At 37.9% G+C, this 105,000-nt stretch overlaps 7 protein-coding genes and 2 long non-coding RNA genes across 10 annotated transcripts in view; 8 read left to right on the top strand and 1 right to left on the bottom strand.

The window, feature by feature from the left end:
• LOC148719141 (uncharacterized) overlaps window positions 1-6,031 on the top strand; it is an 8,602-nt gene extending 2,571 nt beyond the window's left edge. The window contains exon 2 of the mRNA XM_088740994.1: window positions 1-6,031. This exon is cut by the window's left edge and continues 2,208 nt beyond it. Coding sequence (XP_088597120.1) covers window positions 633-2,300 — 1,668 coding nt within the window. The 5' untranslated portion in view covers window positions 1-632 and the 3' untranslated portion in view covers window positions 2,301-6,031.
• Window positions 6,032-14,775: 8,744 nt separating this feature from the next.
• LOC148719140 (uncharacterized) lies at window positions 14,776-17,619 on the top strand. Its single transcript, XR_015994169.1, has 3 exons — window positions 14,776-14,852; window positions 15,204-16,523; window positions 17,112-17,619. It is a non-coding gene; the product is annotated as an uncharacterized LOC148719140 (long non-coding RNA).
• Window positions 17,620-29,818: 12,199 nt separating this feature from the next.
• On the top strand, window positions 29,819-33,449 carry LOC148719139 (uncharacterized). The gene has a single exon (XM_088741617.1). The coding sequence runs from the start codon at window positions 29,995-29,997 to the stop codon at window positions 31,657-31,659; it is 1,665 nt and encodes a 554-aa protein (XP_088597743.1). The 5' UTR covers window positions 29,819-29,994; the 3' UTR covers window positions 31,660-33,449.
• Window positions 33,450-33,527: 78 nt separating this feature from the next.
• Window positions 33,528-46,944, top strand: LOC148719138 (protein Malvolio-like). The gene is made up of 8 exons (XM_088741622.1): window positions 33,528-35,109; window positions 35,945-36,227; window positions 37,952-38,466; window positions 39,177-39,258; window positions 39,557-39,624; window positions 40,428-40,502; window positions 41,329-41,556; window positions 43,383-46,944. Exons 5-7 carry the CDS (start codon window positions 39,565-39,567, stop codon window positions 41,431-41,433), a joined length of 240 nt encoding a protein of 79 aa, XP_088597748.1. The 5' UTR covers window positions 33,528-35,109; window positions 35,945-36,227; window positions 37,952-38,466; window positions 39,177-39,258; window positions 39,557-39,564; the 3' UTR covers window positions 41,434-41,556; window positions 43,383-46,944.
• A 14,557-nt stretch (window positions 46,945-61,501) lies between these two features.
• On the bottom strand, window positions 61,502-62,592 carry LOC148719137 (uncharacterized). Its single transcript, XR_015994171.1, has 2 exons — window positions 62,485-62,592; window positions 61,502-62,391 (listed from the first exon to the last, which is right to left on the bottom strand). It is a non-coding gene; the product is annotated as an uncharacterized LOC148719137 (long non-coding RNA).
• Window positions 62,384-79,857, top strand: LOC148719136 (uncharacterized). Its single transcript, XM_088741618.1, has 6 exons — window positions 62,384-64,208; window positions 73,581-74,873; window positions 75,355-75,429; window positions 75,779-75,859; window positions 76,579-76,620; window positions 77,224-79,857. The coding sequence occupies exons 1-2, from the start codon at window positions 62,702-62,704 to the stop codon at window positions 73,715-73,717; spliced, it is 1,644 nt and encodes a 547-aa protein (XP_088597744.1). The 5' UTR covers window positions 62,384-62,701; the 3' UTR covers window positions 73,718-74,873; window positions 75,355-75,429; window positions 75,779-75,859; window positions 76,579-76,620; window positions 77,224-79,857.
• Window positions 79,858-82,882: 3,025 nt separating this feature from the next.
• On the top strand, window positions 82,883-88,717 carry LOC148719135 (uncharacterized). Of its 2 annotated transcripts, none has more exons than XR_015994167.1 (2): window positions 82,883-85,006; window positions 85,095-85,584. XR_015994167.1 is itself a non-coding variant. In XM_088741621.1 (2 exons), the coding sequence occupies exon 2, from the start codon at window positions 86,724-86,726 to the stop codon at window positions 87,123-87,125; it is 402 nt and encodes a 133-aa protein (XP_088597747.1). In that variant the 5' UTR covers window positions 82,883-85,006; window positions 85,591-86,723; the 3' UTR covers window positions 87,126-88,717. The 2 variants fall into 2 exon arrangements, 1 of the variants encoding a protein (XP_088597747.1); XM_088741621.1 differs by lacking the exon at window positions 85,095-85,584 and adding an exon at window positions 85,591-88,717.
• A 1,334-nt stretch (window positions 88,718-90,051) lies between these two features.
• LOC148719134 (uncharacterized) lies at window positions 90,052-91,023 on the top strand. The gene has a single exon (XM_088740070.1). The coding sequence runs from the start codon at window positions 90,052-90,054 to the stop codon at window positions 91,021-91,023; it is 972 nt and encodes a 323-aa protein (XP_088596196.1).
• An 8,000-nt stretch (window positions 91,024-99,023) lies between these two features.
• On the top strand, window positions 99,024-103,482 carry LOC111319947 (uncharacterized). Its single transcript, XM_022922659.2, has one exon. It carries the CDS (start codon window positions 99,491-99,493, stop codon window positions 101,183-101,185), a length of 1,695 nt encoding a protein of 564 aa, XP_022778394.2. The 5' UTR covers window positions 99,024-99,490; the 3' UTR covers window positions 101,186-103,482.
• The last annotated feature ends 1,518 nt before the right edge of the window (window positions 103,483-105,000 follow it).

The following is a 105,000-nucleotide window of genomic DNA, read 5'->3' as shown; positions in this document are numbered from 1 at the left end:
CTTGTATTCCGCGTTTCGCGGCGCCGGTAGCTTCCAGATTCCAATTCCTTTACTTCTCCTACATGTTCCACAGCCAAACACTGAACAATTTTCACCTGGCATTATGTCCACTGACTTGATTAATGTTTTTAGCTATATTCTGAAGGTGAGATGTCGCTCGATCACGGAGAAAATCCAAAAACTTAAACGCTACGTGACTGCCGAAACAAGCCTGCGGTGCCATTTTGGATTTATGTGTGCAGGGTCATTGTCACGTGACCTCGATAAAATCGAACAATAACCTATCCGACTGAAGTTTGCCGCGTTTCCTAACCAGTCCCCTCTACTAACTATGCAGTAATGAAGGAGTTGAAACGACTTCCAACCTCGTTACTCTTTAAGACAAACTTTAACTACAAATTTTTGAAATTCTTACCACTGGGATCGTTATTATTTTTTCCCCTGAGGACGATACGGTTGGTTAAAATTAATAGATCGCCTGTTGTCTTGAGCTTTTACAAAGCACTGAAACTACTGAACTGGAACTTTGATCCAAATTGATAAGCGGAATTTTAGAAAACTGCATGTTTATTTTGTTCAAACTCTATTGCACTGTGTAAAGTAGCGTCACCTAAGAAAAAAGGATTCAAGTTATGTCTTCGATTGTAACTGCTGTGTTTAAAGCAACTATTGGCTTACTCGTAACAAAAGGCAGAGATGAGCTCGCGGAAAAACTCAAAGATGGCGATGTAATAGACCAGCAATTCCACTCCTTGATCGTCCGTGAAATCGACAACATCAAGTCAAAGTTGGACGCTTTATCAAGGAAAGATTTAGAAACAAGTATCAGCTTTTTCGAGGAAGGAATGTTGTTGTTGTTGGAAGTGTTTGAGATAGCAAAGTCTAGAAACGAGTGTGGTGCGGCAACAGCAGGGGCGGCCTGTGATGATTCTAATTCTCTTATTAAAGGAATTGGAAAGTTGGAGCCTACTGGCCTGGATGAATCAGCTACGACAAAGCTCTCCGCTGCAAAGGAGAGATTTAAAGATACTCGAAAAGAAGCAACGAGGGCCTTCAAAAACGAAGGCCTGAAAATATCTGACCGCATTCTGGCCATGAAGTATCGAGTTATGGCGACCATATTAGAGACAGTAGACGATCCTGGTGTCGCCGTGAAGCCATGCAGAGTGTGTTTAAAGGAAATAAACTGTCTGCCTGCAGTGCAAAATAGCTTTGATGTTCAGCTCAAGAAAGGCATCCAGGCAGTAAGAGGTTTTTTCAGTCAAGAGAAAAGAAGGGAAATTATCTCCAGTGTCTGTCAAGTGAATCGTGTCATCTACGATGTCACACGAACGATTGGTGAAGACGCACACTTTTTGAGCTGGCCTCCTATTGATACTGGAGAAAACAAAATCAATCCATTGTATGACGCAAGAGTAAGTAAAGTACTACTTAAACATGGCATGGAGCACTGTTGTGTTCTACCATGGTCATTTGGTCAGAATAGCGAAAAGGAGCACCCGCTGAAGAGTCCGATGGGCATCGCTACAAACTCCGGCGGAGAATTCATTATCGGCGAAGATTACAATGGTTATGTGAAGGTGTTTGACAGCAGCGGCAAGTTTGTTAAACATTTCAGTCTCCCTACCGATGATGTAAATACAGAGTTATATATTAAGGATGTCGCCACAGACAAGAACGACAACATCTTTGTACTGACCGAAATGAGGAACTTGGCAGAGCCAAGGGGACCAAGATCTTGGTGGATTTATAAACTTAAGAAAACCGGTGACCCGTATCACCGGTTTCGTCTGAGGAGAGAGGGCTGGGGCTGGTACACTGGACTGTCAGTGACTGACACGGGAAAAGTACTGACAAGAGGAATGGAGGTGGAGGAGTATGACACTAATGGCATGTTTGTTCGCTGTTTTAGCATAAGAATATTGAGGGATACGTCGGATGTCACTGTCGTTACTGATGGCCGTGTTATGGTAATGGACATAGGTGATTCCTGTGTTCACATAATCAGTGAACACGGTGACCATCTTAACAAATTTAAACTGCAAAGAAATGACTGTAACTACGGCAGCATTACATTTCACCGAACAGGTGAACATGTCGTCATCGCTGGTGCTAGAAATGAGAAAGAACTCCTGCAGGTTGAGATATACAGCAAAGATGGTGAGTTTGTGCGTAGTGTAGAAATCCAAATTGATGGGATCGTTTTCGTAACAGGGATTACAGTGACTACTGAGGGACGCATTGCTGTTGTTGTAGGTACTAATGTAAGTCATAAGGTATGTAAGGTATTAGTTTTTTAAACTGCTGTTTTGATGTTTTTCTGTTATTGGGAATGTGTAGGGACTTTTAGGGTAAGCATCACAATTCTCCATCATGGCTCTTATTCGCTGCATATTCTCTTAGCTACAATCAGCGTCAAGATTAGTTTACACATGATGTTTAAGAATTAAGAGTTATGTGTAGAAAACCAGTCCTGTTTCTACCGCACTCTAAATCATTAACAGACCCCCTCCCCCATTCAATGTTTGCTAAAAGTTCATGGAATCACGATACACCATCTCCCTTTTTTTTTGGGGGGGGGGGGGAGGGGAAGAGACGAATGTGAATAGGTAAACTTAACAAGGGCAAAAGAGATAAAACTGAAGTAATATGGAGTTGAAAAGATCAATTTGTCAACAATTTTGTTGCTGCTTGTAGGTTCATTGATTGCTTTTATAAAAGTATTTAAATGCTTTCTTTTGTTATTATATTGTTTTCTTGAACATGATGGTATGGTAAGATTGAATCCACAAAAGTGAAGCAGAACACTAATAACCAAAGTTATATTCTTGTGATTGAAGGAAGTACATAGATATTGAAAAAGTATTTGATCAATGACCTGTGCATTGTCAGCTATATATATATAGAGCCTTTTATACTTTTATGTCATGATAAATTTCTTCATAAACATTTCAACCTTCTTATTCAACTGTAAGGTTAAATAAAAACAACAACAGCCTATTACTGGCTAAAACTCCAGTCACTGCACTGATACAAAAATCACAGTAAACACTTTTATCTCAAAATCTCTTCTGAAACTGTTGATAAACTTTTAGACAGACTTTTCTGAAACAAAGATAGTATTTGAACTGCTTTCAATTCAACTTTAAGAAATATAACAACTTTTGTTTCATACATTTTAACCAATTAAAATAACGATTCATAATTGATTAAGTATTTTATTCTTCAGAATTTGCATTTGATTTTTCAATATTGCTACTAAAAAGACCTTTTCAGGGATGCATTCATGTGTGTGTGTAGGAATGAATGTAGGAAAGCATCCCTAGATTAGACCACAATGGCCTTCTTTAACTTCTTTAAATACTTAGCAGTCTTGCAGTCAATGACAATCAACTCTGATGGGTGAATGGCAATTTATGTACATTTATTAAGCATTTTAGAGTGTTCTTGAAGGTTACAAAATAACTCTTTTCTATATTTTATGGGCCTTTGCAACACATAGAAATTTCCAGAGCATTGCATGAAATTGCCCTGGTATCCAGTTAGCACAACTAATTAGCCTTCTAGAAATTTCCAAAAACTCCTTATCTGTAGCAACCCTCCATAATTACATCAGTAAGGAGGTCATCCTCACAGTTGAAGAAGCCTAAAAAAGTCAGGATTTTACAGAGTACAAACCTGTGCCTCTATATATTTGTTGGCGACTCAAACAGATGAGCTATGAATTCACATGTGATAAGCTAGGAAATTTTCAGTGGGATCTTTGCTTCTTACACAGGGAATGTGTTGGCAGTAAATGAAATTAATCATGTTTTGAACAGGTTGTGATTGCAACTGATGGAATGCTTCTTGTCCTGCTCTTGGTGTTCAACTTTGTGACTCAGTTGATAGAGCAATCAACGAGGAACACTCCCAGAGGCACGGGTTCACTTGATTGCAGGTTTAATTGACCACTCCCTTGATGGGGATTTTCAGGGCCAATACAAACAAATTGTAAATAAACATAACAACTAAACATGGGGTTTAAAGATCTCCACTGGCCAGAGGCAAACCAGTTGGATATGCCTCACTAGGTCATAATTTTTTTAGCAGAGTGTAATTTCCTATACTGTACTATACCCTTAATAAATCTGAAACAACTGTGTAAGACATGTCCCATAGATGATTATATAATCACTTTTGCCTTAGTTCTATTTTTAAGTCAAATTTAAAAAAAAGTGAGATCAACTCACTCTGTAGTCTTACCATGGGTTCCCAAAGGTTACAGGAAAGTTATCATATTGAAAACCTCAAATATTTTTGGAACTACAGGTAGTTTTTCTTATTATTGGTTGCAAAACCATTTTTGAGTTGTATTGCTCTATATTATAAATTTCAAACTTATGCCAATGTGCTTTTGTATCTGTAGAAGCTAGCTAATCAAGTAGGATAAAAAAAAAATATTTTCCATCGACTATGATAACATTTAATTACAATCAACTGCAGTGAGGTTTAGTTGCTTTTTCAGTTATCATTGTACAGAAGCAAAACCAAGTACTTAAATAAAGATTGTTCAGTGTTGTTGATTATCAAATGCTGTTTCTTTTATTTCTTCCTGATTTAAGTAATTACTTTGTGATCAATATTAATATGTAATTTTGGCTTTGGTGAAGAACGATGTTGGGAAGGAAAGTGTCTCCAAGTTGAAACTGATCTTGACTTTCAATTCATAATTTTCTCTTCACCTTATCCTCTGAATTTTATCTGGTTGACTGGTTATCAACTTAGAAAAGAAAAGCAACTAAAGTTGACTTTTCTAAACAATTGTGCCTGCCTTCCTAAACAAAAACTTATTTGTTTTGTGACAAAGCCAAAGCAGGGAAATAATATCAGTCCCCACAAGCTAGGGGTTTTAAACCCCTAGAATTTCCAATTCTGATTTCACCATCAGAATGATGCTCTGCCACTGAGAACATGATTTGTGTAGGCAACTTGGCCGAAATTAAGGTCATTTGTGTCAAGTAAATAAAAACTTGTCATTTGTTTTGTCACCACGCCAAAACTGGGATATAATCTTTAAGTCCCCACAAGCTAGGGGTTTGACCCCTAAAACTTCTGATTTCACTATCGGATTCTCTACAATTGAATTACAATGTAGGTTGGATTTTGAGTGCAATTTGGTGTTAATAAACGCAAGTAAGTTCTTCAAAGACAACAGAATTGCACAGGCCCATAAAGCAAGATGAGTGCTATTTGTAAAAATTCACAAGTGCTTATTTTCACCAAATTACCCATTGACACCTGAACCGCCCGTAACCGCCCGAACTTCGCGATCGCCTCGCGCGAGAACGCTTTCCCCCCTACCTCCCATACTAAGTGGAGTTTTGTCCCCAAACTTCCTCTATAGTTTGGAGATCAATAAGCCAATCAGAATCCGTTGTTTGCGCATATATTTTTTCGACTTTAGGGGGTACTAGAGGGGCATTACTCTATGCGTCTTCACTAAATGATCAAATTTGAAAATATGGCGTCCACGCGGCCGACTCTCAAAATTTTCAGGTCGGATTTTTCGTTCATTTGCGATCGAGTTAGACCTTGTGGAATTCAGAATGTAAAGTAACAATGCTATAGAATACTCTACTTGGAAAAGAATGGATATCCAGGTCTTAAAAGTGACAGAATAAGCTCTCAAGTCAACGACATTACGATTCTCTAAGGCGATGCGAATTATGGACGTAAAGTGAAAACCGAACTTTCGGACTTCAAGCAGGGCCTGGCGACAATTTGACGATTCGATGGCCCGGTAAATATTATATTTGAGTAACAATGTGTTCAAAAAGTATAGTTTAATAGAAGATTTTGCCTCAAATCGAAGTTTTTTCAGAATTTTCACCATAACGCTGCGCAATTTCTGGCCACGAAGGCAAGTAAACAACGATCCAAGCATGATGAATTTTACCGCGTGGGCTTTTTACACGTAAGAAATTCGTACGTTTTTCGCTTATTACAGTAAATCAAAAACTGTTTTGAATAAATCTGACGTCCCGAAATATTTCTTGGCCATTTTAGTCTTGCTTCCTATTGATAGATTCCATGAAACTTGAGATCTCTTCACTCACGGACAAATTTGCATATTCCCTTTTGAAATATGATCCGCATGCCTATTTTCACACATGCGAAAATATTTAGCGATTTTTATCTTTCATCTTGATTTTTGAGTTCAAACGTAATATGCACCTATCGCTTTTTTCGCCGGAAATAAGTTCTTTAATTAGTCCTCTTTCACTGGAGCTTTTTTTTGGAAAAGCTGATTTTTAAAAATTTACTGCGCATTGTGTTTGCCTTCTTGGTTTCTCCAAAATTTTGACTTTTCGTCGGCACGTGTTACACGTAAGTGTCAATGGGTTACATAAGAAATCATCTTGTTACTTGTTGATAACTCACAAAAAAAAGCATCACACAAAGTCAAGTCAGTGACAAACCTGTTGCAAATTATCTTTCGTTGGAATGTTAGGACAAATCATAACTATGGACAAATATTACATGCAAACATCACTCGTGTCATTTGCTGGTCAACTTGTATTTAATCCATTACTTCACTTATGAATTCCAGGTTAAATTTGACTTGAAAACCGATATCACACTCATTGCTTTGCGATTCGTGTGATATCGGTTTTCGTATGCAATTTAATGCAGAATTCCCTCATCAAGTAATGAATTTTCCTATAATACCCTCAATAAATCTGAAACAATCGTTTTAAGAAATGTCGCATAAGTGCATGATTAATTGCTTTTGCCTTTAAGTTCTATTTTAAGTCAAATTAAAAAAGCATGAGATCAACTCACTTTGTAGCCTAGCTACCATGGATTCTTAAAAGGTTATAGCAAAGTTTTTAAATTGAAAATCCTTAACATTTTTGGAACTACAGGTAGTTTTTTGCGTTATTCAGTTGGTTGCAACGTTATTCAGTTGGTTGCAATTTTTAAGTTGTAAATTGTTCTTATATTATAAATTTCAAGCTTATGCCAATTAATGCACTTTTGTATCTTTAGAAGCTAGCTATTAAAGTTAGATAAAAATAAATATTTTCCATTGACTATGATAACATTTGATTGCAATCAACCACTTAGGTTTAGTTACTTTTTTAATTATCAGTGTAGAAGCAAAACAAAGCCCTTAAATTAATTAAAGATTTTTAAATGTGGATGATTATCAAATGCTGATTGTTTTGTTTCTTCCTGATTTAAATAATTTGCTCCGTGATTGACTGATTGATATGTAATTTTGTCTTTGGTGAAGAACGATGTTGGGAATGAAAGTGTCTCCAAATTGAACACTGATTTTTACTTTCAATTCATAATTTGCTCTTCACCCTAGATATCCTCTGCAGTTTTATGGTTGACTGATTATCAACTTGAAAAAAAAAACTAAAGGTGACTTTTCTTAACAGCTGCGCTCACCGTCCTAAATGAAAACTTGTTATTTGTTTCGTCACAAGGGAAAAGTGAGGAAATATACTCAGTCCCTACAAGCTAGGGATTCAACCCCAAGACTTCTGATTTCACCATCAAATGCTCTACCACTGAAAACTTTGAATTACAATGTATAGGTTTGATTTTGAGTGCAATTTGGTGTTGATAAGCATAAGTTAGTTTTTTAAAGACAGCAAAATTGCACAAGCCTATAAAGCATTAGTGCAATTTGTAAAAATTAACAATTATGCTTATTTTCACCAAGTGGCACAAGAAATCATGTTGTAGCTTACATGAAAAAATTAAGCAGCACAGAAAGTCAAGACAGAGAAAATTTTAACAGCTAGTGCATACACTTTGTAATTTAATGTGTCATAACTGTGCACTTGTGTCACACAAATAATGCAGCAGTTTTTAGCCAATCGGTGCATTTAATCTTTTGATCTGTATTATGATTTTTAATGTCATCAATACATTGCAAATGATCTTTCTTCTTTGGACTGTTTAGACAAATATTACACACATAGATCACTCATGTCATTTGTTGGTCAACTTGTACTAAGCCATTAATTTGCATCAAGTGGTGACACTAGTACACTGCCATTCCTTAAGAGTGACTGCTGCAATACAGGTTTGAGTGTATCTTGAATTCTTTTATGTTTTTTATATTCGTCAAATTAAAAAAGAACTGCATGGACCAACATTCTTTAATAAACAACAGTCTCCTTGGTGGAGTTCATAATTCATAATTTTCTCTTCACCTCATCCTCTGCAGTTTTCTGCTTGACTGGTTAACAACTTTGAGAAGAAAAACAACTAAAGTTGACTTTTCTAAACAATTGTGCCTGCCTTCCTAAATAAAAACTTATTTGTTTTGCCACAAGGCCAAAGCAGGGAAGTAATCTCAGTCCCCATAAGCTATAGGGGTTTAACCCCTGGAACTTCTGATTCACCATCAGAATGATGCTCTACCACTGAGAACATAAAATGTGTTGGCAACTTGGCCGAAATTAAGGTCATTTGTGACAAGTAAATAAAAACTTGTCATTTGTTTTGTCACCAGGCCAAAACTGGGATATAATCTTAGTCCCCACAAGCTAGGGGTTTGACCCCTGAAACTTCTGATTTCACTATCAGATTCTCTATGATTGAATTAATTACAATGTATAGGTTTGATTTTGAGTGCAATTTGGTGTTAATAAACACAAGTAAGTTCTTCAAAGACAACAGAATTGCGCAAGCCCATAAAGCAAGATTAGTGCTATTTGTAAAAATTAGCAAGTGGTTATTTTCACCAAATTACACAAGAAATCATCTTGTTACTTGTTAGTAACTCGCAAATAAAAGCATCACACAAAGTCAAGAGAGACAAACACATTGCAAATTATCTTTCATTGGAATGTTAGGACAAATATTACATGCAAACATCACTCGTGTCATTTGCTGGTCAACTTGTAGTTAATCCATTACTTCACTTATGAATTCCACGGTAAATTGCATTTGAAAACCAATATCGCACTCATTGCTTCGCGATTCGTGTGATATCAGTTTTTGTATGCAATTTAATTCGGAATTCCCTTGTCAGGTAATGAATTTTCTTATAAATACCCTTAATAAATCTGAAGCAATTGTTTAAGAAATGTCGCATAAGTGCATGATTAATTGCTTTTGCCTTTAGGTTAGTTCTATTTTAAGTCAAATTAAAAAGCATGACATCAACTCACTCTGTAGCATGTATTCTTAAAAGGTTATAAGAAAGTTTTCATATTGAAAATCCTAAACATTTTTGGAACTACAGGTAGTTTTTCTCGTTATTCAGTTGGTTGCAACACCATTTTTAAGTTGTATTGCTCTTATATTATAAATTTCAAGCTTATGCCAATGAACTTTTGTATCTTTAGAAGCTAGCTATTAAAGTTAGATAAAAATAAATATTTTCCATTGACTATATGATAACATTTGATTGCAATCAACCAGTTAGGTTTAGTTATTTTTTTAATTATCAGTGTAGAAGCAAAGCTAAGCACTTAAAATAAAGATTTTTAAATGTGGATGATTATCAAATGCTGATTGTTTTGTTTCTTCCTGATTTAAATAATTTGCTCCGTGATTGACTGTTTGATACATAATTTTGTCTTTGGTGAAGAACGATGTTAGGAATGAAAGTGTCTCCAAATTGAACATTGATTTTTACTTTCAATTCATAATTTGTTCTTCACCTTATCCTCTGCAGTTTTATGGTTGACTGATTATCAACTTGATAAAAAACTAAAGGTGACTTTTTTTAACAACTGCGCTCACCGTCCTAAATAAAAACTTGTTATTTGATTTGTCACAAGGGAAAAGTGAGGAAGTAATCTCAGTCCCTTCAAGCTAGGGGTTTAACCCCAAGACTTCTGATTTCACCATCAAATGCTCTACCACTGAAAACTTTGAATTACAATGTATAGGTTTGATTTTGAGTGCATTTTGGTATTGATAAGCATAAGTTAGTTTTTTAAAGACAGCGAAATTGCACAAGCCCATAAAGCAAGTGCAATTTTTAAAAATTAACAAATGCTTATTTTCACCAAGTGGCACAAGAAATCATGTTGTAGCTTACAGGAAAAAAGCATCACAGAAAGTCAAAACAGAGAAAATTTTAACAGTGCATACACTTTGTAATTTAATGTGTCATAACTGTGCACTTGTGTCACACAAAAAATGCAGCAGTTTTTAGCCAATCAGTGCATTTTATCTTTTCATCTGTATTATGATTTTTAATGTCATCATTACATTGCAAATGATCTTTCTTCTTTGGACTGTTTGGACAAATATTACACACAGATCACTCATGTCATTTGTTAGTCAACTTGTACTAATTAAGCCATCAATTTGCATCAAGTGGTGACACACTGCCATTCCTCAAGAGCCACTGCTGCAATACAGGTTTGACTGTATCTTGCATTCTTTTATGTTTTTTATATTCATGAAATTAAAAAAGAACTGAACCTACTTTCTGTAATAAACAACAGTCTCCTTATTATATTTATTTTAAATTTATTGACTTTCTTATTTCTAAAAATCAGAAGAGTTCACATGAAAGTTTGACATAAATCAATGTTTTCTCCTGCTCTGATTAAAATAAATTCAACTCCCAGTAAATACCCTGTGGAGGTGATAATTTGCCTAAGCAAATAAAGGCAACTTTCGATATTCTTGCTATGACAAGGATTCCATGCCTTCGGATTATATATATAATCCACTATGCACTGAGCTTAACATTTGGGGAAGGAATGAAAGAAACAATATTTCATAGTAAAACTGACACAATTGCCATTAATAATAAAGAAACTTGAGGATTTTTCTCAACAAGAAATGAAAACCAGCATTTAGTTGGTTTGTGGAAAAAAAATGCCTCTAGAATGTACATGATGTGCCTGACTTTTGGTTCACGATTGAGGTGTGTAGTCAGCTTGCAGAACAAGTGTTATTTTGGTGCGTAAGTGCCTGGTATTTTCTTAGTGAAAATTATACTGGTGTCTTTTCTTACAGGAGTGGAAGACTTGGGAGAGAAAGAAATTATTTTGTATCAAGGGGATGAGCAATGGTCACAGCGAAGGAGAGGGATGGGGATGGGGCAGTAGAAATTTCTTGTGACCTCCCCCAACCATACAATCTAGCTCTAAGGGCCTGATTACATGAGCCGAGCTGGCCTGGTTAGCCGGGCTGATTTCACCAAAACAAAAGAAATCAGCCCGGCACATGTAATCAGTCCCTAAGTCAACGAAATGGTTGTTCACTTGCCCCAATAAGGCATCTGTGCAGGAGGTTTAGTAAGTAGCATGTCTGAGGTTGCATTGAAAAGCAAAAATTCTAAAGAAAAAGTAATGAGCAACAATTAGTGTCAGTTGTCAGGGATGTTGGTTGATGAAATAGTAAATTCTCAGAGCTACCATTAAACCGTAGGCCCCGTCTTCTGCAGGGCTAGGGGTAGGAGACATTAATTTCCCACGCACTAGATTACTGTGTGGTGGATGTCCTCCCCTGGGTGGGATGGGTTGGTGTTGGCCCTGAAAAGCCCCTATGGGGAGTGGTCAATTAATGTATGTATGTTTGTTTGTTTGTATGTATGTATGTATGTATGTGTGTGTGTGTGTGTGTGTGTGTGTGTGTTCATATGACGTAGGCCTTGCTCCTTGAGGTTTAGGTATGTTTTGTATTGAAGCGTAAAATGTACAAACAAATATTGAAATAAACATATTGCCTAAGTTTGATTTTGTTTGAATTTTGGCTGTGCTTTCTCTTCCTGAGCAAATGTTATAGTTATTTTCTTTCATTTGGGAACAGTTTTATGATAGTGTTTGATGATAATAGGAATGTACAAGCGACAGAAGATGGTCCAAACAAAGAAAACAGAAACAACTCTCTTGAGTTTGTTGTGCTAAAAACAGTCAGTTGGCTTTGTTTCCCGGTTCTCGAGTAAACAAGTCTTTCTCATAACGCGAAATCTCTTGCAATATACTAAACCCTTCATTAACCAAGCTTGTTCGGTCAAGATGGCTGGATATTAGCCTCGTCATTTTTTTGCATTTTTTATTGACTTCGACTTCGTCCCTCGGTCCGTAAATATGCAAAAAGCAATAACTCGGCCAATGTCCGGCCGTGATCTTGACCTCACGCTCGGTTAATAACGCAAGCCATATATATTGCATCAATCAACGAGAAAAGTCGATGGAATGCAGGTCGCTTCTGTTATGTAGTTTCATTGCCTTCATCCAAGTTTAGTATTAAGGTCGATCGTTTTCTTTTCCTTGGAACATGTGTTCACCACCTCATCATAATGAGTTTCGCCGCCTCTGCGATGAAGGAAGGATTGCGTGTTTCTCAGAAATGCTGTCACGTGTGTTGTCGTTTTACGTCATCTGTGGGAGGTCGGGGAATCCCCGCATAAAGGGTAACGCATGACTAGTTCTGCTGGCGGTTTTCTGAGGCGGACGATGAAGGATAAATACTATTCAGTGGCAGCATTGAGTAAAGTGCTAATGAGATCATTTTGGGGCATAAACGCATCCGCAACAGCCATGTTTCAACCGGCATGCTGTCAAGGTTTCCATACCGTAGACTTGATTGGAACCTCTTCTCCCGAGGCAAGGTGGTGTGGAAAAATGGTAGGTTTTACGTGTGCGTGGTATTTATTTGTTTTCGATGCTTTCGATGTTTTCTACTTAGGAGTGACAAGCATCCATATCTCCTTACAATATCCCCCCCTGAATTATACATTAAGGTCACGAGAATAAAGAAAATGATGACCAACTAATGAAGCTCTTGATTGCTAAACAAGAAGAATTCGGATATGGATAGAGAAGTAAGGAAGTAAGTAGTGAGTAAGTAAAAGTTTTTTTACACAGGGTAGCTCATTCAGCTCCAAGGCTGGTCAAAAAAAAAAATTTATCAACACTTGCAATTTTCATAAACTATCACTTTCAGAAGGAGCCTGATAACAATACAACAAGAGAATAAAGAAAATTAAGAGCCAAACAATACAATGCAAAATCACTTTTAAGGGTGGAAAAGGACTACATTTATTATCCATTTGCACGCCGTAAAGTAAAAATAACGCCATAGACGAGTACAAATGTCAGGCGGTATTTGTTCTCCAGAGAACTGGTTAGACAGGTTTTCTCGCGTCGCGCAAGCGAAGAATTGAATTGAAGCTACAAAAAGAAAAAATGGCGGACAACTTGAATCATATTTCTGACGACGAAGAGGCGGGATCGCTGGCAAATATAGATCCAAGTTTATTAGATGAATCGAACGAAGAAAAACAGCTAGACGACCAGGAAATTTCTTCATTTATTGGAGAAAATAGAAACAGTAACACGACAACGCGCCAATTCCGTTCCGCTTCCCATACTTCTGTCACGCACTCCTCATAAATAAACATCCGCGAAATTCGCCCGCACTGAAATAACAATTTGGCGTGTTGGATAGTAAATAACTTATTAGATGTTTTTCTGTGTAGTATCGCTGAGTATTTTTACTCGTTATTTGTATTTTGACTCGCCCTACGGGCTCGTCAAAATACGGCACAACTCGTAAAAATACTTAGCGATACTACGTAACAAAACGTCCAATAAGATATATGTATTACAAGGGCAAAAAACCTTTGTCCGAAAAAACCTTGTTTACTTCCGCCAGTGGCCAAGACAACATTTCTCCTTACAACATCAATGCAATATGAAGCAGACAAGTGATGAGAATAAAGAAAAATATCAATAAGGGGTTTATTAGTTGATCCAATATCAAATTCTCCAAACTAATATCATAAGAAGTGTATGGCAGACAGTAAGGAGAATTTCTTATCAGATCTTGAGAGTGAAAGGGTTGAACTGTGACGTAGTTCCGGTAGCGACTTTTGTTGGTTTGGAGAAAAAAAAAAAAAAAAACAAGAGTGTAACACTTGGTTTTCTGATGAGTAACTCGTACAACTGGCAGCTGTAAATGTAACAATAAAAGCACAGATCGAAGTAAAAAATGTTTCCAACTCAGTACTAAATGACGCTCGAGAATTTTGTTAATACTTTTATTATCTTTGCCAGCTCCCTTTCGCTTTGATTCCTGTGTTGCATTTCACGGGAGATAAAGCCATCATGGGAACGTTTAAGAATGGAAGGTAAGCTAAGCTGTCTCTTTGTATTATTTCTATGCCCTGGTTAGTACCATGCTGTACAATTTTCGCCGCGTAACAGATCCCGTAGGTTTTAATTTGGAGCGCAGCTTTGAGGCATTTCCCAAATTCTGTATTAAATGCTGTAGAAAATTTACCCGTAAGCGTCAAGTGGGGCGCAAAAGTTGTTCTCAGTACATTATCCAGCACGAGGTGGTGAGACAAGCTTTATCACCCGGAGGGTGTTACTTTGATGAAACTCTAAGTTTTCGTAAATCATTAAAGGAAAATATGTGGCAGCTAGTTTGGCCTTTGTATGATTACCCTCCAACGTCCAAGTTTTATTTCAGACAAAATAATGGTATTTAAATTTTGAAAGAGTTGGGTCAATGCTGACTGACTTGTACCAAAGTTTAAATTGAGAGCAATGACAGCCAATCCTTTTTTTAGATTAAGTTTTGCAGGTTCTTGGTTAGTGGATTCAATTTTAAAAAAAAGCGAGCGAAAATGCGTCACTTTTCCTCTCGTTCGCCACAAACAAACAAACTGAGAGCATGGAATAGCTAGGACAATTAGCAACTTTTATTATTCGATACTGTTTTGACAATTTCTTTTTGGCTTTTCTAGTTTTTCATTGAAATCCATTTAATTGTCGTCCTGTTGTTTTCATCCCTAGGGTTATGCAAGGTGTAGCGTGGCTTTTATCCGTTGTTATAAGGATTAACATGTTTTTTTTGTCGCAGAGTACGTGGTGAGTTGTGATTTGACCCATCTCTACGTTGTTAATCAGTTTACCTTTACGACTTGCGTAATAATCTTAACTTCCAGGCAAACGTAAGAGAAGTCCGTTTATTGCGAATTATTTGCACTAAATGACCTTGTTTTTTTCCTACACTGTTTTTAAAATTGTGGAAAAAATGTATCAAATAGGAAGCCAACTTTGAAATTTGTAAGCTCGAAGCCCTGTTCCTGCTGGAAGATCAGTCGGGTTTCGTTTTGAAAAACATGAGAGTTTAAATATGATATTTGTTTTAGATCTTTGCTCGTGGAATGTTTGTCGCTCTAATGCTGCTCTGCTGTCATTTTCTTTGTTGTCTTTCAGTCCGAAATACCCCGTAACACAGGTTACTATTTTCTAGTTGGATTGTACCTTCTTTTCTACGTCACTTTTCTTTCGTTATTGGTAAGTATCCTGCGCTTGGATTTCTATGCCCAGGTTTTAAACTGAGGTTCAGTTTTCAATTTCTTATTTATCCTTATCGATTTTAGTCTCCTACACTACTGTTGCATGTTCTTTTCACGTGACGCGCACTCCACCCCACCGGCGTCTGCTTTAATCGGAGCTACATTCCTTTCTTTAAGTGTAGCCAATCAGAACGCAGTTCATATTTTTTTGAGCCAGTCGCGCCAAGACTACTTGTCCAATCACAGCTCGTATTTTATCGGGTACCATAATTTCCAGCCGATGGTGGGGGAGAGTGTACAGATAGATAGATAGACAGATAGATACTTTGTTGGTAAATACTTCGCAGCATGAACTCAATTGCGTGTTCAGAGATATAAAATAAAAATTACTATATACATGTATACATCTTATTATTAAAAAAATAAGTTCGTCGTAAGAGGGAACTTGTACATTATTTGTGGCTGTTGACTATTCTGGCCGAAGCAATAAAAAAACTGTTTTTAATTGTATTTGTCTTGCAAAGTGGCAAAGCAAAGGTACGCTCGTGCCTTAACCTATGAGAGCTTACATAGCGGGGTGGTAAAAGTTTGCTTAATTTGTACCGAGGATCGTTCATTGTATTGCGAAATGTTGCTGTACACATATTTTCATGGTGGTCTTTCACAGCTGGAAGATTCATAATAGCTAAGGCCTGTTCGTATTGCATACCAGGACAAATGATTCTCATGGATCTTACCTGAATACGTTCTAGTTCTTTGCATTGCGTGACGAGACCAAATAATGGCTGCGAAGAAGACTTCATCAATTTGAGTCGCCCATCGTCTGCAGTTTGGCCTTTTAACCACACACATCCGGTAAAAACAATTACCAATATATTATGGGAAACCTAATAAATAACAGTCTCCGTTAGGAAGATTTAATGATGTACCCACTCAACCACGCCCCCTGAAGAAGAGATCTCTCCCACCGTCCATCTCTCAGTTTGAACGGATGACGTAGTGTAGTGGGTACGTCATAAATGACGACTCCCCGTTTTCAATTTCTTGTGGATGAGAGGAAATAATTCAAATGTACAACAGCAGAATTATTTATTTACTTTTACCTTAGGAGAAAGGAAAGTTTAATAAGAATGCGAATGGACAGGGCCTGAAAATATATTGATAATAATAAAGCCTTTGTGATCTGTTATTTTAGGTTTATTTTGCACTTGGGCTCACCTTCTTGGATTTCATCAAGGTATGAAATGGTGTTTGATATTCCATAAGTTACCTATTTTTTTAAGATCTACTGGAATATATTTCTGATATTAAACGATAGTCACTTTCTTTCTTCATAAGCTATTAATACAGGCCTTAAATCACTGAGATTGCTTCTCTGAGAATTTGAGCCTGTACGTTCTACTGGCCAGCAGCACGGCGTAAATTGTGGTACCTTAACAAGTTTTTGATAAGAACGACAGACGAACTGCTCCTGTTCATGTGCCATTTCGTTTGTTTTGAGCATTAAAGAAAAGAGGTTATACCCATGTAAGACACCTCGACTTATTGGCGAGTGTGGTTAGTTCTTCTGAAAGGTAACCTGGTTATAACAACCTGAGAACATACGCCGATCGTTGCGCCGAGCCATCACAGCGTTTGCAGATGCGCTGAAATTTCACTGGTTTGTTCCTCCTCCTTTGCCCCCTCCCCCAACTCCCCTCATTACCTAAAGGATACGCTGACTTCAACATGCGCGATTTGTAAATGAACGACGATATTTAACAGAGAATAAGTAGGGAAAGAGTACCCTTCAAATTTTAATTTGCTTTTATTCTGGTTTTGGCAGTTTTTGAAAAGACCTGATGCGATTCAATACAGTATTCAAGAAGACGATAATACTATTTCCAATGGCATCTCACACTGACGTTGTTCCGAGTTTATTTGGCTGGGGGGGGGGGGGGACGAAGCGTGTAACTCAATCAGAAGGCCTGTCATGCATTGTTATTTAATGTTATTTCTCTATGAAGCCAGGCAATATTTTAAGATTAAAAGTAAGAGAGAGATTTTAAAGACCATGTTAGGTAATGCTATAATAATTGGTATTAACAGCTTTGAGAAAAACAAGCAAAAAACGCATACTTAATCGAATAGTAAATAAGATATTTTTTTAACCAAGTAACAAGAAGGACAAACTTACCCACAAATGTTGCCTTGATTTCGAATTAATCCTTCTTCCAGTCATTGATCGTGAAGGCTACCGTGAAAAAATGCATTCTTAGCTGTTAACACAAAGTGCAATATAGTTTTTTTTAATAAATTCTAATGTATACTGAATAAAGTTTATTCACGAAAGAGCTCAAAATATTCAAACAGCAATACGTTTGGGCTTCTTCTTTGGGACGGCCATCCGAGAGGGGAGAGTGTTGGGGTGCACAAGTTCGGTCATGGGAAAATTTTCAATTCATGTTTAGGTCAGTGGATGGGTGAATGCAAAATATAGAGACATTAAAAGGGTGCGAGAGAGCTGGTTTTTATCCTTCAAAAACGTTTGCATTCTCATTTATCATTCCGCCGTGGAAAGGACTTCATGCAAGGGACACAAGTTTGGTCCCGGAGAAATGTTTACAAAACGTTTACACTTATAACTCTCTCGAAAGGACACTTGTATCGGAGGAGTTTGTTACTGGAACCTAATCTCTTACCCAGACCTTCCACGGCCAAGCGGTTGCACAGTTCAGTTACAGTTACACGGTATTATCTGGGTCCTAGATCAGGGGATACCTTCATTCGCAAAACTTTCGTCACTTTTATTCAGGGGAAAAGGAAACATATTCTGGGTCCGAAAGCCCGCCTTTAATTTCCGGACACCTTAACCAATCAACATGTCACTGACGATTGAGTGAGCACTTTACTACTCCTTGTCGAGGATTTTAACATGGATGAGACGCCAAAGCGGTTCGGTCTTCTGACCAGTCGCACTCTCCACTAAGTTCGGCTTCTAAATGAAAACATGCCCATTTGGTGTTGTTTAAATACGCTGAAGTTTTTATTTTTGAAAGCTCTTGATTATAAGCTGAACCCACTCTTTGGCTAAAAGTTCGCCTAACTCTCGCTTTAATTTATGTAAAAATCGCTCGGCTTATAGCTGAATAAATATGGTAAATCGACCTGATGTACTTGTGAGAGTGGAGTGCTTAATAAAAAATAAGTTTGGTTTTGGACACATTAGCTAAGTGCTTCGAATAATGCGTCCAGCGTATTCTAAGGTCATTTTTTTGGAGTCAGACAAACACCAACCAATCTCTATTTGCCTGGGTCCTGAAAATATCTCCTTTAGGAAGTTTTATTGTTCTTAAAAATTCAAGTCCACAACAATCAGAGTCAATGAGCTGCATCAGAGCTGTTTAGGTAATAAATTTATAATCAAAGTAAAGCACCAATAATTTTCCTGGAACAGTTTTCCGTAGCACGGAGTCACATCACATACATAGACCCCTTCTCAATCCTGTTAAGACTAGGTTTACACTAGAGGAAATTGTTCCGGATTCGTAATGAATCCTAAACGTTTTAGTACCGGATTGATTTTGCCGTTTACACGAAAGTGGACGAATTCGAAATAAAAACTCCCCGGTTTGGTCGTGTCGCCGGAGATTTTGAATCCGGAATTTAAAGTGGGAACTTTGAATCCGATAACTTTTGAATCTGGAAAGTTATGTCGTGTAAGCGCTTTTTTTCTCGAATCCGGATATTATTTCCGCCTGCAATCTTTTGAGTTTGCGATGAAACTAAAATGGAGGATCTGGTGCTAACATTGCTGGCGGTCTCCGGTTGCCTTATCTTTTCGCAGGTTCAGGCGAAAATTTTATCGTGTGTATCGCAGCATTTCTGAGGAAACGCAAATTATTATTGCAAGGAAGTTTAACGTCAGCCACACTTAATCGCCGACGACGTAGATGACTTGGCATCTGTCCAACTCAAATTTACCTCGTGGCATCTGGATCTACTCTAGCCTTTTTTGGGGGAGGCATTTTCACTTTGTCGATCAAACGACGAAACAACACTGGACTTGGTAACCATTTCATTTCGAATGTTCCCGGAGTTGTCGTTGTGTGTAAACGGTCAGGAATCCGAATATCCTTTCAGCGTAAACGCCTACGAATCCGAATACTCCAAAATTGATGAATCCGGAAACATTCACGAATCCGGAAAACTCTCCTCTAGTGTAAACCTAGTCTAAAAAGAGCCATATGTACTTTTGGTTTTTTTTTTTTTTTTATTCCTTTCAACCCTTTGAAGTGATTAAAATTTAACTTCTCCTTACAATCATACTCTTGAATCAAACATTAAGGTCACGTGAATAAAGGAAATGATCACAACCTGATGAAGCTCTAACTACTAAGTGTACTCGAAGATGAAGACTCTTTCATTGAGGTTCGCAAAATTATCTCTAAGCTAAATCAAAATGTCAAGTAGTAGTAGAAGTAGGGGGAAGGGAAGAGAGAGAAACAAACAAACAAGCAAAATATTATCTATTAAATCACATTCTTCTCTTACTTTTCTTTTTATTTTACTAATATTAATAGTAATAAGCTAACGATAGACTGTAGCTATTGACGGACTGGCCCGCCTAGATCAGCATAGCTATACGCGGGCCAGTCCGACTTTAAATGTATGTTTTTATGTAGTAACAACAATTATAAATAAATGATGATGATAATGATGAGTTCTTGATTGTTGAACCAAATTATTCTTGTAAGCACCTAAGGAAATATATGGAAAACGGTATGGAGAATACCCACACTGACGTTAGGGTGTTAAAAGTTCAGTTGCAGCTAACTTGCAAAGATCGTTGCTTTACTTTATTCTAGGTTTTTTTTTCTCTTGATAACAAAGAGAAACCCAGCCTCGAATAGGAAATAACGTTACACTTCAATAATAATACGCTTGAAGAAAGAAGTAATTGAAAGTCACAGAGTATTTAATTTTACTTTCCCGAAATCACCAAAAAAAAAAGACACTACAATCTCAACGGTCCCAAGTAGATACCTAACCTGAATAACATAATATTCCTCGGCCATGAAGCATCATATAGAGGTTCTTATATGGCCGGTTGGGGATACGAATTTAACTTCGAGTGCTGTGTCTCTCACGAGTTCGCTTCGCTCATTGGTAAGAGATACTTTCAGTGCGGGAAGATAGAACTTGTATCCCCAAATGGCCATGTAATGTCTTGTTTATTTTATAGATACTGATGAAATTTCCACATAAAACAACTTTTTTTATTAGTCATTATCAAAATAGCAAAATAGTGCAATTTGAGTAGTCACCTATCGAAAATGCTTCTCACAAAAATGCTATGAAACTCGGATACAAAGTTATAAAGGAGAAATAAAGACAATAATACTTATATTTTCTGTTCCAAAAGTTCAACATTCTAATGAAGAAGAGAAAAAAATCTGTAATAAGTCTCTTGTAATTGACTTATCATGTTAGTAACTATGGCGACACCAATATCCTCACACGTGATAGATAAAAATAGTATCGTCACCGTGCGTAATTAAGATATGAGTTTTTAGTAAAGGAAAAATCTTGGTATTTCATCAGTAGCTATACAATAAATAAAGTTTAATTGTAAGATTTTGATGTTCGAAAACAAACTTTTCCAATTTCTCAGAGCGTTCCTGCCGAAATGGGATAAGCGGTTAAAACTCAGTAGAAGAGACGGTCCATGATATGAAAGTCTTAAACAACTTGCTGCTCGTGAGGAAAAAAATAGCTGTGTTATTTTAAAAATAAGCCTAAACTCATTGTGCTGTGAGGAGATGACACGACAAACAATGTAGCGGCTTCCTTGATATAACAAAAGGCTGAGTGAAACAATGACGAGCTATAGGTGGTTTGCAACCAATCTCTAGAGACACAGGTAACAACGGTGAAAAGAACAAATGCTGGTGGACGAACAAGGGGAGCTAATGAGATATCTATTTTTTACGTCCACCAACATGGTGGCAATGACTTATCGTGCAAACCACCTATTTCTGAACTGAGTCATTCCCAGTGGGCAAACTTTGATGTTTATATTTCATACAAATGAATCAAGATCTTGAAAGATATTCTGGAACGTGCACTGACAAATGGTATAGGAAAAGATGTACTTTTATCGTAACCTAGTAGCTTAAAGGAAGGCCATAGCTTTAGACTGAAATATGAAAAAAAGTCAACCTCAGCTGTAAAAAGGGACATCTGTATGGTGGCCTAGGAATGCCATAAGAAAATTGTGTTGTACCTTGTTAGTTTCCCGTTATTTATTATGTTATTTCATTTTATTTTTAAACTTTAAACGAAAAAAAAAATTATATCGAGATACTTTAAATCAAAAATTGGAATAAAAATTTTTAATAAATAGTTAAATGAAACGAAAATAATCTTATCTTAGCCTAATAGTGCCATAAGGTTTTTCTTAAAGAAAAAAAATTTCGGTCGTGGCCTATCGATGCCGTAACCCACAATCCTCCTCGGTGATCTTTTACGTGGCTCCTAAGCGATGTGTGATTGAAGCATTTTCATTGTGTTGTTACACGATTTCCTCATGTTGAGTAAACGTAAGTAATGGGACGACTACAAGGAACGCCAAGGAAAGAGACGGGTAGGTACAAAGAGCGATAAAGCTAGCCCCAGGGGATCTGAAGGCACCTTGACTGTGCAGAGACTATCGGCAAACGCTCAAGGCAAGTGCCAAAAGTACAACCGCATTGGGCCTTTAACCCTCAACCCTCGTGCCATTCGACAAAGAACCGACTTTAAAGAATATCAAGGAGGCCTGTAAGTCGCATTTTGGAACAAATTGCGAATGTGATGTCCTCGCGGGCGAACGCGGGCCCTCGTACACGCATGAAAGTCAGATCAAAGACTGGTCGAAGGTCATTCACATCAGATTTCTGGAATATGAGCAGTCGCAAAAAGCCGAGCAACCAGTCTTCGTCCGGCCATTACATAAAAGTGAGCCAAAAAAAATATGAGTCACTGTTACACCCTGTTTACATCAAAATTATTCTTTAAAAATAAATAAGCATTCGCTGCCTGTGCAGGTTCAACATCATTTGCGTCTGGAATGCGTCTTTCACATTCTCTCCTGAACCCAGCCTCCAAATAGTCACTTGTCCCTTCCAACACACCTGAGAGCTCTGCTGTTTCCTGGAGTTGTTGTTCGGTTACTGTGAGGCCACATTTTTCCCCTCCATAATTCTGCGGATACATGTAAATGTGCTCTGGTACTCCATCAGGAAGTTCTTTAGCCTTCTGCTTACGCATTCGATGATTGTTCCACACTGATACTCTAAAGATATCTAGTTCTTTCTGTAGCACGGGAATGTACACATATGCCAGTAGGTTCCTTCAGAGTAAACAGCAAAAACTCACTTTGATAGGTGCAAGTCATTTATTTTTCTGAAAAGACTTTGACACAAGAACATCCTTTTTATGACCTCTGAAAGAAACTCTGCACCTATTAATTATTTTGTAGCCAAAAAGATTGTAAAAAAATGCAAAATTGTCTACAAAACAAAAGTTTTCAATCGCAAAACATAAGAATATTGTTTGTATTTACATCTTCAATATCCACTTCATAATTCGTGAACTTAATGTCAAAGTACTGCAGCCTGCGTGCTAATGTTCGCTCACTCCATGCATACATTGGGTATTTCGATTCTATGAAGTCTAAAATCTCCCTTTTTTTTCCATTTTTGCCGGACGTTCTTTGATAAATCACCTTTAAGCGTTTGATCTTGCATCCAGTCGCCATTCCTGATTTGATTTCCCGCCATCTTGGCAGAAAACATCATGACCCAAGTGCATTGTAGGCTATGGCATCGATATGCCACGACCGAAATTTTTTTTTTTTTTTTAAGAAAAACCTTATGGCACTGCTAGGCTAAGATAAGATTATTTTCGTTTCATTTAACTATTTATTAAAAATTTTTATTTCCATTTTTGATTTAAAGTATCTCGATATAATTTTTTTTCGTTTAAAGTTTAAAAATAAAATGAAATAACATAGTAAATAACGGGAAACTAACAAGGTACTACACAATTTTCTTATGGCATTCCTAGTCCACCATACATCTGTTTTCGTTGACAAAAACACTCGTTATCATTGACGTGAATTATTTAGAAGGGTCAACAGTCTCCTTATGTTGAGTCAGTATTGGACATGTTTTGAAATCGGGTTTAGATACGAAAGATATTGATATCATTCCGGTCGAATCTAATCAACATGCCATACAAAGTAAACTGAGATCCACATTGGTTTGAAAACCTTTTCGCAGTTACTTATGTCTCGTTTTATCAACTGGAGCCGAATACATAAAGATTGTTTGAGCCTGAGGCGAAATAAGATGACAATAAATATTGAGTTTGCTTCAGCTCGGCTTGGTTTCCAATTTTATTGGAGAGTGTTTTCTTTCATTGATCCGGTCGTTATTTTTTCATCATTCTCCAGGTGTTACGCTGTAAAAGAACTAGCAATGAAGTTGAAACGACTTCCAACCTCGTTATTGTTTAAGACAAGCTTTAACTACAAATTTTTGAAATTATTGCTACTGGGGTTCGTTATTGTTTTTTCCCTTGATGGCGGTACGATTGGTTAAAATTGATAGATCGCCTGTTTCCGCCTTTAGCTTTTATGAACCACTGAACTAGAACTTTGACCTAAATTGAAAAGCTGAATTTTGGAGAACCGCATGTTCATTCTGTTCAAACCCTGTTGCACTGCGTAACGTAGCGTCACTTAAGAAAAAAGGATTCAAGAAATGTCTTCGATTGTAACTGCTGCTGTGTTTAAATCCACTATTGGCTCACTCGTAGAAAAAGGCAGAGATGAGTTCGCGAAAAACTCAAAGATGGCGATGTAACAGACGGAAAATTCTACCCCTTGATCGTAAGTGAAATCGACGACATCATGAAGTCAAAGTTGAACGCATCATCAGAGGAAGATTTGAAAACAAGTATCAGCTTCTTCAAGGAAGGAATGGCGTTCTTGTTTGAAGTAACAGAGTCTACAAGCGAGTGCGGTGCGGTAACAGGAGAGGCGGCCTGTGATGGACGTGATGCGGAAGCATTTTCTCTTATTAAAGGAATTAGTAGATTGGAGGTTAGTTGCCTGGATAGATCAGCTACGACAAACCTTTCCGCTGCAAATGAAATATTCGAAAATGCTCGAGGACTAGCTACTAAAGCTTTTAAAAACGAAGATCTGAAAATATCTGACCGCATTCTGGCCATGAAGTATCTAGTTATGGCGACCATATTAAAGAGAATAGACAATCCTGCTCATGCAGGGAATAGGTAGAAAAAAAGAGTATCCGTGAAATTGTAATTTGTTTTAATTTTGTTTCTGGCAGTTTTTGAAAAGACCTGATTATATTCAATACGAAGTTCAAGAAGATGATCGTACTGTTTCCAACGGCATCTCGCACTGACGTTGATGCGAGATTCTTTGGCTGGGGGGGGGGGGGGAACGAAGCTATTAACTGTTTAATGCAACCACAAGGCTTTGTTGCGCCTTGTTGTTTAATGTTATTTCACGATAAAGCCAGGCAATTTTTTAAGATTAAAAGTCAGAGAGAGATTTTATAGACCATGTTAGGTAGTGCTATAAATAATATGAACAGCTTTGCTACAAATAATGAAAAAAACAATGCTTAATTGAACAGTGAATAGGATATTTTTTTAACTAAGTGACAGGAAGGACAAAATTACCGACAACTGTTGCCTTGATTTCGAATCCTTCTACCGGTCCTTGATCGTGAAGATTACTGTAAGAAGATTTGTTCTTGGTAAGAATGACTTAGCCGTCAGGACAAGGGGAAATATGTTTTTTAATAAATTCTAATGTATGCTGAATAAAGGCTATTCACGAAAGAGCTCAAATGTTCAAACTACAGTACCTTTGGGACTTCTTTGGGACACCTATCCGAGAGGGGAAAGGGTGGGGTGGGGGGAGGAATGGTGTGCACAAGTTCGGTCTTGGAAGAATTTTCATTTCATGTAAAGTTAGTAGATGGATACCTCTGTGTTGAATAAAAGAACGTTCCATTTTCCTCAAGCAAAATTGGGTGAATGCTAATTATACAGATATTTTTTTAAATTAAGGGTTCAAGAGATTTGGTTTTCGTCCTGTAAAAACATTTGCATTTGATTTACCATTCTGCCGTGGAAAGGACACCATTGATCTGAGAACACCTTCATTCAGGGAAAACAAGTTTGGTCCCGGAGAAATGTTTATAACACGTTTGTATTTCAGTAAATAGTTTGAACCCGGGGGTAACGTGTGAAGGTGTAGTCTGATCGTCCGGGTGAGTGTAGTCCTGAGAAGGACTGTTGTCGGTGGTAGTGACTGACATTTCGACAACCTGTGCGGAAGTCACTTGACTCAGATGGTGACTTCCGCACAGGTTGTCGAAACGTCAGTCACTACCACCGACAACAGTCCTTCTCAGGACTACACTCACCCGGACGATCAGACTACACCTTCACAGGTTTGTATTTGTTAGTCTATCGAAACGACACTTCTGTTAAACGACACTTCTGTTAAACGACACTTCTGTTAAACGACACTTCTGTTAAACGACACTTCTGTTAAACGACACTTCTGTTAAACGACACTTCTGTTAAACGACACTTCTGTTAAACGACACTTCTGTTAAACGACACTTCTGTTAAACGACACTTCTGTTAAACGACACTTCTGTTAAACGACACTTCTGTTAAACGACACTTCTGTTAAACGACACTTCTGTTAAACGACACTTCTGTTAAACGACACTTCTGTTAAACGACACTTCTGTTAAACGACACTTCTGTTAAACGACACTTCTGTTAAACGACACTTCTGTTAAACGACACTTCTGTTAAACGACACTTCTGTTAAACGACACTTCTGTTAAACGACACTTCTGTTAAGGAGAAACCTGACCTTGTACGCAGACCTTCCACGGCCAAGCGGTTGGACAGTTCAGTTACAATTACACGGTATAACCTGGGAACGAGATTAGGAGATACCTTCATTTACCTTCACTCACAAATTTTTGTCACCTTTATTCAAGGGAAAAGGAAAAATTTTCTGGGTCCGAAAGCCTGCCTTAAATTTCCATGAACAGGACACCCCAACCAATCAAAATGTCACTAACGATTCAGTGAACACTTCAGCAAACGTGATACAGTAGTTTTGCCGGTGTAAAGGTACATCTAGTTGTTCCGATTTGCGAATTCTACCCAAAGCACCGTCTATTTTTAATTGCTTGTTCTTATATAACAACAGGAGAAGACAGGGACGGGGCTACTCCTTGTCGAGGATATAAACATGGATGAGACGCCAAAGCAGTTCGAACTTCTGTCCAGTGGCACTCTCGACTTTGTTCGGCTTCTAAATGAAAACATGCCCATTCAGTGTTGTTTAAATACGCTAAAGTTTTTATTTTTGAAAACTTTTGATTATAATGTGAACCTCCTCTTTGGCTGAAATTTCGCTGGACTCTAGCTCTAATTTATGTTAAAATCGCTCGGCTTATAGCTGAATAAATATGGTAAATCGACCTGATGTACTTGTGAGAGTGCAGTGCTTAATAAAAAATAATTTTGGCTTTGGACACATTAGCTAGGTGCTCGGAATACCGCGTCCGGCGTATTCCAAGCCATTTTCAGAGTCAGACAAACACCAACCAATCTCTGGGTACTGAAAATGTCTCCTTTAGAAGGTTTGACTGTTCTTAAAATATTTCCACAACAATCAGAGTCAATGAGCTGCGTCAGAGCTGTTTGGGTAATAAATTCATAATCAAAGAAAAGCACCATGGCCAATAATTTTCCTGGAACAGTTTTCCGTAGCACGGGGTCACATGACATAAATAGACCCCTCCTCAATCCTGTTAACGCGACTGCTTATTAAAAAGAGCCATGTGTACTTTTCGTCTTTTCTTTATTCGTTTTAACCCTTTGAAGAGTGATTAACTGTTAACTTGTCCTTACAATTTTACTCTTGAATCAAATATTAAGGTCACGCGAATAAAGCAAATGATCACAACCTAATGAAGCTCTTGATTGTTAAACAAATTCTTGTCAGCACCTAAGGAAATATATGGAAAACGGTATGGAGAATATGCATATTGATGTTAGGGTGTTAAAAGTTCAATTGCAACTAACTTGCAAAGATCGTTGCTTTACTTTATTATAGCTTTTTTTTTCTGTTAATAACAGACCGTGAAACCCAGCCTCGAATAGGAAAAAACGTTACACCACAGTGGGCGCAGACAGGCGACGAGTCTGGTTGTTTATTCGAAATTTAAAGGAATGTATGGGAGAATATTAAAGAGTGTTGTTATGGTAAACTTATATCATGAAATGTCTGAGTTAAAGCTCAAAATAAAGATAAACCTACCTCACTTGCTGTGTATTGTCGTTTCTGTGGCTCTAAATGGCGAATTTGAGCGATTTGGTGGGTTTTGCGTCGACTCATTTACTATACGTTATAAGAAGGAGAGGAGGGTCTTTTTCTTATAACGTATAGTAACAGTCGACGCAAAACCCACCAAATCGCTCAAATTCGCCATTTAGAGCCACAGAAACGACAATACGCAGCAAGTGAGGTAGATTTACATTTATTTTGAGCTTTAACTCAGACATATTTTAATGCTTTAATAGGTTTACTCCTAAAACAGTTAAAACTATACTAGGAGTGATTTCATGCATGATATAAGTTTACGATAATAAAACTCTTTAATATTCTCCCATACATTCCTTTATATTTCCAATAAACAACCAGACTCGTCGCTTGTCTGGGCCCCTTGTGATTACACTCCAATAATAATACGCTTGAACAAAGAAGTAAATGAATATCTCATAGTATTTAATTTTACTTTCCCGAGATAAAAAAAAATTACGATCTCAACGGTCCCAAGCAGCTATCTAACGAGAAAAAAAGAATCTTTTTCAGCCATGCATGAAGCATTACATAGAGGTTATTACATGGCCGCTTGGAGATACGACTTTAACTTCGAGTGCTGTATCTCTAACTCGTTCGCCTCGCTCACTGGTGAGAGATACTTTCAAAGCGAGAAGTGAGATTCGTATCCCCAAGTGGCCATGTAATATTTTGTTTATTTTATAGATACTGATGAAATTTCCACATAAAACGAAACTTTTTTTATTCATTATCAAAATAGCAAAATAGTGCAATTTGAGTGGTCACCTATCGTAAAATGCTTCTCACAAAAATGCTATAAAACTCGGATACAAAGTTATAAAGGAGAAATAAAGACAATAATACTTATATTTTCTGTTCCAAAAAGTCAACATTCTAATGAAGAAGAGAAAAATTCTATAACAGCTCTCTTGTAATTGGCTTAGTAACTATGGCGACACCAACATCCTCACACGTGATAGATAAAAAATGTATCTTTACTGCGAGAAATGAAGATATGAGTTTTTAGTAAAGGAAAAATCTTGGTATTTCATCAGTAGCTATATAATAAATAAAGTTTAATTGTAACATTTTGATTTTGATGCTCGAAAACAAACTTATCCAATTTCTCGGAGTGTTCCTGCCGAAATGGGATGAGTGGTTAAAACTCAGTAGAAGAGACGGTCCATGTTATGGACGTTTTAAACAACTTCCTGCTCGCGAGGGAAAAAGTAGCAGTGTTATTTTAAACATAAACCTAGACTCATTGCGCTATAGGATGACAGGACAAACAATCTTGCGGCTTCCTTGATACAACAAAAGGCTGAGTGAAACAATGATGAGCTATTTCTGAACTGAGTTTTTCCCCGTAGGCAAACTTCGATGTTTATATTTCATGCAAATGAATCACGATCTTCAAAGATATTCTGGAACACTGACAAATAAATCGGAAAAGATGTAGTTTTATCGTAACCTAGTAGCTTAAAGGAAGGCCATAAGTTTAGACTGAAATGTGAAAAAAAGTCAACCTCATCTGTACAAAAGGGACATCTGTTTCTGTTGACAAAAACACTCATTATAATTGACGTGATCTCTTAAGGGTCAACAGTCTCCTTAAGTTGAATCCGGCAGTCAAATGGACATGTTTTGAAATCGGGTTTAGCCACGAAAGATATTAATACCAGTCCAGTCGAATCTAATTAATTAATTAATATGCCACAAAAAGTCAACTGAGATCCTTATTGGTTTGAGAACTCAGTTTTTCGCAGTTACTTATGTTTCGTTTCATTAACTGGAGCCAAATACATCAGTAAAAAGTGTTTTCGGAGCCCGGCAGAGGCGAACCTGAAGATGACAATAAATACTGAGTTTGCTTCAGCTCGGCTTGGTTTCCAGTGTTACTGGAGTGTGTTTTCTTTCACTGATACATTTCGGTCAGTATTTTTCCATCATTCTCCAGGTGTATTACGCTGTAAAAGAACCAGCAATGAAGGGATTGAAACGACCTCCAACCTTGTTATAGTTTAAGATGAGCTATAACTGCAAATTTTTTAAATTATTGCTACAGGGGTTCGTTATTGTTTTCAGTTCCCCTGATGACGGTACGATTGGTTAAAATTGATAGATCGCCTGTTTCCCTTAGCTTTTATGAACCACTGAACAAGAACTTTGACCCAAATTGAAAAGCTGAATTTTGGATAACTCCCTGTTCATTCTGTTCAAACCCTGTTGCACTGTGTAACGTAGCGTCACTTAAGAAAAAAGGATTCAAGTGATGTCTTCGATTGAAATTCCTGCTGTGTTTAAAGCCACTATTGGCTTACTCGTAGAAAAAGGCCAAAATATCGATAATTTCGCGGAAAAACTCAAAGATGGCGATGTAACAGACCAAAACTTCCACTCCTTGATCGTCGAGAAAATCAACAACTTCAGGACACAGTTGGACAAGTTATCAAAGAAAGATTTGGTAACAAGTATCAGCCTCTTCGAGGAAGGAATGGCGTCCTTGCTTAAAGTGTTTGAGAGAACAAAGTCTACAAGCGAGTGTGGTGCGGCAATAGGAGAGGCGGCCTGTGATGGGCGTGATGAAGCATTTTCTCCTATTAAAGGAATTAGTAGGTTGGAGCTTACTGACCTGGATCAATCAGCTAAGAGAGAGCTTTCCGCTGCAAAGAGAAAATTTGAAGATGCTCAAAGAAAAGCTACTGAGGCTTTTGAAAACGAAGACCTGAAAATATCTGACCGCATTCTGGCCATGAAGTATCGAGTTATGGCGACCATATTAAAGACAATAGACAATCCTGCTGATGCAGTGGCATCATGCAAAGAGTGTGTAGAGGAATTAAACGGTCTGCCTGCAGTACAAAATACTTTTGCTGTTAAGCTTGAGAAAGGTTTCCGGGCAGTAAGAGGTTTGCTCAGCAAAGGAAAAAGAAGGGAAATTATCTCCGGAGTCTGTCTCGTGAATCATGTCATCTACGATGTCACGCGAACAGTTGGTGAAGACGCATCCTTTCTGATCTGGCCGCTCGTTGATGTCAGTGGCAAAGTCAAAATCAATCCAGTGTATGACGCAAGAGTAACGAAAGTACTACTTAAACAAGGCGTGAAGCACTGGTGTGTTACACCATGGTCACTTGGTCAGAGGGGTAAAAAGGAGCAGAAGCTAAATATCCCGTGGGGCATCACTACGAATTCCAGCAAAGAATTCGTTGTCGGGGAATATAAAGATCACAGTGTGAAGGCGTTTGACAGCAGTGGCAAGTTTGTTAGACGTTTCATTCTACCTACCGATGACGAAGATACAAATTTATATACTTATGATGTAGCCACAGACATGAACGACAACATCCTTTTGCTGACCAGAGTAGAGGAGCCTGGGACTGACACATACTGCGTTTATACCCTCACCCAAGCCGGTGACCTGCACCGCAAGTTTAGTCTCAGTGAACAGCATCTGTACAGAGGACTGTTTGTGAGTGATACGAGAAATGTCCTGACACTGAGGGACTCTAGTGCAGTAGAGGAATATGACACCAGTGGACAGCTTGTTCGCAGTTTTGGCGAAGGAATATTAAAGGAGGCATGGGATGTCACTGTCGCTACTGATGGCCGTGTTGTGGTTGTGGACAAGAAAGATTCCTGTGTTCACTTATTCAGTGAAGGCAAGCATCTCAACAAGTTTAAACTGCAGAAAAATGACTGTGTCTATGGGAGCATTACATTCCACCGAAAAGATGAACATATCGTCGTCGCTGGTGCTAGACCAGAGAAAGAACTCCTGCAGGTTGAAATATACAGCAAAAATTGTGAGTTTGTGCGTAGTGTAAAAATCCGAGTTGATGGGATCCGTGAAGTAGGACGGATTACAGTGACTACTAAGGGACGCATGGCTTTTGTCGTACGAATTCTTGAAGGTGCTAAGGTATTTGTTTTATAAACTGCTGTTTAAGATGTTTTCTTGTTGTTGGGAATGTATGTGTAGGGACTTTAACAGTTTAATGGTAACGGCATCACAATTCTCCATCATGGCTCTCATTCGCTGCTTGATCTCTTAGCCACAATCGATATCAGCGTCAAAGTAAGTTTACATATGATGTTTGAGGAAAGTTCTATTTATGTGAAGAATATCAAACCTGTTTCTACCAGACTCTAAATCATGACAACGAGCAAACAACAGCAGCTCATTACTGGCTAAAACTCCTGTTCACTACTGATACAAAAATCACAGTTAACGCTGTTATCTCAAAATCTCTTCTGAAACTGTTGATAAACTCCTAGGTAAACTTTTCTGAAACAAAAATAGTATTTGAACTACTTTCAATTTAATTGAAAGAAATATAATGACAACTTTTGTTTGAATTGTTTCCATTTGACCAATTAGAATAATGAATCATAATTGATTAAGTTTTGTATTCTTTAAAATTTGCATTTGATTTTTCAATATTGTTACTAAAAAGACCTTTTCAGGAGGGAGTGACATACATTTATGTGTGTAGGAATTAATGTGGGAAAGCATCCATAGAAGACTTCAATGGCCTTCTTTAGCTTCTTTAAACTCATAGCAGTCTTTGCAGTCAATAACAATTAACTGTGATTGGTGAATGGCAATTTATGTACATTTATTAGGCATTTTAGAGTTTTCCAGAAGGTTACAAAATAACTATTATTCTATATTTTATGGACCTTTGCAACACGTAGTAGAAATTTCCAGAGCATTGCATGAGATTTCCCCAGTATTCAGTTAGCTCAACTAATCAGCCTTCTAGAAATTTCCAGAAACTCCTTATCTGTAGCAACACTCCATAACTACCAATAAGGGAGTCATCCTCACAGTTGAAGAAGCCTAAAAAAAGTCAGGATTTTACAGAGTACAAACCTATGCCTCTATATATTTATTGGGCACTCAAACAGATGAGCTACAAAGTCGCATGTCATAAGCTAGGAAATTTTTAGTGGGATCTTTGCTCGCTGCACAGGAATGTGTTGGCAACAAATGAAATTAAACAGGTTGCAGATTGCAACTGATGGAATGCTTCTTGTCCTGCTCCTGGTGTTTGACTTTGTGACTTAGTTGATAGAGCAACCTGAACTAGGAACACTCACAGAGGCACAGGTAGACTTGATTACAAGTTTAATTGACCACCCACTTGATGGTTTTCAGGATCACCTAATTATAGAAACAAATTGTAAATAAACATTGTAAATAAACATAGAGTTTAAAGCTCTCAACTGGCCAGAGGCAAAACAATTGGGTATGCCTCGCTTGGTCGTTATTATTTTTTTTTACTGGAGTGTAATTGTTTACAATTGTTCTAAGTCATGTCACATAAACAATTAATCGCATTTGCCTTAGTTCTATTTTTAAGTCAAACTATAAAAAAAGGTGAGATCAACCCACTCTGTAGTCTACCATGGATTCCGAAAAGGTTACAGGGAAGTTTTCATATTGAAAACCTCAAACATTTTTAGAATCGCAGGTAGTTTTTCTTACTATTGGTTGCAAAACCATTTTTAAGTGGTATTGTTCTCATTTTATAAATTTCAAACCTATGCCAATGTGCTTTTGTATCTATAGAAGCTAGCAATTAAAGTACGATAAAAGTAAAGATTTTCCATTGACTATGATAATGTTTGATTGAAATTAACCAGTGGGGTTTAGTTACTTTTGTGTAGAAGCAAAACCAAGCACTTAAAATAAAGATTGTTCAATGTTGATGATTATCAAAAGCTGATTGTTTTGTTTCTTCCTGATTTAAATAATTTACTTTGTGATTAATATTGATATATAATTTTGTTTTTTGGTGAAGAATGATGTTGGGAATGAAAGTGTCTCCAAATTGAACATTGATTTTTACTTTCAATTCATGATTTGCTCTTCACCTTATCCTCTGCAGTTTTATGGTTGACTGGTCAAAGATAAAAAAAAAAAAGGCTGAAGGTAACTTTTCTGAACAACTGCACACACTCTTCAAAATAAAAACTTATTTGTCACTTGGGCCAAAGAGGGGAAATAATCTTAGTCCCCACAAGCTGGGGGTTTGACCCCTGAAACTTCTGATTTCACCATGGGATACTCTAGCACTGAGAACATTTAACTAACAATGTATAGGTTTGATTCTGAGTGCAATTTGGTGTTAATCAGCACAAATAAATTTTTCAAAGACAACAAAACTGCACAAGCTCATAAAGCAAGTGAAATTTGTAAAAATTAGCACTAGTCCCTATTTTCAAAAAATTGCACATGAGAAATTATATTGTTCAGCACTTGTTAATAACTTACATGAAAAAAAGCAGCACAGAAAGTCAAGACATAAAATTTTAATAGTGTATGCACTCTTTTGTAATTTGTGTCACAACTTTGCACTTGTGTTACATAAAAAATGCAGTGGGTTTTAGCTGCCAATAGGTGCACTTAGTTTTTTGATGTGTGTATTATAATGTCGAGTTTAATTGTTATCAACATATTGCAAATACCCTTTCTTCTTTGAACTGTTTGGAAAAGTATTTTACACAAACATCACTCATGTCATTTGCTGGTCAATAATAGTAATTGAACTGAGTGGAGTGCAATTTGGGCTGAAATGATATGCGAGATTTCAAAATCGAACGAGCACACAGCGGGAGTTCGATTTGAAATCACAAGTATGATTTCAGACCAAAATTGCACCACATGAGGTTCAATTACTACTTTATTACATCCATTTTGAAATCGCCCACATACAGGACTTGGTCAGTTCAAATATTTTATTGATGGAGTACTGAGCTGAGAACTAAAATTCATCAATTTTTTTTTTTTTGGGGGGGGGGAGAGGGAGAAAGAAGAGTTTTGGAAACAAAAGTTGCAAAATGTGCCAAATGATACTCTTTGTCTTTTATTATTCTGCCTTTTTGATTGGTCATTTTAAACAAGCCTTGAAAACTGATTGGTTGTTTGTTTTAAGTGTAACTTCCTCATTGGCTGGAGAAGAGATGTGATTTATGGCAAAAAATGATGTAATTCGTGAATAACTTACACCAATTAGAGCCAATCAGATTACAGGGATCACCAGTGATTTCAAAATGGATGTAATAAAGCCATTAATTTACATCAAGTGGTGATATGCTGCCATTCCCCAAGAGTGACTACTGCAATACAGGCTTGACTGTATCTTGTATTTTCTTATGTTTTTCATATTGATGAAATTAAAATCAAATTTAACTGACTTTCTTAAATAACAACACAGTCTCCTTATTATAATTAGTTTTATTCACTTACTTATTTCCAAAAAACAGAAGAATTTACATGGAGGTTTGACATAAATCAATGTTATCTGTTATCTCCTACTCTGATGAACAAGAATTTGATCCCCAGCAAAGAGTCTGTAGAGGACTGAGATAACTTGCCAAGGTATTTAACAAGCAAATACAGGTGGCTTTCAATATTCTTGCTATGATAAGGATTCCATGCCTTCACTGTGCATTCAGCTAAACATCTGAGGAAGAATTTTAAGAACAATATTTCACAGTAAAACTGACACAATTTTCATTAGTAACAAAGAAACTTGGGGATTCTGTGCAACAAGAAATGAGACCCAGCATTAAGTTCGATCGTGAAAAAATGCCCCTAGAATGTACAGTATGTGCCTTCTTTCTGTTTCATGACTGATGTGTGTAGTCAGCCTTCAGAACAGGCATTATTTTGGGGAGTAAGTGCCTGGTATTTTCTTAGAGAAAATTACACTGCTATCTTTGACTCTTGCAGGAGTGGAAGGCTTGGGAGAGAAAAATTTGTATCAATGGGGTGAGCAATGATCACAGTGAAGGAGAAGGATGGGGGTGGGGCATAGAAATTTCTTGCAAGCTCCCCCCCTCCCACCATTCAATCTAGCTCTCAATCAAAGAAATGGTTGCTCACATGCCCCAATAAGACATCTTTACAGCAGGTTTAGTGAGTAGTATGTTTGACATTGCATTGAAAAGCAAATATTCCCATTAAAGTAATGACCAATTAAAAGTGTCAGTTGTGGAATGTTGGTTGATTGAACACTTACTTCTCAGAGGTCGAATCCAGAGAAATACAAGACAGACAATTCATCGAATGTCTCAGTAAGCTAGTAGATAAGTGTACATATTCTCATTACCTGTTTGCTGGATAGTGTAAGGCTATTGTGAGGAGAAGTAACTTGTTTATTGTTCCGACAGATTTAATAATTAATTATCTATACTGGATTTTGTTATTATAGGCAAGCACCTTGCAGAGGTGTGTCATGAAAAGTACCCCTGCCAAGATACCTGGTATCATTCTTTGGACTATGGTTAAAATTGCAATCATTGTCAGGGACATGCAGGTAAGCCTTCTTGTTGTGTTCCCAGCATGTTGAGTTCACCAGGTCAACCATAGTGAAGAACCGGACGGACAGTGGACTCTTAGTCAGTCGTTTATTGGACTAAATCATTTAATCAGTCTAGCCGACTTGTTACAACACTTGTGGTGAAAACTAAAAAGGAATGCAGGATTTGTCTAAGGTAAGAAAACAAGCTAAATTACAAATATGATGCCAGGGAACACAACCAAAAACTAATAGAAATTTAGCGATCGTAACTCATATCTGATCTTGGCTTTGGGGATGAGAAAACTCCAAGTTGTAAAAAAGACTCTATCCATTGAGCTTACCACCTCCCGGTTAGCTCAATGGATAGAGCAATGGACTGTTGTGCGGGAGGTCGAGGGTTTGAGCCCCGGCCGGACCAACACCCAAAGTCTTAAAATAATTGAGAAGAATATGCTGCCTTTCTATAGCATCAAGAAATGGATAGATACTCTAGTCTTCTCGGATAGGGATTATTAAATGGAGGTCCCATCTCCTGCAGGGTTAGGGGTAGGAGACGTTAATTTCCCACGCACGAGATTACTGTGTGATGGATGTCCTCCCCTGGGGTGGGATGGGTGGGTTGTGAAGGCGGTAAGTAAGTTAACTAATTGGGTTAATTATGTCACCTTCATTAAATAAAGAATATTGTATTGTATTGTACTATTATAAAACTGGTCAGTGTAAACGCAGACTGCTGACTGCAGACCAGGGCAAAATGCAGACTGAGGGTAAAACGCAGGCTGCGGACTGCATACCAGGGGTAAAATGCAGACTACAGACTGCAGACCAGGGGTAAAAATTAATGCAGACTGAGGGTAAAATATTAATAATAAAAAAACGACGTCTTAAGGGTGAAATAAAGAGTGTTCGTACCCGTAAAATAATGTCACGTCAGGACTCACGAAACACACAAATTCCGCTTCACGCAGTATAAAAGTCACGTCGTCCCCAAGTCACATGGCACTGTCGGAAAACGAGGATGACAATCTGTCTTTCACAAACCATGCTTGATACCTACAAGTTTACCTTGCCTTGTTGTTGTGTTGTCGTGTTTTGCTTGCCTTGTCTTCCAAACAATTCCAAGGCCATATGAAGAATTTAAACGCTGAAAGAGTTACTCGGTCCGAGACCTATTTGCGGATGCACAATTCAAAATGGCTGACATGTAAACAAAGGTAAGATGCATAGCATTACGACCAGTTTGGGCGGTTTTGGGAAACTTGGTTCGACAAAATGGGGATTTCAAGAACTTGAGGTTGATAATATGTTTGACTAAGGCGAATAAGCGCCTTTTGGTTTGAGTTTTCGGGATTTTGAAAAAAAATTACGGGTATGGGTAGGAACACTCCCAAGTCTTGTTTTTTGTTATTAATATTTTATTTTACCCTCAGTCTGCATTTTAACCCTCAGGTCTGCAGTCTGCATTTTACCCCTGGTCTGCAGTCTGCAGTCTGCATTTTACTCTCAGTCTGCATTTTAACCCTCAGGTCTGCAGTCTGCATTTTACCCCTGGTCTGCAGTCCGCAGTCTGCATTTTACCCTCAGTCTGCATTTTACCCCCGGTCTGCAGTCGACAGTCTGCAGTCCACAGTCTTCGTTTTACACTGACCGATTATAAAACTCCTCTTTGCTCCAGGGACAACTCCTTAAAACAAAAATGTTCGCATGAAAAAAGGCCTAATATACTTCTATGACATAAAGGAAACTAAACTGAAACAACTCTTTGTGCGGCTAGCCAAAAAATGATATTTTATAATCATGCAGGCAATCAAAACGAAAATAGGCTACTTGAATCATTTTAAGAAAACAAAAGGTCATATCATGTTCCAAAGCGTTCTTTGTACAGCAATGTGACACTTCTGTATGTTATCATGCAAGGTGTGGTTTGCACACAAGTCCCTGACAGATTCTCAGATGTTCAAGCTTTCCTTCTGTATGAAACAACTGGACAAATTGTGGCTCCTCAGGATGGGATGTTAGTCTCTCTTAATAGCCTTCCCCTTCAGTACAAAGCAAGGCCCAGGGAGGTACTGGACAAAGAATTTTGCTTGCTCCCAGGGAACATCTTTAGGATGGAATATTGGTCTGTCTATAGGCAACCCTTCTCCCCGAGCACTGAGCAAGGCTAACGAAGGTACTGAACAAAGAATTCTGCTTGCCCCAGAGCACAAATCATGGACTGTACAAAGGTCTTGAACTAAAACTTTTTATTCTGAAGTCCAATATACTTCCAATTGGGTCCTTTCCACTTGCACATATATCAATAAAACAATTTTGACTGCTTGTATGAATGTGGATAATTAAAAGTTCTAATACTTAAACAATATAGTTTTTTAATTGCAGGAAGTTATTGGTACTGCTATAGCAATATTTTGCCTTTTATCAAATGGAAAGTAAGTATCATTTTTGGCAACTCAGGAACCTTTCTTGCCATTATTCCAACAAAGGTTCTTGTTCTAGTATATCTTCTCAATTTCTAATAGTTTACAGTTGTGTCTGAAAACATTTTTACCCCTCCCTTTAAAGGTTTTTGGTTTGAGCCCATCTCCTCTCTGGAGGTGAAGACCATTTTCAAAGCTCCCTCAGCTTTAGAATTTGTCATGGCCTCTATTGGTTGGGGTGGGGTGGATATTTTTCAGAACAGTGAAGTGATTCAGTAAATGGCACATCATGATTGACTTATGCCACTTGAGTCTTGAAGCCAATAACATCACAACTTCATTGACCAATCAGTTTAGACGAACAGGAGTAACAATATTCAACTGATAACAATGTTTCACTTGATGGATCCTGATGATGACTTCCGCCAGCTCGGGTTGTTGAAACATCAATAACTACTGCTAAGAACAGTCCTCTTTAGGACTTCTCTTACCTTTACAATCAGACAATATAATCACAGGGTAGTGATTAATAACTATCAAGCTGAGCCTGAAAATCTTATTTGTTTTTATTTGACAGGATTCCTTTTTTATGGTGGTTTTTCATATCACAATCACCAATACATTTATTTTCCTGTCCCTTGACAAAATTGTGACATAGTTCACAGCCTAGTAATTAATAACTATCATTATGAAAAACTTATAATTTTGTTTTTATTTGACAGGTCATTCCTCTGTATGGTGGTCTACTTATCACAATCACTGAATATATTTATTTTTCTATTCCTTGATAGATAAAAAATTATGGTGAGTCATCTCGTAATCACTGTTTGGAATTGTTATGGGCCATTTAACTTCTGTCACACTTAGAACTCTGAACAAAATTGTAGCAATGGGTGATGATAATGTGGACATAAGTTAAAGAAAATCTATCTTTTAAATGATAATTCATTATTTTGATGAGGCAGAATAAATGATGTTGGTTAAGCTTTTGTTCCTTATAAAGATACACTTGCAAGTCTATTGACAGGAACAACTGGAACTCGACCCGTCATAGGGAACATGGGGGAGATACTCATTTGATTTTGCATGATCTTCATTTTAGGGCTAACAATGCTGGAAGCATTCTTTGGATTTTTGATAACTGTTATGGCTGTGTCATTCAGCTATGAGGTAAGGCACTGTATGTTTTTCCCTTACCCAAATTCATAGCAGCAGACCCAGGCTTTACAGGTTGTTAGATTGAGTATCAAACAGATGTTTTGCCATATGATTTACAGCTCCAAAATGAACAGTGCAACTCTCCGTGAATATTGTTTAAGTGGCAATACTCTTTGATTTGTAGTCTTGTAACAAACTTTTTTGGAACATTAAGAATGACACGCTTAGGGCCAATTAACTAGCTAGATTTACACAATGCACTAAATTAAGCATAGCGACATATATATAGCACTAAAAGAATTCAGGCTTTGACAGGATTGGAAGACTTGCCCTCCAGATACTTTTTGGGATACATGTTAGGAGCATGGTACAGTTTAGATGGTTCTTCTTTCCCCTGGAGGAGTTTGATCATATTCTTTTAATGAAATGGATTTTATTTGACCATTGGGTGAAAATCAAGTAAATCAATGACCCTGGTAGGTGAGCTGTAACTAAAAGTAATTGCAGATTGAAGATTTTTTGGGGATTTGAAGATTTTTCTTTTCTACAATTGTGGGTCACCTGAAAGGATCATTGCTTCACTTTGCTGGCACTTAGAAGTCTTCCAAATTTTGCAGAGCAGTGGCCAGTCACAGGGAGTTATGTCACATCAGACAGAAGACATAATCTGATGATTCATGTAGCGAAAATAACATAAGGAATGTGCAGCAGGTTGCATGCATCAGAGACACATTTTTGAAATTCTGATATTGATTTTGCAAACAAGAACTTAACATTATAGCTGTCTATCTTCCTTGCATTATGTCAAAGTAAAGGCACATCAGGATGAAGTACTCAAAGGCCTTTTTATACCTTGGTGTGAAGACTGTGACAATAAAAGTATTTTACAGGTAAACGTTTTTTGATAGACTTTGTTTTGTTGCAATGTAAAGTATTTCTGGAGGAGACACAATGGGCAAATTGTGAGGGCAGTGAATTCTTTATCAAACAAAGTAGTTTTGAACCGTCAGTGTCACTGTGTTGTATTTTATGGCCAAGATCACTGTTTCTCTCCACATCCACGGGTAGAGACATTAAGTGATAGGTACCTGATGCAATTGAACACATGCTCTGGGTGTGGCCATGGCTCCAGAGGGTTAGGCCAAGTCTGTTAGGCCTATTCCAGTTTGTGGAGTATGAAGCATTTAGGTGTATTACTGCTTATCTTGGATAGGGTATTAATTTGTCTCTGGGAAAATAGCCCTCTCCTCTGCTTGGTTCTCAAGCTGGTACCCAATTATACTCCTAGCTTGCAGAAGATACTTGTTAGAATGAAGTGTCACACTCATGAACAGAGCAGAGTGGCCTGGCCTGGCAAGGATCAAATTCTCATATCTGGATTGTTAATAGAGTACACCAAAAATTTTTAATATAGCCATTGCAGTTACTGATATTTTGGAATTCCATCCAATTTCTCATGGATATTCTACAGAAAGCAATCAGAAATATGGATTGTATAATAGTTATTTTGGTTAGTTCAGAAAGTTTACGCAAGAGGCAGATTACAAATATGGCAAATTCTTAGCTAGCTCATCAAATTTAGGAAGATGTTAAGTATTCATCCCATTTGTTTTTTGCTTAAAACTTATTACTTAGACCATGATTGTGATTTTGTATGAAATCTGTTTTCTTGATTGAAACTGACCGCTCAAACTCTTTGTTAAAATTGCTTTTCAGGCTGTGGGTATCGTCGGAGCAGTCATCATGCCTCATAACATGTATCTTCATTCAGCTTTAGTTAAGATTTGTATACTTAAAGATTATGAATTTTTAGTGGAATAATGCTGTTTTAATTTACAAGTCCTCAATTCCCTATCCGGTATTTAGGTAAACCTATAAAATGAATACAAAAACAACACCACTATGCTTAAAAATGGGAATGAAAAAAACAGAGCATGGTCCAATGCAACGCACTGGGGGGTGTCTCGAAAACTTAAAGACCTAAAACCTAAGACCTAAGACCTAAGATCCCTCGAAAACTAAGACCTTTCGAAAACTAAGACCCCTCGAAAATAGACTTTCTCAAAGTTGTTCGCTTGGTTTTCTGTTCAGGTGTGTTACGACCCGCAGGAACTTCGTCCGCGCCTCGCGCTCACTGTTGCGCTACGCGCTCAAAAGCGCGACTTGTGAGCAAGTCTATGAAGGTGGATCCTGGACAAAATGTTCGGTTCGTCGTTTCGTTATGGCGTTTCGTGGTTTCGTTATGTCGAGTCGTTGTTTTCCGAGTTCGACTCGTCGAACTTTCAGTTCGTTTCGTCGTATTGTCGTTTGATTCGTCGGCTGGTCTCTTCGACTCGTCGTTTTGCGAGTCCGATTCGTCATCGACCACATCGGTTCCTCGTTTTGTCGTTTCGTCATTTCGTCATGGCATTTCGTCGTTTCGTTATGCCAATTCGTCGTTTCGACTTGTCCTCTCAACAGGAGCTATAATTCAACCTAAATTACATGAAGAATTACTTGATTCCATACACTCTTACATGAATCATTAATGTGGTATCTATAATTTGCTCTCTGCCGAAGGAAATGGATCCTTTGAAAAGCGACTTATTAAGGCTAGTTTTCATTAGTGACGGAGTCGGAGTCGGAGTCGTAAGAGCGCCTATGACCCAGTGAAAATCGAAAAAAGGAGTCGTAAGCGGAGTCGCAAGAATCAGAACGTTTCCATTTTCTTCCGATTCCGCTTATGACTCCGTCGCTTACGATTTAGTGAAAACTGCATTCTCAGAGTCGGAAGCGGAAGAATAAACCAATCACAATGCTTTATTCCATGCCCGCTAAAGTACAAATTTTGGCGCCAAAGACAACATGGCGGACGAAAAGCAACTTTGGCTCTTAGTAATCATTATTTTGCGCAGGAAGAGAAAACACAGGAATAATATCGTTCGAAAAAGAGAGAAATTTTGGTTCTTGATATCTATCGACGTCGAGCAGCTAAGGAAGAGTATGCTAACCTCGTTAGCGAACTACGACTTGGTGATCGTGAATTGTACTTTCGGTAGGTTTCGAGTATTTTAACTTTTAATTTCGTAATTTTACAGTCAAGTTCACGCGTTTAAATTTGTTATGGCTATTTGTGCATTTTGGAAAGGTGGAATCGAGCATTGTGATTGGTTTATTCTTCCGCTTCCGCTTCCGACTCTGACATTGCAGTTTTCACTAGATCGTTAGCGACGGAGTCAAAGGCAGAATCGGTGTTCTGCTTCCGACTCCGTCGGTTTGATTTTCACTAGATCGTATCGCTCCACGCTTCTGATTACGACTCCGACTACGACTCCGTCGCAAGTGAAAACCAGCCTTTACGCAACAGCATAGAATTCGTCTTGAGTCGAGTGAATGATCGTTTTCATGAAAGTGACAATGGAATTGGATACCTAGTAACACACCTTGACAGAGTCTTCTATATTCTAGCTCGTGCATCTTCGTTATTTAACATTCCTTCTCAGTTGGAGTGTTTGATACAAACAGCTTGTTTGTTGTTCATGGTGGCAGTGACAACTCATTATAAAGGCGGTTGTTTAAGTTTACAGGATGTAGGGGTTGTCCCAGCATAGATTTTCCCAGAGAACTCCTGGAACAGTACCTTGAGAACAATTTTAGACATATTCAAATTCGAGATGATAGTTGATGGTAGTTTTTGCCGTTTGATCGAGCGGATGATAATGCATGATTCCGACGTTTTGAGCGTTAGCACTTCATCGTACCGCGAATAGAATGGGTAGGTTACTTTTCATCATAGTTAGTAGAGGGGACTGGTTAGGAAACGCGGCAAACTTCAGTCGGATAGGTTATTGTTCGATTTTATCGAGGTCACGTGACAATGACCCTGCACACATAAATCCAAAATGGCACCGCAGGCTTGTTTCGGCAGTCACGTAGCGTTTAAGTTTTTGGATTTTCTCCGTGATCGAGCGACATCTCACCTTCAGAATATAGCTAAAAACATTAATCAAGTCAGTGGACATAATGCCAGGTGAAAATTGTTCAGTGTTTGGCTGTGGAACATGTAGGAGAAGTAAAGGAATTGGAATCTGGAAGCTACCGGCGCCGCGAAACGCGGAATACAAGAAGTGGCGAGAAGACTGGCTAAAAATAAATAAGTTACTCTATGTTAAATACTTTAACCATATAGCCTTTATACTCATTTTTGTCCATAAAATAATCATTAATGAGCAATTTTTATTGAATGGCTACAAGACAACAATCTTGTTCTCAATGTTTCAAAAACTAAGTGTGTACTATTTACATCTCGAAGGCATAAAGAGCGCGATTGTATTTTAAATCTTAATCTTATCGGAAAGCTCATTTCTTGCGAAACTACTTTTAAATACCTAGGCGTGGTGTTCGACAATTTTATGACTTGGAAGGCTCACGCAGACTATATGTGTAAAAAGGTGGCGTCAAGAGTTAGTATTCTGGGCCGCATTAGAAGTTTCGTCACAAAAGAGGCAGCAATACTTGTTCATAATACCTTAATTCTTCCCTTATTTGATTACTGTGACATTGCCTGGAGTAACCTTTTACAACAAGATATAGATCGACTGCAGCGCTTACAAAATAGATCTGCACGGATTATTACACGTTGCTCTCGGTCATCTGAAGCAATAGATCAGCTGCAATGGCCGACTCTTTCCAGTAGACGCTATTACCACAAGGCTAAACTCGTTTTTCTCTGTCTCCACTCATTAGTTCCTAGTTACTTTTCATCATATTTTACCAGATTTTCGAATATTCACAATTATTCTACGTGGCAAAGTCTGAGGCTATCCCTACCAAAAGTAAAACAGAATTTTGGGAGGAGGACCTTTCTTTTTACTGGAGCAGAAATTTTTAATAAACTTCCTTTAAACATTGTGAAGAGTGAAAACATTCAAACGTTCTGTCGCCGAGCAAAACATTTCCTTTTACCGTAATTTTGATAATTTTGATATTTTATTTACTATGTTATGTTTTAATTGTGTTTTAGCTTTGTAGTTTTAGGCTGTTAATGTAGTTGTAAAATCTTAGTCATTATATATACATATATATCTATTCTAGAAATTGATGTAAATTATATTCAATACAGGGCCCCTATGGATACCAGCCTTAGAGCTGAATGGGCTACCCTGTGTAAATAAAGTTTGCTTTAACTTTACCTTTAATATGTTTATTTAATATGTTGCAGGTTGTAGCTACCAAATTAATCTTTTGTAATAAATTACTTATTGACAAATTGTTGCAGGCTCTTAATTCTAACTATATCTGCCTTTCTTGTTCTTTGCTGGCTCTACAAATTTCCTTTCGTAGTGTTTTTGTTTTCATTTGTTTACATTGAATTTTGTGTTTCTGTATAACATCTTTGGCCAGTGAAAAACACCGTACAGTAACATATAAATGAATAATGCTGTCCAGAACATCTTTTGCAATGCTGTTATCTACCATTATGTCTGAGTCCAACAACATAGTGTTATATGCTGAGACCAATTGAACATCACAAGCTGATTTGGATTCTATCTTAGCATTGTCAATCTTCAGCTGGAGACTTCCTGAGGTCAGAATCCTAAAATTATGTTCTATTCTCTTAAAAATTGTTTGAGCTTGTTTAGAAATAACCCAAAGTCCACCTCGGTTTAAAGATGAAATTAGTTTTTGACTCCCTGCAACATGCAAATCTTCTGCTTTACCAGCTTTCAGTATTGAAGCTGTTTGTTCAGTATGTGCTGTGGGATTATATACATTGTTCACCTGGCTATAAAGCTTGTGCAGAAAATATCCTCCAATATGTTGTAACCCTGCCATTTCTCTATCACACAGTTTAGTACGGATATTGGGATTTGGTGATTCATCTTTCTGTTTGCTGTGAGCTATCAAACAATCAGCCACTTTGGTACTAAGCAATGTTGCCGCATTACTTGACAACCCCACAAAAATCTTTGTTGAATTGAGGCCTATTCTTGAATAGTGCTTCGAGTAGAATTGTTCTGCATCTCCAGTTTTAACCTGACGCATATACATGGATTCTACTTCTGAGAAGCCCATATTTTATTCATCCCAGTTCGTATATCTTCGTAGCTCTTCTTTTATGCTTTGAGGGTAGATTTTTCTTGCAATTATTTTATCTCGTGCTTTGATTGATAACTCTTCGAAGTCTTCAGCAGTGAATTTGGCTTCTTGAGTCGGTTGATTTCCCCGCGCTTGTTCCTCCTTATGCTTTATTGTCTTATGTCTTTTTAATCCAGCCTTAGTCTTGCATTTATTTTGACACAACTAGCAAACAATTCTCTCTTCGTCTTGAACCTAAAAATCGAAAGACTTTCAGTAAAAAAATATGTTGTTGTACTACGACCGATGCCGTTACTAAGGGCATCAATAACTACAAAGTTTTTGGGCGAAAATAACGTTCTAAAGGCTTCTAAAAGACTTACAGAGTCAGCTGCTTCGACAAAGTGCTCTTGTATTCTTCCTCGTTCTCCAAAGTTTCCAATATGGCATCAAAATCGTCGCCGAAGAATAATAAGTTGTTCATGTCCTCCATGTTTGTTTTGGTTCTGTGCAGGGTCATTGATCACGTGACGTTCAAGCGAAGCTCAGGGGACAGACAATAGGCCGGCCCTTTGAAGTTTGCCGCGTTTCCTAACCAGTCCCCTCTACTAACTATGTTTTCATCATCATCTTTTTTTCACGGTTGGAGAGACTCGACATTAGCACTCAATTCTAATTTTAGCAGTACATGTTACGTTTTAATTCAAGTAATTAAAAGATTTAGACCCTCAACTAAAGCACGGCTTTACTGAGGCTATTATTATGCCACACTTCCACTACTAAAGCACTGTGCTAGGAATTGGGAAAAAATTAGAACTCCTTAATAAACATGTTTTACTAATAATCCTTGGTGAAAAAGTCGCCACATACGAGGTGCTTTTGGAAAGTCCAAACCTTGTCAGCTTGAGAAAGAAAAGACTTTTTCATAAATTGATTTTAGTTCACAAGTCATTTCGAGCAGCCGCAGCTGCCTACGTAGCAGCATTATTTACACCGAGAACCAACATTAATGGGCCCAGAGGTATAAACAGGTTGCAGTTACCATGTGTATAAATACTACATCTTATGGGAAAAACTTCTTCAAATTTCTTGAGCCCAAATTATGGAATTTGTTTTTTAGAAACAACTGCCTAGACTTTACAAGCATATATACATCTGTTCTCTTTTTCTTTTTCTTCATTAATTGTACATATATTTTTCACTCTATTTATTTCTCAAAGAAGTGCTTGTATACTATTCTTCAATCCAAGTTGAAATAAAGTTTTACTACTACTACTACTACTACTACTACTACTACTACTACTACTACTACTACTACTACTACTGCTACTGCTACTGCTACTGCTACTGCTACTGCTACTGCTACTGCTACTGCTACTGCTACTGCTACTGCTACTGCTACTGCTACTACTACTACTACTACTACAAATGGAAATCTCTCATATGGTCTCTTTGGTTGGCATTAGGAGAGTTTCAAGCCAAATGGCAATCTGTTATGTTTTCAAACTTGATTGATTCATAGAAGTAAAATCAAAGTATGTCTTTTTTGCTTTTGAAGTTTTGCAAATGTTTCATGCCTTTCAGTGACTGCACGTCAAATTATGTCAACACTCTCATTACTTGACTGTGCTCAAGTTGAGTTAGCCAAGTCATTTAAGAATCAGTTCATGCTTTCAGCTGTGTATATACCACATTTCTTTGTTCCATGATGTTACAGTAACATGAAATTTAACCAGATTTATGATCGAATATGAGCTTTCTGTGGGTTCTTAATTTAATTCTTTGAAAAGTAATCAGGTTTTTGAAAACAAACCGGCCACATGCTATTCACTGTCTCACCCCTTCTCCACTCTCTAATTTTTGGAGTGATTTCAACCTACAAAAAGAGCTAATTTATTTATTTATTTTATTTCTTACAATTTAATGGCATAAATACACAAATGCTGGTATGATACAGTTAATTAACCAAAAAAGATTTTTAAAAAGCCATAGGAGAATCTGCAAAAGAGTCCCAGACCCCATGTAACAGCAGATCACCCAATACATATAGTACGAATGAGATACTCTTATGATAAAGACAAATAAAATCATGATTTACGTACAAGAAATTTCTTCACATTAAATTTAAAATTCCCAGTACAATTTGCAGTGCGAATGTCAACAGGCAACATATTCCAAGAAACTACTATTCGATAGAAATAGGAATATTTAAGGGAATTAGCCCTTGCATATTTTTTTTAACGTCAGATGATCATAATGTTTCAAGGAACAATAATCTAAACTAGAGTAAAAATCCACAAAAGGTGAAACATCAGTGTCAACAAACCCTTTCAGTGCCTTAAAAAAGAAAGTTATGTCAATTAAAACTCTCTTCTGTCTTCCAAAGATAATAGATTTAGCTTCTCAAGACGAGCTGCATAGCTATCCTTAGTTTTCAAAATAAATTTAGCGGCGCGTCTCTGCACTCCTTCAAGCTTATCAGTGTTCTTGCGCGAATATGGGGACCATATCTCAGAGCAGTATTCATGGTTAGACCTTACTAAGGAACAGAAAAGGGTTCCTTTGCACTCTGGGGTAAAAGTAAATGGGTCCATTTGTACTCTGCATCTTTAAAAAGTAGTTATTTTCTCCAATTACACTCAATTATTTTAGTCAAATTCGGTTTCATTTTTTCTAATTAATTTTAAAAAAGGGGAAAAAAGTTACCCTCGACCCTCCACAAGAAACCCTTGACCCTCCTACCCTCCACAAACAGATAGACTCCCGCGATAATTACTCCAGGGTGCTCGTCCAAGTGATTCATTAACTTTTAGCTGAAAATACGTTTTTCTAAATAACTCGGACGCTTCTGCAGATTAAGTAGCTATTCTAAAGATCTATTTCCTTCGGCAGAGGGCAAATTATAGATACCACATCAATGATTCATGTAAGAGTGTATGAAATAAAGTAACTCTTCATGTAATATAAGTTGAATTATAGCTCCTGTTGAGTGGACAAGTCGAAACAACGAAACAACCTGACGAAACGACATAACGAAACGAGGAAACGCCATGACGAAACGACAAAGCGACGAACCGATGTGGTCGATGACGAGTCGGACTCGTAAAACGACGAGTCGAACAGGCCAGCCGACAAATCGAACTGACAATACGACGAAACGAACTGAAAGTTCGACGAGTCGAACTCGGAAAACAACGACTCGACATAACGAAACGACGAAACGCAATAACGAAACGACGAATCGAACATTTTGTCCAGGATCTACCTTCATACAAGTCTTCCTCGAAAACTAAGACACCGCGAAAAAATTTTGAGTACGGGATATTTAAAAAGACAGAGAAAGCCAAGGTGATCTTTACAACCTGGACTTAGTTAACAGAAAGAACTATGACCTGGAGGAGCTACAACTTGGGTGACCGTCGTGAATTTTACTTGAGGGGTTAATATGCAGGCTACCGAGCTGCAAAATTAAACGTAGATATGGATAAGTTAACTTTTCGCCGCTAGATTTACACTGTCTATTTAATTCAGAAAGAAAAAGTGAGCTTTCTGTTTCTCATTTCACTACACATTAGTGTGGACGGGGCCAGAATTACCGAGTGCGTAATAGACCCTTTCAAGGTTAACGCCGACATTTTGTCGAGGGTGCAAAACTGCTGGGGCGAACGCAAAATGTACAGTGAATGTATGGGAAAAGTTGAGAAAATGATGCTCGATAATTTGAGGAAGGTTGAAATCGTGCAATTTCTATAAATTGCAAACTAAAGATACCAGACCTACCAGTTTACCGATCAAATTTGAGAAATGCTGTTTCGCGAAAAAGCCGCAAATTAAGATTTTGATTTTCCATATATTTGTCTCTAGAACCAAACCGCCGTTTCCGGGAAAATTTAAAAGCATTTGTATGAAAAACTAAAAATATCATTTCTCACTTCTCAGCGAGCCTGAACCCTACATATTTAATCGGTAACATCTTTTGCTAGGTATCTTTACATCGTAATTCATAGAAATTGCACAATGTCAACGTTCCTCAAATTATAGAGCATCAATCTCCCGACTTTTTCCATTCATTCACTGTACATTTTGCGCTCGTCGTAGCAGTTTTGTGCCCCCGGAAGAATGGTGGCGTCAATCTTGAAAGGGTCTATTATCAATGACTTACGGCAGCGCAGCAGAGAATGTTTTCGATGTACGCGTTTCGAACGAAGGGCCGTTGTAACGTATTCTGCTAGAATAAGTACGGTCTGTTTTCAATTCTCGTGAAACTTTAAACGTCATCATGATCTTAAGACAGGTTTTTCTCATCGCGGCTCTTGTGCGTGACTTCTGGTAGTAAAAAGCAGTAAAGTGTAAAAGTACAACACGCAACTTTAGGTCAACGGGGTCAAGTTACATGAACTTTGATTAGACCATCATATTTGTATGATTATAACTTGCGGCATGTATGACCAAATATTGATTTTAGGGTCTTGTTATCCCTTATAAATACAATCAGCCGTAAACCCATTCATTCATTTATTTATTTATTTATTTATTTATTTGATCGCTTTCACCATACTCAATACTAAAAAAACTAAAATAATTATATACGAACAAGACACAGAAGAGAACGGAGGACAAAGGTGCGGCACACACAACAGAGCGAGGCTCCAAATTAAGTGTGCCTTACGAGAAATACACAAATACTAACTATGTAAACAATAGACAGTGTGGAAAGTATATAAAAAAAACCCAATTATAAAAGAAAGAAATATAGGAATAAATCCCTCATGCGGCCGATAAAAGTCTTAATAGCAGCAGTTACCAACTTATAGAAGATCACGTGACCTACTGCATTTGCAGCAGATCGACTTCCAGGTGTTGAAGTTAGTGACGTCATAGTTTGTACGAAAGGCAGCCGAATAGCGTTGGAGTACGTGAGATTTAAACTGATCGAGAGAACTAATAATACGAGTGGATACAGGTAAGGTATTCCAGAGTTTAGCGACACGATTAAAGTAACTAAATTGGAAAAGCTTTGTACGGCACTTGGGAATTAGTATGTCTTGATCAGAGCTATGACAAGTAAGACGGGTGCTTTTAGGCCTGACATAATCAGCTCTGGGTAGGGTGTAGTGGCCAACGCGACACATTCATTTCATTTAAAATTCATAAAAGATGTCGATTTTATCTCAAGTAAGTCCATGTGGCGTGTCTCTGTCAATCAACATTTGGCACATTCCTAGACAAATGCCATGGCTTTTTATTGCGTTTCCTGCCTTTGGGTATACTTGACACGTGGTGCGCTGAGCTCGTGCTCAAAACATGTCGTTTAAATTTCCAAGGTCGAAACCAAAACATCCTCAAATAAGTGTTTTCGATGGCCTGCCGCAATTTAAATGGAAAGATTTCAAAGATCAAAAGGAAATAGGAGATGGCAGCTATGGTGTGGTGAAGCTAGGGCATTACAATCAACAAGACAGTGAGCGCGAGCCAAGCCGAGCGAGCGAAGTTCCTGCTGGTCCTACCACACCAGAACAGAAAACCAAGCGAACAACTTTGAGAAAGTCTATTTTCGAGGGGTCTTAGTTTTCGAGGGGTGTTAGTTTTCGAGGGGTGTTAGTTTTGAGGGGTCTTAGGTCTTAGGTCTTAGTTTTCGTGACACCTACGCACGGGTCGAGAAGGAAGGTTATTTAGAGGAGTCTTTACTAGAGTTTCATTTCCTTAAAACAGTCTTCTGATTTGTCCCCTTAACTTAACAATATGATTGGTTCAACCAGTCAAAAGCAAATGAAAAGAGGGGGTAAGTTTCAGAGGAACTGCGGTGCCGTGACGGTGGGGTGTATTACAAGATGATTAGATTTTCAGTTCTCAGCTGAGTTGATAATGTGAATTGGCCATCGTAAATAGTTTCTAAACTCTTCACGATGGGTGGCGAAGGCTAACGCTCTTTTGAAAGTTAGCCGTCTGTTATAGCGAAGAAACTATGTACGGTGCCCAATTTACCTCATCAGCTTAGTCGATGAAACCCAATTAAAAACAGTCTCTTTGAAATGTATGAAAGCGATCCTCGCAGTAATGAATCCTACTTATGTAGTAATGGAAATATGACCTGAAAAAAATTCAGGCATGTACAGGATTTGAACCCATGACCTTTGTCTGGTGACAATTCTTGAAATCATCGTTAACGTTTTTTTCCTCTTTCTCTTTGTTGTAGTCTCGAGACGTAGACAGGAAAAATCCCAAAGCAGTGAAAAAAGCAAATATGTATTATTTCATTGCATCAGGTAAAAAATTCACCTAATTCGATGGTTTATATTATTGATTTCTATTTTCAACCACGGAATAAGGGACATCAATATTCCACCATCATTTCATTTTTTTAGTCATGGAATACATCTTACGGCATTGTCTGAGAATCATATCGATCTCACAAGGCATGCACGAAAGATGAATACCATGTCAGTATCCTTAGTAACAGCTGTCATATCAACCAATCACACGCAAGACTAAAAACAATCGTGACTTTTGTAGCCGCGTTTTCCTGCGCTTTTAACAGTTTTAACACTAGTTCTCTTTCGTTGATTATGGTTTTAGCCTTTGCACTGGGTTTGCTTTTTCGAAAAGGTCTCTAGTTTTGCTTATGATAAGTTTCTAAGGTGATAGAAGTGTTCCACACCAACGAGATCACCGCAGGACCAAAAAACCTCTCAATCAATCAAATTGCCTTAGTTTTGGTTTTTGAGGCTGTATATATATACAAGCTCACAATTCCTGTCATCTTTCGTGCATGCTTTGTGAGATCGATATGATTCCAGTCAAACAATTCCAGTCCTGGATTAGTTTCAACACTGTTTCAGTCCGACTATGTTTGTGGGAGCTGCGGGAGTTGCTTGTTTACAGTAATACACTTGTCATCATATGTAACCTTCTCCTCTTTTCTTTTTTCCTTCCAGCCATTGCATTGTTCGTGTCATTAATCATCAACATATTCGTGGTCGTAGTATTTGTTAGAGTAAGCCTATTTGTTTTTACCAGTGGTTGGTCCAGAAATTGATGAAAAACATTACCAAGTATTCCTCGTTTTACGTCCCAACGGAATTGCGCAAGAAGGGCTCAAACAATTTAGGCAATTGCACAAGCAAAAGGAAAGCAAAACACTAGAAGAAAGGAAAAGAGGCAGGTCATCTTGTGGATCGAAGGTCTCATTCTCATTTTTTCTTTTTTTCATTTGTAGGCATTTTATAAAAGGACGTATGGAGAAGTGGTAAGTCAGATTTTTTTTAGCACATTCACAGGTCAACCCCACACACCCCAGCATCAGTACTCATATTCTCCATACTGTTCTCTATACATTTTCTAAGATGCTGACAAGGAGAGCTTGTTTAACAATCAGGAGCTTCTTTAGTTTCCGATCATTTCCTTTATTCTCGTGACCTTAATGTTTCATTTTGGAATGGTATTGTAAGGAGAAATTAGATGATGGTCACTCTTCGTCTAACTGAGAAATTTGTCTATTTGTTACTCGGCAGCAGCGGTAGGTTAAAACTAAAGCTATGAATAAAAGCTAAGTTAACCAAGATAAGCAAATCATTACAAACAGAAAAAAGAGTACAAACCCAGCGAAATGGAAAAAATATCTACAGTGACAACTGCAATAGCGAATGAGTGGAATATTTCCAAAACAGAGAACTGTGCCGAGCGCGACTGTGGATAAACTGACTTAAAGCGATCATGCGTAAAAAGAAACTGGCTTATTTCAAAAGGGGTGCAAAATAACGTGCGGTATGAGAAACGTGCAAAAAAGGTGTAACTGACGAGGAAAACGCTAACAAACTTACAAAAAGTACGAACAGAGAAGTTATGAAAACGTAAAAGAAGAAATAAGTACGAATAAGACGAAAAATAATTAGCAAACGCGTATCCCTTTCATTGCCAAGATCTGAGTGATAATTCTCCATACTGTGTGTATTGCAACTCTTATGGTGTTAGTTTGGAGAATTTGGTATTTGATCAACTAACAACCCCCCCCTCCCTAACAGAAACTTTTCTTTATTTTTATCACTTAGCTGCTTGATATTATTGTGAGTACCTTCCCTTTTACTTTCAATATTCTCGTGTTACTACATTTCTTAATGAAAACTCTGACAATCTCTTTCTTTTCAATATCATAAATGCCTTAATCACAGCATAAGCCAAGCTGAAATATTTGATGTGGACAAGATCGGAGATCCTAAAGTAAGAATCTTGGAACAATTTTTGTTAAATTTTCGAATACAAGCATTAGGTAAACTTTTGGTGAAAGTGTTTCTTGATTGATCTGTCAAATTTAATCTATAAAATCAGAAAATATCGAACTCTTATTTCTCTATGTTTATCAACTATAGCCATCGACGGAGACCTTTTCAAAGGGGTAAGAAGTATTGGTGTACTAATAAGTAAGACATTAGTTGAAGAAGTTAATTGTAGCGATTAGTTTATACCAAAACAGTGGATAGCGTTAAAGGTGAGCTCTCATTGGCCGCTTGAACTCCGACTATTTAACAATTATTCCACGAGCGCGCGTTGGATATGAGATGATAGATAGCCAACGAGGCTAAAATCATCTCATATCCAACAAGCGCGAGTGGAATAATTGTTTTATTAAAAACGTCAAATTAAATTATTAAATTTTATTAAATTTTTAGCTCCCTTTTAATTTTAAGCTGACTCGTACACTTACCATATTTGTAGCTTATGGTATATTGGCTGATATACCATAATGGCTAAGCCAATAAAAAGTCTTGAATTGCATTATCCAATGATCTAGTTTTTAATAATCTTTGTTATTCACCCCGAGCAACGTGGGTGGAGTGTGCGCCAGAAAATATTGCAATCTTTGCAGGAATAAGTGAGTTAAAATCATCTTTTTGTGCTATGTTATCTAGATGATTTGATATTTTCTAAAACAAATATTCACCTCAGTATAGGTGGCTAGCGGTGCATATCTACTTTGACGCATTGCGGCTGGTTGAATACTCCATTACGAACCACCCACACTTCGTTCGGTGAAAAGTCGTTAATTATTGCAGTGTAGTGGTGATCGTTTTAAAATCCTTTCCGTGTATCTTTTCAGGGTGTCTTTCTCGGATGCATGTTTCGAAAAGCCGCGTTGTATATTTGGGGCATTGGAATTCTTGCAGCTGGTCAAAGTTCTACAATACATACATGCGTTAGTTGACCACTCCCCATAGGGGCTTTTCAGGGCCAATTCCCACCCATCCCACCCCTGGGGAGGACATCCACAACACGTTAATCTCGTATGTGAATCCGGCGCTCTAACCAACTGAGCTAACCGGGAGGCACTATGAGGGCGAGCGTTTGATTCATAAAAGAATAAAACACGTTTGCGTTTTGTTAGTTTGTTTTTGGAGCTTTATGCTTAGCATGGCGCACAAAGGAAAGGTGAAAGTGTCCATCGTGTTTCTTGAGCGTTAGAGTAAGCACTCAGAAAGGTTACCGTCAATGTGGTCAATCCTCAAAAAATATCGTCCTTTAGATCTAAAAATAGATCCTATTTAGGATAACTGCGCTTTTGACAATTACAGGTAAGAAAATTTCTCATGGAGCCAATCAATTATCAAAAAGAAAGTTTAAACGAATAAACTGCTTTTAAGCGCGGGAAAAGGCGAATGACCCTGTTGCAGTAGGTGTTATTTTTTAATCTGTTTGGTTGTGGGGTTGGCGTCAGTTTTTTCAACCAATCACATGGCGAAGACAACAAAAACCAAACGATTCTTTCAATAACCTTGGACCTTCAATTGGAACTCATCTTAAGGGCTCTTTCTTTGAATTTGCTCTCGCCTTCTTCTGCTGAAAGCTAATGGCATCATTTTTTTTTCCAGTTTGCTATGGAGGTAGGAAGCGATTTTTACCACATTAAACTTGGAATAACTTGTGCTTGCCCGCATGTCAACGATTGTTGATAATTCCTCGAGAAGAGGAAATCTTTCGATTAGATTTATGCACTGCAGGGATTCTTGAAGATCTCTTGGGCAAGATGGAAGCGAGTGCTATTTACCAGATCGATCGCCATTGCTTCAACCCTTATTGTGGCTTTTAAGGAAGGAGTCCAGGATCTGACTGGAATGAATGATTTCCTTAATGTGCTACAGAGTTTGCAAGTAAGTTGTGGCTGAGATAGTTTCGAGCCGCATTTCCGATATTATCAATCTTACCATGAGGCAAACCTTTGAATTGCTGCTTTGTCAGGGTAGAAAACCTACGTCATGGATGCTTACGGATGGAAAAGAACTCCACTACAATTGAAAACACAAGGGTCCGAAAAACCATGTTTAACCCTTGAACTGCCACTGAGTGACCAAGACAGAATTTCTCCTTACAATATCAGTACAGTATGAAGCAGACTAGTGATGAGAATAAAGAGAAATATCAATAGGGATTTAATAGTTGATCCAATATCAAATTTTCCGAACTAATATCATAAGAATTGTGAGGCAGATAATAAAGAGAACTTCTTTTGAGATGTTAGGGATGACATGGTTGAACTGTGACGGGGTTCCGGTAACAACTTTTGTTTGGTTTTGAGAAAAAAGAAAGTGATTCAACATCAAGGTTTCTGATGAGTAAATCGCAGAACAGGAAGCTTTTAATCAGTATAAGCACCGATGGGAGTCAAAAATGTTTGCAACAATCGAATGAAGTTCGTGAATTTTGTTAAGCTGAGGACTTTTTGTTATCTTGCCAGCTCCCTTTTGCTCTGATTCCTGTGTTGCATTTTACGGGATATAAAGCCATTATGGGAACGTTTAAGAATGGAAGGTATGCTAAGCTGTCTCTAACTTCTATTGTTTCTATGCGTTGGTGAATATATACTATGCTGTACCATTTCCACCGTGTAAAAGATCCCGTAAGGTCTAATCTAGAGCGCGGCCTTGAGGGCAATTCGTTAATAAATGCTGTGGAAAATTTACTTGTAAGTGTCACGTGGAGCGCAAAAATTGTTCCCAGTACACTATCCAGCACGAGGTGGTGAGACAAGCCTATCATCCGGAGGGTGTTACTTTGATGAAACTCTGAGTTCTCGTAAGTAATTGAAGGGAAAATATGTGGCAGCTAATTCGGCCTTAGTGTGGTTACCCCCCAACGTCCGTGTTGTTTTTGACGAAATGGTGGTATTTAAAATTTTGAAGGAATTGGGTCAATGCTAACTGACTTGTACCAGCGTTTTAAATGAGAACAATTATAGCCAATCCTTTTGTTAAATTAAGCTTTGCGGGTTCTTGGTTTGTGGAGGTAGTTAGGAAAAAAGCGCACGAAAATGCGTCACTTTTTCTCTCGTTCGTCACAAACAAACAAACTGAGAGCATAGAATAAGACATTTAGCGACTTTTATCATTGGATACCATTTGGATTGTATTTCTTTTTGGCTCTTCTAGTTTTTCATTAAAATCCATTTAAATGTCGTCCTGTTGTTTTCATCCCTGGGGTGATGCAAGGTGTAGCGAGTTTTTTATCCGTTGTAGTTATAGGGATCAACATGTTTTTTGTCGCAGAGTGTGTGGTGAGTTTTGATTTGACCCATCTCTATGATATTAATATTTACCTCATTTACGACTTGCGTAACATTAACTTCCAGGCAAACTTAAGAGAAGTCCGCTTATTGCGAATTATTTGCCCAAAATAACCTTTTTTATCCTACACTGTTTTGAAAATTCTCGAAAAATGATATCAAATAGCAGGCCAACTTTGAAATTTGTAAGCTTGGAGCCCTGTTCTTGCCGGACGATCGCTTGGGTTTCGTTGATTCTAAATATGCTATTTGTTCCAGATCTTTGCTTGTCGCTCTAATGCTTCTCTGCTGTCATTTTCTCTGTTGTTTTTCAGTCTGAAATACTACGTAACGTATATTCTAGTTGGATTGTACCTTCTCTTCTACGTCACTTTTTTGTTATTGGTTAGTATCCAGTACTTGGATTTCTATGCCCTGGTTTTAAACTGAAGTTTTTATTTTTTCATTGATCCTCATCAATTTTAGTCTTCTCAGTTCACTTAAGAAATCGTTAGCGTGCAGCGTGCACCCATCGAGTTATGGATGCACGCGGGAGGTTGTTAAGCATGAATATACGGCACAACTTGTAAAAAATACTCAGCGGTACTACACAAAGAAAAGTTTAATAAGATATATGTATTTTATCGGGGGGGCATTATAATTTCCGGCCGAGTACCTGTTGGTGGGGAAAAGTGCACTTTGCGTGACGAGACCAAATAACGGCTGTAAAGGGGACTTCATCAATTCGGGTTGCCCATCGTCTGCAATTTGGCCTTCCAACCACTCATCCGGTAAAAACAATCACCAATATAATATGGGCTACCGACCTAACAACAGTCCCCATGCGATGATTTTTATGGTGTACCTACTTAACTCAAACACGCCCCACCTAAAGAAGAGATCTTCCCCCCCCCCCTCCATCTCTCACTTTGGACGGTGGACGGATGACGTGTAGTGGGTGTGTCATATATGACGAATCCTCGTATTCAGGAGCCCATTACCCTGTCGGATGCAATTTGTTGTGGATGAGAGGAGAGAGTTCAAATGTGCAACAGTAGAATTCTTTTTTTCCTTTTCAGGAGAAAGGAGAGTTTGTTTTCAAGTTTAATAAGAATGCGAATGGAAAGGGCCTGACAAAATGATAATGATAATGGCTTCGTGTTTTATTATATTAAGTTTATTTTGCGCTTGGGTTCACCTTCATGGATTTCATCAAGGTATGGAAATGGTGTTTTGATATTCCATTCAATAGAAAGTTAACTATTTTTTCAAGATTTAATGCAGTAAATTTCTGGAATTAAACGATCGTCAATTTTTATGTTTATAAGATATTTTAAACATTAGCCTCAAATCACTGACTACTTATCTGGAATTTCATGAGCGCGTACGTTCAATTGGCCAGCAGCACGGCGTAAAATGTGGGTAGGTACTTGGTGAAATCCTTCATAAATGCATCAATACATAATTGAGAACATGTGGGAATACATGGTCATTTGCATACATTAACATACATTAAGGATCACACCAAGTACTTACCAAAATGTGTTACTTTCTTAAGCTTTTGATAAGAACGACAGATAAACTGCTTCTGTTTATGTGCCATTTTGTTTGTTTTCAGCATTTAAAAAGAAAGGTTATACATATGTAAAACACCTCGACTTACTGGCGAGTGTGTTTGGTTCTAACTCTTTAGGGGCAACCTGGTTATAGCAGCCCCAAAACATGGGCCAAGAGTTGCGCATTGCTATGACAGCGTTTGCACATGCGCTGACGTTTGACTGGTTGGTTTCCCCTTCCCCCTTTCCCTAATGACGCTCATTTTGTAAAAGATACGCTGACTTCAACATGCGGGATTTGTAAATGAACGACGATATTTATCAGGAAATAGGTAGAAAAAAAGAGTACCCGTGAAACTGTGATTTGTTTTTATTTTGTTTCTGGCAGTTTTTGAAAAGAACTGATTCATGTTATTTCACGCTGAAGCTAGGCAATTTTTTTTTTAAGATTAAAAGTAAGGGAGAGATTTTGTAGAGCATGTTAGGTAGTGTTATGAATGATATGAACAGCTTTGTGACAAACAATGGAAAAAGGAATACGTAATTGAATAGTGAATAGGGATATTTTTTTTAACCAAGTAACAGAACGGACAAAATTGCCGACAAGTGTTGCCTTGCAATTGAATCCTTCTACCGGTCCTTGATCTTGAAGGCTACCGTAAGAAGATCCGTTCTTAGTAAGTACGACTTAGCCGTAAAGAGAAGGTAAAATATGTTTTTTAATAAATTCTAATGTATGCTGAATAAAGACTATTCACAAAAGAGCTCAAAATGTTCAAACTGCAATACCTTTGGGAATTCTTCTTTGGGACGCCTATCCGAGAGGGGAAAGGGAGGGGTGGGGGAGGGGGGGCACAAGTTCGGTTTTAGAAAAATGTTCAATTTATAAAATGTTAGTAGATGGATACCTCTGTGTTGAATAAAAGAACGTTCCATTCTCCTCAAGCAAAATTGGGTGAACGCTAAATATACAGACATTTTTAAAGGGATCAAGAGAGTTGGTTTTCATTCTTCAGAAACATTTCCATTTTCATTCACCATTCTGCCGTGGAAAGAACACCATTGATTTGGGAACACCTTCATTCAGGGAAAACAAGTTTGGTCCCGGAGAAATGTCAATAAAACGTTTGTATTTGTTAGTCTATCGAAACGACACTTCTGTGTAGGAGAAACCTAATCTTGTACGCAGACCTTCCACGGCCAAGCGGTTGTACAGTTCAGTTATAGTTACACCTTCTTTCAACGTAATTCACAAATTTTTGCCACCTTTATTCAAGGGAGAAGGAAACATTTTCTGGGTCCGAAATCCCGCCTTTAATTTCCGTGAAGAGGACACCTTAACCAATCAAAATGTCACCAAGATTGAGTGAACACTTAAAAACGTGATGCAGTAGTTTTGTGTAACGAAAGGTAAAACTAGTTGTTCCGGTTTGCGAAATCTACCTAGAGCATCGTATAGTTTTAATTGCTTGTTCCTATATATCAACAAGACAAGACAGCGACAGGGCTACTCCTTGCAATTGTCGAGGATTTTAACAAGGATGGGATCCCAAAGCGGTTTGGACTTCTATCCATTCGCGCTCTCGACTTAGCTCGGTTTCTAAATGAAAACATGTCCATTTGGTGTTGTTCAAATACACTAAATCTTCTTGTTTTTTTTTCGAAAACTCTTGACTATAAGCTAAACCCCTCTCTTTCGCTCAAATTTCGCTTAACTCTAGCTTTATTTATTTAATCACTTTCACCAGAGTATGGCGAGGGTCGCACAACAGAGCGAGGCTTCAAATTAAGTGCGCCCAATAATTTATGTACAAACCGCTCGGCTTCTAGCTGAACAAATATGTTAAATCGACATGACGTGAGAGTGCAGTGCTTAATAAACAATGATTTTGTTTTTGGATCACATTAGCTTGGTGCTTGGAATAACGCGTCTGGTGTATTCCAAGCCATTTTCAGAGTCAGACAAACACCAACCAACCTCTATTTGCATAGGGTATAAGTTTCTAAAGAAGCTCTGGTGCTGCGTCGGCGGAGGTAACAATGTAACCAGGGCGGATCCAGGATTTAGTCAAGGGGGGTTTGGAGATCGAATTGTTCCCCTTCTGAGGGGTCCAAGATTTTGAAAATTAGGTCTTCGGAAACATGATTTCTAGTTATGATGAATATATGAAGTTCATATATTTTGAACTGCGGTTATAGATACGTATGATGCACGATTCTCGCAGTAGAGAGCGCTATTTATGCAATAGCGAAAATCAGACCTGAAAAAAATCAGCCTGTACGGGATTCGAACCACTGACCTCTGCGATACTAGTGCAGCGCTCTACCAATTGAGCTAACAAGCCAACTGGGAGCAGGCGGTTAATTAAGTTGATTCGTAATAAACCCGTGATGATAAATCAGATATGATGAATATTTGAAGTTCAACGAAGGGCTGACGCTCGAAACGTCAGCTTTTATAATCGTAACGGTGGCCAATTTATCATTTCAACTTTGTTGATATATTCAAATTATTTCGTTACCCCCACCGACGCAGCCCCAAACAGTTTCTTTAGAAACTATCAGCCTTTATTTATTAATAGGAAATAACGTTACACTCCCCACCAAGAATGATACACTTGAAGAAAGTTCGAAAGTAATTGAATGTGACAGCATTAAATTTCACTTTCCCGAAAGAGAAAAAATTACGATCTCGACGGTCTTGAGTAGATACCCAACTAGAAAAAAGGAATCTTTTCCAGCCATAAAGCAGAATATAGAGTTTAATTATAAGATTTTGATCTTGATGTTCAAAAACAAACTTTCCAATTCCTCGGAGTGTTCCTGCCGAAATGGTATTAATGGTTAGTGGTTAAACCTCAGGACAAGAAAGGGTCAATTTAAATCATCTTGCTGCTCGTGAAGAAAAAATAGCACTGTTATTTAAATAGTAAGACTACACTCATTACGTTGTGGGATGACAAACAAACAATCTAGCGGCTTCCTTCAGGGACACAACAAAAAGCGGAGTGAAACAATGACGAGCTATTTCTGAACTGCGTCATTACCCCTAAGCAAACTTTGATGTTTATATTTTATGGAGATAAATTAAGATCTTGAAAGATATTCTGGAACATTTACGGACATATAATTCGGAAAAGATGTCGTTTTATCGTAACCTAGTTGAAGAAAGGAAGGCCATAGTTTTCGACTGAAATCTAGAAATGTCAACTGACCTCAGCTGTAAAAAAAAATACCTCTGTTTCCGTCGACAAAAACACTAATTATCATTGACGTGATTTCTTAAGGTCAACAGTCTTCTTATATTGAGTCAGTAATGGAAATGTTTTGAAATCGGGTTTATTAAACACGAAAGATGTTGATATTATTCCAGTCGAAACTAATTAATCAATATGCCATAAAAAGTAAACCGTCTGAGACTCACATTGGTTTGAGAACGTTTTCGCAGTTACTTATGTCTCGTTTCAGCAGTTGAAGCCGAATACATAAAAAGTGTTTTGAGCCTGAGGCGAAGTAAGATGACAATGAATATTGAGTTTGCTTCAGCTCATTTGGTTCCTGGAGTGTTTTTTCTTTCATTGATACCTGCATTCCGGTCAGTTTTTTCAGTCATCATTCTCTAGGTCTATTACGCCGCTGTAAAAGAACCAGTAATGAAGGAGTTGAAACGACTTCCAACCTCGTTACTCTTTAAGACAAACTTTAACTACAAATTTTTGAAATTCTTACCACTGGGATCGTTATTATTCTTTCCCCTGATGACGATACGGTTGGTTAAGATTGTTAGATCGCCTGTTGTCTTGAGCTTTTACGAAGCACTGAAACTACTGAACTGGAACTTTGATCCAAATTGATAAGCGGAATTTTGGAAAACTGCATGTTTATTTTGTTCAAACTCTGTTGCACTGTGTAAAGTAGCGTCACCTAAGAAAAAAGGATTCAAGTTATGTCTTCGATTGTAACTGCTGTGTTTAAAGCAACTATTGGCTTACTCGTAACAAAAGGCAGAGATGAGCTCGCGGAAAAACTCAAAGATGGCGATGTAACAGACCAGCAATTCCACTCCTTGATCGTCCGTGAAATCGACGACATCAAGTCAAAGTTGGACGCTTTATCAAGGAAAGATTTAAAAACAAGTATCAGCTTTTTCGAGGAAGGAATGGCGTTCTTGTTTGAAGTGTTTAAGATAGCAAAGTCAAGAAACGAGTGTGGTGCGTCAACAGCAGAGGCGGCCTGTGATGAAGCATTTTCTCTTATTAAAGGAATTGGAAGGTTGGAGCTTACTGGCCTGGATGAATCAGCTACGAGAAAGCTTTCCACTGCAAAGGAGAGATTTAAAGATGCTCGAAAAGAAGCAACGAGGGCCTTCGAAAACGAAGGCCTGAAAATATCTGACCGCATTCTGGCCATGAAGTATCGAGTTATGGCGACCATATTAGAGACAGTAGACAATCCTGCTGATGCAGTAGCACCATGCAGAGTGTGTGTAAAGGAATTAAACTGTCTGCCTGCAGTACAAAATAGCTTTGATGTTCAGCTCAAGAAAGGCATCCAGGCAGTAAGAGGTTTTTTCAGTCAAGAGGAAAGAAGGGAAATTATCTTCAGTGTCTATCACGTAAATCGTGTCATCTACGATGTCACGCGAACGATTGGTGAAGACGCACACTTTTTGATCTGGCCTCCTATTGATACTGGAGAAAACAAAATCAGTCCATTGTATGACGCAAGAGTAAGTAAAGTACTACTTAAACAAAGTATGGAGCATTGTTGTGTTAAACCATGGTCATTTGGTCAGGAGGGCGAAGAGGAGCACAAGCTGAAGAGGCCGACGGGCATCGCTACAAACTCCGGCGGAGAATTCATTGTCGGGGAATTCGAGGATGGTTGTGTGAAGGTGTTTGACAGCAGCGGCAAGTTTGTTAAACATTATAGTCTCCTTAACGATGGTTTACTTACAGAGTTATATACTATAGATGTAGCCACAGACACGAACGACAACATCTTTTTACTGATCGGGCCGACGAGCTTGCGAGGGACTTGGTGGATTTATAAACTTACGAAAACCGGTGACCCGTATCACCGGTTTCGTCTGAGGAGAGAGGACTGGTACAGAGGACTGTCAGTGACTGACACAGGAAAAGTACTGACAGTAGGAATAGAGGTGGAGGAGTATGACACTAATGGAGAGTTTGGTCGCAGTTTTGGCGAAGGAATATTAGAGGGTACGTGTGATGTCACTGTCGCTACTGATGGCCGTGTTATGGTAGTGGACAGAGGTGATTCCTGTGTTCACATATTCAGTGAACACGGTGACCATCTTAACAAATTTAAACTGCAAAGAAATGACTGTGACTACACGAGCATTGCATTTCACCGAACAGGTGAACATGTCGTCATCGCTGGTGCTAGAAAAGAGAAAGAACTCCTGCAGGTTGAGATATACAGCAAAGATGGTGAGTTTGTGCGTAGTGTAGAAATCCAAATTGATGGGATATATTACGTAACAGGGATTACAGTGACTACTGAGGGACGCATTGCTGTTGTTGTACTTATTAATCTAGGTCAGAAGGTATTAGTTTTTTAAACTGCTGTTTTGATGTTTTCCTGTTATTGGGAATGTGTAAGGACTTTTAGGGTAAGCATCACAATTCTCCATCACGGCTCTAATATTCTCTTAGTTACAATCAGCGTCAAGATTAGTTTACACATGATGTTTGAGAATTAAGAGTTACGTGTAGAAAAACAGTCCTGTTTCTACCGCACTCTAAATCATCAACAGACCCCCTCCCCCATTCAATGTTTGCTAAAAGTTCATGGAATCACGATACACCATCTCTTTTTTTTTTTTTTTTTTGAGGGGGGGGGAGGGGAAGAGACGATGGTGAATAGGTAAACTTAACAAGGGCAAAAGAGATAAAACTGAAGTAATATGGAGTTGAAAAGATCAATTTGTCAACAATTTTGTTGCTGCTTGTAGGTTCATTGATTGGTTTTATAAAAGTATTTAAATGCATTCTTTTGTTATTATATAGTTTTCTTGAACATGATGGTATGGTAAGATTGAATCCACAAAAGTGAAGGAGAACACGAAAAACCAAAGTTATATTCTTGTGATTGAAGGAAGTACATAGATATTGAAAAAGTATTTGATCAATGTCCTGTGCATTGTCAGCTATATATATAGAGCCTTTTATACTTTTATCTCAAGATAAATTTCTTCATAAACTTTTCAACCTTCTTCATAGTTTTTTTTAAGATACAACTGTAAGGTTAAATAAAAACAACAACAGCCTATTACTGGCTAAAACTCCAGTCACTGCACTGATACAAAAATCACAGTAAAGACTTTTATCTCAAAATCTCTTCTGAAACTGTTGATAAACTTTTAGACAAACTTTTCTGAAACAAAAATAGTATTTGAACTGCTTTCAATTCAACTTTAAGAAATATAACAACTTTTGTTTCATACATTTTAACCAATTAAAATAACGATTCATAATTGATTAAGTATTTTATTCTTCAGAATTTGCATTTGAGTTTTCAATATTGCTACTAAAAAGACCTTTTCAGGGATGTATTCATGTGTGCGTGTAGGAATGAATGTAGGAAAGCATCCCTAGATTAGACCACAATGGCCTTCTTTAACTTCTTTAAATACTTAGCAGTCTTGCAGTCAATGACAATCAACTCTGATGGGTGAATGGCAATTTATGTACATTTATTAAGCATTTTAGAGTGTTCTTGAAGGTTACAAAATAACTCTTTTCGATATTTTATGGGCCTTTTGAACACAGTAGAAATTTCCAGAGCATTGCATGAAATTGCCCTGGTATCCAGTTAGCACAACTAATTAGCCTTCTAGAAATTTCCAAAAACTCCTTATCTGTAGCAACCCTCCATAATTACATCAGTAAGGAGGTCATCCTCACAGTTGAAGAAGCCTAAAAAAGTCATGATTTTACAGAGTACAAACCTGTGCCTCTATATATTTGTTGGCCACTCAAACAGATGAGCTATGAATTCGCATGTGATAAGCTAGGAAATTTTCAGTGGGATCTTTGCTTCTTACACAGGGAATGTGTTGGCAGCAAATGAAATTAATCATGTTTTGAACAGGTTGTGATTGCAACTGATGGAATGCTTCTTGTCCTGCTCTTGGTGTTCAACTTTGTGACTCAGTTGATAGAGCAATCAACTAGGAACACTCCCAGAGGCACGGGTTCACTTGATTACAGGTTTAATTGACCACTCCCTTGATAGGGGTTTTCAGGGCCAATACAAACAAATTGTAAATAAACATAACAACTAAACATGGGGTTTAAAGATCTCCACTGGCCAGAGGCAAACCAGTTGTATATGCCTCACTAGGTCATAATTTTTTTAGCAGAGTGTAACTTCCTATACTGTACTATACCCTTAATAAATCTTAGTTCTATTTTTAAGTCAAATTTAAAAAAAAGTGAGATCAACTCACTCTGTAGTCTTACCATGGGTTCCCAAAGGTTACAGGAAAGTTATCATATTGAAAACCTCAAACATTCTTGGAATTACAGGTAGTTTTTCTTATTATTGGTTGCAAAACCATTTTTGAGTTGTATTGCTCTATATTATAAATTTCAAACTTATGTCAATGTGCTTTTGTATCTGTAGAAGCTAGCTATTCAAGTAGGATAAAAAAAAATATTTTCCATTGACTATGATAACATTTAATTACAATCAACTGCAGTGAGGTTTAGTTGCTTTTTCAGTTATCATTGTACAGAAGCAAAACCAAGTACTTAAATAAAGATTGTTCAGTGTTGTCGATTATCAAATGCTGATTGTTTTTTTTCTTCCTGATTTAAATAATTACTTTGTGATAAATATTGATATGTAATTTTGTCTTTGGTGAAGAATGATGTTGGGAAGGAAAGTGTCTCCAAGTTGAAACTGATCTTGACTTTCAATTCATAATTTGCTCTTCACCTTATCCTCTGAATTTTATCTGGTTGACTGGTTATCAACTTGGAAAAGAAAAGCAACTAAAGTTGACTTTTCTAAACAATTGTGTCTGCTTTCCTAACTAAAAACTTATTTGTTTTGTGACAAGGCCAAAGCAGGGAAATAATCTCAGTCCCCACAAGCTTAGGGTTTGAAACCCCTGGAACTTCCAATTCAGATTTCACCATCAGAATGATGCTCTACCACTGAGAACATGATATGTGTAGGCAACTTGGCCGAAATTAAGGTCATTTGTGACAATTAGTAAATAAAAACTTGTCATTTGTTTTGTCACCAGGCCCAAACTGGGATATAATCTTTAAGTCCCCACAAGCTAGGGGTTTGACCCCTAAAACTTCTGATTTCACTATCGGATTCTCTACGATTGAATTACAATGTAGGTTGGATTTTGAGTGCAACTTGGTGTTAATAAACGCAAGTAAGTTCTTCAAAGACAACAGAATTGCACAGGCCCTTAAAGCAGGATGAGTGCTATTTGTAAACATTAGCAAGTGCTTATTTTCACCAAATTACATAAGAAATCATCTTGTTACTTGTTGATAACTCACAAAAAAAAGCATCACACAAAGTCAAGAGTGACAAACCCGTTGCAAGTTATCTTTCGTTGGAATGTTAGGACAATTAATATTACATGCAAACATCACTCGTGTCATTAATGCTGGTCAACTTGTATTTAATCCATTACTTTACTTATGAATTCCAGGTTAAATTTGACTTGAAAACCGATATCGCACTCATTGCTTCGCGATTCGTGTGATATCAGTTTTTTGTATGCAATTTAATGCAGAATTCCCTCATCAAGTAATGAATTTTCCTATAATACCCTTAGTAAATCTGAAACAATCATTTTAAGAAATGTCGCATAAGTGCATGATTAATTGCTTTTGCCTTTAAGTTCTATTTTAAGTCAAATTAAAAAAGCATGAGATCAACTCACTTTGTAGCCTAGCTACCATGGATTCTTAAAAGGTTATAGCAAAGTTTTTAAATTGAAAATCCTAAACATTTTTGGAACTACAGGTAGTTTTTCACATTATTCAGTTGGTTGCAACGTTATTCAGTTGGTTGCAATTTTTAAGTTGTAAATCAAGTTGTTCTTATATTATAAATTTCAAGCTTATGCCAATTAATGCACTTTTGTATCTTTAGAAGCTAGCTATTAAAGTTAGATAAAAATAAATATTTTTCCATTGACTATGCATGATAACATTTGATTGCAATCAACCAGTTAGGTTTAAAACAACAAACATATGAAACATATGTATGAACTGCGGTTATGAAACGTATATGTGCACGATCCTTCGCAGTAAAGCACTATTTGAGCAATAGTGAAAATCAGACCTGAAAAAAATTTCAGGCCTGTACGGGACTTGAACCACTGACCTCTGCGATACTAGTGCAGCGCTCTACCAAATGAGCCAACAAGCCAACTGGGAGCAGGCCATCAAATTAAATCGACATGAACCCGTAGATGATAAATCAAACAACAACAAACATATGAAACATATGTATGAACTGCGGTTATGAAACGTATCAGGTTGTTCCTGATCCTAATCAATGACCTCAATCTTGCCACGCTGTGTAGCGATCATAACGCGCCTCGCATTAATGGAAATATGTCGACGACACGACGGTATCGGAAGTTGTAATCAAAGGCAGAGAAAGTAAAGCACAGCAAATTGCTGATCAAGTCATTCACTGGTCTTCCGAGAACAAAATGAAGCTTAATAGCGATAAATGTAAGGAGTTAAGGATTTCATTTGCTAGAAATCAGACGGAGTTTTCTCCAGTCATTGTCAATGGTAAAGGGCTTGAGGTTGTCCAGCATGCAAAATTACTCGGCGTAACAATTTCAAGCAATCTATCGTGGAATGAACACATAAACAAGGTTGTTAAGAAGGCCTCAAAGCGACTTTATTTTTTGGTTCAGCTAAAGCGTGCAAAGGTAGCCTTTAAAGATCTCGTGCTTTTCTACGTGGCCTGTATTAGATCTATATTAACGTATGCGACTCCTGTTTTCTATTATGCATTACCTATATATTTGCAGCAGGAGTTAGAGCGCGTTCAAAAAAGAGCTTTCTCTATTATAAGCTCAGGCCAAGACTATCACGAGATTTTAGAGGCTGCCGGCATTCCACCGATCATGGTTTATATGGAAGACATTTGCCGCAATCTCTTTAGCAACATTATCGGAAAAGATAATCACGGGCTTCGTGAATTGTTGCCTTGTGCCAACCATCCAAAGCACAATTTAAGATGTAACAGGCGTTTCGAAATCCCCCGGTGGAGGACAAACCGTTTTAAAAACACCTTCATGATGGCCAGTCCACCATTAAATATAACAACAACAGTTAATTTAACGACCGTTTCCTAGAAACCTATGTAGATAATGTAAATATAGCTTTTAAATATAGATAGGTTTTAGCTCATAGATTTTTTAATTGTTATAATTTTGAATATTCTTGTATACGTTATATAATATATTTATTTAATTACATTATTGTAATATACGCAATTCAGCCGCAAGGCTGCTAGGTATATTTAAATAAACTATCTATCTATCTATCTATCTCGTATATGTGCACGATCCTTCGCAGTAAAGCACTATTTGAGCAATAGTGAAAATCAGACCTGAAAAAAATTTCAGGCCTGTACGGGACTCGAACCACTGACCTCTGCGATACTAGTGCAGCGCTCTACCAATTGAGCTAACAAGCCAACTGGGAGCAGGCCATCAAATTAAATCGACATGAACCCGTAGATGATAAATCAAACAACAACAAACATATGAAACATATGTATGAACTGCGGTTATGAAACGTATATGTGCACGATCCTTCGCAGTAAAGCACTATTTGAGCAACAGTGAAAATCAGACCTGAAAAAAATTTCATGTGTTGGCAACTTGGCCGAAATTAAGGTCATTTGTGACAAGTAAATAAAAACTTCTCATTTGTTTTGTCACCAGGCCAAAACTGGGATGTAGTCTTAGTCCCCACAAGCTAGGGGTTTGACCCCTGAAACTTCTGATTACACTATCAGATTCTCTATGATTGAATTAATTATAATGTATAGGTTTGATTTTGAGTGCAATTTGGTGTTAATAAACACAAGTAAGTTTTTCAAAGACAACAGAATTGCACAAGCCCATAAAGCAAGATTAGTGCTATAACACAAGAAATCATCTTGTTACTTGTTAGTAACTCGCAAATAAAAGCATCACACAAAGTCAAGAGAGACAAACACATTGCAAATTATCTTTCGTTGAAATGTTAGGACAAATATTACATGCAAACATCACTCGTGTCATTTGCTGGTCAACTTGTAGTTAATCCATTACTTCACTTATGAATTCCACGGTAAATTGCATTTGAAAACCGATATATCGCACTCATTGCTTCGCGATTCGTGTGATATCGGTTTTTGTATGCAATTTAATGCGGAATTCCCTTGTCAAGTAATGAATTTTCTCATACCCTTGATAAATATGAAACAATTGTTTTAAGAAATGTTGCATAAGTGCATGATTAATTGCTTTTGCCTTTAGGTTAGTTCTATTTTAAGTCAAATTAAAAAAGCATGACATCAACTCACACTGTAGCATGTATTCTTAAAAGGTTATAAGAAAGTTTTCATTTTGAAAATCCTAAACATTTTTGGAATTACAGGTAGTTTTTCTCGTTATTCAGTTGGTTGCAACACCATTTTTAAGTTGTATTGTTCTTATATTATAAATTTCAAGCTTATGCCAATGCACTTTTGTATCTTTAGAAGCTAGCTATTAAAGTTAGATAAAAATAAATATTTTCCATTGACTATATGATAACATTTTATTGCAAATATCAACCAGTTAGGTTTAGTTACTTTTTTAATTATCAGTGTAGAAATTAAGCTAAGCACTTAAAATAAAGATTTTTAAATGTGCATGATTATCAAATGCTGATTGTTTTGTTTCTTCCTGATTTAAATAATTTGCTCCGTGATTGACTGTTTGATACGTAATTTTGTCTTTGTGAAGAACGATGTTAGGAATGAAAGTGTCTCCAAATTAAACATTGATTTTTACTTTCAATTCATAATTTGTTCTTCACCTTATCCCCTGCAGTTTTATAATCAACTTGAAAAAAAAAACTAAAGGTGACTTTTCTCAACAACAGCACTCACCATCCTAAATAAAAACTTGTTATTTGTTTTGTCACAAGGGAAAAGTGAGGAAATAATCTCAGTCCCTACAAGCTAGGGGTTTAACCCCAAGACTTCTGATTTCACCATCAAATGCTCTACCACTGAAAACTTTGAATTACAATGTATGGGTTTGATTTTGAGTGCATTTTGGTATTGATAAGCATAAGTTAGTTTTTTAAAGACAGCAAAATTTCACAAGCCCATGAAGCTAGTGCAATTTGTAAAAATTAACAAATGCTTATTTTCACCAAGTGGCACAAGAAATCATGTTGTAGCTTACAGGAAAAAATCCTCGCAGAAACTCAAAACAGAGAAATTTTAACAGTGCATACACTTTGTAATTTATTGTGTCATAACTGTGCACTTGTGTCACACAAAAAAATGCAGCAGTTTTTAGCCAATCAGTGCATTTTATCTTTTCATCTGTATTATGATTTTTAATGTCATCATTACATTGCAAATGATCTTTCTTCTTTGGACTGTTTGGACAAATATTACACACAGATCACTCATGTCATTTGTTAGTCAACTTGTACTAATTAAGCCATCAATTTGCATCAAGTGGTGACACACTGCCATTCCTCAAGAGCCACTGCTGCAATACAGGTTTGACTGTATCTTGCATTCTTTTATGTTTTTTATATTCATGAAATTAAAAAAGAACTGAACCTACTTTCTGTAATAAACAACAGTCTCCTTATTATATTTATTTTAAATTTATTGACTTTCTTATTTCTAAAAATCGCAAGAGTTCACATGAAAGTTTGACATAAGTCAATGTTTTCTCCTGCTCTGATTAATTTAAATTTAACTCCCAGCAAATACCCTCTGGAGGTGATAATTCGCCTAAGCAAATAAAGGCAACATTCAATATTCTTGCTATGACAAGGATTCCATGCCTTCGGATTATATATAATCCACTATGCACTGAGCTTAACATTTGAGGAAGGAATGAAAGAAACAATATTTCATAGTAAAACTGACACAATTGCCATTAATTATAAAGAAACTTGAGGATTTTTCTCAACAAGAAATGAAAACCAGCATTTAGTTGGTTTGTGGAAAAAAATGCCTCTAGAATGTACATGATGTGCCTGACTTTTAGTTCACGATTGAGGTGTGTAGTCAGCTTGCAGAACAAGTGTTATTTTGGTGCGTAAGTGCCTGGTATTTTCTTAGTGAAAATTATACTGGTGTCTTTTCTTGTAGGAGTGGAAGGCTTGGGAGAGAAAGAAATTATTTTGTATCAAGGGGGTGAGCAATGGTCACAGCGAAGGAGAGGGATAGGGATGGGGCAGTAGAAATTTCTTGTGACCTCCCCCAACCATACAATCTAGCTCTAAAGGCCTGATTACATGAGCCGAGCTGGCCTGGTTAGCCGGGCTGATTTCACCAAAACAAAAGAAATCAGCGCGGCTCATGTAATCAGGCCCTAAGTCAACGAAATGGTTGTTCACTTGCCCCAATAAGGCATCTGTGCAGTAGCTTTAGTAAGTAGCATGTCTGAGGTTGCATTGAAAAGCAAAAATTTTAAAGAAAAAGTAATGAGCAATAATTAGTGTCAGTTGTCAGGGATGTTGGTTGATTAAATAGTAAATTCTCAGAGCTACCATTAAACCATAGGCCCTGTCTTCTGCAGGGTTAGGGGTAGGAGACATTAATTTCCCACGCACGAGATTACTGGGTGGTGGATGTCCTCCCCTGGGTGGGATGGGTTGGTGTTGGTCCTGAAAAGCCCCTATGGGGAGTGGTCAATTAATGTATGTATGTATGTATGTATGTATGTATGTATGTATGTATGTATGTATGTATGTATGTATGTATGTATGTATGTATGTATGTATGTATGTATGTATGTATGTGTGTGTGTGTGTGTGTGTGTGTGTGTGTGTGTGTGTGTGTGTGTGTGTTGTGTGTGTGTTTGTGTGTGTTTGTGTGTGTGTGTGTGTGTGTGTGTGTGTGTGTGTGTATGTACATATGACGTAGGCCTTGCTCCTTGAGGTTTAGGTATGTTTTGTATTGAAGCGTAAAATGTACAAACAAATATTGAAATAAACATATTGCCTAAGTGTGATTTTTTTTTTTAATTTTGGCTGTGCTTTCTCTTCCTGAGCAAATGTTATGGTTATTTTCTTTCATTTGGGAACAGTTTTATGATAGTGATTGACGATAATAGAAATGTACAAGCGACAGAAGATGGTCCAAACAAAGAAAACAGAAACAACTCTCTTGAGTTTGTTGTAGTCTATAAGCACATGCAGCTGGCTTTGTTTCCGGGCTCTCGAGTAAACGAGTCATGCTTATTCTTAATAAAGCGAAATCTCTTGTAATATACTAAATCCTTTATTAACCAAGCTTGTTCGGTCAAGATGGTTGGATATTAGCTTCGTTATTTTTTTGCATTTTTTATTGACTTCGACTTCGTCTCGGTCCATAAAAATGCAAAAAGAAATAACTCGGCCAATGTCCAGCCATCTTGCGGACCTCACGCTTGGTTAATAACGCAAGCCATATATATTGCATCAATCAACGAGAAAAGTCGATGGAGTGCATGTCGCTTCTTTTATGTAGTTTAATTGCCTTCATCCAAGTTTAGTATTGAATTCGATCGTTTTCTTTTCCTTGGAACATGTGTTCAGGACTTCATCATAATGAGTTTCGCCGCCTCCGCGATGAAGCAAGGATTGCGTCTTTCTCAGAAATGCTGTCACCTGTGTTGTCGTTTTACGTCATCTGTGGGAGGTCGGGGAATCCCCGCATAAAAGGTAACGCATGAGAAGTTGTGCTGGCGGTTTTCTAAGGCGGACGATGAAGGACAAATACTATGCAGTGGCAGCATGGAGTAAAGTGCTAGTGAGATCATTTTGGGGCATAAACGCATCCGTAAAAGCCATGTTTTAACCGGCATGCTGTCAAGGATTCCATACCGTAGACTTGGTTCGAACCTCTTCTCCTGAGGCAAGGTGGTGTAGAACAATGGTGGTTTTACGTGTGCGTGTTATTTATTTGTTTTCGATGCTTTCGATGTTTTTTCCTTAGGAGTGACAAGCATCCCATATCTCCTTACAATATCCCCCCCTGAATTATACATTAAGGTCACGAGAATAAAGAAAATGATCACCAACTAATGAAGCTCTTGATTGCTAAACAAGAAGAACTCGGATATGGATAGAGAAGTAAGGAAGTAGGTAGTGAGTAAGTAAAAGTTTTTTTACACAGGGTAGCTCATTCAGCTCCAAGGCTGGTCTCCATAGGGGCCCTGTATCTTAAAAAAAAATTGATCAACACTTGCAATTTTCATAAACTATCACATTCAGAGGGAGCCTGATAAAAATACAACAATAGAATTAAAGAAAATTAAGAGCCAAACAGTACAATGCAAAATCACTTTCAAGGGTGGAAAAGAGCTATGTATTACAAAGGAAAAAAACCTTTGTCCGAAAAAACCTTGTTTAACTTCCGCCAGTGACCAAGACAGCATTTTGCCTTACAATATCAATGCAATATGAAGCAGACAAGTGACGAGAATAAAGAAAAATATCAATAGGGGGTTTATTAGTTGATCCAATCTCAAATTCTCCAAACTGATATCATAAGTGTATGGCAGACAGTAAGGAGAATTTATTTTGAGATATTGAGAGTGAAAGGGTTGAACTGTGACATAGTTCCGGTAGCGACTTTTGTTTGGTTTGGAGAAAAAAAAAACAAGAGTTTAACATTTGGTTTTCTGATGAGTAACTCGTAGAACTGGCAGCTGTAAATGTAACAATAAAAGCACAGATCGAAGAAAAAAATGTTTCCAACTCAGTACTGAATGACGCTTGAGAATTTTGTTAATACTTTTATTATCTTTGCCAGCTCCCTTTTGCTTTGATTCCTGTGTTGCATTTCACTGGAGATAAAGCTATCATGGGAACGTTTAAGAATGGAAGGTAAGCTAAGCTGTCTCTTTGTATTGTTTCTATACTCTGGTTAGTACCATGCGATACAATTTCCGCCGCGTAACAGATCCCGTAGGTCTTAATATAGAGCGCAGCTTTGAGGCATTTCCGCAAATTCTGTAATACTGATGCTGTAGGAAATTTACGCTTAAGTGTCACATGGGGCGCAAAAATTGTTCTCAGTACCTTATCCAGCACGAGGTGGTAAGACAAGCTTTATCACCCGGAGTGTGTTACTTTGATGAAACTCTAAGTTTTCGTAAATAATTAAAGGGAAAATATGTGGCAGCTAGTTCGGCCTTTGTATGATTACCGTCCAACGTCCAAGTGTTATTTCAGACAAAAAAAAGGTATTCTAAATTTTGAAAGAGTAGGGTCTGTGCTCACTGACCTGTACCAAAGTTTAAATCGAGAGCAATGACAGCCAATCCTTTTTTTAGATTAAATTTTGTCCTGTTGTTTTCATCCCTAGGGTGATGCAAGGTGTAGCATGGCTTTTATCCGTTGTAGTTATAGGAATTAACATCTTTTTGTGGCAGAATATGTGGTGAGTTGTGATTTGTCCCATCTCTACGATGTTAATATTTACCTTTACGACTTGCGGAATAATCTTCACTTCCAGGAAAACGTAAGAGCAGTCGGCTTATTGCGAATTATTTGCACTAAATGACATTCTTTTTTCCCTACGCTGTTTTAAAAATTGTCGAAAAATTATACCAAATAGCAAGCCAACTTTGAAATTTGTAAGCTCGAAGCCCTGTTCCTGCTGGAAGATCAGTCGGGTTTCGTTTTGAAAAACATGAGAGTTTAAATATGATATTTGTTTTAGATCTTTGCTCGTGGAATGTCCGTCGCTCTAATGCTTCTCTGCTGTCATTTTCTTTGTTGTCTTTCAGTCCGAAATACCACGTAACGCGGGCTACTATTTTCTAGTTGGATTGTACCTTCTTTTCTACGTCACTTTTCTTTCGTTATTGGTAAGTATTCTGTGCTTGGATTTCTATGCCCAGGTCTTAAACTGAGGTTCAGTTTTCAATTTCTTATTTATCCTCATCGATTTTAGTCTCCTACACCACTTTTGCCTGTTCTTTTCACGTGACGCGCACTCTACCCCACCGGCGTCTGCTTTAATCTTTAAGTGTAACCAATCAGAGCGCGGCTCATATTTTTTTGAGCCAGTCGCGCCAAGACTGCTTGTCCAATCACAGCTCGTATTTTATCGGGTATCATAATTTTCGGACGATGGTGGGGGAGAGTGTACCTTGCGTGACGAGACCAAATAACGGCTATGAAGAAGACTTCATCAATTTGAGTCGCCCATCGTTTGCAGTTTGGCCTTTTAACCACACTTATCCGGTAAAAACAATTACCAATATATTATGGGCCACCTTATAAATAACACTTTCCGTTGGGAAGATTTAATGGTGTACCTACTCAACCACGCCCCCTGAAGAAGAGATCTCTCCCACCGTCCATCTCTCAGTTTGAACGGATGACGTGGTGTAGTGGGAACGTCATATATGACGACTCCCCGATTTCAATTTCTTGTGGATGAGAGGAAATAATTCAAATGTACAACAGCAGAATTATTTTTTTCCTTTTACGTTAGGAGGAAGGAAAGTTTAATAAGAATGCGAATCTACAGGGCCTGAAAAAATATTTATAATAATAAAGGCTTTGTGATCTATTATCTTAGGTTTATTTTGCACTTGGGTTCACCTTCTTGGATTTCATCAAGGTATGAAATGGTGTTTGATATTTCATTAACTAGAAAGTTAACTATTTTTTTTAAGATCTACTGGAATATATTTCCGGTATTAAACGATAGTCACTTTTTTTGTTCATAAGCTATTAATACAGACCTCAAATCACTGAGATTACTTCTCTGAGAATTTGAGCCTGTACGTTCTGCTGGCTAGCAGCACGGCGTAAATTGTGGTACCTTTACAAACTTTTGATAAGAACGACAGACGAACTGCTCCTGTTCATGTGCCATTTCATTTGTTTTGAGCATTAAAGAAAAGAGGTTATACCCATGTAAGACACCTCGACTTATTGGCGAGTGTGGGTAGTTCTTCTGAAAGGTAACCTGGTTATAACAACCTGAGAACATGCGCCGATCGTTGCGCCGCGCCATCACAGCGTTGGCAGATGACATTTGAATGGATTGTTCCTCCTCCATCTCCCTCCCCCCCCCCCCTCCCAACTCCTCTCATTACCTAAAGGATACGCTGACTTCAATATGCGCAATTTGTAAATGAATGACGATATTTAAGAGAGAATAAGTAGGGAAAAGAGTACCCTTCAAATTTTTAATTTGTTTTTATTCTGGTTTTGGCAGTTTTTGAAAAGACCTGATGCGATTCAATACAGTATTCAAGAAGACGATAATACTATTTCCAATGGCATCTCACACTGACGTTGTTCCGAGTTTATTTAGCTCAGGGGCGGGGGGGGGGGGGACGAAGCGTGTAACTCAATCAGAAGGTCTTGTCATGCATTGTTATTTAATGTTATTTCACTAGGAAGTCAGGCAATATTTGAAGATTAAAAGTAAGAAAGAGATTTTAAAGACCATGTTAGGTAGTGCTGTAATAATTGGTATTAACAGCTTTGAGACAAACAAGAAAAAAACACATACTTAATTGAATAGTAAATGAGATATTTTTTTAACCAAGTATCAAGAAGGACAAACTTACCCACAAATGTTGCCTTGATTTCGAATTAATCCCTCTTCCAGTCCTTGATCGCGAATGTTTATAAAACGTTTGCACTTGTAACTCTCTCGAAAGGACACTTCTATGTTGGAGGAATTGTTACTGGCACCTAATCTCTTACCCAGACCTTCCACGGCCAAGCAGTTGCACAGTTCAGTTACAGTTACACGGTATAACCTGGGTACTAGATCAGGGGAATACCTTCATTCGCAAATTTTTGTCACCTTTATTCAGGGGAAAAGGAAACATTTTCTGGGTCCGAAAGCCCGCTTTTAATTTCCGGACACCTTAACCAATCAACATGTCACTGACGATTGAGTGGGCACTTCACGCGATACAGTAGTTTTGTGTAAATGTACAACTAGTTGTTCCGATTTGCGAAATCTACTCAGAGCACCGTCTATTTTCAATTGCTTGATCCAATCTATCAACAAGAGAACACAGGGACGGGGTTACTCCTTGTCGAGAATATAAACATGGATGAGACGCCAAAGCGGTTCGGACTTCAGTGCAATCGCACTCTCGACTAAGTTCGGCTTCTAAATGAAAACATGCCCATTTGGTGTTGTTTAAATACGCTGAAGTTTTTATTTTTTAAAACTCTTGATTATAAGCTGAACCCCCTCTTTGGCTAAAATTTCGCCTAACTCTCGCTTTAATTTATGTAAAAATCGCTCGGCTTATAGCTGAATAAATATGGTAAATCGACCTGATGTACTTGTGAGAGTGGAGTGCTTAATAAAAAGTAAGTTTGGTTTTGGACACATTAGCTAAGTGCTTGGAATAATGCGTCCAGCGTATACTAAGGTCATTTTTTTTAGAGTCAGACAAACACCAACCAATCTCTATTTGCCTGGGTCCTGAAAATATCTCCTTTAGGAAGTTTTACTGTTCTTAAAAATTTTCCACAACAATCAGAGTCAATGAGCTGCATCAGAGCTGTTTAGGTAATAAATTTATAATCAAAGTAAAGCATCAATAATTTTCCTCGAACAGTTTTCCGTAGCACGGAGTCACATCACGTACATAGACCCCTTCTCAATCCTGTTAAGACTAGGTTTACACTAGAGGAAATTGTTCCGGAATCGTGATGAATCCTAAACGTTTTAGTACCAGATTGATTTTGCCGTTTACACGAAAGTGGACGAATCCGAAATAAAAACTCCCCGGTTTGGTCGTGTCGCCGGAGATTTTGAATCCAGAATTTAAAGTGGGAACTTTGAATCCGATAACTTTTGAATCTGGAAAGTTATGTCGTGTAAGCGCTTTTTTTCTCGAATCCGGATATTATATCCGCCTGTAATCTTTTGAGTTTGCGGTGAAACCAAAATGGAGGATCTGGTGCTAACATTGCTGGCGGTCTCCGGTTGCCTCATCTTTTTGCAGGTTCAGGCGAAAATTTTATCATGTGTACCGCAGTATTTCTGAGGAAACGCAAATTATTATTGCAAGGAAGTTTAAAGTCAGCCACACTTAATCGCCGACGACGTAGATGACTTAGCATCTGTCCAACTCAAATTTGCCTCAGTGGCATCTGGATCTACTCTAGCCTTTTTTGGGGGAGGCATTTTCACTTTGTCGATCGAACGACTAAACAACACTGGACTTGGTAACCATTCCATTTCGAATGTTCCCGGAGTTGTCGTTGTGTATAAACGGTCAGGAATCCGAATATCCTTTCAGCGTAAACGCCTACGAATCCGAATACTCCAAAATTGATGAATCCGGAAACATTTACGAATCCGGAAAACTCTCCTCTAATGTAAACCTAGTGTAAAAAGAGCCATGTGCACTTTTGTTTTTTTTTTTTTTTATTCTTTTCAACTCTTTGAAGTGATTAACATTTAACTTCTCCTTACAATCATACTCTTGAATCAAACATTAAGGTCACGTGAATAAAGGAAATGATCCCAACTTGATGAAGCTCTAACTACTAAGTGTACTCGAAGATGAAGACTCTTTCATTGAGGTTCGCAAAATCATCTCTAAGCTAAATTAAAATGTCAAGTAGTAGTAGAAGTAGGGGGAAGGGGAGAGAGAGAAACAAACAAACAAGCAAAATATTATCTATTAAATCACATTCTTCTCTTACTTTTCTTTTTATTTTACTAATTTTGATAGTAATAAGCTAACGATAGACTGTTGCTATTGACGGACTGGCCCGCCTAGAATAACATAGCTATATGCGGGCCAGTCCAACTTTAAATGTATGTTTTTATGTAGTAACAACAATTATAAATAAATGATGATGATGATGAGCTCTTGATTGTTTATTTTATAGATACCGATGAAATTTCCACATAAAACAACTTCTTTTTTATTCATTATCAAAATAGCAAAATAATGCAATTTGAGTAGTCACCTGTCGAAAATGCTTCTCACAAAAATGCTATGAAACTCGGATAAAAAGTTATAAAGGAGAAATAAAGACAATAATACTTATATTTTCTGTTTCACAAGTTCAACATTCTAGTGAAGAAGAGAAAAAATCTGTAATAAGTCTCTTGTAATTGGCTTATCATGTTAGTAACTATGGCGACACCAATATCCTCACACGTAAAAGATAAAAATAGTATCTTCACTGAGCGCGATGAAGATATGAGTTCTTAGTAAAGGAAAAATCCTGGTATTTCATCAGTATCTATATAATAAATAAAGTTGAATTGTAAGATTTTGATTTTGATGCTCGAAAACAAACTTTTCCCGTTTCTCAGAGTGTTCTTTCCGAAATGGGATTAGCGGTTAAAACTCAGTAGAAGAGATGGTCCATGATATGGACGTTTTAAACAACTTGCTGCTTGTGAGGAAAAAAATAGCAGTGTTATTTTAAAAATAAGCCTAAACTCACTGTGCTGTGGGATGACACGAAAAACAATCAAGCGGCTTCCTTGATACAACAAAAGGCTGAATGAAACAATGACGAGCTATAGGCGGTTTGCAACCAATCCCTAGAGACACAGGTAACTGTGGTGCCATGTGGTGCGATGTGGTAACTGTGGTGACACAGGTAACTGTGGTGATTGGTCAGCGGATGTTGGTCAAGAGGGTTGTGATTTTTGAGCTCCGCTTAGTATGTGTGAGAGCCTATACAGTGTCTGTTTAGGTAGCCCGCCTAGAATAGCTTTGCTAACTGCGGGCTACAAAAGCCTTTATTTCTTTCATTTTAAAAAATAAAATCAATGTTGTTGTGCCAAGACGATTTGATTTTCAGTTCTCAACTGAGTTGATAATGTGAATTGGCCATTGTAAATAGTTTCTTAACTCTTCATGATGGGCGGCGAGGGCTAACGCTCTTTTGAAAGTTAGCCGTCTGTCAGAGCGAAGAAACTATGTACGGTGTCCCATTTACCTCATCAGCTTAGTCGATGAAACCCAATTAATAGCAGTCTCATTGAAATGTATGAAAACGATCCTCGCAGTAATGAATCCTACTTATGTAGTTGTGGAAATGTGACATGAAAAAAATTCAGGCCTCTACAGGATTTGAACCCATGACCTTTGTCTGGTGACAATTCTTGCAATATTGCTCATCGTTAACGTTTTCCTCTTTCTCTTTGTTGTAGTCTCGAGAAGTAGACAGGAAAAATCCCAAAGCGGTGAAAAAAGCAAATATGTATTATTTCATTGAATCAGGTAATAAATTCCCCTAATTCGATGGTTTATATCATTGATTTATATTATCAACCACGGAATAAGGGACATCAATATTCCACCATCATTTCATTTTTTTAGTCATGGAATACATCTTACGGCATTGTCCGAGAATCGTATCAAGGCGTGCACGAAAGATGAATACCATGTCAATATCCTTAGTAACAGCTGTCATATCAACCAATCTCACGCAAGACTGAAAACAATCGTGACTTTTGTAGCCGCGTTTTCCCGCGCTTTTAACAGTTTTAACACTAGTTCTCTTTCGTTCATTATGATTTTAGCCTTTGCACTGGGTTTTCTTTTTCGAAAAGGTCTTTAGTTTTGCTTATGATAAGTTTCTAAGGTGATAGAAGTGTTCCACACCAACGAGATCACCGCAGGACCAAAAACCTCTCAATCAATCAAATTACCTTAGTTTTGGTTTTTGAGGCTGTATACATGTACAAGCTCACAATCAAAACAATTCCAGTCCTGGATTAATTTCAACACTGTTTCAGTCCGACTTCCAGCCATTGCACTGTTCGTGTCATTAATCATCAACATAGTTGTGGTCGCAGTATTTGTTAGAGTAAGGCTATTTGCTTTTACCAGTGGATGTTCCAGAAATTGATGAAAAACAGTACCAAGTAATCCTCGTTTTACGTCCCTACGGAATTGCGCAAGAAGGGCTCAAAAAATTTAGGCAATTGCACAAGCAAAAGAAAAGCAAAACACTATAAGAAAGGGAAAGAGGCAGCAGATGTTGTGGATGTGTCATTTTTTCTTTTTTTCATTTGTAGGCATTTTATAAAAGGACGTATGGAGAGGTGGTAAGTCAGATTTTCTTAGCACATTCACAGGTCAACATTCACAGGTCAACCCTACACACCCCAGCATCAGTACTCATATTCTCCATACTGTTCTCTATACATTTTCTAAGGTGCTGACAAGGAGAGCTTGTTTAACAATCAAGAGCTTCTTTAGTTTCCGATCATTTCCTTTATTCGTGTGACCTTAAAGTTTCATTTTGGAATGGTATTGTAAGGAGAAATTAGATGCTGGTCACTCTTCGTCTAACTGAGAAATTTTTCTATTGTTACTCGGCAGCAGCAGTTGGTTGAAACTAAAGCTATGAACAAAAGCTGAGTTAACCAAGATAAACAAATTATAAACAGAAAAAAGAGTACAATCCAAGCGAAATGGAAAAAATATCTACAGTGACAACTGCAATAGCGAATAAGTGGAATATTTCTAAAACAGAGAACTGAGCCGAGCGCGACTGTGGATAAACTGACTTAAAAAAGCGATCATGCGTAAAAAGAAACTGGCTTATTTCAAAAGGGGCGCAAAATAGCGTGTTGTATGAGAAACGTGCAAAAAAGGTGTAACTGACGAGGAAAAACGCTACCAAACTCACTTATCGCTCGTTTTTACCTGTAAACTTACAAAAAGTACGAACAAAGAAGTTATGAAAACGTAAAACAAGAAATAAGTACGAATTACACTAAAAATAATTAGCAAACGCGTATCCCTTTCATTCCCAAGATCTGAGTGATAATTCTCCATACTGTGTGTATTGCAACTCTTATGGTGTTAGTTTGGAGAATTTGGTATTTGATCAACTAACAACCCCCCCCTCCCTAACAGAAACTTTTCTTTATTTTCATCACTTAGCTGCTTGATATTATTGTGAGTACCTTCCCTTTTACTTTCAATATTCTCGTGTTACTACATTTCTTAATGAAAACTCTGACAATCTCTTTCTTTTCAATATCATAAATGCCTTAATCACAGCATAAGCCAAGCTGAAATATTTGATGTGGACAAGATCGGAGATCCTAAAGTAAGAATCTTGGAACAATTTTTGTTAAATTTTCGAATACAAGCATTAGGTAAACTTTTGGTGAAAGTGTTTCTTGATTGATCTGTCAAATTTAATCTATAAAATCAGAAAATATCGAACTCTTATTTCTCTATGTTTATCAACTATAGCCATCGACGGAGACCTTTTCAAAGGGGTAAGAACTATTGGTGTACTAATAAGTAAGACATTAGTTGAAGAAGTTAATTGTAGCGATTAGTTTATACCAAAACAGTGGATAGCGTTAAAGGTGAGCTCTCATTGGCCGCTTGAACTCCGACTATTTAACAATTATTCCACGAGCGCGCGTTGGATATGAGATGATAGATAGCCAACGAGGCTAAAATCATCTCATATCCAACAAGCGCGAGTGGAATAATTGTTTTATTAAAAACGTTAAATTAAATTATTAAATTTTATTAAATTTTTAGCTCCCTTTTAATTTTAAGCTGACTCGTACACTTACCATATTTGTAGCTTATGGTATATTGGCTGATATACCATAATGGCTAAGCCAATAAAAAGTCTTGAATTGCATTATCCAATGATCTAGTTTTTAATAATCTTTGTTATTCACCCCGAGCAACGTGGGTGGAGTGTGCGCCAGAAAATATTGCAATCTTTGCAGGAATAAGTGAGTTAAAATCATCTTTTTGTGCTATGTTATCTAGATGATTTGATATTTTCTAAAACAAATATTCACCTCAGTATAGGTGGCTAGCGGTGCATATCTACTTTGACGCATTGGGGCTGGTTGAATACTCCATTACGAACCACCCACACTTCGTTCGGTGAAAAGTCGTTAATTATTGCAGTGTAGTGGTGATCGTTTTAACATCCTTTCCGTGTATCTTTTCAGGGTGTCTTTCTCGGATGCATGTTTCGAAAAGCCGCCTTGTATATTTGGGGCATTGGAATTCTTGCAGCTGGTCAAAGTTCTACAATACATACATGCGTTAGTTGACCACTCCCCATAGGGGCTTTTCAGGGCCAATTCCCACCCATCCCACTCCTGGGGAGGACATCCACAACACGTTAATCTCGTGCGTGAATCCGGCGCTCTAACCAACTGAGCTAACCGGGAGGCACTATGAGGGCGAGCGTTTGATTCATAAAAGAATAAAACACGTTTGCGTTTTGTTAGTTTGTTTTTGGAGCTTTATGCTTAGCATGGCGTACAAAGGAAAGGTGAAAGTGTCCATCGTGTTTCTTGAGCGTTAGAGTAAGCACTCAGAAAGGTTACCGTCAATGTGGTCAATCCTCAAAAAATATCGTCCTTTTGATCTAAAAATAGATCATAGTTAGGATAACTGCGCTTTTGACAATAACAGGGAAGAAAATTTCTCAAGGAGCCAATCAATTATCGAAAAGAAAGTTTAAACGAATAAACTGCTTTTAAGCGCGGGAAAAAGCGAATGACCCTGTTGCAGTAGATGTTATTTTTTAATCTGTTTGGTTGTGAGGTTGGCGTCAGTTTTTTTAAACCAATCACATGGCGAAGTCAACAAAAACCAAACGATTCCTTCAATAACCTTGGACCTACAATTGGAACTCATCATAAGGGCTCTTTCGTTGAATTTGCTCTCGCCTTCTTCTGCTGAAAGCTAATGACATCATTTTTTTTTCCAGTTTGCTATGGAGGTAGGAAGCGATTTTTACCACATTAAACTTGGAATAACTTGTGCTTGCCCGCATGTCAACGATTGTTGATAATTCCTTGAGAAGAGAAAATCTTTCGACTTGATTTATGCACTGCAGGGATTCTTGAAGATCTCTTGGGCAAGATGGAAGCGAGTGCTGTTTACCAGATCGATCGCCATTGCTCCAACCCTTATTGTGGCTTTTAAGGAAGGAGTCCAGGATCTGACTAGAATGAATGATTTCCTTAATGTGCTACAGAGTTTGGTTTGCAGGTAAGTTGTGGCTGAGATAGTTTCGAGCCGCATTTGCGATATTATCAATCTTACCACGAAGAAAACCTTTAAATTGTTGCTTTGTCAGGGTAGAAAACCTACGTCAAGGATACTTACGGATGGAAAAGAACTCCACTACAATTGAAAACACATGGGTCCGAAAAACTATTTTTAACCCTTGAACTGCCACTGAGTGACCAAGACAGAATTTCTCCTTACAATATCCGTACAGTATGAAGCAGACTAGTGATGAGAATAAAGACAAATATCAATAGGCATTTATTAGTTGATCCAATACCAAATTTTCCGAACTAATATCATAAGAATTGTGAGGCAGATAATAAAGAGAACTTCTTTTGAGATCTTAGGGATGAAATGGTTGAACTGTGACGTGGTTCCGGTAGCAACTTTTGTTTGGTTTGGAGAAAAAAGAAAGTGATTCAGCATCTAGGTTTCTGATGAGTAAATCGCAGAACAGGAAGCTTTTAATCAGTAGAAGCACCGATGGCAGTCAAAAATGTTTCCAACTATCGAATGACGCTCGTGAACTTTGTTAAGCTGAGGACTTTTTCTTATCTTGCCAGCTCTCTGATTCCTGTGTTGCATTTTACGAGATATAAAGCCATTATGGGAACGTTTAAGAATGGAAGGTATGCTAAACTTTCTCTAAGTTGTATTGTTTCTATGCGTTGGTGAATACTATGCTGTACCATTTCCACCGTGTAAAAGATCCCGTAGGGTCTAATCTAGAGCGCGGCCTTGAGGGCAATTCGTTAATAAAAGCTGTGGAAAATTTACTTGTGTCACGTGGGGCGCAAAAATTGTTCTCAGTACACTATCCAGCACGAGGTGGTGAGACAAGCCTATAATCCGGAGGGTGTTACTTTGATGAAACTCTGAGCTCTCGTAAGTAATTGAAGGGAAAAGATGGGGCAGCTAATTCGGCCTTAGTGTGGTTACCCTCCAACGTCCGTGTTGTTTTTGACGAGATGGTGGTATTTTAAATTTTGAAGGAATTGGGTCAATGCTGACTGACTTGTACCAGCGTTTTAAATGAGAACAATTATAGCCAATCCTTTTTTTAAATTAAGCTTTGCGGGTTCTTGGTTTGTGGAGGTAATTAGGAAAAAAGCGCACGAAAATGCGTCACTTTTTCTCTCGTTCGTCACAAACAAACAAACAAACTGAGAGCATAGAATAAGACAAGCGACTTTGATCATTGGATACCATTTGGACTGTATTTCTTTTTGGCTCTTCTAGTTTTTCATTAAAATCCATTTAAATGTCGTCCTGTTGTTTTCATCCCTGGGGTGATGCAAGGAGTAGCGCGGTTTTTATCCGTTGTAGTTATAGGGATCAATATCGTTTTTTTGTCTCAGAGTATGTGGTGAATTTTGATTTGACCCATCTCTATGATATTAATATTTATCTCATTTACGACTTTCGTAATTTTAACTTCCAGGTAAACTTAAGAGAAGTAGAACAACCAACGGCGACTGATGAATGACCATTTTCTCCAACTGGATTTGCTTCAAGTCCGATAATAGGTGCTTGAACCTTTCCCTCACCCTTCTTGGATTCAAACTAAATTGATAACTATGTAAATTGATAACTATGCAAAAAGGATAAAGGATAATGATAATGATAACCCTTGAAGAGATCGTTGAGGAGATAATGGATATTGGCGCTGATAAAGCTTTAGATTCTGGTGACGGGGATGGCGTTCGACCTAGGATGCCGAGTAAACAACTGGATCAAGAAGGCGTTCTCCTCGAAAGGCTTCGCCGACTCAAGAATGCATGCGAGATCAGGCTATCTTTCTACAGTTAGTGCCAGGAGAAACGAAATTGATGCGCTGTTATCCAGCGAGGAAAACGTTCATCTCGTAAAGGAAAAGTTGCCCGGTTTCCTAGCTGCTGTTGACAGGTTTAAAGAAGCTCATTTAGTCTATTCGTTGAATCTTCAGGATGACGTTAGCGTAGCAAGATGTCCTGAGCAGTTAAATTCAGAGTCTTCGCGGGCCGACCTCTCTTATCAAAGAACTCAACAGTGGATAAAAGGATCAGAGGAGCTTCTCAGGTTGAACTCTCAGGTCAATCCTGAAGATTCAGCGAGTTAGATCGGTTCTCGAGCCACAACTAAGTCCTCGTCAAAGAAATCACAACGTTCGAGTCATAGCGGTTCAAACAGGAGTGGTACGTCATCCTCAGCGTTCGCACGATCAAAGGAAGCGGCGCGTATTGCTGAGCTCGAAGCGGAGGTGGCTGCACTAGAGAAACGACGACTGTTAGAGGAGGAAAGGTTACGTTTGCAGCAAGAACAGGAACGTCTTACACTTGAAACCGAACTCGCTAAGTCTAAAGCTAAAGAAAGAGTTTTATCTTCAGTTATGGAAGCTGTTCCGCGTCCATTTGTGCCGAATCCAATAAACCTAGAATCCGAGAAGGGTGAGGGAAAGGTTCAAGCACCTTTTCTCGGGCTTGAAGCAAAGCCAGTTGGAGAAAATGGTCATTCATCAGTCGCCGTTGGTTGTTCTACCCTAAATCCCGAAGCAGCAGAATGGCATCATCCTTCGCTAGGAATTAACAGGAATGAACGTGCTAACGAGTATGAATACTCTGGTGCGTCGAAATCACCAAGTGAGAGGGCCTTTCACGAAATGCTAGGGCTGCATCACCGTCAAAACGCGCTGCAACAACAGCAGAACAAAATCGTGAAATGCTTGCGACTCAGCAGAAGAAAAGCAGTCTTCCCCAGCAAAGGGTTCCTATCTTCGATGGTGATCGACAAGACATATTATGGCTCATCTAGAAGATCATGACTTGTTAAGCCCTCATCAATATGGCTTTCGAGCTGGTTTTTCCTGCACATCCCAACTTATTCGCCTATTTCACTTCTGGGCATCAGCCTTAGATAAAAACAAAACATCAGATGTCGTCTTCTTGGACTTTGAGAAAGCGTTTGACTCAGTCCCACACAAACATCTCATCTCTAAGCTTGGCCGATATGGTATCAATGGTCAGATTCTCGAGTGGCTAGGTGATTTCCTGCAATATCGTTTCCAACGTGTTGTTCTGGAAGGTGAAAGCTCAGACTGGTCCATGGTTTACTCTGGTGTCCCTCAGGGAAGTATTGTTGGGCCAATGTTGTTCTTGTTGTATGTCAACGATATACCTGAGAACTTATCGTGTTCAAGTGAAATGTTTGCCGATGATACTCTATTGTTTAACTCAGATCATCCATCATCTGTTCATCAACCTGTGTGTGAAAGCTTGTCTCAGATCGTAGACTGGTGTAAAAAGTGGCTTTTGAAACTTAAAGCAACTAAATCCAAATGTATGAAAATCACGAGATCTAGATCTGTAACACCTTGCTCGTACAACATCAATTCAATCCCACTGGAACAGGTTAAAACACACAAACATCTTGGAGTCATTATATCATCTGACTTATCTTGGAAACCGCATGTTCTCTCTGTTGCTGCTAAAGCGAATAAGATACTTGGCCTACTAAAGCGCACATTTGGGAAAAGCTCTGAAGCAATATCAATTGGATACAAGTCTATGGTTCGGCCAATTGTTGAGTATGCCTGTCCTGTGTGGAATCCACATCAACAATATCTTTCTGATAAGCTTGAAAGAGTGCAAAGGAATGCTTCCAGGTGGATCCTTGGTAGTTCTATCGACTATAGTGAACGTTTGAAGTATCTTGGCTGGCCAACTCTCAACTCGCGTCGTGAATTTCTTAGTTTAGTGCAATTATTCAAATTCATTAATGGTTTTTCAAGAGTAGACTTATGTAATTACTTAACTTTCTCCAATAGTCGGACGAGATCTACCAACAATGTCAAAATCTGGACGCCTTATGCTCGAACAAATATCCTCAAGAACTCTTTTTGGTATAAATATATAAAAATCTGGAATGACTTGCCAAGTGACATAGTTAGCTCTAGCTCTGCTAGTAAGTTTAAAAAAAAACTGAAAGAACACATTTTTAAATAATATCAATAATATTGCACCAATATCCATTTATCAATTAACTTGTTTTTTCAATAATTTTTACCTTTACATTTTAGTTTTATTTTTATTGCATATTGCTTTTATTCTGGGGGCTGCCGTCAATGAGAATTTAGTTCCTCTCTGGCTTGACCCTTTTTGCCTTTTTGCATCTCGATGTTATTTCTATTGTTATCTGTCTGTATTATTATTATTATTATTATCTTATTATTTAGGCAAATGAAGTTATTATAAATAAATAAATAAATAAATAAATAAATGATCCAATGGACTATGGCGCCTTTGTGAGAGCCTTTGAAAACCTCATTGAGTCTAGAACCTCGAGTGGTACTGAGAGGTTGTATTACCTTGAACAGTTTACTAGTGCTGATGTTAAAGAACTAGTTCGATCGTGCCATCACCTTCCACCTGAAAGGGGTTATCAGGAAGCCCGATGGCTGATAGAAAAGAAATTTGGTGACGATTATCGCATTGTGACTAAGCTGTCCACTGTTGCGTTATTTCCAGAAATGTTCTTCCTGGTTCCGCCTAAAGAAAATTGTTGCCTGGCTCCTGCGCTATCGGGAAAGACTTCTGAATGCGAGTAAAAACAAAGGTTTAGACGGCGATATTCCGAAGAACATCACCCTTCAAGAGATCGAGAGAGCAGAGAAAGAACTTCTGAGGCATGTACAGAGAAGAGCCTTCCCCGAGGAGTTCAACCATCCCGAAAAACCAGTTAAGAAGACTAGTCGCCTCTACAAGCTTGACTCAATCGTTATGGATGGGCTTTTGCGCGTTGGTGGCCGGCTGCGTAAAGCATCATTACCCGCGGAATCAAAGCACCAGATTATTCTTCCGAAAGAAGATCACGTTACCAGAGTGATTATCGACGATTACCACAGGGCATGCGGCCATTCTGGGACAGAGCACGTTCTAGCTTCCATTAGGCAGAAATTCTGGATCACCCAATGAAGTTCAGCCGTGAAAAGTGTTCTGGGGAAGTCTGTAAGTTGCCGTCGCCGCCAGGCACCACTTTGCCAACAGAAGATGGCCGATTTACCAGGAGATCGCGTGCTGGCTGAGAAGCCACCTTTTACATCAGTGGGCGTAGATTATTTTGGCCCATTCCAAGTCCGTCTTGGGCGGAGTCTCGAAAAGAGGTATGGTGTGATCTTCACATGTCTAGCAATCCGTGCCGTGCACCTCGAAATTTCACATGGCCTAGGTACGGACTCGTTCCTATTGGCTTTGCGACGTTTCATTGCAAGAAGAGGCCAAGTGAAGCAGATCTACTCGGATAACGGATCAAACTTAATTGGTGGTGAGAAGGAGCTGCGTGACGCTATTTCGGATTGGAATCAGGAAAAAATACACAATTCCCTGTTACAAAAGGACATCAAATGGTACTTCAACCCTCCCTATGGTTCCCACTTTGGAGGTATTTGGGAGAGATGCATCCGAACCGTTTGGAAGATTCTACAAGCGCTGCTGCGAGAGCAAACTACGGACGACGAAAGCCTGGCCACTTTAATGTGCGAAGTGGAGAGTATCATGAACAGCCGACCCATTACCACCGTATCCAGCGATTCGAACGACAATGAGTCCTTGACGCCTAACCACTTGTTGTTGCTCAAATCGGAAGTCTCCTTACCCCCCGGTCTATTCAAGAGAGAAGATTCTCTTTCGCGTCGTCGATGGAAGCAAGTGCAATATTTAGCGGACATCTTCTGGAAGAGATGGAGTAGGGAATGCCTTCCCCTTTTGCAACTTAAACAAAAGTGGGTGCACCCAAAGAGGAACTTGGCCGTTGGTGATATCGTTCTGGTCGCATCTGAGTCGCATCGCAATTCCTGGCCGCTTGGCAGAGTTGTTGAAACCTTCCCCGACAAAGGAGGCTTTGTTCGCCGGGTGAAAGTGTTCGCCAAGACAGCTGTCTACGAAAGACCCGTCGACAAGCTCTGTCTTTTGGTTGAAAACGAATGTCCTGAGAACACTAAAAACTTAGAAACATTTAGTTAATTTGTACTTAGCCTTCAATTAGCCTTGTTCGCTAAGTAGACTTCATGGAGTGCACTGATACTTAAGGTTTAGCAGTAGTTTATTGTAATTCATTAGATGTAAGTGACTCGCTTGGTACAATCTCGCACTTAGGGGCCGGGATGTAGAATTTAGCATTCTTTGCATTCTATTTCAGTTTATTAGCATTCCCTCGAGAATACGTTTTGTTTTTCTTTCCCGCGCTCGCTATAATATACATGTTGTAATGTTCTAGCTTTTTAGTTTCATCGTTCATTTCACCGAGATAACATCTGGTTTCATTGCCCTTTTTTCGCGGCCTACAGCGCCGATACAATCTCAAACCTCTTCCTCTATCGAGCGTTTGAAATCATTGCTGTAAGCAGCCACGAAAGGACACGCCTTTTGGCAGTTACACCGCTTATTGCGAATTATTTGCCCAAAACATAGTTAGTAGAGGGGACTAACTAACTATGCCCAAAATAGCCTTTTTTATCCTACACTGTTTTGAAAATTCTCGAGAAATTATTTCAAATAGCAGGCCAACTTTGAGATTTGTAAGCTTGGAGCCCTGTTCTTGCTGGACGATCGGTTGGGTTTCGTTGATTCTAAATGTGCTATTTGTTCCAGATCTTTGCTTGTCGCTCTAATGCTTCTCTGCTGTCATTTCCTCTGTTGTTTTTCAGTCTGAAATACCACGTAACGTATATACTAGTTGGATTGTACCTTCTTTTCTAGGTCACTTTTCTTTTGTTATTGGTTAGTATCTAGTACTTGGATTTCTATGCCCTGGTTTTAAACTGAAGTTTTCATTTTTTTATTGATCTTCACCAATTTTAGTCTTCTCAGTTCACTTAAGAAATGGTTAGCGTGCAAAAAAACTCAAAAAAAAAAAACTCAAATTGACTTTATTATTATTTTTTTTTTAAATTAAAGAAATAAAGGCTTTTGTAGCCCGCAGTTAGCAAAGCTATTCTAGGCGGACTACCTAAACAGACACTGTATAGGCTCTCACACATACGCGCGCACACACACACACACACACACACACACACACACACACACACACACACACACATACACACACGCAACAATGAAATAAATAAATAAATGAGCAAATAAAAATAAATCATAAATAATAGCAGTGATAATCATGTTAAAGGTTTTAACTGGGCCAGTCACACAAGGGAGTTTTTAACAGGTCAAAGAGAAAGCTAATCAGTTGAAATACAAATATAAGCGAGAAAGGTCAAGGTAGCGCAAGTCAACATTCATCTCCTCAATTTCAAGAATTTTCAAAAGCAAGTGAGTTAGCTCACGTTTAAAAGGTGCTTTTCTTAGCTTACGAATTTCAGGGGGAATGCCATTCCATAGTTTCGCACCAACTCTAGAAAAGGAAAACAACTGATGAATTGTTCTCGCCTGTTTTATATAAAAGCTTCCGGCTACTGAGAAACGAGTAGAGTAGGAATGAACCTGTTCAGAGTGAGTAAAAAGTTCAGAAATATTGGGAGGAGCACACCGATTTTTGTTGTCATGTAACAGAGAGGCAACCAATTTGAAGTAAAGCATTTTTATCGGTAGAATTCCCGAACGACTAAAAAGAGGAGCACTGTGAGATGTATAATCGGAAAAGTACATTAGACGAAGAACCCGCTTTTGTAAAATAACGATTTTCTTTAGGTGAGTATTCGCGGCTTAGCCCCAAGCAACGAGACCACAGGAAATATACGGTTCAATGAGCGAGCGGTAAATTTTTATAAGAGAAGTGAGCGGTACCAAGTGTCTTAGCCTTGCAACAATACCGATACCTTTGCTTATTTTCGTGGAAATGTAGTTGATATGGTGCTTCCAGGAGAGATTACCGTCAATTAGAACACCTAGGTATTTAACATATGTCTTACGTTCAAGAGATACCAATTGCTCCGAGTTATTATCAAGTATTTCAAGGTTTACCTCTCGGTATAGTTTGTGTTGATAAGGATGAAAAATAACGAAATTAGATTTAGATACGTTAAGAGATAATTTATTTGAATTCAGCCATTCACACAACTTTGATAACTCTTCATTGACGACAACTTCAAGTTTGTTTAGATCTTTTTCTGCATATAGTAAATTGGTATCATCAGCAAATGGGTAAAAGTCAAACTTTTTAGAGGAACGATGCATGTCATTGAAATAAATTAAGAAAAGAAGCGGACCAAGTACAGAACCTTGAGGGACTCCACCCACTATTCTGTCTTTGCGAGAGACAATAGAACCGATTTGGGTTGATTGCATCCTAACAGACAAGTATGACGAGTACCAGTCATTAATCAATCCTCTAATTCCATAATGGTGTAATTTATGCAACAAAATCGAATGATCAACCATGTCGAAGGCCTTTTTCAAGTCAATGAAAATGCCACAGGAATATAATTTTTCATCAATGTAGTTTTGAATTGTATTTAGAATATCCAGAATTGCATGCATGTTGAGTAGAGCAGTTCTCTCTAAATCCATATTGCGATGTAAAAAATATATCATTCTTATTTATAAAAGATTTTAGGCATTTGTACATTAGTTTTTCGAATATTCTATTAAACACGGACAGTAACGATATTGGGGGATAATTGTTTGGGTCAGCTTCACCATCCGCTTTATAAATTGGAATTACTATAGCGTGCTTTAATTTATTTATTCAATTTTTTTGTAGAACGAAGAAAAGCGTTTGTCAATAGAGCCATTAGAGATCAAACCGGTCCAGTCAGTTTGAGAAATATCACTAATAAAGTTTTCTTCCGAGAATCTCGAATAGTCACGGATTTTAGTCCCCTGATAGCGAGATTTTAAAGATGGAGAATGGATGATGCAAAATTGAGAGTAGTGATCACTTATATCTGAGACAATGTTGCCGCTGGAGAGTTTAAAGCCAATTCTGTTAACAAGAATATTGTCAATAAGTGTGGCAGAATTATTATGGACTCTTGTAGGCTTATCAATTACTGGAAAAAAGGAGTAACTTTGCAGGGACAGCAGAAAGTTATGAGAAAAATCACAGGTTTCAGATTTGAGGAGATCAATGTTGAAGTCACCCATGACATACATCGGTTTATTAGTAGAGCTTAGTCTTTCTATTGTGATATCGAAATACGTTTGAAATTGTTCAGGAGAAGTATGTTGCCGATAGATTACACCACACGCGTGCAGCGTGCAGCGTGCAGCATGCAGCGTGCAGCGTGCAGCGTGCAGCGTACACCGTGCAGCGTGCACCCATCGAGTGATGGATGCACGCGGGGGGTTGTTAAGCATGAAAATACGGCACAACTTGTAAAAATACTCAGCGGTACTACACGAAAAAAAAGTTTAATATGATATATGTATTTTATCGGGCATTATAATTTCCGGCAGAGTACCTGTTGGTGGGGAAGAGTGCACTTTGCGTGACGAGACCCAATAACGGCTGTAAAGGAGACTTCATCAATTCGGGTTGCTCATCGTCTGCAATTTGGCCCTCCGACCATTTATCCGGTAAAAACAATCACCAATATAATATGGGCTACCGACCTATCAACAGTCTCCATGGGATGATTTTTATGGTTTACCTACTTAACTCAAACGCCCCCCCCCCCCTTGAAGAAGAGATCTCTCCCCCCCATCTCTCACTTTGGACGGATGACGTCGTGTAGTAGGTACGTCATATATGACGACTCCTCGTATGCAGGAGTCCATTACCCTGTCGGATGCAATTTGTTGTGGATGAGAGGAAAAAGTTCAAATGTGCAACAGCAGTATTCTTTTTTTCCTATTTAGGAGAAAGGAGAGTTCGTTTTCAAGTTTAATAAGAATGCGAATGGCAAGGGCCTGACAAAATGATAATGATGATGGCTTCGTGATTTATTATATTAAGTTTATTTTGCGCTTGGGTTCACCTTCATGGATTTCATCAAGGTATGGAAATGGTGTTTTGATATTCCATTCAATAGAAAGTTAACTATTTTTTCAAGATTGACTGCAGTAAATTTCTGGAATTAACCGATCGTCAATTTTTATGTTTATAAGATATTTTAAACACTAGCCTCAAATCACTGATTACTTATCTGGAATTTCATGAGCGCGTACGTTCAATTGGCCAGCAGCACGACGTAAAATGTGGGTAGGCACTTGGTGAAATCCTTCATACATGCATCAATACATAATTAAGAAGATGTGGGAATACATGGTCATTCGCAGACATTAACATACATTAAGGATCACACCAAGTACATACCAAATGTGTTACTTTCGTAAGCTTTTGATAAGAACTGCTTCTGTTTATGTGCCATTTTGTTTGTTTTCAGCATTTAAAAAGAAAGGTTATACACATGTAAAACACCTCGACTTACTGGCGAGTGTGTTTGGTTAGCTCTTTAGGGGCAACCTGGTTATAGCAGCCCGAAAACATGCGCCAAGAGTTGCGCCTTGCCATGACAGCGTTCGCACATGCGCTGACGTTTGACTGGTTTGCTTTCCCTCCCCCCTTCCCGAGTGTCGCTCATTGTGTAAAAGATACGCTTAGTTCAACATGTAGGATTTGTAAATGAACGACGATATTTATCAAGAAATAGGTAGAAAAAAAGAGCACCCGTGAAACTGTGATTTGTTTTTATTTTGTTTCTGGCAGTTTTTTTTTTTACATGTGTATAACCTTTCTGAAAAGACTTGATTCATGTTATTTCATGATGAAGCTAGGCAATTATTTTTTTAAGATTAAAAGTAAGAGAGAGATTTTGTAGACCATGTTAGGTAGTGTTATAAATGATATGAACAGCTTTAGGACAAACAATGAAAAAACGAATACGTATTTGAATGGTGAATAGGGGTATATTTTTAACTAAGTAACAGAACGGACAAAATTACCGACAAGTGTTGCCTTGCAATTGAATCCTTCTACCGGTCCTTGATCGGGAAGACTACAGTAAGAAGATCCGTTCTTAGTAAGAACGATTTAGCTGTCAAGACAAGGTGAAATGTGTTTTGTTAATAAATTCTAATGCATGCTGAATAAAAGCTATTCACGAAAGAGCTCAAAATGTTCAAACTGCAATACCTTTGGGACTTCTTCTTTGGGACGCCTATCCGAAAGCGGAAAGGGAGGGGTGGGGGGCACAAGTTCTGTTTTAGAAAAATGTTCAATTTATGTAAAGTTAGTAGATGGATACCTCTGTGTTGAATAAAGGAACGTTCCACTCTCCTCAAGCAAAATTGGGTGAACGCTAAATATACAGATATTTTTAAAGGGCTCAAGAGAGTTGGTTTTCATTCTTCAGAAACATTTGCATTTTCATTTACCATTCTGCCGTGGAAAGAACACCATTGATTTGGGAACACCTTCATTCAGGGAAAACAAGTTTGATCCCGGAGAAATGTCAATAAAACGTTTGTATTTGTTAGTCTATCGAAACGACACTTCTGTCTAGGAGAAACCTAATCTTGTACGCAGACCTTCCACGGCCAAGCGGTTGTACAGTCCAGTTATAGTTACACCTTCATTCAACGTAATTCACAAACTTTTGCCACCTTTATTCAAGGGAAAAGGAAACATTTTCTGGGTCCGAAAGCCCGCCTTTAATTTCCATGAAGAGGACACCTTAACCAATCAAAATGTCACCAAGATTGAGTGAATACTTAAAAACGTGATACAGTAGTTTTGTGTAACGAAAGGTACCATTAGTTGTTCCGGTTTGCGAAATCTACCCAGAGCATGGTATAGTTTTAATCGCTTGTTCCTATATATCAACAAGACAAGACAGCGACAGGGCTACTCTTTGCAATTGTCGAGGATTTTAACAAGGATGAGATCCCAAAGCGGTTTGGACTTCTATCCATTCGCGCTCTCGACTTAGCTTGGCTTCTAAATGAAAACATGTCCATTTGGTGTTGTTCAAATGCACTAAATCTTCTTTTTTTTTTCGAAAACTCTTGACTATAAGCTAAACCCCTCTCTTTCGCTCAAATTTCGCTTAACTCTAGCTTTATTTATTTAATCACTTTCACCAGAGTATGGCGAGGGTCGCACAACAGAGCGAGGCTCCAAATTAAGTGCGCCCAATAATTTATGTACAAACCCCTCGGCTTCTAGCTGAACAAATATGTTAAATAGACATGACGTGAGAGTGCAGTGCTTAATAAACAATGATTTTGTTTTTGGATCACATTAGTTTGGTGCTTGGAATAACGCGTCTGGTGTATTCCAACCCATTTTCAGAGTCAGACAAACACCAACCAACCTCTATTTGCATGGGGTATAAGTTTCTAAAGAAACTCTGGTGCTGCGTCGGTGGAGGTAACAATGTAACCAGGGCGGATCCAGGATTTAGTCAAGGGGGGTTTGGAGATCGAATTGTTCCCCTTCTGAGGGGTCCAAGATTTTGAATATTAGGTCTTCGGAAACATGATTTCCAGTTATGATGAATATATGAAGTTCATATATTTTGAACGGCGGTTATAGATACGTATGATGCACGATTCTCGCAGTAGAGAGCGCTATTATACAATAGCGAAAATCAGACCTGAAAAAAATCAGCCTGTACGGGATTTGAACCACTGACCTCTGCGATACTAGTGCAGCGCTCTACCAATTGAGCTAACAAGCCAACTGGGAGCAGGCGGTTAATTAAGTTGATTCGTAGTAAACCCGTGATGATAAATCAGATATGATGAATATTTGAAGTTCAACGAAGCGCTGACGCTCGAAACGTCAGCTTTTGTAATCGTAACGGTGGCCAATTTACCATTTCGACTTTGTTGATATATTCAAATTATTTCGTTACCCCCACCGACGCAGCCCCAAACAGTTTCTTTAGAAACTATCAGCCTTTATTTATTAATAGGAAATAACATTACACTCCCCACCAAGAATGATACACTTGAAGAAAGTTCGGAAGTAAGTGAATGTGACAGCATTTAATTTCACTTTCCCGAAAGAGAAAAAAAAATTACGATCTCGACGGTCTTGAGTAGATACCCAACTAGAAAAAAAGAATCTTTTCCAGCCATAAAGCAGAATATAGAGTTTAATTATAAGATTTTGATCTTGATTTTCAAAAACAAACTTTCCAATTCCTCGGAGTGTTCCTGCCGAAATGGTATTAATGGTTAGTGGTTAAACCTCAGGGTCCAGTTGTTCGAAGGCCGATTAGCACTAACCCAGGTTTAAATTTTAATCCACGTTTCCTTAATTCTCTATTCAAGAATCTCTTTGGGAAAATTATCCTTACTTTTTTCAGAGCATCTAATCACAAGATTGTAGACAAAAATAATTATACCGAATTTTGTTTTTGAAGTTTTCAGATATGAAATCAAATTTCACACTAATCCTGGGTTATCTTAACCCACCTTTGAACAACCCGACCCTGGACAAGAAAGGGTCAATTTAAATCAACTTGCTGCTCGTGAAGAAAAAATAGCACTGTTATTTAAATAGTAAGACTACACTCATTACGTTGTGGGATGACAAACAAACAATCTAGCGGCTTCCTTAAGAGACACAACAAAAAGCGGAGTGAAACAATGAAGAGCTATTTCTGAACTGCGTCATTACCCCTAAGCAAACTTTGGTGTTTATATTTTATGGAGATGAATCAAGATCTTGAAAGATATTCTGGAACATTTACGGACATATAATTCGGAAAAGATGTCGTTTTATCGTAACCTAGTTGCAGAAAGGAAGGCCATAGTTTTCGACTGAAATCTAGAAATGTCAACTGACCTCAGCTGTAAAAAAAATACATCATTCTGTTTCCGTCGACAAAAACACTAATTATCATTGACGTGATTTCTTAAGGGTCAACAGTCTTCTTATATTGAGTCAGTAATGGAAATGTTTTGAAATGGGGTTTAGTAAACACGAAAGATGTTGATATTATTCCAGACGAATCTAATTAATCAATATGCCATAAAAAGTAAACCGTCTGAGACTCACATTGGTTTGAGAACTTTTTTCGCAGTTACTTATGTCTCGTTTCCTCAATTGGAGCCGAATACATAAAAGGTGTTTTGAGCCTGAGGCGAAGTAAGATGACAATGAATATTGAGTTTGCTTCAGCTCATTTGGTTCCTGGAGTGTTTTTTTCTTTCATTGATACCTGCATTCCGGTCAGTTTGTTCAGTCATCATTCTCCAGGTCTATTACGTCGCTGTAAAAGAACCAGTAATGAAGGAGCTGAAACGACTTCCAACCTCGTTACTCTTTAAGACAAACTTTAACTGCAAATTTTTGAAATTCTTACCACTGGGATCGTTATTATTTTTTCCCCTGAGGACGATACGGTTGGTTAAAGTTGATAGATCGCCTGTTATCTTGAGCTTTTACAAAGCACTGAAACTACTAAACTGGAACTTTGATCCAAATTAATAAGCGGAATTTTAGAAACTGCATGTTTATTTTGTTCAAACTCTATTGCACTGTGTAAAGTAGCGTCACCTAAGAACTTAAAAAAGGATTCAAGTTATGTCTTCTATCGTAACTGCTGTGTTTAAAGCCACTATTGGCTTACTCGTAACAAAAGGCAGAGATGAGCTCGCGGAAAAACTCAAAGATGGCGATGTAACAGACCAGAAATTCCACTCCTTGATCGTCCGTGAAATCGACGACATCAAGTCAAAGTTGGACGCTTTATCAAGGAAAGATTTAGAAACAAGTATCAGCTTTTTCGAGGAAGGAATGGCGCTCTTGTTTGAAGTGTTTGAGATAGCAAAGTCTAGAAACGAGTGTGGTGCTGCAACAGCAGGGGCGGCCTGTGATGACGCATTTTCTCTTATTGAAGGAATTAGAAGGTTAGAGCTTACTGGCCTGGATAAATCAGCTACGACAAAGCTCTCCGCTGCAAAGAAAAGATTTAAAGATGCTCGAAAAGAAGCAACGAGGGCCTTCAAAAACGAAGGCCTGAAAATATCTGACCGCATTCTGGCCATGAAGTATCGAGTTATGGCGACCATATTAGAGACAGTAGACAATCCTGCTGTCGCCGTGACGCCATGCAGAGTGTGTGTAAAGGAATTAAACTGTCTGCCTGCAGTACAAAATAGCTTTGATGTTCAGCTCAAGAAAGGCATCCAGGCAGTAAGAGGTTTTTTCAGTCAAGAGCAAAGAAGGGAAATTATCTCCAGTGTCTGTCACGTGAATCGTGTCATCTACGATGTCACGCGAACGATTGGTGAAGACGCAAACTTTTTGATCTGGCCTCCTATTAATACTGGAGAAAACAAAATCAATCCATTGTATGACGCAAGAGTATGTAAAGTACTACTTAAACAAAGTATGGAGCATTGTTGTGTTAAACCATGGTTATTTGGTCAGAAGGGCGAAGAGGAGCACAAGCTGAAGTGGCCGAGGGGCATCGCTACAAACTCCGGCGGAGAAGTCATTGTCGGGCAACACGAGGATGGTTGTGTGAAGGTGTTTGACAGCAGCGGCAAGTTTGTTAAACATTTCAGTCTCCCTAACGAAAATACAGAGTTATATATATACGATGTCGCCACAGACACGAACGACAACATCTTTGTGCTGACCGATATAAACGATGTCGCCACAGTCACGAACGACAACATCTTTGTGCTGACCGGTCATATGGAGCCACGGGCTATGAGATCTTGGTGGATTTATAAACTTACGAAAACCGGTGACCCGTATCACAGGTTTCGTTTGAGGAGAGAGGGCTGGAACGAGTACACAGGACTGTCAGTGAGTGACACGGGAAAAGTACTGACAGGAGGAATGGAGGTGGAGGAGTATGACAGTAATGGAGAGTTTGTTCGCAGTTTTGGCGAAGGAATATTGAAGTTGCCGTTGGATGTCACTGTCGCTACTGATGGCCGTGTTATGGTAGTGGGCAGACGTGATTCCTGTGTTCACATATTCAGTGAACACGGTGACCATCTTAACAAATTTAAACTGCAAAGAAATGACTGTGACTACACGAGGATTACATTTCACCGAACAGGTGAACATGTCGTCATCGCTGGTGATAGAGAAGAGAAAGAACTCCTGCAGGTTGAGATATACAGCAAAGATGGCGAGTTTGTGCGTAGTGTAGAAATCCAAATTGATGGGATATATTACGTAACAGGGATTACAGTGACTACTGAGGGACGCATTGCTGTTGTTGCACGTACTAATGTAAGTCACAAGGTATTTGTTTTTTAAACTGCTGTTTTTGATGTTTTTCTGTTGTTGAGAATGTGTAGGGACTTTTAGGGTAAGCATCACAACTCCCCATCATGGCTCTTATTCGCTGCTTATTCTCTTAGCTACAATCAGCGTCAAGATTAGTTTACTCATGATGTTTGAGAAGAGTTATGTGAAGAAAAACAGTCCTGTTTCTACCACTCTCTAAATTATTAACAGACCCCTCCCCCATTCAATGTTTGCTAAAAGTTCATGGAAACACGGTACATCATCTCTTTTTTTTTGGGGGGGGGGAGGGGGGGGTGGAAGAGACGATGGTGAATAGGTAAACTTAACAAGGGCAAAAGAGATGAAACTGAAGTAATATGGAGTTGAAAAGATCAATGGAGTTGAAAAGATCAATGTGTCAACAATTTTGTTGCTGCTTGTAGGTTCATTGATTGGTTTTATAAAAGTATTTTAAATGCTTTCTTTTGTTATTATATTGTTTTCTTGAACATGATGGTATGGTAAGATTGAATCCACAAAAGTGAAGCAGAACACTAATAACCAAAGTTATATTCTTGTGATTGAAGGAATTACATAGATATTGAAAAAGTACTTGATCAATGTCCTGTGCATTGTCAGTATAGAGCCCTTTATACTTTTATCTCATGATAAATTTCTTCATAAACACTTCAACCTTCTTTATAGTTTTGTTTAAGATACAACTGTAAGGTTAAATGAAAACAACGACAGCCCATTACTGGCTAAAACTCCAGTCACTGCACTGATACAGAAATCACAGTAAACACTGTTATCTCAAAATCTCCTCTGAAACTGTTGATAAACTCCCAGACAAACTTTTCTGAAACAAAAATAGTAGTTGAACTGCGTTCAATTCAACTTTAAGAAATATAACAACTTTTGTTTCATACATTTTGACGAATTAAGATAATGATTCATAATTGATTAAGTTTTTTATTCTTCAGAATTTGCATTTGATTTTTCAATATTGCTACTAGAAAAGACCTTTTCAGGTATGCATTCATGTGTGCGTGTAGGAATGAATGTAGGAAAGCATCCATAGAAGACCACAATGGCCTTCTTTAACTTCTTTAAATACTTAGCAGTCTTTGCAGTCAATAACAATCAACTCTGATGGGTGAATGGCAATTTATGTACATTTATTAAGCATTTTAGAGTGTTCTTGAAGGTTACGAATTAACTGTTTTCTATATTTTGTGGACCTTTGCAACACATAGTTGAAATTTCCATAGCATTGCGTGAAATTGCCCTGGTATCCAGTTAGCACAACTAATTAGCCTTCTAGAAATTTCCAAAAACTCCTTATCTGTAGCAACCCTCGATAATTACATCAGTAAGGGAGTCATTCTCACAGTTGAAGAAGCCTAAAAAAGTCAGGATTTTACAGAGTACAAACCTGTGCCTCTATATTTGTTGGCCACAGAAACAGATGAGCTATGAATTCGCATGCGATAAGCTAGGAAATTTTCAGTGGGATCTTTGCTTCTTACACAGGGAATGTGTTGGCAGCAAATGAAATTAATCATGTTTTGAACAGATTGTGATTGCAACTGATGGAATGCTTCTTGCCCTGCTCTTGGTGTTCAACTTTGTGACTTAGTAATTAGAGTAACCAACAAGGAACACTCCCAGAGGCACGGGTTCACTTGATTACAGGTTTAATTGACCACTCCCTTGATGGGGGTTTTCAGGGCCAATACAAACAAATTGTAAATAAACATAACAACTAAACATGGGGTTTAAAGATCTCCACTGGCCAGAGGCAAACCAGTTGGATATGCCTCACTAGGTCATAATTTTTTATTTTTAGCAGAGTGTAATTTTATATACTGTACGTACTACCCTTAATAAATCTGAAACAATTGTGTAAGACATGTCACATAGATGATTAATCACTTTTGCCTTAGTTCTATTTTTGAGTCAAATTAAAAAAAAAGTGAGATCAACTCACTCTGTAGTCTTACCATGGGTTCCCAAAGGTTACAGGGAAGTTATCATTTTGAAAACCTCAAACATTTTTGGAATTACAGTTAGTTTTCTTATTATTGGTTGCAAAACCATTTTTGAGTTGTATTGCTCTATATTATAAATTTCAAACTTATACCAATGTGCTTTTGTATCTGTAGAAGCTAGCTATTCAAGTAGGATAAAAATAAATATTTTCCATTGACTATGATAACATTTAATTACAATCAACCAGTGAAGTTTAGTTGCTTTTTCAGTTATCATTGTACAGAAGCAAAACCAAGCACTTAAATAAAGATTGTTCAATGTTGTTGATTATCAAATGCTGATTGTTTTATTTCTTCCTGATTTAAATAATTACTTTGTGATCAATATTGATATGTAATTTTGTCTTTGGTGAAGAATGATGTTGGGAAGGAAATTAGTGTCTCCAAGTTGAAAACTGATCTTGACTTTCCATTCATAAATTTCTCTTCACCTTATCCTCTGCGGTTTTTTGGTTGACTGGTTATTAACTTGGAAAAGAAAAACAACTAAAGTTGACTTTTCTAAACAATTGTGCCTGCCTTCCTAAATAAAAACTTATTTGTTTTGTCACAAGGCCAAAGCAGGGGAAGTAATCTCAGTCCCCATAAGCTATAGGGGTTTAACCCCTGGAACTTCTGATTCACCATCAGAATGATGCTCTACCACTGAAAACATAAAATGTGTTGGCAACTTGGTAGAAATTAAGGTCATTTGTGACAAGTAAATAAAAACTTCTCATTTGTTTTGTCACCAGGCCAAAACTGGGATATAGTCTTAGTCCCCACAAGCTAGGGGTTTGACCCCTGAAACTTCTGATTTCACTATCAGATTCTCTATGATTGAATAAATTACAATGTATAGGTTTAATTTTGAGTGCAATTTGGTGTTAATAAACAAAAGTAAGTTTTTCAAAGACAAAAGAATTGCGCAAGCCCATAAAGCAAGATTAGTGCTATTTGTAAAAATTAGCAAGTGGCTATTTTCACCAAATTACACAAGAAATCATCTTCAGTTGTTACTTGTTAGTAACTCGCAAATAAAAGCATCACACAAAGTCAAGAGAGACAAACACATTGCAAATTATCTTTCGTTGGAATGTTAGGACAAATATTACATGCAATCATCACTCGTGTCATTTGCTGGTCAACTTGTATTTAATCCATTACTTCACTTATGAATTCCACGTTAAATTGCATTTGAAAACCGATATCGCACTCATTGCTTCGCGATTCGTGTGATATCGGTTTTCGTATGCAATTTAATGTGGAATTCCCTTGTCAAGTAATGAATTTTCTTATAAATACCCTTAATAAATCTGAAACAATTGTTTTAAGAAATGTCGCATAAGTGCATGATTAATTGCTTTTGCCTTTAGGTTCTATTTTAAGTCAAATTAAAAAAGCATGAGATCAACTCACTCTGTAGCCTACCATGGATTCTTAAAAGGTTATAGGAAAGTTTTCATATTGAAAATCCTAAACATTTTTGGAACTACAGGTAGTTTTTCTCGTTATTCAGTTGGTTGCAACACCATTTTTAAGTTGTATTGTTCTTATATTATAAATTTCAAGCTTATGCCAAGGCACTTTTGTATCTTTAGAAGCTAGCTATTAAAGTTAGATAAAAATAAATATTTTCCATTGACTATATGATAACATTTGATTGCAATCAACCAGTTAGGTTTAGTTACTTTTTTAATTATCATTGTAGAAGCAAAGCTTAAAGCACTTAAAATAAAGATTTTTAAATGTGGATGATTATCAAATGCTGATTGTTTTGTTTCTTCCTGATTTAACTCATTTGCTCTGTGATTG

This window comes from Stylophora pistillata, chromosome 12, assembly GCF_964205215.1.
Source record: "Stylophora pistillata chromosome 12, jaStyPist1.2, whole genome shotgun sequence".
NCBI lineage: Eukaryota > Metazoa > Cnidaria > Anthozoa > Scleractinia > Pocilloporidae > Stylophora > Stylophora pistillata.
Note: the sequence above shows the minus strand (reverse complement) of the source record. Positions and strands in the feature narration are given on the sequence as shown.

Coding starts and splice junctions, on each gene's coding strand:
- LOC148719139 (XM_088741617.1), top strand. CDS start 29,995: ATGTCTTCGATTGAAATTCCTGCTGTGTTTAAAGCCACTATTGGCTTA.
- LOC148719138 (XM_088741622.1), top strand. CDS start 39,565: ATGCTGGAAGCATTCTTTGGATTTTTGATAACTGTTATGGCTGTGTCA. Junction 39,625..40,427: donor CTGTGTCATTCAGCTATGAG/GTAAGGCACTGT, acceptor GTCAAAGTAAAG/GCACATCAGGATGAAGTACT. Junction 40,503..41,328: donor ACAATAAAAGTATTTTACAG/GTAAACGTTTTT, acceptor ATTGCTTTTCAG/GCTGTGGGTATCGTCGGAGC.
- LOC148719136 (XM_088741618.1), top strand. CDS start 62,702: ATGTCTTCGATTGTAACTGCTGTGTTTAAAGCAACTATTGGCTTACTC. Junction 64,209..73,580: donor TGAGATATACAGCAAAGATG/GTGAGTTTGTGC, acceptor ACATGTGTTCAG/GACTTCATCATAATGAGTTT.
- LOC148719135 (XM_088741621.1), top strand. CDS start 86,724: ATGGCGTTCGACCTAGGATGCCGAGTAAACAACTGGATCAAGAAGGCG.
- LOC148719134 (XM_088740070.1), top strand. CDS start 90,052: ATGGCCGATTTACCAGGAGATCGCGTGCTGGCTGAGAAGCCACCTTTT.
- LOC111319947 (XM_022922659.2), top strand. CDS start 99,491: ATGTCTTCTATCGTAACTGCTGTGTTTAAAGCCACTATTGGCTTACTC.